Source organism: Pseudonaja textilis, chromosome 15, assembly GCF_049901715.1.
Source record: "Pseudonaja textilis isolate UNSWEBS1 chromosome 15, rPseTex1.2, whole genome shotgun sequence".
Classification (NCBI taxonomy): domain Eukaryota; kingdom Metazoa; phylum Chordata; class Lepidosauria; order Squamata; family Elapidae; genus Pseudonaja; species Pseudonaja textilis.
Genome location: NC_142004.1, coordinates 6,245,376 through 6,389,201, shown reverse-complemented (window position 1 = coordinate 6,389,201; position 143,826 = coordinate 6,245,376). Strand labels below are relative to the sequence as shown.

Sequence of the window (143,826 nt, the reverse complement as noted above, 5' to 3'; positions counted from 1 at the left end):
TAAACCTCTCAAACCGTCTTGAACGCTCTGGATTCAAGAACTGAAAAAAAAAAAAAAGACAGAGAACTTAAAAAGTCACTAGCCTGCCAGTTCAGCAGTGAGGAATTTCCCAAGGAGTTGGCATCACCCTTGGTAGTATTAAAGATGATGTCGTAATTATGTGGCTAGGAAAGTTTTAAGAGTTGTGTCACTGTTTGCTGATAATACCCAGCGTTCCGTATATTACACTTCCCGTACAAGTTTACATAGAGTTTCATCCAAACCCAGGCCAATTTATCTTGCTTCTTTTCAGTTCATTTCAACTGAAAAGAAAATGCCACAAGACTCATGTGAGAATCTGTGACCTTGGGTGGGGACATTTATTGTTGGTGTGCGTGTCATATGGGTCACATGAACACTTCTGAGTCACTGTGAATATCCATTTGGTTCTTCCCACTAGTGGGGACTGTTAATAAGGAATAAACCAGCATTTATGTCAGTTTCTACCCTTTTGGGACTTTAAAATCAACAACCCTTAGCCAACTTCAAACCCTGGGTATACCTCTGGCTTCCTAAGAAAACCACTACGATTCTTGCTTCAGCTGCAATGCTACCTGGCCCTTTCTAATTCAATCTCTAAGGACTGAAGCCGTTTCCATCTATGATTTATAAAACATTATTATTTTATTATTATCAAATTTATTTGCCATCCATCTCGCAGTGAAGAAAGGACTGAGTGGATAATTATGATTTAATTAATGCTGTAAGCTGCCCAGAGTAGTTCTGTTACAAGATGGGTAGCAAATAAGATTGATCGATCGATATAAATGATATAGAGATAAGATAGATAGGATAGAGAGACAAAGAGACCGACTTCATGAGCTCAGCTAACAAGGCTTATTCAATAAACCATAGTTTTAAAGTTATAACAAGGCTAGGCCCAAACTAAAAAGTGCCACCGGTATGCCAACAATTTTCAGGTCTGTATTTTCTTTCCATCAAACCGCTAAATTCTATATTAGGATCTATTTTTAGCACAAACCCACTTAACAACTATCCCGCTCAGCAATGGAAACTTTGGGCTCAGTTGTGGTCATAAATCAAGGACTACCTATAATGTGTAGCTTTAGTTATTATATCTGACATGTTTTCCCATGCCTGGACGTTTTAATCTACCCCCCAGAAAGGCAAATCCTGGGAATAAAAGAAAGTTAACATTGATCACTTAAAACCTCTGGGAAGCCTCTGAGTTTCCTCTTTATGACCCTTCTTGCGAGGGGAAGGCTTTTATTTATCTGGGGGGTTTTGAAATGAAAAATAGATTTTGACTACTCTGTTGCAAGAGAGAATTGCTTGTGTGTGTGTGTTTGTTTTTTACACAAATAAGGTTACATTTTAGGTTGTTGACTGTGTTAAAATATAAGAAAAAAAACAGAAGAAAAAGCTCAAAATACAGGTAGTCCTCAACTTACAACAGTTCATTTAGTGGCCATTCAGTTACAACTAAGTCAAAAAAGTGACTTAGGACTGTTTTTCACGCATACGACCGTTGCAGCATCCCCATAGTCACACGATCTACATTTGGATGCTGGGCAACTGACTTGTACTTACGTCGGTTGCAATGGGGGAAGGGGAAAAGCAGGATTCGCTTAACAACAATTTGACTAATTTAATAACTACAGGGATTCACTCAACCACTGGAGGCCAGAAAAGGACGCAATAAGGGGCAAATTCACTTAACAAATGTTTTACTTAGCTGTGATCTGAGACTGTCATAAACTGATGGCTCTTGCAGCAGAAATTTTGGGCTCAATCGGTTTCTAACATTTAAGCAGGCATCAGGTTTTTTGGGAGTAGTAAATACGAATGGATGACCCCACCACCAGGTAACATCTATTTCCTAGCTCCAGTGTTCTGGTTAGGAAAATTAAATAAGTGTAGTCTTCAGGAAACATTAACTGTGCTGTCTAAAAGTCCCCTATTGTGGGAAGGATGCACTTTATTATTTGGAATGCTTCTTATGGATTTCGGCCCTCCATTTCAGTATGGAAATTTAAAAAAATATTTTGCCTTCGCATGTAGCATGGACTGGGAATTTCAAAGGTTATTGGTGGATTGTAGCCTGCTTCATTCCTGGTGACTTAACCACGGTATTTAGGCTTAGGTATGCTGGAGCCTCACATCTGCAAGGTTGAAGATTCTGCAATTCCTGCCTGTAGGAAGTTGGCTTTTAATAACCAGGTTTAGCAACTTCTACTTTATAATTAATTCCGTTCTCCATGTACAAAGTGAGATCAAAATCACCCATAAGAATAATTATTTCAGAGCGTACTTCTTTCAAAAAAGAGAAATATTTCAAGTTGAGCACATAATTAAACAGGGGATTGGGGATAACCTCTCACTCTGGATCTACTGGGTAATTCTGACTGGTAACTTTTTCTCAGCCCAACTGTGATCTTACAGTGTTGTAAAAGGCTAAAGCGATGAGTAATAATGCTGCTGCCAATGCCTCACAGGAAACGTGAGATATAAATGTAATAAAATAAATAAACCTCCATTTAGGCATCTCTATGTAAATGAGCGTGGGTGGGGGGGAAACGGATGATCTGCAGAATTACCATTCTGAACGCATCGTTGCTTTGTGAGGTGATTCCAAACTTTTTATAGCATGCATTCCTCTTTGTGACATTAAAAAAACAAAAAACCCGTCACAAGTTCAGGAGTAGGAACACAAGTCACATCTGTATTAAAATCAGTCGCTATAAAGCGAGCCAGAAACTTTCAGAGGTTCTGATCGTCCTGTCAACTCTGCCTGAAATTAATATTAAGATAAGGCAGGCTTGAATTACAGACCTAATGAGCAATCAGCTGTTTAATACCCTGTGCTACTTAAAGGCACAAAGATTAAAGGGAGAGTTTTTTTTTTTTTAAAAAAAACTACAATTCACAGATATTAAATCGACAAGTGCGCCAAAAGAAGGCCAGGGAGGAACATTTCTTTGCTTAGCTCATGGAATTTTAATATTCATTTTCGTTTTGAGTTAAACAACACCCTTTGTATTAGCAATATATATATATATATATATATATATATGCATGCATTATACACACACACATACACACACAAAATGAGGGAACACAAACCCAGTACTAAACGAACCTGCAAACTCTGTATTACATTAACATCCAAAACATAGTTATTCAATATGAGATCTACTATCCTATGTTATAAGACTACAGGTTATTGGGGGTTTCAATATCCTCAAATAATTTCTGTGAAATAAGCAATGTTTGATTCATGTATGCATCTGTATCCCACCTGTATTATTGTTATACATAACACAAGGCAGCAAACATATTCAAAGTATCTTCCTCCTATTTTCAGCACAACCACAACCACCCTGTGAAGTGAATTGGTTGAGAGAAACTGAATGGGCCGAAGACACCCGGTCTTCAAGCCTTAAGGCAGGACTAGAATTCAGTCTCCTCTTTCTAGCCTGGTGTGTTAATCACTAGACCAAACTGGCTCTGTATTCTAGCTCTGATTAACAGGTTTTGTATGATTAAATATACTGATCTTGCTGTCAGCTGTTAATTGTATATCACCATTGTATCTGGGTTGGGAATGTATTAAAATCGGGTACATTTTTTGCATGTAAAATGGCAATGGACTCTAAGTATCTTCTTGCTTCTTCAGTTTAGGTTACAGGTAGTCCTCATCTTATGACAACTGAGCCCCAAATTTCTCTTGCTAAGTGAGACAGTTGTTAAGTGAACTTCGGCTCATTTTATCAGCTTTCTTGCCACAGTTGTTAAGTGAATGACTGCAGTTATTAAATTATTGTGGTTATTAAGTGAATCTCGCTTCCCCATTGACACTGCTTGTCAGAAGTACAAAGGGAATCACATGATCCAGGGACATTAAAACTGTCATAAATGAGTTGCCAAGCATCTGAATTTTGATCACATGACATGGGATGCTGCAACAATCGTTAAGTATGAAAAACAGTCATAAATCACTTTTTTCAGGCCGTTGTAACTTTGAGCCGTCAGTAACCTGTTGTAAGTTGAGGACTACCTTTATTAGTTATAAATGTGCAAGTGAACAGAGGGTTAAAAACAGAAACGGCCATATTCTTTAAGGAAATTACTTTTGCTGTTAACTGCAAGGATATGACTTTGACATATGAGTACCTAAGCAAGCAATTACAATAAAGTACAGAGTACATGACAAAATTAATAATATGGATGGACTGTATCTATAAAATCAGATTTCCCCCTTCTCCAAGTTTACAGGAACACCAACCCGGACTACTCTGTAGGTGGATGAATGTGGGAGAAATGCTTAATTCCTGGCAGGATTTGTGAGAATTATATCCATAACTGTCTCACTTAGCAAGAATTATATTAGTGACATCATTACTTAAAAGTCCAAGTATTTCTTGAATTCTTCTAACTAAATCCTGTTCATGGAGTTTTAAAACGTTAAGAGGGTTACCCCAAATCTATAATCGTATATAAAAAGAAAAAGAATGAGAGACTTAAACCTTCTAAAGCAAAAAGTTGAATCAAGGTGTGGTAGCCAACTTCACATCTCTGCTGCTGTGACGCAATGTTAGCAAAAGCTTTACCCGAATATTAAAAAAAAAAACTCCTATTAACAGCAAGGAATATACCATAAAAGGTCCATTCCTACAGACTCCTAATAGAAATTTCCTAAACCTCGCATGCTAGACAGGATGAAGTTAGAAAGTGAAAGTGAAAGCAAGCGCTAGACAGCAGATAGCCTGCTATAAAAAGAAGGAAAACGAAAATGCATCTCAAACTCATTTATGTGATGCCTAAGCAGGTTTCTTACTACCTTCTGATACTGATATAGTTATGCTCTTACCTAATAAATTATATTGGATTATTTGATATGAATGTTTATAGATTTTAAGACGTGGAAACCCCATTTGGCGCAGTGTAGTGTTACGACTATGTGACTTGTAGTTCTTTCCTGCCAGCTTATTCTTTTTAAGATCCAAATGGACCGCTTTGTTGCCTTTATTGTGCCAAACCTGTTCTTATGGATATTCTACTTTACATAATCCAGGAAGTTAATAAACCCAATCCTTTTACATTGTCTTCCTATGGCTGAACAAAGCAACTTCAGGGACCAGGAAACTTTAGGATGAGCACATAACATAAATGAAGACCAAACCAACCTTCTCAACCTGCAAACTTTGCACAATAGCATCCAGCAGGTCAGTTAAGGCTACATTCCCACGACAAGTTAACCTTAGTTTAGGGGGGTGAAATTTGGGTGGTGGAGGCAGGATTGAGCATACTGTGTGAAGCAGACAATTTGCTTATGATGTAATTCCATTTACTATCTGACACTAAAAAAATAGATTATTTAAATTTAAGAAAAGCTTTGAGGGGCTGAGGATGGGGGAAGGTGCTGCTTAAGCTTGGTTGTTTTCTTGTAGACGTTTCGTTACCCAACTAGACAGTATCATCAGTACTAAAAGAGAAGAGTTTGCAATGAGGAGGAGGAGGAGATGATGATGATGTTGACAGGCTCCTTGGTGCTCTCTGAGCTTGGAGGTTTTCTTGCAGACGTTTCATGATCCAACTAAGTAACATCATCAGCTCTACAGAAGGTGGTTTATGGTAGTGGTGGAGGAGGAGGAAGAAAGCTATTGGGTCCTTTCGTTACCATTTCAGTTTTTTCACCAGCACTGATGTTACTCAGTTGGGTCATGAAATGTTGGGAAAAAAACCCACCCAGCTCAGAGAAGCACCAAAGACCCCATAGCTGCCTTCCTCTCCTCCTCCTCCTCCTCCTCTCCACAAACTCCTCTCCCACCTAACCTGATGATGTTACCTAGTTGGGTCATGAAATGTCAGGAAGAAACAACCCCCACCCCAGCTCAGAGAAGCACCAAGGACCCCACAGTCCTCCTTTTTTACTCCTCCTCCTCTTCTCCACAAACCCCCTTCCCTCCTAGCCCTGATGATGTTACCTAGTTGGGTCAGGAAACGTCTCTGCAAGAAAACCACCCAGCTTTCAGAGAGGATCTCCTAGTGGTTCCCTTTCCCTCCCCCAAGAAAGGGAAGGAAACCCCCCCCACACACACACACTTCCAAGGAAAAACCTTTGGGCTGATGAATGGGGGGTGTGGGGGGGGGGCAGGCAAAGCATCCCAGCTGGGCCTCCTCTTCGGGCCCCCACTTCGCCCAAAGCCGCTTTCGTAACGTCAGGAGGCGCCGCCGCCCATCCGAAGATGCGCGGGGGGGGGGAGGTGGAGGGCCCCTCCCTCTTTCTCTCTCTCTCTCTCCTCCCCGGCCCATTTTGACCCCCTCCTCCTTGAGGGGAGGGGGCGGTCTCTCACCTCAGATGCCCCCTCCTTGTCCCGCTTTGCTTAGTCACCCTCCCCCTTAGGAAGTGAGAGCCCCCCCTCAACTTCCCCCGCGCCGCCATCGACGCGGCGCGCGACCCCGCGAGAGGCCTCCTCGCCCCTCTCCTCGCCCCCTCCCGCCGCCGCCCCCCGCCTCAGGCTCCGGCGGGGCCGCCCCGGCCGCCCGGCGGAAGCGCGGCCCCGGCACCTCGCCGGCGCGGCCCCGAAAGCCGAGCGGCTTCCCGAAAGCGAGAGGAGAGACACCCGCCCCTTTGCCCCCAGGCCGGCGGTCCTTTCGCCCGCTCGCCCACCCTGGGCTCGGCCGGCCGAGGGGCCGGCCCGTCCTCCCCGCCCGCGCCCCGCCTCTCGCCGGCCCCGGCCCGGCGGCCTCAGCCTGGATGTTACCTTCATCAGCCTCCTGCTGGCCGCCATCTTGGATCTGCTGCCGCTGCCCCACAATGCATAGCGGCGGCGGCGGCGGCGCTTCCTGGAAGGCAGGCAGGCCGGGCGGGCGGGCAGGCAGGCCGGGCGGGCGGGCGCGAGAAACAGGGTGATGTTGGCGTGATTGAGGCGAGCCTGGCTGGTCGGGAGGGTGGGGAAAAGAGGAGGAAGGAGAGGAGGAAGAGGAGGGGGAAGAAGAAGAGGAGGAGGGGGAAGGGGAAGGAGAGGAGGAGGAAGAAGGAAGGAAAGGGGGAAGGTGTGAGTGAAGGTGGAGAAGAAGAGGAGGAGGGGGAAGAGGAAGGGGAAGGAGAGGAGGGGGAAGAAGGAAGGAAAGGGGGAAGGTGTGAGTGAAGGTGGAGAAGAAGAGGAGGAGGGGGAAGAGGAAGGGGAAGGAGAGGAGGGGAAAGAAGGAAGGAAAGGGGGAAGGTGTGAGTGAAGGTGGAGAAGAAGAGGAGGAGGGGAAGAGGAAGGGGAAGGAGAGGAGGGGGAAGAAGGAAGGAAAGGGGGAAGGTGTGAGTGAAGGTGGAGAAGAAAGAGGAGGAGGAAAAAGGAGGGGAAGAAGAAGGGAGAAAGGGGAAGGAGAGGAAGGGGGGAAGAAGGAAGGAAAGGAGGAAGGTGTGAATGAAGGTGAAGGGAGAAGAAGAGGGGGGAAGAGTGAAGGAAAGGAGGAAGGGGAGCGTGAAGGTGGAGAAGAAGAGGAGGAGGAAGAACAAGACAGAGAAGCGGAGGGGAGGAGAGCTTGAAAGTTGAGGAGAGAAGAAAGGATGAGAAGGGCAGCAAAGTGTGGGTCAAGATGAAAGGGGTGAAGGATGGGAAGACTGAAGACAATGAGATGAGGCTGAAGGATCAAGTGAGAAGAAGAGGAGGATGGAGGAAGACAAGCTGAAAAAGAAGGGGAAGATGGAGTAGAGCAACAAAGTCTCGAGAAGAAGAAGAAGAAGAAGAAGAAGAAGAAGAAGAAGAAGAAGAAGAAGAAGAAGAAGAAGAAGAAGAAATAATAATGATGGTGAAGCAGCAAGTGAGAAGAAGATGGAAAAAGAAGGGGAGTATGTGAAGATGGAGAAGAAGAGAAAGAGGAACAAAGCGATGGTGAAGACAAAAGGAAGAAAGGGATGAAGGCTGGGAGGAGTGTGGTGATGAAGAAGATGACAAGATGATGGTGGAGGACCATGTGAGAAGAAGAGGAGGATGGAGAAAGAAGGAGGAAGACAGAAAATGGAGAAGAAGAGGCAAATGTGAAGACGAAGAGAGGAAAAAGGGAGGAATGTAGAGGATGAAGGCAGGATGATGGTGAGGGAGCAAGTAAGGAGGATGGAGAAAGGAGGAGGAAAACTGAAGATGGAGAAGAGGAGCAGAAAGGTGAAGAAGAGGAACAAAGGGATGGGGAAGGGGAAGAGGAAGAAAAAGATGGGAGGAATGTGGAGATGAATAAGAAGAGGATAGTGAAGGATCAAGTGAGAAGAAGAGGGGGATGGAGAAAGGAACAAGGGGACCGTGGAGATGGAGAAGAGGAGGAGGAAGGTGAACTAGAGGAACAAAGTCTTGATGGGGAAGAAGAAAGTGAGAAGAAGTGCAAACTGCAGAAGAGGAGGAAGAAAGGGATGAAGAAAAAGAGGAAGGACCTGAGGACAATGAAAAGGAAAAATGTAGGGAATGATGAAGATGATAAAGACAAAAGTGAAATTATGGATTCAATTATTCTTCCATTCAGTATTTTAAAAGAGATTTTTGTTTTGCAATCTTCTGGAACTGGTGCCTGTTTCCTGTTGGCCTTCTGGCTGTAACAGGTTTGATCTGATTTGATTTGGTGCCCTCATCTGGTTACCTCCCCAATTAATTTAAACATTTTTTAAAAACTGCATTTGATTCAGCCTGGAAAATTAAACCCCCCAAAAGCATATTCTCCTTTGCATTGTGGACTGACTCCATTTCTCCCTCTGTTTTTAAAAATAATAAATCACCTTAGAGTATGGTGTTTTTATTGTTCTCAATGGCTTTGGATACAATATGTAGAAACAAAGGATGTAAACGGAGATATAAACAAATCAGCAAATTCCTAAGGTTCCCCTCTCTGGTTGATAAAAAGATTCGTTTGTTTTGATTTTGATGTGTATTTTCTTACCGGCTGCTTTTAGAAGCTTAAAAATACAACGTTGTGTATTGATAGGCAAGTTGTAGGCGAGGATGACATCAGCGTTTTCATAGCAGCCGGTATAAGATTTTGAAGCCATTAATAATCCATGTAACCTATTTTGCAGACGAGCTTAAATTAGCCAGTGAAGCAAAAATAAGGGATGGGTTTTTGATTATGCAAGGCGCATGTTGCTTTTCCAGGGACAAACAATTCACTTTCTTAGCTATCTTTGCATTCTTATGGAGTGGAACCACAGGGTATAAATGAAATAAATAAATTAGAAATTAAAAAGTAAACAGGCATAGATGGGGAGCAGCAGTAGCGTTGGCAAATGCTATGATAGGACGTAGTTTGGGGAAGGGTCCTGCAAACCAGCTTCGCATCCCCGTATGGAGACAAACCCTGGTTTATTGATTAGCTTGTCTGATAACTGAACACTGGTAGGAAGTGTAAGGAAGTCCTCGACTTAACGGCACAATTGGGAACAGAATCTCTAGTGCTAAGCAAGGTTATGAGTTATGCCTGACTGTATATGACCCTTTTTGCTTCCCTTGTTAAGCAAATCACTGCAGTCATTAAGTGAATCATGCTGTTGTTAAATGAACCTAGCTTCCCCCACTGACTTCGCATGTTGGAAGCCAGCTGCAAAGGTCGCAAATGGTGTGATTACAGGACTCCCGGAGGCTGTGACCATCGTAAATACGTGTGGATCGCCAAGCGCCCTAATTTTGATCATGTGATTGTGGGGAATGCTACGATGGTCATAAGCGTGAGGACTTAGCTTAAAGAAAAGTTTAGAGCTTTAAGAAGGATGTCTACCAGAAAAAGAAAAATTATTCTATGAGGCTAACAGGTGTGTGTGTGTGTGATTTCAATTTAATCAGTTAGTTGGATTTTTATTGGTCTGAAAGTGAATTTTAAAGTATGTTAAGAGGAAGTTTTAAAAAGATGCATTAGAATGGTTTGATTTTAGAAATGTTTTTTTTAAAAGTTTAGTTTTTAAAATGGTATTTTTCCCTTTAAGGTTAAAGAATCTGAAAGAATACAGTGAATTTTATTAATACAAATGGTGATAGTTTATAAAGATTAAGTTATCTTTATATTAAATTATATATGTGTGTGCGTGCATGTGTGTATATATGGTATATATGTGTATGATTTCTATAGTAAGGAAGGTAAAGCAGAAATGGTTACATTGATTGTTTTAATCAGAGGAGGATATATTTAATTATGTTTTTTATTTGGATATCTGGATTTTGTGCTTGTGATTAAAAAAAAAAATGAAACTGACTTTGGTTTTGCCGATTAGATAGATTTGTTCTAGAAATGGCTAGTTATAATATGTAAAAGTAAAAAGCTGAGGCCGGAATGTTACCTTGTGCTGTGCTGAAAAGAGTCAAAAGTCAACACTTTTTTCCCTTGCACCTCATATTCCCCCCCCATTTCATTTTTTTTTTATTTTTTTCGTGTATTTTATTTTAGATATTGATAAAACAATAAAAGTTCTGGAAAAAAAAAGGGTTGTAAAGTCACTTTTTTTCAATGCCGTTGTCCCTGAACAAATGGTTGTGAGTCAAGGATTACATATATTGTCTGAGTCAGCCAAATTAAAGGTGCCTTTAAATTCTCAGATCTTACAGGCTGCTTTGATAATGTTGCAACGGCTGTGTAAATGGTTGCATTTACTTTCTTAAGTAATGCTCATATGTGCCACTGGATGGCAGAAAACTCTAAGAAATCCAGGACATCTCTCTTTTACAGAAAGAGTTAAGTTTTCCTGTAATCTAAGAATAACAGAATTGGACTTCCAGGGATGGGGCATCCACAACTTCACGAGGGAAGCCGTTCCACCGATTAATCGATCTGTCGAGAAAGTTCTCCTTATTTCTAGATTGGATCTCTTCCCGATTAGTTTCCATCCATTCCTTATTGTCCTGCTTTGGAGAATAGGTTGACCCTCCACTGTGGCAGCCCCTCAAGTACCGGAAAGCTACAATCGTGTCTAAATCCTTCTCTTCGTTATATTAGACATAATCAGATCCCGCAACTGTTCTTGATATGTTTTTATCTTTTAAGAGTTTGCAAAGGGAAACTCAGTGCGCTTGCTGTAAACACCATCATTCATCTGTTGTATCTTTCCACCTTGTTCCTATAGATGGAGTGAGGGAGGGAAGTGTGTCATTCAGGATTTGTTAAAGGTGAAACTTTGGAAATTCATACAAACGTACATCACGCCTCTAAAGAGCAAGTTTGTTTGGATGAATATATTTTTAGAGCTACGAAGACACGTGTAACGTATGTAAACATGGGGAAGGGATGCAGTCATGGTCCCATTTTGATTTTTTGGACAGACTTCAGAGAGTAATTAGGACTGCAGAAAAAGCAATGGCTACCAACCTGCCTTCCATTGAGAACCTGCATACTGCACGAGTCAAAAAAAAGGGCTGTGAAAATATCTACAGATCCCTCACACCCCAGACATAAACTTTCAACTCCTACCCTCAAAACGACACCATGGAGCCCTGCACACCAGAACAACTAGACACAAGGACAGTTTTCTCCCGAACACCATCACTCTGCTAAGTAAATAATTCCCTCAACGCTGTCCAACTATTTACAAAGTCTGCACTACTATTACTATTCATCTTCTCATCCTTCCTATCACCCGTCTCCTCCCACTTATGACAATGACTGTAACCTTGTTGCTTGCATCCTTATAATTTTTATTGACTTTTTATTAGTATGATTTGATTGCTTATTGTACCCTATGACTATTATTAAGTGTTGTACCTTATGATTTCTTGGCTCTTGACCAATGTATCTTTTATGTACACTGAGAGCATTTGCACCAAGACGAATTCCTTGTGTGTTCAATCACACTTGGCCAATAAAGAATTTTATTCTATTCTTTGTGGACACCCCTAAATGGCAGTGGTGGGATCCCCTCCACAGTTAAACCCCACAAAAATCACCCTATAAAATAATCTCAAGTTTTAGATTTAGCCCGGTTCAACCACTATATTATCACAAGTCACTATAAATTGAAAAATCAATAATGAAAAAATCAATCTACGTCTCTGGTACCATTTTTTTTTTAAATGGGCTCTTTTGTATTTAAAAATATCATTTTAAATGTTGATATAATTCCAAAGGAAATAGAATACAGCAACTCTTACAGGGCTAATTCCTAAGGTTTCTAGCAATTTATTAAGTAGTATTTACATGGTGTGTGTTCATGTCTGTGTATCCAGAGTGCTTTTCTCTTTTTTTTTTGAAGAGAAAAGCTTTTTATGACTAAAAAACATTGACCAAAATATCCTTTTTTGCTTCTTGTTTTTGTACGTTGAATGACTTGCCCAGTTCCCAGCTCTCCCTCTCAATGTTTTCTGATGCTGGGGAAGAAATTGCCAAGGTCAACAGATAGAAGAAATGGGAAAACCTCTGGTTGCATTTGCTAATTAAAGTCCCAAGGGACAGACGGGTGAATCTGAAAAGAGAATGTTCCTTTCGCCAACTGGTTTTTTAAGAAATTAAACTTTTAGATAAGTATCTTTCGAACACAGAACAATAGAGTTGGAAGGGTCCTTGGAGGTCTTCTAGTCCAACCCCACCACAAGCTCAAGCAGGAGCCGTACAAAATAAAGAAATCCATTCTTTCCTCTTTTTAAAAGTTAGGGAGCGGGAAAGAAATTCTAAAACAATCTGAGATAAGAGGCCACAACAGGTGTCTCCCTCGGAGGGGTGAAAAACGTTTGGGGAATTTCAGCATCAGATGAACCCAGCTGGAGTCTCGCCCCCCAATCTTTGATCTTAGATGGGTGTGTGTGTGTGTTTTGTGTGTGAGTGGTGTGTGTGTATTTCTCCCGTTCCCCCTGATACTTGTCACCTGCTAATTCAACTTGACTCATTGGGGAGACATTACGTCAAGCCCTCTGCTAAATCCTGTCACTTTCAGAGCCAGAAATCGTGATAAATAACAACAATAATTTTCTTTCCATGACTTTCACAGGCAAACTTTTTCTTTTTTTTCTTTCTTTTCCTTCCCTTCCCTTCCCTTTTCCTCCTTTCCTTTCTTTTCCTTCCCTTCCCTTTTCCTCCTTTCCTTTCCTTTCCTTTCCTTTCCTTTTCCTCATTTCCTTTCCTTTCCTTTCCTTTTCCTCATTTCCTTTCCCCTTCCCTTCCCTTTTCCTCCTTCCCTTCCTTTCCCTTCTCCTCCTTTCTTTTCCTTCCCTTCCCTTCCCTTTTCCTCCTTTCCTTTTCTTTCCTTTCCTTTCCTTTCCTTTCCTTTCCTTTTCCTCATTTCCTTTCCTTCCCTTCCCTTTTCCTCCTTTCCTTTCTTTTCCTTCCTTCCCTTCCCTTCCCTTTTCCTTTCCTTTCCTTTCCTTTCCTTTCCTTTCCTTTTCCTCATTTCCTTTCCTTCCTTCCCTTTTCCTCCTTTCCTTTCCTTTCCTTCCCTTTTCCTCCTTTCCTTTTCCTTTTCCCTTTCTTTTCTTTTCAGCTGGGAGAAACGGGCATTTCCACATGGCTGATCTGAAAAGATTTTTAGCCTGCTTGAAGGTTGATAGAGCAACGTGGCTTCAGTTTTTAAACAAATCTCCTCGTGGTTGCACGGGAGTCTGTAGTGATACAGGGAGTCCACAAGGTATGACAGACAGTTCATTTAGTGACCAAAGTTACAAAGGCATTGAAAAAAAGTGACTTACGACCATTTTTTCACACTTACGGCCATTGGAGCATCCTCATGGTCAGGTAATCAAAATTCAGACACTTGGAGAGTATTATGAGGTCTGGAGTAAAATGTATCAACAGCTAGAGTCAAGGAAAAAGAAAGAAAGGGTTGATGCTTTTATAGGAATGAAAGTTAAAGTTTTGTAAACCAAAGAGAATGGAATATAAATATGAGATGATACGAATGCATGAGTATAAAAGACGGTTGTGAATATGTATATAACTGTAGAAAAACGTAAATAGAAATAATATGCAGCTAGCACTGTACTAATAAAATAAGGGAAAAAGGAAATTATTATGTGTATCGCTATATACTAAAGCTTGTATTTGAATGATGGCCAAGAAAATTGCAGTGTTCAATTGTTTTTAATGTTTATTCAATAAAAAGTTTTTTTTTAAAAGAAAATTGGACGCGTGGCAACTGGCATGTACTTATGACAATTGCAATGTCCTGGGGTCACATTTTGCACATTTTCTGACCAGCAAAATCACCGGGGAAGCCAGGTTCACTTAACAACCATGTTGTTAACAAGTGCAGTGATTCACTTAACGAGCCTGGCAAGGAAGGTCATCACAATGGAGCAAAACCCACTCCACACCTGTCTTCCTTGTCTATATTCCGCTGATCCATTACAATATCCTAGATTCTCAGTAAGAAATCAATCATGCAAATGAAAGCCAACCCTATCGAAAGAATTGGCAGCTGCAATTTCATGTCCTTTATATAATAACGATCATAATTCTTAAAACGGAATGGGTGTGCCTGCCGTGAAAAATTTGCATGCAGTCTGTTTTCACTCAAGTGTCCCCGGCAAAGGAGGCAATAATTTTCCTGCCACTTTGATAACGATTTTCTTTTTTTTGCCATTCCAGCCAGATTCCTGCAAAAAAAAAAAAAGGAAAAAAAATGGAAGTGGGAGGCCTTGGATCCTTGCAGACCGTGTGTGTGTGTGTGTGTGTGTGTGTGTGTGTGTGTGTGTGTGAAGTCGCTGGCCTTGTGTGTGCCGCACTGCATTTTCGTGTCAGGTTTGGCACGAGTCCTGAATTTATGGATGTAAAATTTCCTGGCTCGGCTCTTCAGTTCCTCTGCTGCTCGGAGTTCTGGATTGGTGCCCAGACTCTATAAGTCTAGTATGTAAAAGCTGTCGGATGCCTAGAATGATATTTGAACTCTTGGAGACAAAAGGTAGAAAAAGAGAAGGGGGGACAAAAAGAGAGAGAACCAGATTCCAGGTCAAACGGTGACCCAGTCCTCCAAAATACACAAGAGGAAGTGGAAGGCCTCAAGGGGGCCTTCCAAAGTTTGGATGAAATCTCAAAACTCTTCCAAACGATACAGAAAAAAGGCAGTGAGGTACGAGTAGCTACACAGTGAATATCTACGCTTATGGGCCAACCCCATTAAGGAGTTCTTAGCTGAGTTTTCATGCAGGGCCAACGACATTAAATCAACTTTTGCTTCAGTCTTGACCTCACCTATAATTTAGGGGTGACTTCCTTGCTGCTTGTCAATGTGGTCCTCTCAGAAAATTGTGTTGCTCCTGAGACACTTTGCTCGTAGACAAGCTTGGTTGATATCCTAAAAGGATCAACTTCTCTAGGAATCTTCTTTATAAAAAACAAAAACAAAGCAAAAGCGAAGCAAAAACCCCTTGACCTTTAAAGCACATCGAATTATGAATTATACTTCAGGGGTGCGGAAGTGACAAAGCTAAACAAAAGTCCAAAGCATCTCTGTCATCAATCAACCCCCAGATAAATTGAGATTAACCGCAAGATTAACACTAGAGCGATAATCAAGCAGTAAACAATACCCCCGTACCCCAATCGAGGAACTACCAATTCAATCACAGTAAGCAACAGCCTGATCAATGCTGACGGGGCAAGCCATTGTATATAAACAGAGACCAAACCCAACTCCCTTCTAGCATGGATGATGTTACTCAGTTGGGTAATGAAATGTCTGCAAGAAAACCACCAAGCTCAGAGAGCGCCAAGGACCCTACAGTTCTCCTCCTCCTCCTCCTCCTCCTCCTCCTCCTCCTCCTCTTCTCCACAAATCCACTCCCTTCTAGCACTGATGATTGTTGGGCAATGAAATTTCTGCAAGAAAACTCAAGAGAGCACCAAGGAATCTACAGTTCTCCTCCTCCTCCTCCTCCACATCTTCAAGAAAACCACCAAGCTCAGAGACCACCAAGGACCCTACAGTTCTCATCCTCCCCCTTTCTCCTCTTCCTCCTCCTCTCCACAAACTCTACTCCCTTCTAGCACTGATGATGTTACCTAGTTGGGCAATGGAATGTCTGCAAGAAAACTCAAGAGAGCACCAAGGAATCTACAGTTTTCCTCCTCCTTCTCCTCCACATCTATAAGAAAACCACCAAGCTCAGAGAGCACCACAGACCCTGTTTCCTTTTAGGATTAGAACCCAGGTTCCAGCAAACATCCTCTTCACGGAAACAAGGAGTACAGTTGATGCGTGTCTGTTAAAGAGAAGAGCGGCCTCTCGTTTTGATATTTAAACGGCATCAAATCCAGGTTCCCAGACTGAAGCATGTGCGAGTGGTTACCTGGTTGGGAGTTGGGGCATCTCAAGAGCCTCCCTAGAGGTCATAGAAAGTTGATTTGGGAGCCAGCTAAGCTGATCTGAAAACACTTTCCGTGCCAAGGGAAGAGGGTTGAGCTGGGCCCTCCCTTTTTTCTGCTGCTGCCCCCAGTCCCACTCTCTGTTGCTGCTTTCAACCCATGGCGGGTCAAGAGTTTAGCATCTCGGTGGCCGACTGCCAAATCGCCAGGCCTGCACTCTACATCTGCAATGCATTTGGGACCAACGATGAAAGTGATAATAAAGCAAACTCTGGCTGTGCCAAAGGATTGAAACTTCTTCCATCGTGGCGTGACAAGCCTGGTCATAATTTGCTACTCTGGACCTGAGAAAGTTGTCTTTCCAGTCTTGCAAAAATAATAATAATAACAACAACAACAACAATAAAAAGTTCTAAACCAAATCCACAGCCAGACGGGGAGAATAATGCGGTATTGGCTAAGCCTTGGCTGGTAATGAGAAGGAGCCAGTTGTGTGAGTCCTTTGGAATTAACAAGGGTGAGGTTTGCAAAGTGAACGCGCCCTGAATGTTGTTCTTTTCTTCTGCATCCTAGGAGGTATGTGGACATCTTTTGTGTAAAGTGACGGGCGAAAAAGTGCAACCTCCGTTTGAAATAAGTCTGGGAGGGTTGCATCCAGATATGCAAAGGTTCTTTATCACCTTTCCTGGGAAAATTTGCTTTCCGCTACCTTATGTAGATAGAGGTGCGATGGCTCAGTGGTTAAAGATGCTTGTCAGCGGGAAAGCTGGCAGCCTGGGTTAGAGACCTGAGCACAATGGGGCGAGTTCCCATACCTTGCTCCAGCTCCTTCCCACCTAGCAATTTGAAAGCACGTAAAATGCAAGTAGATAAATAGGTACCACTTTGGTGGGAAGGTAACAGTGTTCCGTGTGCCTCGGTGTATAACCATGCTGTCCAAATGACTGTGGAAGCATCTTCGGACAATGCTGACCCCCTCAGTTAAGAAAGGGAGATGAACACTGCCCCCTAGAATCAGATATGACTGGACAGTTGTGTCCGACTATTTTTTTGCAGAAAGATCCCTTTCTCTTCTAAAAGCAGCCCCTGTTCTCTTGACTGGAAGTGGCCAGGTTAGGATTCCGACAAGAGGATGTAATGGCATGTGAGGAAGACCTTGGGAGTCTGGGTGAAGAGCCAAGGGAGTGGTCAGATAAAAGATGGCATAGCCCACAGCTGCATAATGGGTAGCAAAAGAGGCTCCGGTCCCTAGTTCCTTGACTGTAAAGGATATGGCTGTAATGGTATATGGGAAAGACTTTGGGAGACTGGGCAAAGAGATGCTGCCAAGGGAGTGGTCAGATAAGGGACTGCTTAGTCCTCAGCTGGACAACGGGTGGAGAAGGAAGTTTAGAAAAGACCATTCCTAGTTACTCGGGCTGTAAAGGAGAGGGCTGTCATGGTATGTGAGGAAGACCTTGGAAGATGGGAAGAAGAGATGCTGCCTGCGGAAGGGTTAAATAAGAGATGGCATAGCCCACAGCTGCATAATGGGTGGAGAAAGTGGCTTAGAAAGGACCCCCCCCCTTATCTGACCACTCCCTTGGCAGCATCTCTTCGCCCAGTCTTTCAAAGTCTTTCCCATCCACCGTTACATCCATATCTTTTATAACCAAGTAACTAGGGAGGGTCTCTTCTGAACTTCTTTCTCCATCCATTATGCAGCTGTGGGCTAAGCAGTCCCTTATCTGACCCTTATCAGTCCCTTGGCAGCATCTCTTTGCCCAGACCTCTCCCAAGGTCTTTCCCACATACCATTACAGCCATATCCTTTACACTCAAGGAACTAGGGACTCGCTACCCATTATGCAGCTGTGGGCTATGCCATCTCTTATCTGACCGTTCCATTGGCTCTTCACCCAGTCTCCCAAGGTCTTTCTCTCATGCTATCACATCGTCTTTAGAGGTGGTATTCAGCCGGTTCTGACCAGTTCTAGAGAACCGGTAGAAGAAATTCTGGGTAGTTCGGAGAACCGGCCAATACGGCCTCTGACTGGCCCCGCCAACCCCATCTCTTCTCTGCCTCCCATTGAGTCCCAGCTGATCAGCTGGGTCTTCTTGGGTTGCCCTGCCCAGGAGAACGGAGCTGGGAAGCAGGTTAGTGGGGTGGGGAGGGAAGGGGATTTTGCAGTATATCCTTCCCCTACCACGCCCACCAAGCCACGCCCACATAACCAGTAGTAAAACAAAAAGGTGAATGCCACCATTGATTGTCTTGTCTAAATCCTACCCTGGCCACTCCTAGTCAAGAGGAGGTGGTCTGGTGGTGGGGCTGATTTAAGAAGAGAAAACAGGGATCTTTCTGGAAAAGATTAAGTGGTGAAATGTATTTTCAGGCTTGCAAGATTCGGTCAACGTAGAGCTTTGCGAATTAACTCATCCACCGGAGCTTCTTATCTGCTTTTCTACCCAAAGCCGAGAGATGGACGAATTCAAGGCACATCGTTGAAGGTTCTTCTCAATCCTACTCTGAGATCCCGGAAGGCGGCAGGCTCGGCCTGTTGCTTCTCTGCGCGAAGAGACTGACAGATGCGAGACTCTTTTTCTTTTTTCTTTTTTCTTTCCCCCAAGCTCTTCTGGCGCAAAGCGGAGTGTGAAATATTTGAGATTTAGCTTGTTTGCTTCCAGGCCATTTGTGAATGGGGAGGGAGGGGGGAGGCGCAGAGCCAGATGTTGCGATCAGCGTCACACCTGGAGCTGATTACAGAAAAGGGAAATCAATGGAATGAGCGAAAGAGCGAGGGCCAGTTGCGTTTGGGATGTTGGGTGAAAAGCGAAAAAAACCAAAGCCAAACCCTTCCCAATAACTAGATCTTAAATCTTGCAGGGTAAAGATGTTAATTACAATTCATGATTTCAACTTCCCCAGCTTGTCCTTTGCAAATCTCTCTCTCTCTCTCTCTCTCTTTCTCTCTCTCTCTCTCTCTCCCTTTCCCTCTTCTCCCTCCCTCCCTCCCTCTCTCTCCCTCCCTCTCTCCCCTCCTCTCTATCTGCCTCCCCTCGCCTCCTCGCCTCCTCTCTTTCCCCTCCCTCTCTCCCTCCCCTCCTCTCTTTCCCTCCCTCCCCTCCTCTCTCTCTCCCTCCCTCTTTCCCTTCCCCTCCTCTCTCTCTTCTCTCCTATCTCTCTCCCCTCATACCACTTTCAACAATTTTTTTTACTCTTTTCTATTTTCCGAAGCCCCTTAACAGAGTGAAGTGTTAATACCACTCCATAAGGGCTTGGTAAGGCCGCCCTTTCAATACTGCATCCAGATTTGGTCGCCATGATGTAAAAAAGATGTTGAGACTTTAGAAAGCATGCAGAGAAGAGCAACAAAGATGAGTAGGGGGCTAAAACGTATAAAGAACAGTTGCTGGGGTTGGGTATGTCTAGTCTGATGAAAAGAAGGACTAGGGGAGACATGATAGCAGTCTTCCGATATCTCAGGGGCTGCCCCAAAGAAGAGGGAGTCAAGATATTCTCCAAAGCACCAGAAGGCAGGACAAGAAGCAACGGGTGGAAACTAATCAAGGAGAGAAGCAACCTGGAACTAAGGAGGAATTTCCTGACAGTCAGGACAATCAATCAGTGGAACAACTTGCCTTTAGAAGTTGTAAATGTTCCAACGCAGGAAGTTTTTAAGAAGATATTGGACACCTATTTGTCTGAAATGGTATAGGTCTTCCTGCCTGAGCAGGGGCGGGTGGGCTAGAAGACCTCCAAGGCCCCACAAGTTCTGAAAGCAAGACATTCCATTGATTATGGTTCTCACTGACAGGAAATTTCTCCTAAGTTCTAGGTTGCTTCTCTCTTTGAGACATTTCCAGCCATTACTTCTTGCCCTGCCCTCAAGAGCTTTGGAGAATAGATCGACCCTATCATCTCTTGGGACAGCTCCTCAAATATCAGAAGATGCTGTCATGTCACCCTTAGTCCTTCTCTTTGTTAGAGTAGACATACCCAGTTGGGGATGCAGTGGCTCGGTAGCTAAGACACTGATCTTGTCGATCAGAAGAGTCGGCAGTTCGGCGGTTCGAATCCCTAGCGCCGTGTAACGGAGTGAGTTCCCGTTACTGGTCCCAGCTTCTGCCAACCTAGCAATTCGAAAGGACGTAGAAAATGCAAGTAGAAAAACAGGGAACAGCATTCTGTGCACCTTCGGCGTTGAGTCCTGCCGGCCACATGACCACGGAGACGTCTTCGGACAGCGCAGGCTCTTCGGCTTTGCAACAGAGGTGAGCACCACCCGCTAGAGCCAGAAACGACTAGCACATATTATGTGTGATGGGAACCTTGACCTTTAAACCCAGTTCCTGCAACAGTTTTTCATATGTTTTAGCCTTCGGGGAGCCACACGAAAATGGCATGCAGGCTCCTCGGCTAGACAAGGTGCTCTGTTCTAAAACCAAGATGGGAAATCGAAGCAGGCAGGCTAAATCTTTCCCACCCAACTCTGAATCCATCGCTCGAGCGAGGCACAATCAGCACTGCCTCGGTTTGCATGTCCCAAAGGGTTAAAACCTCTGAGAAAGGTGGGGATGTGTTGGCTCACATTAGCAACACTCTCGTCTGGAATTCCCACCCCGCCCTGTGGAGAGAAAGGTTTGGCAAGGAGTACGAGAGAGGGAAATATACTTCTGGGAAGGGCCGCAGAGACAGGTGTCTGCAGTGGGAAAAGGCCTGCGGATTTCGGGTGGGTGGGGGGAAGCCCCCATGCCAAGCTCTCGCCGCCTTCTCTCACACGCACAAATAGGCCATGCCTTCCGCGCCCGACAAAGGAGTGAAACCCCCCTTCAGCCCCTTCGGCGACAATTGAACGCCTCGCTCCACCCTTTCCAAGCTGCGTTGCCAGCTGTGGGAACCGATGTTTTGTGGGGCTGGGAAAATGCCACGTCTGGCTTTGCACTAACCCCTGAAACCACAATCCAGGGAATGGTGGTTTTAGCAGAAAGAGGCCCATTTTATGGGAACCCCCGAGACAGAAGCTGAAGGAGGTTGGTGGAGATCCCTTAGCACGCTATGGGAAAATGGAGTCCCAAGGGGTAAAAGGGATGCAGTTGCCCGAGATGGCAAAATGGATTAAAAAAAAAAGAATTTATCTAGTTTGAGGGGGGGTTGGTTTCCACTTGGAAACTGATTCTGGACTTTATGTTTGAAAATGGGGTTGGGAAGAAATTTGGGGTTTTGATGACAAGATTGATGTTGTTATAGAAACGGTTTAAGTGAAGTAGAAATGTAAAGCCAAAAGGTTTAAAATGTAATTTTTCTGTGGAACTGAAAAAAGTTGAAAGCCCTTCCTTCCTTCCTTCCTTCCTTCCTTCCTTCCTTCCTTCCTTCCTTCCTTCCTTCCTTCCTTCCTTTCTTCCTTGACCCCTCCCTCCCTTTCTTCATCTCATTCTTCCTTCCTTCCTTTCCTCCCCTTCCCTCCCTTCATGGTTCAGCTAGATTCCTTCCTTCCTTCCTTCCTTCCTTCCTTCCTTCCTTCCTTCCTTCCTTCCTTGACCCCTCCCTCCCTTTCTTCATCTCATTCTTCCTTCCTTCCTTTCCTCCCCTTCCCTCCCTTCATGGTTCAGCTAGATTCCTTCCTTCCTTCCTTCCTTCCTTCCTTCCTTCCTTCCTTCCTTCCTTCCTTGACCCTTCCTCCCTTTCTTCATCTCATTCTTCCTTCCTTCCTTTCCTCCCCTCCCTTCTTGGTTCAGCTAGATTCCTTCCTTCCTTCCTTCCTTCCTTCCTTCCTTCCTTCCTTCCTTCCTTCCTTCCTTCCTTGACCCTTCCTCCCTTTCTTCATCTCATTCTTCCTTCCTTCCTTTCCTCCCCTCCCTTCTTGGTTCAGCTAGATTCCTTCCTTCCTTCCTTCCTTCCTTCCTTCCTTCCTTCCTTCCTTCCTTCCTTCCTTCCTTCCTTCCTTCTTTTCCTTCCTTCCTTCCTTCCTTCCTTCCTTCCTTCCTTCCTTTCCTCCCCTCCCTTCTTGGTTCAGCTAGATTCCTTCCTTCCTTCCTTCCTTCCTTCCTTCCTTCCTTCCTTCCTTCCTTCCTTCCTTCCTTCCTTCCTTCCTTCTTTCCTCCCTCCCTCCCTCCTTTCCCTGACAATGTTCCAAAAATGGTTCAAGAAATGTAATAACAAGATCACCCTTCTGCACAGAGTCTAAAAGGAAAACATACTTATTTCCAATATTTTTCTTCAATATGTATGTCCCACTCCAGGCCTTACAGATTCTAGATAGATAAGCAATACAGCCCCAAAGTATTCAAGATTTGGAAGGCATTAAATAGATTTTGAACCCTGTCTAATTTTGGGTGGGTGGTTGGAGTGGAGAAAAGGGACAGCACTGTAAAAAATGGAGGGGATAGAGTTGCTTTGTTCTGTATCCTTGGCCTAGGATACTTTACAACTTAAAATAACCTTTTCTTTCTTGTTTATCAGTCATTTGTGCTATCCAGTTCTTCTCTGAACTTTGATGTAACCCATCCTTGGTTCAGGAAATGAGGGTTGTGTTGATGTGGGAAATGAACCCATGGCCCATCCCTTGTGATTTAGGATGTTTGAGGGTGTGGGAGAGCGGGCGTTCTCTGGAGAGTGGTATAAAAATAACGAAAATAATTATACAAGGAACAGTAAGAGTTTGTAGCACTAGAATTATGGTGGGATGCAGTCCGGCTGCAGATCAGAGGAAGAATACGTAGAAAGCATTTAGTGTTTGCACTTTATATTTTTACTAGCTGTCAACCTCCAGGATTGCAAATACAAATAATGCAAAATGCCATGATGGTTTTTCCAAAAGGAACCAAAGCTCACTTCAACGGGTCATTCCCAGGAAGTTCTCACGGGCATTTGTAACCCATCTTTGGGTAACAGAAGACCTGAGATCAAAGCAAAGTCGGTGGAAGAGGTTGGCTGGATGGCCTGCACAAAATTCCAAATTTGCTTCTCCTAAACCCATTGTCTCCTCTTTGTCTAGATGGCTGCAATGCATTCTGCTTGGGGCTGCCCTTGAAGACTGCTCAGAGTTGGTCCCAAAGACTCTAACCTGCTTCTTGGCCGGCGGGGGGGCTGCTTTTCACATGTGTTGTGGGCTCTGCAGTCATTACCAGTGGGTTTCTGATATAATTTAAAAGGCTGCTTTTAACCAATAAAACCCGTCTGGGATTTGCTGTCCAGGTACCTACAGGAAAATAGAAGTTGCCTATCCAATTTACATACCCTTGCTATGCCATTTGGGGATTCTCCTTGTGAGAAGTTTGGGGAGAGGGGATAGAAATTGCACATGGCCCACGCATCTTCTCTTCTGTCCATCCATCGGAGGAGGAATAAAACAGAGGCGTTTAGAAGAGCATCTAATGTAGGGGTCTCCAAACTTGGCAGCTTTAAGTCTCGTGGACTTCAACTCCCAGAATTCCTCCTCCAGCCATGATAGCTCAGGAATCCTGGGAGTTGAGGTCCCCAAGTCTTAAACTCGCCAGGTTTGAAGACCCTTGATTTAATGTTTAAAACCTTGTGAATTGGAAGAGGACCCTATTGCAATTGTTATAACGGTGTTCTTTATGATCTGTGGCTTTACAACGCTACGCTCCATGTTTTTATGTTGTAAAGCACTAAGAATCCTTTGATAGTGTGGCAAATAAGCAGACCAACAAACAAACAAAGGGTGTTGAGACTCTAGAAAGAGTGCAGAGAAGAGCAACCAAGAAGATTAGGGGGCTGGAGGCTAAAACATATGACGAACGGTTGCAGGAACTGGATTATGTCCACTCTAATGAAGAGAAGCATGGAGGGTGATAGGATAGCAATCTTACAATATTTGAGCGGCTGTCACAGAGAGAAGAAGGGGTCATCCTCTTCTCCAAAGCATCTGAAGGCCAGGCAAGAAGCAATGGATGGAAGCTTATCAAGGAGCGATCCAACCTAGTACGAAGGAGAAATTTCCTGACAGTGAGAATTTATCAGTGGAACAGCTTGTCTCCCGAAGTTGTGGATGCCTCATCGTTGGAAGTTGACCTCTAAGAGCCCTTCCAACTCTGTCATTCTGTATGCTGTAAATATAGAGATTCAAAGACCATTAGACTTCTCACCTTTGCAATGCATTAATCCTTGTGAAGAAGACAGCAAAAATGTATATTAAAAAAAAAAAACAGGACCTTGGACAGCTCCATAATGCTTGTTGATTGACCTTCCTTTTGGGCAACTGGGAAATGTCGTCTTAGCCAAAGTTTTAAATTAATGAAGGCTCTATATAAATTGTCAGATTGTGTAATAATGGCCCATTTCTGCCTCTTGGGACAAACTCTTTGGGTGTTCATAGTGGTTCTCACCTAATTGTCCAGAACCAACTTTTAGGTTGTCTTGGGATGATGGAGAATTGAATGATAGAAAAGTTGAGTCCTTCCTTCTTCCAGAATTTTCTTCTGGTTCCCCGCTGCATTGACTTCTGTCTTCTGCAGTTCTCCAACCATTGAACAATTTACAGGTCGTCAACGTACGTTTTTCATTGTTAAGATCGTTCCAGTATCCTATCCCCATGGTGACATGATCAAAATTCAGACGCTTGGCAACTGCTTCATACTTATGACGGTTGCAGTGTTCCACGACCACGTGGTCCCCTTTTGCGACCTTCTGACGAGCAGTGTCAATGGGCAAGCTGGATTCACTTAACAACCAGATTACTAACTTAACGACTGTGATGTTTCACTTAACAACTGAGGCAAAAAGGGTTATAAAACAGGGCCAAATTCACTTAACCAATGCCTTAACATAAGCTGAGATGGAGAGGTTGAAATGATAGATCAGGGGTCTTCAAACTTGACAGCTTTAAGACTTGTGGACTTCAACTCCCAGAATTCTTCCTCCAGTCATGTTAGCTCAGGAATTCTGGGAGTTGAAGTCCACAAGTCATAAACTTGCCAAGTTGGAAGACCCTTGGCTAAATGTCTCATTTGAAAGACAGCCCAATGAAGTTTCCTGTGTGTTTTGTTTTGGTTTTTTTCCAACTTGTTATCAAAGCAACAAAGGGTCCTCAGGACATCAAAACCCGTTTGCAATAAAGCAGAGATAAGGAGAGAGGTTGGAAGAGACTCTTTTGCAATGGGGGATTTGCAGAGAAGGAAAATCACCAGATGTGTGATGGCATTTCCTGCCTTCTTCGAGCCTTAAGCAAGAGAGAGAGGGGTGGGGGAGAGAGAGAGAGAGAGAGAGAGAGAAGGGTGTTTAAAATGCCAGAGCTTTTTCTGATCCAAGAGTGCTTTGTCATTTTAAGAGGGGAGAAAACCCTCCGGCCTGGGATGTCATTTTTTTTTTTCCCTGCCAGCCTTCAATTTTGGAAAACTCAGCCCTTCAACGCCCAGAGTAATGAATTGCCTTCCTTAAATCTTGACATCTCCCTCAGCTTTCCTGTCCCTTTTTGTGTCTAATGGATTCCTCCTCATTTTAAATGAACATCAGCCCTGCTGCAACACATCATTTTGGCTAAGGCAGGCGGTTGGCTGTGCCAGATTTTCACATTCATCAAAGACACAACCTGCCACAGCGCTGCGGAGTCAGCTTGGAGGCAGGGGCTCTGCAGAAGCCAGGCAACCGTCCCAGACCTTCCAGGAAAACAGTGGAGAAATACAGGCCATCCTCGGCTTACAACCACCATGGAGGCCCAACCTTCTGGTTGTTAAACGAGGCATTTATTAACCGAGTTATGCTCCGTTCCACGACCTTTCTTGCCACCATCGTACAGCAAATCGTTGCAGCTGTTCAGTTAGTAACACGGCAGTTCAGTGAATCTGACTTCAGGCTTGACTACTCTGTTTCCCCCAAAATACAATTCTTATGCTTACTATGTTTACAATTTCATATTATTCTTTAAATATTCAAAAAAATATCTTAATTTATATTATTCACCATTATTTTTCCCCATTTACATTTGCCACTATTGCTTATATTTTATCTTCTATATGTATCTTTCATTCTAACATCTCCATCTTGCATAAACATTTCCTTTTAACCAATAAATTTACATTTACATTATTATTACCTTATTACGATATATATACATATACATACATACATACATACATACATACATACATACATATAGTATTCAGCTTTGTTCGGGTATTTTTCTACATCATTATAGTTGTGCTTTTAAAGTTGTAGCAATGTTTTGGCAGAATCCCATCTGCCACCATCAGGCTTCCGTATGGCAGATGAGATTCTGCCGAAACGTTGCTACAACTTTAAAAGCACAACTATAATGACGTGGGAAAATACCTGAACAAAGCTGAATACCATGCATATAAATACCCGCAAAAACTTAAGAAAATATATATAGGTCTAGGTATGTTCGGGTCTTTTCCCGTGTAAGATTAAGAGTATCTTGGCGACGTTTCGGCAGGGTCCCACTCGCCATCCTCAGACTGGTGCTTTCGGCTTCGTGCCAGTGCAAGCACCAGCTAGACCTATACACCTAGACCTACACACACACACACACACACACACACACACACACACACATATGATTTCTGATTTCTACTCCTTAGGATCTAAAGAGCTTTCTCCGAGACAGCCGTCAGGCCAGAAAAACAACTTTAAGAGAGGCTAGGTGAAAGAGAGCAGGATAAACGAGGAAGGGAAGGGGAGGCAGTGAACCTGACAACTTACCTCCAAAAATTCACCCCAGGGTGAAAACTTGGCAAACGAGAGGTGGGCCAGGTGTGGCTAGAAACAGGAATAAAACTAGCTTTACCTGCGAGACCTTTCCAATGATAACATTCAGGCTCTGAAGGACTGAAGGTCTTGACTTAACGACAGTTTAGGGACTGCTGTATATATATATTGCTTTGGCTCAAAATTAACACTTTGGTCTTGTTTCTGATTTCTACTACTTAGGATCTACATCTATACATCTATCCTTATTTCAGTTTCTCTCTCTCATCTATCTATCCATCTTCTATCATATCGATCTATATATTTATACCTAACTGTCATCTATTTGTCTGTCTGTCTATCTATCTATCTATCTATCTATCTATCTATCTATCTATCTATCTATCTATCTATCTATCTATCTATCTATCTATATCTATCATCTATCTATCCATCATCTATCTATCTATAATCTATCCTATCTATCTAACCTATCTAATCTATCTATCTATCTATCTATCTATCTATCTATCATCTATCTATATCATCTATCTATATTTATATCTATATCTAACTATCATCTATATTTATATTTATATCTATCATCTATCTATCTATCTATCTATCTATCTATCTATCTATCCATCCATCATCTATCTATATCCTATCTATCTATCTATCTATCTATCTATCTATCTATCTATCTATCTATTATACTTATATCTAACTATCTGTCTGTCTATATTTATATCTTTTATTTTTATATCTATTTATATCTGTCTGTCTATAATTTACACATTTACATTATCTATATCTAACTATCATCTATCGATCTATTTGTCGATCTATCTGATCTCTCCGAGGGAAAAGTTATCATATATGTACGTATGGATATGTGAACTTTTCCCCCAGGGAGGATAAAACAAATAAAACAAAAAAAAAACCTGTTGCGTGCAGACAGCTGAAGTTAAGAGGCAGGGTGGCCCACTGCAGGATGGAAAATCAGACTGGCACATTTTCAGCCGATTGCAACACACATCTCTCCTGACTCAAAAAAAAAGAAAAGGGGAAAAAAAAGCAGTTTTACCACTTCCCCTAAAATGTGAAAGGAGCCAAATTCTAAGGGAGGGTGACTGCCTATCCCAAAGGTTTTTTTTTTTTTTTAGACTCATAAAACACCCCATCTCTCCCCCACCCCCCAAAAGGGTGTTCCACCTTCAGAAATTATGTCATTGGAAGACATAATGCTGACTCAGAGCCAGACGGTGACTCAGGATACAGCAATTTGGGTCTTTGTTGAATATTTCACCCCGAGGAGGAGGAGGAGGAGGGGGGGCTTTGAAAAAGGGGGTGTCTGAGATCATCCTTCTGGCCAGACCAGTTTGGTACTACATCTCCCACCCATCCCACCCCACGCCCCAAACCACCCACCGATGGTAGATCAGCAGATCTGCACAAGGGCCAGAGGTTTGGAAATCATCCACGCTAGCAAGGAAAGTTGGCCACAATTTATTTATTTTTTTTGGTTTAAAAAAAAAAAGGCTATGATTAAGACAATCTTCTTCCTAAGAAGGACAACTGTCTTTTCTTGAGAATCTGGGCAAGAATTGGGTGGGTTTTTTTTTCTCTCTTTCTTTTCTTAAATAATCCCAGCACCCAGCTAGGGGGAAGTTAGGATATGATTCACTGACCTTGGAAAGCAGAGGCTAGGAAATTCTTCTCATCCTCAAGGGTGCAGTGTTGAAGTGCCAAGAAAGAATAGGGGCTTAATGGACCAGAAGGAGAAATGTCTTTTAACAGATGAGGAACATCGAGGGAATGGGATGGATTTAATTTCAAGTAAGATGTAGGCCCTTTTCCCCACCCTCTGTACCAGGGCTCTCCAAGCTTGACAACTTTTTCAGACTTGGGGACTTCAATTCCCAGAATTCCCCAGTCAGCATTCTGGGAGTTGAAGTCCGCAAGTCTTAAAGTTAGCAAGATGGGAGGCCCCAGAAATAGAGGGACCACCTTGGTGTGATGCTTAAGGGGGTCATGCCCCTGTTGGGAGTCTGAATCCGAAGAGGAAGACAAACAGCTGGCAGGGAGCGGGAGTGTGGCTCCGTTGGCTGTGGAGGAAACTGGGGAAGGGCGAAGTCCGGCCGGGCAGAGCAGGGGGGAGGTAGAACAAGGGAGAGGGAGTTCAGAGGAAGACCCAGGCCCACTCCCTCTTCATCCTAGGGCATGCAGGGAGGAATGGAGAAGGGAGCAACGTGGATTGCATGGCTTACGGGGGAGGAAAGGGCCCTAATTCCCTTCATTAGCCACACCTTGGAAGGGAATTTAAAAGAGATGCATGCTGAGTATGGCAGCTTCTGGAGTTTATCTTGTGTTGACTTTAGTTATCTGTGTTCCTGGTGTCTTCCCAACCGTGTTGAGTTATTGCCGTGCCTTCACATTTGGAATTCTTGGTCCTGCCCTGATGGACTAATTACCTAATTTTGCCTTCACTGGACTTATAGTTACAGTTTTTGTTGACCACGTTTTGGACTTGATTCTCTGCAGCCCAAGGCTGTTCCTGGGAGAGTTTTTCTCCAGCCAGAAGGTAACCGGGACATTGGGGGCAAAGTTGGAGCTAATAAAGGGACTCCTACGGATTATCTGACTGTGTTGCCCTTGTGCCACGCCCCTTTGGGTCATCACAAAGGAGTTGGATGAGAGAAGGACCCAGGTGGGATCCTCACCGAAGCCCCCAGAGGAGATATGGGGCCAGTCCTTCCCTCTCAACCCAACCAACCTCACAGGGTTGTTGTTGTGTTGGTGGTGAAATATACAGATCCCTCACCCTCGAAGACTGACTTAGCTCTCTGAATGAAAGACAAGATATACCTCTAAGAAAAACAACCTGGGGGGGGGGAACCATTTTGGACATGAGTAAGTTGAGGGTTAACCCCCATTTTTGGGGTCCACCTGCCATCCTGGAGTTTCAGGCTCCCCCAATCCTTGCTCAATTTAACCCTCTCTCTGCCATTTTTCACACTCTGGATGATTTCAGCAGGATTTTGAAGCCTGAAACAACGCTGGAAGGAACATTGGAAGTCTTTTGGTCCAGCCCTTTGCTCAAAGCAGGGGACCTTATTATAGTACCGTCCCGGACACATGGCTGTCCAATCTTTTCAATAGTCACTGAATGTTGTAAGTAAGCCGATTTATTGCCTGTAAATCAGCGCAGCAGGATCTGTGGGCAGCTGGATCGAATTCCCCAAGAGTTCATTCCCCAGATCTTCCAGCCTGACAAAGCTTGCTTTCTACAGCAGTGGCCCTCAATTTTGGGGACGCCAGGGCCTGGTTTCATGGAAAAAGTCCCGTCCCCTCCGTGGACTGGAGGAAGCACGTTTTTGCGTGCTGCCTGCATCCCACAGATGGGGCTTCACTTGTTTGCTGGGAATAATTTTCGGCACGCTGCGGCCCAGTGTGGATCCACAGACTGGGTGTTTATGTGGGGTTTAGGGACCCCTGTTCTACAGGATAGCAGCTTTGTTAAGTGCAAAAACCATCCCTCTTGCCCTGCAAAGCAGCTTGCCTTATGGAAGACCTCAGCCAAATAATAGCCCAGGAAGAAACGCCAGGGTCTAATATTATTACAGCTGTCTTCCTGAGTTTTCTTCCCACATTGGTTTGGAGGGTGATTTGGGGGGCGGGGGGGAGAGGCTGGAAAAAGGGGGATTAGAAAAACACACCTCTGCTTTTGCTTGAGGCGGGATGCGGCTGGTTTCGAGAAGCTGTGGGAGAAGGAGAAGCTCGCAAAAGTATTTCCCCTTAAGCATTGTGAATATGGGGTGGGGGCTGGGGGGAGGGAAGGAGAGAGGAGGAGGAGGAGGAGGGGGAGGAAGGAGGGGAGCCATGCCAAGCCCTCCACTGCAGTTTTGCCCCAGGCTCACCTTGGCTTCTGCAAGCGTCAACCAAGGATGGGCACTGCCTCCGTGCAGAATGCAAAAAGGGATTCCAGTATTATATCCCCTCGGTTGAGGCTGTTCTCGGACCAAATTCCACCCCCCCACACCTGAATCATCTGTGACCTGAATGGGATTTTTTTCTCCTCTGAAAATAAACCTTAGGAGGAACACAATGGGACGTTTTTTTTTTCCCTTCTTCTTTTTCTAAACATATTTCCTATGCCAAGATAGAAAACAGCTGTAAAGGAGAGAGAGAGAGAGAGAGAGAGAAAGAGACAGTCAGAGACAGACAGATTGGCAGTCCTCCCTCCTCCACTTCTTCCCTCCCTCTTTTCTTTCTCTTCTTTACAGCTGTTCAAGACAGCGAGAGACAGACAGGAAGTATGTAAGGCAGTCTCAAAAATTCAGAGCCCCTCTAAGCATTCTGGTGGGTTACTCAGTCAATTGACAATGTCTATTTTATTCTCCAATTTGTTCTCCAATTCTCCAACCTTAACCCCAATCGTAATCCTAAGTGGATTTGCCTCCCAATGGGATTTTCCCCATCTGTTTTACCAAGAAACCTAGATAAGGCAGGCTCAAAAAGTCAGCACCCTCCTAAGAGTACTGATGCACAACGAATCCATTGGCAATGAACATTTTGTTCTCTCAATTCATGGAGACCTAACCCTAAGTAGATTTGCCTCCCAATGGAATGGAAGGGAATGGAAGGTTAGGGAAGGTTAGGGAAGGTTAGGGAAGGGAAGGGAAGGGAAGGGAAGGGAAGGGAAGGGAAGAGAAGAGAAGAGAAGAGAAGAGAAGAGAAGAGAAGAGAAGAGAAGAGAAGAGAAGAAGGAATGGAATGGAATAGATGAGGAGGGAAGAGAAGGAGAAAAGGGAAGGGAAGGGAAGAGAAGAGAAGAAGATGGAATAGATGAGGAGGGAAGAGAAGAAGAGAAGGGAAGAGAAGGGAAGAGAAGAGAAGAAGATGGAATAGAATGGAATAGATGAGGAGGGAAGAGAAGAAGGGAAGGGAAAAGAAGAGAAGGTAGAATAGAATGACCTAGTTAAAAGACCTCCAAGGTCAATAGTATAGAAAAACAGAGTTGGAAGAGATTTGGGGGAATCTTTCAACTATGTTATCCTATCCTATTCTGTTCTGTTCTATTCTATATTCTATTCTAATTTCTATTTCTATTCTATCCATATAGACCATTATGTTACCTCTCACATTCTGATCAAAGTGTAGATCATCTACAGATAATCCTCAACTCATACCCATTCATTTAGTGACTGTTTGACGTTACAACTACACCGAGAAAAGTGACTAAGACAGGTCTTTCACACTTATGACCATTGCACGTGATCAAAATCTGGGCACTTGGCCACTGGCCTGTACTTACGACGGTTGCACTGTCCCAGGGTTACACGATCCCCTTTTGCAAGCTTCCCAGCTGGCTTCTCACAAAGAAAATCAATGAGGAGGACCAGATTCATTTAACGTCCACACGATTCGCTTCATGACAAAAAGGTCATGAAACAGGGCAGAAAGCTCACTTAACTGCCTTGCTGAAATTCTGGTCTCAGTTGTGGACTTAATCCAAAGCCTACATCATGTATAGTCATGTTGAACTTGCCCATTAAATGATCAAGGTCTGAGCCAGTTTCTTTCAACCAGTGTCATGTCCTTGTTGGAATCTGATTCTGAGGGGGAGGTCGAACAGCTGACAGGGAGGCTCCGGTGGCTGTGGGGGAAACTGAGGAAGGGCACAGTCCGGCTGGGCATTCAGAGGAAGACCCACCCCCTCTTCACCCTAGAGCACGCAGGAGGAATGGATAAGGGTGCAATGTGGTTTACAGGGGAGGAAAGGGCCCTGATCCCCTTCATGGGCTGCAGCTGGGAAAACAGGACCAAGAGGCTGTTTGCACACAGAACCTTGCTGGAAGTGAAGCATGCATTATCTTTGTTTGTCGAGTCCTATCTGGTTTCTGGTGTCCTCCCAACTGTGTGTGTTTCGTTATCTTTTGAGTTCTGCACTTCCTTATCCTGCCTTGTCTCATTAATTGCTGCAGTGTGGTTTGTGTTGGTTTTTTAAAATAATTTATATGTACTTTTGGTTTGGACTGAATTTCTTCTCTTGAAAGACTGTTTTTGGGAGAGTTTTTTTCTCCAGCCGATGATAACTGGACATTGGAGGCCAAGTTGGAGGAATTAAAGGGACTTTCCCTACTTTTGGGACTTTGTTGCTTTTGTGCCACGTCCCTTTGGGTCATCACAACCAGGTTGAAAAAAAAATAGATAGAAATCCCGCAAAATCTTAAATTCTTCAGTCGTCCTCCCAATGAAACTCCCACTGGTAAAACGAAGCAGTTAATAAATAACCCTCAATCAACTGTATCTGGTTACTAAAGCCAGACCAGACAGTATCAAATATAAGCCATGATATTCTCCAAGACTTCAGCCAATGCCTAACGCATTTTTGACAAAGAAAGAACCAAGAGGACTTGTTTTTAATCATTTAGATTTCCCTTCAGGGGAAAAAAAATAGTACTTTGCAATAGCTGTTTTTCTTGCCAAAAATTTGCACAGTTCAAGAGATACACTCAAGATGCTGTGTTGGCTGCATCTGTGCTCGATTGTTAAAGATTACAATCAGGTGCATTGCACAGCTCTGCTTTTTAAGCGGTTGGGTTTAGCACAAGAATGGTTTCAGGATTTAGGCACAAACATCCTCACGTTATGGCCATGGTTGCAAATGGCCGTGACGATCAGACCTTCTGGAAACGTAGCTTGTCCTATCGAAAGGAAGAAATGCGTGGTTCTATGAAACAGCTTCCAAGAAGTGTTTCAGATAAGCCCTTCAGGAAAACTGGCATTTCTTTCAATCTTAATTTGTGTGAGGTCTCAAGCCAAGGACAGAATGATGGCGTTGGAAGGGACCTTGGAGGTCTTCTAGTCCACTGGTTGCCAACCAGTGGGCCGGGGACCACTGGTGGTCCGTGAGAAAATTTTGGCCATCCAGCAAGGCATCCTGTCCAAGAGGCTGTGCCAGCAAAGACTCATTTCTGGCGGAGTTTGGAGGAGAGAAAGAAAAACTCCTGCTGCTTCTGCTGCTTTCCTTGCATGAAGCCAAAAGTCTCTCTCTTTCTCCCCCGAGAACGGAGCTGGAGACAGAATCCTGCGATCCCAAATAAAGAATGATCGATCGGTAGGAAAAAGGGGTGGGGAATTTTCCTGCAGACATTTTGGGGAATTTTCCCAGGGTCTCTGCTCCACGGGATTTAAAATTATGAGTTTGGTGGTCCCAGAGGTCCAAAAGGTTGGCGATCTCTGTTCTAGTCCAACCTCCTACTCAAGCAGGAAACCCTATACCGTTTCAGACAAATGGCTGTCCAGCGTTATCTTCATTTTAGATGTTAAAAGGGTTTTGTGGTTCGCGGTGTTTTCTTTTCTGTGGCAAACAGGTCCAAATGGCTCTTTGAATGTTTAAGGTTACTGTCCCTTGTCCTAGGAGAAGCTTAGAAGATCCACCATCTGCATCACACTGGCTACTGGTGCAGATAGTTGACCAAACTTCAGTTGCTCAAGATCAGCGGCAAACGGAAGCTATAGAACATAAGGCTAGAAGTCTCCGTTGTCTTCTAGTCCATTCAAGGCAGGAGATCTTCCTAGGGGTCACCAACCTTTTGGACCTCAGGGACCACCAAACTCATAATTTTAAATCCCGCGGACCAGAGACCCTGGGAAAATCCCCCCAAAAGTCTGCAGGAAAATTCCACACCTCGTTTTTCTACCAATCGATCATTCTTTATTTGGGATCGCAGGATACCGTCTCCAGCTCCATTCTCAAGAGGTGAGAGAAAGACTTTTGGCTTCATGCAAGGAAAACAGCAGAAGTCTTTCTTTCTCTCCCCCAAACTCTGCCAGAAATGAGTCCTCTTGGAGCAGGATGCCTTGTAGGGTCCCAAGACTCATTTCTGGTGGAGTTTGGGGGAGAGAAAGAAAGACCTTTGCTGCTTTCCTTACATGCAGCCAAAAGCAGAAGAAGAAAGAAGCGGGAAGAAGCAGCCCAGTGGCCAGGCAAGGTGTGTGGGGCGAGTGGGGCAAGTTCCTCCCCCTCTGCCCTTTCCCCTCTCCCCTCACTACCTCGTGTTGTTCCAAATGCAAGCCTTGTGTTCCCACAGGCCATGTGGGCAGCACAGCCTTGTGTTCCCGTGCAGCCTGGATGAATTGCTTTGGGGGGGTGGGGTGACATTTCTCTGCGGACCACCAAAATTTTCTCACGGACCACCAGTGGTCCCTGGCCCACTGTTTGGCGGCCACTGTTCTAGTCCACTCAAGACGGGAGACCTTACACCATTCTGGTCAAATGGTTGTCCAGTGTCTACTGCCCTTCTGGACTGTCTGTGACCTCCAGAAACATCTGGTTAGCCACAGGAGCTCCATTTCATCCACCACAGCTCGATCCAGCAGGAGCCATCTTGTTTCACTCCGTTCCAAGGATATCTATCTCAAAACTTGGTTCCAAGTTGCATCTGAGCCACGTTTCATTCTTCCTCCTTTTCCTTGCCAGAGCTTTCCACTTGAGGACCGCCGATAAGCTTCCATCTGTAGCCCTAATCCCCAAAGAGAGCCGTTCCAAGGAACTTAAGGCAGAGAAACACCCGACAGCCAAGCGTGATCTCATCAAGAGGATGGCTGAGAAGGCAACGTTATTGCATGCGCAAAAATGGAAGGAGACTTCGATTCCTACTGTTGAAGACGGGTTGCAGAAAGCTGATGCAGTTGGACTGGAATGGTAAAACTCTGCTCAAAGGAAAAAACATCAATACATGTGTTTCCACATGGAAACAGCTTCTTGAAGTGGAAAAGAATGAAACTTTGATTTGGGGGTTGGACTGATATTTTTGTAGAGATGACTGGTTCGTAACTATTGTGCTAGAACAAAAAGTTGTGATTTGTGGGTGAACGCAATAGAGAGCGTCGGAAAGCAATGTTTCCCTAACCCTTCCTCACTTTTCTTTTCCCCCGCCCCTTTCCCTTCCCCTACGCTGTCCCTTTTATTTGATTTTGTATTTTGCAATACCTTATAACCTAATAAAAATGTGTATGAGAGGGCGGCAACGAGAGAAACAGCTAGGGGAAACTTTTAACAGGAAAAAAAAAAATGCCAGCACGACCGTGTGCAGAAATGTTGGGAAAGATTTATCTAATATTTGGAGGCGAACAGCTGAGTGGGGCGAAAGCAGGCAAGGAAACACCGAAGAGAAGTGGGTGTGCTCGCCAGCCAAACCCCCATTTAAAGAAACCGAGGTTTAAAAGGCGTCAAGGGAAGAGGCAGGATTGAATGGGCCCGATTTTCAAAGCCAGCAAGCATCTGAGCTAGAAGCTAGAAGCAGCAGCTATGAAAAATGTTTGCTGTTTGAAAAGAGGAGTGGGGGGGGAAATAGCCAAGCTCCCAGTTTTGGTGCCAATTGCCACTTTGCAAAAATGCTTACATGGCGAAAATGAAATGGGAGAGTGGCAAAGAAGAGAATTACTTTTAGTAAGCGGATAATGAGAGAGAGAGAAAGAGAGAGAGCACTAGGGATGGAGGCTGTTGCAGGTTTCGGAAAAACGGCACACCTTAAAATGAAAATAGCCCAGCTCTTATTTATTAGAGTTATTTATTTCATTAACCTGCCTTTATTATTTTTATAAATAATTCAAAGGCGGGCAATATGTCTAATGCTCTTTCCTCTTTCCCCTACGACAACCCTGTGAGGTGGGAGAGAAACAGACAGATAGAGAGAGGTGGGGAGGGAGGGAGGGAGGGAGGGAGGGAAAGAGAGAGGGAAGGAAAGAGAGAGGGGGAAGGAAGGAGACAGAGAGAGGGAGAGAGGGAAAGAGAGAGAGTGGGAGGGAAGGAAAGAGAGAGGGGGAAGGAAGGAGACAGAGAGAGGGAGAGAGGGAAAGAGAGGGGGAGAGAAAGAAGAGAGGGACTGGGAAGGAGGGAGAGGGAGAGGGAGGGAAAGAGACAGGGGGAAGGAGGGAGGGAGAGAGGGAGAGAGGGAAAGAGAGGGAGGGAGGGAAGGAGAGGGGAAGGTGGGAGAGAGAGAGGGAGAGAGGGAAAGAGATAGAGAGGAGGGAAGGAAAGAAAGAGGGGAAAGGAGGGAGACAGAGAGAGGGAAAGAGAGAGACAGGGAAGGAGGGAGAGGGAGAGAGAGGGGGGAAAGAGAGAGGGGGGAAGGAGGGAGTGAGAGAGAGGGAGGGAAGCAGAGGGGGGAAGGAGGGGGAGAGGGAGAGACTGGCCCAAAGTCACACAGCTGGCTTTTGTGCCTAAGATGGAACTAGAACTCCCAGTCTCCTGGTGATTAGGTGCTGGAGACTACAGCATATGACGAACGGTTGCAGGAACTGGGAATACTTAGTCTAATGAAGAAAAGGACTTGTGGGTGACATGACAGCATCTTCTAATATTTCAGGAGCTGTCACCGAGAAAAGGGGATTGGTCTATGCTGCAAAGCACCTGAGCGCAAGACAAGAAGTAATGGATGATGATTAAAGACAGATCCAACCTAGAACTAAGGAGGAATTTCCTGACAGTGAGAACAATTAACCAGGGGAACGGCTTGTTCCCAGATGTTGTGGCTGCCTCATCCCTAAAGACTTTTTAAGAAGAGACTGCACAGCCAGTTGTCCGGAATGGGATAGGGTCTCTTGCTTGAGCAAGGGGTTGGACTAGAAGACCTCCAGGGTCCCTTCCAACTCTTCTTATCCTGTATCTTGTCAATGCCCATCTCAGCAAACGCGGGCACTGCAACTTGGGCCAGATCTAGAAGCTGAATCCAACATTGATTCGTTGATTCATCTCAACCCTTCAAGGAATCCAAGATCTCATTCACGCCTGCTCTAAATCCCTTTCTCTGGGTTTTTTTCTCTAAGCACTGGGGATCCCAGAACCTGAAGCATCAGCCGGTATCCACAGCTGTAGTTTTAACCATGGAATAATTCAGTGCAGAGAAGAGCAACTGAGTTGATTAGGAAACTGGAGGTTAAAACATATAAAGAACAGGTGCTGGAATTGGGTATGTCTAGTCTGATGAAAAGAAGGACTGGGGGGATATGATAGCAGTCTTCCAATATTTGAGGCTGCCCCAAAGAAGAGGGAGTCAAACTATTCTCCAAAGCAGGAAGGACAAGAAGCAACGGATGGAAACTAACCAAGGAGAGAAGCAACTTAGAACTAAGGAGAAATTTCCTGACAGTCAAAACAATTAATCAGTGGAACAACTTGCCTCCAGAAGTTGTAAATGCTCCAACACTGAAAGTTTTAAAGAAGTGATTAGATAACTATTTGTCTGGTGGTGTAGTGTTTCCTGCCTAGGCAGGGGGTTGGACTAGAAGACCTCCAAGGTCCCTTCCAACTCTGTTATTCTATTTCTATTTCATAAAGCTACAGGAAGCAGCTGGTCTTTATAGCGTCTCTAACCCAAAAAAAGGCAGCATATTCCAGCTTCTGTGCCCAGGGACAGAATGAAGCCTCCAAACCACTCTGTTCCTTTGCGTCCTTCTGTTTTTTTTTTTAACCTGGTTGGGCAAATGCATCTCCAAGGACACAGCTCAAGTGGATTTTCTAAGCAGGCCTGCTGACTTTGCAACTTGTCAGGAAAGCCAACCAATACGCAGAGTTCCAAGCATCAGGCATTTTAAAATATACCCACCCTGGAGAATATCTCCGGAAGTGGTGGTGGAGGAAAAAATAAAAATGAAGAGTTGAGGAATTTAAAGGAAGCAGGCTACAGGGCACCACAGGCAAAACTATTTTTCTGCAACTGAAGGAGAGGGGGTGGGAAAGGGGGAATAAAAGCAGGATTCTGAAAGCCAACATTACAGGTAGACCTTGACTTACGACCACAATTGAGCTCCACATTTCTGTTGCTAAGCAAGACATCCCTCAAATCTTCCCCACTGGATCTTTCTTGCCACCGTTGTTAAGCGAATCACGATAGTTATTAAGTTAGTGACACACAGTTAGGGGAATTTGATTTCCCGCATTGACTTTCCTTGTCAGAAAATTGCAAAAGGGGATTGCGTGACCCCGGGATATGAATGCAACCGTCGTAAATATGAATCAGTTGCCAATCATCCGAATTTTCGATCACAGGAACACGGGGATGCCACAAAGTCATAACACCAAAACAGCCATTAACTCGCTTTTTTTCAGCGCTGTTGCAATTTTGAAATGGCCACTAAATGAACTGTTAAGTCAAGAACTATCTGTACATGTCGGTTGTCTGAATTTTTGTCCCATGTGACTGCGGGATTGCTACAATGGTTGTACGTGTGAGGACCGGCCATAAGCCACTTTCTCAGTTCGCTGAACAAACAACTGTAAGTTGAATGATCCTTAAACCACCATGGTTGTAAGAACAGCATTACCTGCAAAGCTAATTTTAGTAAGATTTTGGTCTTCTTGTGGGATTGAATTCCTGGTTTGGCTCTACCTGGCGGAGTTGACATCAAGCAAGACTTTGGAAAAGCATTTCTTGGTGAGGTCTGTAGATTCTCGGTCATCCAGGTCATAGTTGTCCCAAAGGTGTTTTTTCAGGGGGCAACTGTCGGTATTCCAATTAACCAACTCCAACCCAATAAACTCTGAGACAAACATTTCTTCAAAGTTCCATTTTATTAGAGTTGTCATATTGGCACATCTGGAAAAACCTAAATCTGAGAGTTCCGGTTTTCCCTTCCCAAAAGAAAAATCAAAGATCCATCCCCTGCGTCCATCATATGGTCCAATCAAAACTTGGTCCCCACTGGAGACATCCCTCCAGTCACTTCCTTCCAGGTGCAGGGCAACATGTCCTTGACTCTCTGAGAAAGGAATGTTGTTGAGTCTAATCTTCTACCTCACTAGGAAATCCCCCCTCCCAAATTCCCAGGCACTGAATGCGGCAGCCTCAAAGCTTCCAAATTAAAAAAAATGTCTTCCAAGGCTGACAGCAACTGGGCTTTCTTGTTTCTTCTTTGAATAGAATAGTATAGAATTCTTTATTGGCCAAGTGGACACATATGGAATTCGTCTTGGTGCAAATGCTCTCAATTTACACAAAACAAAACTGAAGAAGCTTCTTGGATGAGAAGCGAAACGTCTTCAAGGAAAAACCAGAAAAGTCCAGTCCAGCCTGTTGAAAAAGCACCGTTGGGATTTCTTTTAATTCTGATTCCACACAGGTGGTGGATGGCCAAAATGTGACTTCCTATTCGATTATTCTAAATACCACACCCCAAACATTTCTGCAGAAACTTCAAAATTTAGCAAAACTGCTAAACTTTAATCCAGCAACTGGTTTGAACTTAGTGCAATAGCAATAGCACTTAGACTTATAGTGCTTTATAGTGCTTTACAGCCATCTCTAAGCTGTTTAGAGTCAACGTATTGCTCCCAATTTTACCCACCTCGGAAGGGTGGAAGGCTGAGTCAACACTGAGCCTGGTGGGATTCGATCTGCCAAATTGCAGTAGGAGTAGCTTGTAGTACTGCACTCTAACTACTGCACTGAGGCTCATAATAATAATAATAGCAATAATAGTGCACCATATTATTTAAAGGCAATTTCCAATTTCCCTTCTCTCTAATCTCTCTATTCTTTATTTTTATGTATGGCTTGATTGCATAAAACCTGCCAAAATATTTAAGCCTCGACAGGCACAAATATATTTGTATTTAAGTATCAAAATACAGAACTTTCCTTTTCTAAAAACGGAGATGCAGGTAGGAATCTTAAAACTTACTCACCTGTGCATTAAGAAAGACCAAAACCAGAAACGCCAGCCCACAAATCCTACTTTTCAATCAACCTTTTAATGAAAAGTTCATAAAATAACAAGTTTTTCATCACTGTACATTAAGACTGCAAATTACTGAATGCTGAGTTCATATTATAATTTCTGCATTTTTATTATTATTTATTTTTCCCCAATATGACACGCGAGTTGCAGTCACAACTGCCTGCAACTCTTAACCTGAATTCAAGCTTTTGAAGGAAAGAAGAAGAGCTTGATAGGATAGGAACGTCAATTACATTTGCAAAAACATTTGGGGATTTACAGTCAGAAAGCAAGCGAGCGAGCGAGAAAAAATTAAGGCTCAAGGAGGTGGCAGGGGAACAATAGTTGCCCCGTTCTCCAGTTGGTGTTGAGAATTAAGCAAACCTCCTCACTCAACACTGGCAATTTTTTTCTCTTCCAATTTTCAACCCAAATCAGATTGGTGAAATTGACTCGCCATGAGTGAAACTGACTCGCCACCAACTCCATAAGCTTCAAAAAGCAACATCCATGCCATAAGACAGAACTGGTTGGAAAAAGCAAAACTGTAGAACAGTTTGCCCAGTAGGACTCTCAACTCAACTGGAAAAAAAAAAGGAAAAAAGAAAACAAACCCCCCAAAATTCTTGGATCCATTTTATCTGTTCCTGATGGGAATAACCTCCAGCTGCCAACACGTCAATGCCACATGTTCAATGTTGTGTAGGTGACGGAAAGAAATTGGAATGAGGAATGCTAGTAAAAAGTGGAAGTATTTGCAAATTGGAGGATCTTCTTCCTTCCAATAGAGGTAGAAATGAGGTAGAAAAAGAGATTCTCCATCCCCACCCTGGAACGTACGAACGTTGCACAAAAGAACCGAAGTTTATGATTGCACACAAATCTTACCCTAGGTGCCTCTTTTGTGTTCCCAGAAGGAATTGGCTTGGACATTTTCCAGATGTGAGGTAAAGCAGCCTATTTTCATTTTTTTTTTTTAAAAAAAAAAGGACTTCCTAAAAAAAAATTGGCCAGCGGCTACACAATACCTGTGTGCCTTAGGACTTTGCAATGAGTTAATACAGCGCACGAGTGAAAATTGGCCCAAAGAAATGGGAGTTTCCGCTGTCCTTCGTCGACGTGGTGTTATGTGTTTGTGCCTGCAAAGATTTGAATAATGTGCATACGGTCACCTTTAAGCTTAAGGACAGAGTGCTAAGGAACACTTCATTCTTTCAATGGACTGGTTTTTCCCTTCACCAAAATCATCGGCGTTCAGAACTCTTACGCAGAGGGTGGCAGGATTTCAAACCAAGCATAGATAGAGAGATAGATTGTAATCGACACATCCTTGCTCCCAATTTGCTCCTTTGGGACTTGAGAGAATGAGGGAAGACGCACACCCATCAATGCATTCCTCAAGTGTGTGTCTAGTTCATATTGTAATTCACGCCACCTAAAATTGTCCGGTTTTAGTTTAACATTTCACTCAAGCTTCACTCCTGAGGGGGATAAAGAACGTTTAAGATAGAAGCGAGTGGCCGTTGACTTCTTCAAAGACCCTAAAATACCAAAATATCTCATGGTCTCCCTCACCCTTAAAACTGGATCTTACTAGCACTCTCGTATCCATCGGCTTCATGCAATGACTCCCAAAACATAGCCATGATATCTACAAGAGAATACCACACGTTAACAATATATGAAGAATATTTCTTATGACCTGTGCATAGTCTTCCACAGTTGAGTTTCACCGGATGTCCCAAACCTATCCAACGTCTCTATCCTACACAGACTTCCTTTGAAGCCTACCCTTAAACCATGATTAGTTCAGCGAAGAAATGGTCCACCTCAACTTCAGCTTAGCAAAATGGGAAGGCCTTGGAGGGAGAAAGGTTTCATTAGCTTCCAATATCCTAGGATTTTCTGGTTTGGGCCGCAAGGGCAACGTCCAGAATTCTCCAAGGCTCCCCAAAATTTACATCCAAGTGTCCCCAAAGGGTTGGAGCCTCTCGGTCCTTGGGAGTTTATGGTTGAACATGTGGAAGAACAAATGACAGCTGAAGGGCCACCGTTCTCTTTGGTTCTTGCGAGCCGGGTGCATAAACCTTTTTTTGGGGGGGCCTCCCGTGCCCAACTCTTACAAGCCCCCTTAAAGCAAAAACAGACAAACAAATCGAATTTCAAAAACGCTTATTATTGCTTGCATTGTAAACATCAGGAAGGTCATTGGGATTGACCAAAGAAAATATTCTGCGTTAGGCATCGGGGAGGTTTTGATCTGCCAAACTCTGGAAAGTTTCTTGAGACCGCTTTTTCCTAGAGGTGCAACACTCTCTTCTCTAGGTTGGTCTCAACTGCATGGAAAAAGTAATATTAATAATGACAACAGATTCTCTCTCTCTCTTTTGCTTTCTGCACCAAATGACTCCAAATGTTTTCTCTTAGGAGCTGAAGTTCCTTTCCTCCCACCACACACTTTTTTTTGTTTTGTTTTTAATATTTAGAACAGAAGTGACATGGCAGAATCTTTTTTTAAAAAAAAATACTGTTAACCTTGATTTGACCTGCACTGCTCAAAAAAAAAAAAGAAGAAAAAAAGCGCTTTACACATTGGTTTACTCATGCACGTACACACCCTCACGCATACAAATGAGAGAAAATAAAAAAACAAAACAAAAGCAAAACAATAACAAGGAAAGAAATTGTATTGAGAGTGACATTGCTATAACTGGAAACATCTTAAATACAGCGAAAACCAATATTTTTGTCTTTTATGGAAAAAAAAAAAAGAGCTACAAAAATCCACGGTTTGTATTGTCTTCACAGGTTATGGTTTATGGCTATGCCGAGAGAGTCTCTGAGTTTTTTTTTTGTTTCTATTTTTTTTTAAAGTTTTTAAACTTTTTTTTAAACTTTTATTTATTTATTTTTGAAATCCTATAGCAAAGACCCTGCTGAATGCATCGTTTGTCTTTTTGCAAATGCTGAGGTTTATTTATCTTTTTTTTTCTCCTTGCAAAACTGTGCATACAGAATCTTGAGAAATAAATACATTCAATAAAGCACGTACAATATTGATATAAAAACAAACAAAAACAAAAACAAAACAACACTGTCAAATAGTGTTTGCACCATCTTTGTTAAGATATTCAAGACCAGGCAAAATTAATAAAGTTTTCCATCAGCCTCTTTCCCTACCTTTGTGCACCCTAAAAATTTCAGGCTATTTTTTTATGTGTTTGCTTTTGCTCTTAAAGGATGTCGGGGAGGAAAGAAAGCAGAGGAAAAAAACAGCATTCAACGAAGATCGGATAAAGTGTGACTGTTCTTTAACTTGGGTGATGCACAAAAATAACTTCAAAAGATGTCTCCTTAAAAAAAAAAAAGCAGAAATATTAAGAGGAGAATTATTATTTTTTCCTCTCTACAGAAAATATTGAAGATGCATTTCTGGATCCTCCAGGCTAAGACCCACTCAATCTAGATCACAATCTGGAAAAGTACACATGAACAGGAAGAAAAAAAGGAAGAAAAAACTGGTAGGAAAAAAAAAATCTAGTTCTTAGATCAGGTATGTTGTGTAGCAAGACTTATTATGTCTTCGCGCTGAGTGAAAACACTTCCCCTCTCCAGGAAGTGCACCAGATTGCAAACCAGAGTAAGACGGATCTCCTCACTTGGAGGCCATCATTTGAGAAGCGCCTCAAATTCGCCGGCATCCCCATCCAAAAAAAACACAACCGTCATCTAACTTAAAACATGTTTGGGCTAGAACCACCAATCCTGAAGCTAGAGAGGACATCTAATCCTGAAGCTAGTGAGGATACCTAATTCTGGAGGAGATAGGAAACATCTCCAGATCTTCCAGTTGTTGCCAAATGTTAGTATACTGTGATATGGCAACAACTGGAGGATCACAGGTCATCCGGGCCTGGGATTTCCTCGCGTCACTTCTTGAGATTCGTGCCCAAGATCAAAGCTATTGACCATTCTAAGGTCTTCAACAAGCTTCTGCACCTTTTTAGTGGAGTTAAAACTGGGTTAAACACATACTTTGGGACAATTCTTCAAGAATGGTGATAGATGACCAGCACCCCAATACACCTGACTAACATTCAACACTAGTTTCTTCTCCAACAAAGATTTCCTGTTGGTGGTTCTCTACCGTGTGTGGACAATTTCCCCTATCCCTTGCAGAGGAAACGTTCCATTGTCACAATTTCTTTGGGACTTGAGAACTTTTTGTGGTCCAGCAATTTGCTACGGAAAGTTATCAAGGCTTTTTGTGATCTTTTTTTTTTTTTTTTTGGACAAATGGAAGTTCATTCTCACCCTATCTGTGGTCCTACGGTTTCCAAGAACATCATCTGATGGAAGGACTACCGTCCAACTGCTATTCTACTGGCCACTGGCAAGGCTGATGGAATGCCAAGTTTTTCTGAAGATCTTAATGGTTCATCTTCCTACTCCTAAACCACGTTAAAAAATATCCTGGAATAACAAAATCAGTTCTAATTGAACTGCTGAGGTTAGGTGGTTGTGGGTTTTTGTTTTCCCTTCCTTTCCAAAACAGCACAAACAGAAAACATCCTACAAACTGTTTACCTGCAATTCTTTTGTCAGCTAAACCAATGGAAAAAAAGCAATCATTAATTTTGACTGGCCCCTAGATCTATATTGAGGTCTGTAACTGTAAAAGTTTATGTAAACAATGAGATAAATATATTAATTTTTTTTTCTGAGCCATGTGAGGTTCCATAGTTATTCAAATGTGCTTTGGTTTTAAAATAGGAATTTCTTTTGGGTGTGAATTTGGGTTATGAGCTGTCTTTTAATACAACTTTTTCTAGGTTATTTTTGTTTATTTTTTTTTTAATAATCCAACTCCGAAAACATTCTGGTGATCTAAATTGATTAAAGCATAGAGTTAAACTGTCGGGCCTCTGTGATTTTTACATTTTTTTTTCTTTTAACAACAACAACAAAAAAAAAACACCAACCTCAGGAGGCTCTTTTCTGTATCTCAAAAAAAAAAAAAAGTAGCAAATTAAAATAAAACAAAACCGAAAAAAAAAAAAAGGGAACGAAGAGAAAGGAGAAACCAAAACCGGAACCAAGTGTTATTTCCCTTCCCACCCGACCCCAGAATTCTTAAAATCTTAAATATGAAACTAGTGTTTTGCTTTTTTTTTTTTTCATTAAAATACAGAAAATGCTTGATACAATACTATGTCGTATAAATGCAGTCGAGTGTCCAGACTCTTTTAAGTTGAGTCCTGGACAGTCCCTGAAGTTTTGAGAATTATTTGATTTATTTTTTTTTCATTATTATTGTCACCGTCTTGGGAGGTGAGGGGGGGGGAAGGAAAGGGAAAGGAAGGAGATGGGAGGAAGGACATCAAAATCCTATCTATGGAACACTTCTACACGGCTACTTTTGTCGGAAAGGGGTGAAACGATGAAAAGAAATTGGGCCGTTCCTTTTTTTTTTTTCCCTCATTTTTTTTTTTTTACAATACTCGTGCTGTACACAGACTTTTTGTCGTGTTGTTTAAGTGCTGAGGGGGAATGAAAGAAAAAGAAGAAGAAAAAAAGAAAGCGTAAGTAGAAAAAGAAGAAGCGACCCAACCATCGTGGGGTCCTGAAACATCCCCAAGATTTCAAAGCTTCAACCGGAAACCCAAAGAAAAGAAGACCCAACTTGAAAATTATCTCCGCCCAGCCTCAAGACCTCCAATGTCTTGAATCTAAACTCAACATTTCAGCGAAGAGAGGAAGGGTTTCCTCTTCGTACTTGTTCCACGCTGCTGGGTTCCTCCCCTTTGGATTAACTAAGTGGACCTTTTTCTGGATGGCAATGTAGAAGTTAAGTAGCAGCTGGAAGAATGATGGCTTGCTTCCATAGGTAGTTGGACCTCCAAACCTCTGGCTTAATAAGTAACATTTGCCAGGGTTGGCTCAAAGGCCTACCTTATCCCGAGGCCTTCTAAAGTTCTTCAGCTCAGTTGCTCTAAAGGTCATGGAAGAAGGAACCATCCCATAAAGTATGTCATGGACCAGAGATGTCCATGATTCTGGAACAAAGAGAAGCTTGGGGGTGGGTGATTTAAGTGTCCTTTTTTCTGAAAGGATGGTGAGGTAGGAACAAAATATCATCCTCAACTTTGCAACTTTAGACCGTACAATTTTGCTAGCCCAAGGCGTGGCTTTTGAAGGCATCTCAAAGTTCAGAAAAGGTCTGGAGATGAACGGAAGTGGGAGTGTAGCCTGGGGATTTATATTCTTGAAAAATTAGACACCTGAGCCCCTGAGCATCAGGTCAAAGGACAGTTTCCATTGAAGCTTTCTACCACCCAACTACTAATCCACAAACGCTGGCTCTGAGGAGAGGTTCTTTGTTTTCACCAGAAGTGAAGCCTCTATTCCTCTCAAAGGCCAGATGGTGGCTGCACCGTAGGAGTCACAGAACGGAGACGTTCGACACACATCCTGGGGCATTGCATGGGGCCTCCCAGCTCAGGAAACCTTTGGAGTCTTGGCATGAAGCCCCTTTTGCTAACCAAAAAACCCTCCTTACCGTTAGAGGAAACAGTTCTCCCCCCTCAAGAACAGAGGGAGACCAGTTATCCGGAAATAAGATGCAGTTTACAGTGCTCTGTGCATAAAGTTTAAGGAAAGGATGGATGGGGATTTGGTTGGTTTTTGATGTTGGGGTATTGCATTGCCTGCAAAAAACCAAGGAATGATGCATACAGTTTAGAAAAATGGAACAAACAAACAAAAAAAAAGAGAATGAGATTTCACAGAAAGATGGCTGTGGGTTTGCCAAGAGAAGGGAGCAGAGCTTTCACATTCATGTCCCGCAAAAATTAAAAAGACAAAAACGAGTGACCCACCAAAAAAAAATTAAAAAAATTAAATCCATTCTGCGGCCTTACACAAACATCCCCGAATTTGAGGATGCATGGAATTGAAAAATGAAACGTGAGGTAAAGATATTTTAAGAAGGGAAGAAGACGACCAATTTTCCTGCACAATGGCTCACGGTTAGTCGTTCGAAGGCGTCCTGGGTGAAACGGGGAAATTTAGGCTGCCTGAATTCAATATGGGTTTGTCTCTATGCTAATAAAGAGGGCAGGAAAACACTTAATGGGAGAGTGGCGAGAACGGAAAAATGCAAGCTTCTTTCTCTTTTATTTGAACAAGATGAACTTTCTCCATTATTTTTTTTTTTTTTTTGGTCTAAACTTAAAAGACAAAAAAGGTGTTTTTTTTTCCTTTTTGTTTTGTTTTTTTTTAAGAAAAAAAGAAAAGAAATAGGGCGCTTTGGTGACCCCTACCACCACCATCATCGTCATTATAATATTAACCATCATCATCATCATCATCATCAACAAACAATCATAAACAGAACAATGGTTTCAAGCAAGAAAGCTAAAGTAGAATGGCGGGAAATGTAAACCTTACTCCATTCAGACTCGAGAGAGAGAGAGAGAGAGTTGGGGTTTTACCCACCACTGACACCCCCCCATATGGGGTTGGGGCTCAGCCATTCACTTTCCATAACTGGTCGTGCCAACAAGGTTGAGGGCCCTCATCTCCTACACCTATAGCAGCTGTTGGCGGTGAGGTCTTTTGACAGACAGTGTATGGCTGTTCCATCCCAATACGTGGAACCCGTTCGTGCATCCCTTTAAGAACGAAGGTGGAACGAGCACATCACCCAGGTCGACATCCCTACAACTACACCCCCCATCCCACCCACCCCAAAAAGGGAAGGAAACAAAAGACTTTGGTTGGGTTCTCCACATTCTTATTGCGCTCTGGATCCTGGCAGGACCAATGGCTATGCCGTTGACCGGGGGGGGGGGGGGTCTCCAAACTTGGCAGCTTTTAAGTCTTGTGGACTTCAATTCCTCCTCCAGTCAATCTTAGCTCAGGAATTCGGGGAGCTGAAGTCCACAAGTCTTGAACTTGGCCAAGTTGGAAGACCCTTGCCGTTGACTGTCTCGTCTGGAGCCCGTCGAAGGGACAACCAACGGAAGAAATGGCGTTTTTCTCCCACCGTGGCATCCAGGTTCAATAAACAAGGCTACCCCAAAGCAATTTTCTTTAAAAAAAAAAAAAAGGTTTTGTTTTTCTTTTCTTTTTTTTTTTGTGTGGACAGAAAACCCCAGTGATTTGGTGGCACCGCTTATCTTCTCCGGACCTCCAGCTTAAAACTACTTATCGTCTTTGGCCATGCTTTTTGCATTTCTGACGGAAGAAGTGAGGTGGCAAAATAGAATTCCCTTAACCTTCGTTTAAATGTCTACTTTGTACACTAACTTACAACGGTGGATAAGTGGGGAGAGGGCTGGAATGGGTGGGTGGGTGGGGGAAGGACAAGGAGGAGGGCGGGACGAAACATCACACCTAATTATTTCGCTAACCATCTTATTGTTCTCGTGAATTCAAGAGGTAGAAAAGGAAGTTGGGCCCTGCCGTTCTGGCCCAACTCTTTTGTGAAGGAGGAAAAAAGCTAAGTGCACGCATACAAACACCCCTATGCATGCGTGCGGACAGACGGACAGAGACACATGCGCACCCCAAATAATAACAATTTAAAAAAAAAAAATGAAAAGGTACCTAAAGGAACTTGTAGCCATTTCAGCCTACTTCAATTCCCGCTGCCCACCCGAAGTCTCTTAAACTTTCCAGTTCCAACACTTACATCAATATGAACAACGCATCGTTTTTCCTCTTAATAGAACAAGTACCTCCAAACACAAAATATCCGTATGAAAACTAAGGGGAGTTTTTTTGGGGGGGTGGGGGAGGAAATTAAACTCAGATATGACCCCTGCTCATTTTGAAGGAAATTCCTGGGGTTGGCGGGGGTGGGGAGGGTGTCAACTCAGCCCCCCCATTCAGTCATGGATAAGGCTAGAGAGATCAAAAGAGGTTGCTGAGAAGGAAAGTTGGACCAGAAGAAATTGAAGACTAGGGTGTGATGGTTAAGGCGGGCCAACGCTTCCCTTAGGACTTGATGGGAGAAAGGGAGAGTTGGAAGGAGACCTTCCTAGCTGGAAAGCACCATGTAGAAATGGGGGAAGCTCTTTCAGCCAACGGAGAAAGTCCTTGGTGTTCCCCAGGAGACCTTCGCCAAGGAACACCTCCCCATTGCAGCTTTGAGGGACAACCATCCATTTAAACCAGGTCCACTGTCAAAACTAAACCCTCCCGCCAAATCCCCCTCCAAAAAAGGATAACCCCCCCCCCCAACAAACCCCAAGAAGGCCCCTCCACGGGCCACTAAAGGGTATCCTTGGAGTTGGTCAGAAGAAAGAAAAGAAAAATAATACTGTGGTGGAAGTTCTACCATAGCCATTCAAAGTGCTAAGAACGTAAAGCGAGGTGGTGAGGGGGCAGCCCCTCGTTTCCGTGACTAAGACCACCTTAGCTCCCCCCACCCCCCCTTTTTTTCCCACGGGGCCCTCAATTTCGATCGGTATCCACCAGGGAAGGGCTTTCTTCCTAGGCCACCCCTCAATTCCCCCTACGGCGGAGCTCCTACGTCATCTCCCTCGCCCCACGTGGATTCCCTTACAAGCCCCTGAGTGAAAAGCTGAAAAGGAGGACGGAGTCTGGAAGTTAAATTGGGGCTGGGGTGTGTGGGTTTCTTGGCAGTGGGGAAGGGGAAAGAGGCGGGGGAGGGGAACAGGAGGAAGGAAGGAAGGAAGAAAGTAAAGCTCTGTTTGGTTCACGCCTTCCATGACTGAAGAAGGGAGGCAAAAATGTCCTGTGTGTTTGTATAGTCTGTTTTAAAGCAGCAAGTCGGAAGGGGTATTTCCTGGTGGGGGGGTTGGAGGGGCTCAGAGCTCCTTGGGAGAAACTTTGGCTTCATGTAGGAGAGGTATGCATTCTCAAGTGGCTAATGAGGTTTCGTTGCTGGGTAAATTTCCCGCCGCACAGTTGACATTCGTAGGGCTTTTCCCCTGAGTGGACGCGCATGTGCTCGGTCAGCCGGTACTGCCGGGTGAAGCGCATCCCGCACTCCTCGCAGGCGAAGGGCTTGAGTCCCAGGTGGCTGCGCATGTGCCGAGTCATGGTGCCCCGCTGGGTGAACATCTTGCCGCAGATGTTGCACGGGAAGGGCCGCGTCAGCCAGTGAGTCTTCTCGTGCTGCCGGAGGGTGGCCGGATCTTTGTAGCTCTTCTCGCAGACCGAGCACTTGAACGGCCGCGGTTCCGAGGCGTAGGGCTGGTTGGGGTTCGACAAATCCTCGGCTTCCTCTTCTTTATCCTCGAACGTCCCTTCCTCCTTGATGTACAGCTCTTCCTCCGTGTGCTTCTCCACGTGGGCGTTGAGCTGCTCCGAGCTGGGGAAACCCTTCCCACACGGGATACAGACGTACAAGTTGTCCCCGAAGGCCACGGGTTCATAGCCTTCCTGCCGGTAGACGTAGTTGGCGCTGCTGTGCCCGCCGTTCTCGCTTTCGCTCTGGCCGCTGTCCTCGCTGTTCTCCTTGCCGTTCTCCACGTCTTCTTTGCAGGCGTGCAACGGCGGCTCCGAGCCGTAGGGGCTCAGGCCTAGGCTACGCTCCGCGGACTTGCACAAGGGGCCCATTAGGATGCCGTTGGGCAACCCCTCGCCTTCCTCGCAGCCTTTGCCCCCACCCTCCTTCCGGTCGAAGGGGCAATCCTTCTTGAGCCACTCTTTTTTGCGCGAGGAATGGCGTAGGCTCTTTCGCTGGTTGCCTTCGGGGAGGGACTGGCGGTCTTCGCTGAGGTCCATCTCCATGGGCTCGCAGTTGTCTAGGAGGGTGGGAGGGGCTCCGGAGGTGGACTCTTCGAACGATGAGGCACTGTTGGCGGTGGGGGCTGAGGTGGGCCGGGGGGAGCCACGCTGACTTTCGCCGTGGGGGGTATCATCTTGGGGGGCTACAGTGGGCAGGGAGGGGCTTTTTTTGGACAGATCCAGCCCGAGTTCCTGGTCCACACAGCTCCCGTTGGTGCTGTTGCTCCCTTCTCCCAGGCCCCTACTCAAGGCATGGGAATTCTCTTGGTTGGAACTGTTCATGAAGACCTCGTCATCCGAGACCTTCACCTTTGGCATCTCCTTCGGCTGAGAGCCCTTCATCCCTTCGGCTGACCCTGAATAACGAGTAATAACGGAAGCAGTGGCAAGTCTCTGGCTCCGAGGCGGCCGCCCGGCGCTGGAGGCTCCCCCAGCCCGGCCAGCGAAGGCCCGCCCGCTGCGCTTGAGCTTCTTCCTACAAAGGGTCGCCAGGTCAGGAAGTTGGAGGTAGCTTGCTGCGGTGAGGAGCGCGTTGAAGTTCTGTTCCCCAGGCTGGTCGGTCATTAAGAGCTTACCAGTATAAATAAAGTCCAAGATTTGCCGGAACACGGTAGGGTTGACCATGTCGGTATCTAAGTTGATCAGGTTGTCGTGCAAGATGAGGGACTTGAAGTACATGCTGCTGGCCGCCAGGATGTTCTTGTGGGCACGGAAGAGGGCATTTTCGACAACGATGATCACATCGCAAAGGAAACCTTTGGCTCGTTGCTGGTTAAGCTGCAGGAGCAAATGTTTGGCATGATTTGGCAGTTCCATCTCCACCTTGTCTTCCCTTTCCTGGTCACCTGATCACCTAAAAAAGGGGGAAAGGAAGAATCACAACAAATGTCAGTCCGTTTCTCAGCTCCGCTCTCCTAGGTAGCCACCGGAGGGGTGGACTTCAGTCTCCAGAATTCTCTTGCACATGGTTATCCTAGCTAGGAATTCTGGGAGGTGAAGTTCACCTATCTGGCAGCGCCCCCTAGGCAAGGGGAACATTAATCATCCATTGCAGGGGTGTCAAATTGAAGGCCCAGAGGTCGGATCCAACCCATGGGGTGCTTAGATCTGGCCCGCGGGACCACCCTGGAAACAGCGAAGGAGCAGCCCACGGCACCTCTGCCAGCAAAAACGGAGCTCAAGAGGGCCACACTCTGTTTTTGCTGGCAGAGGGTTGCAGGAGGCAGCCACAGCCAAAAATGGAGCTCGGGAGCCCATTTTCACTTGGCGCCCCCAACACGAGGGATGCCGAGCTGGCCACGCCCATTCTGCCCCCTCCCCAGGTCAAACACAACCCTGATGCGGCCCCCCAATGAAATCAAGTTTGACGCCCCTGATCTATTGCTTAAGGCTATGCTCAAATCAAAACGTATGTAATTCAGTGGTGTTGGATCCGTCTTCTCCCAGTAACGACCAGTACGTGAAAGTCGTCATCGCTATGGGCAGCTAAAACATGCTACTTTCCCTCCCCCCCTCTTTCTCTTTGCTTTTTATTAAAAATTATAAAGTCCAATCCATTTGCAAAAATCGATCTGCACTGCCACATTGGATGGAAATTACTAGCAAAAAGGGATCTATACTTTTTAGTAGCTCCCTGCTCCAGCGGCCTACTTAAGCAGTTCAAAAGCATGCAAGTGCGAGTAGATAAACAGGCACCACATTGGTGGGAAGGCAACAGCCGTGATGGCGAACCTACAGCACACGCGTGCCAGAATGGCATGCAGAGCCCTCTCTAGACACGCACTCCATTGGCAGCTGCTGTTCTGGTTTCTGGCATGCCAGCCAGCTGGTCTTTGAAGGTGCTGGAGCGCCGGAAAACAGTACAAAAAACAGGTCGTTTTTCAGGCCATTTTCAGGCCTGAAAAAGGCCTTAAAAATGGCTCAAAAACAGCCCACAACTGCCATGAAAAACAGCCCGAAAAGGGTTTGTAAATGGCCCCAAAATGGCCCAAAGAACAGCCTGAAAACAGCCCCCCCCCAAAAAACAGGCATGTACGCAGCACTCCGGCACCCACACATTGCACATGTGTTCTGGCTTGGGCTGAAAGGTTCGGTGCCGAAAAGGTTCACCGGGCAACAGCGTTCTTGTGTGCCTTTGGCGTACAGCTTATGCTGGCTACATGACCTTTGGACAACGCTGGCTCCCTCAGCCAAGACAGAGATGAACAACGTGCTCTAGTGTTGGAGAACGACTGATGGGGAAAATTTTTTACTTTTTATAAAGTCTGCAACCAGCAAAGTTTCATCTTAAGAGGCTTTCCCACTTCTGACAAAGCGAGGGAAGTGGAATTGGCTTTGACTCGACGTTTCTGCAATGCACCAACAGAAGTGTGCACCACCAAATCCCGCATCAAGGCTTCCTTCTGAAGATTTTTTTTTCCTCCATCCCACCTATGCAAATCTATGCAGATGGAATTGATCCATCAGCTAAATAACAACGATATGGGTCATTGGGTAATTAGTTTTAATATCGCGGCTTGCATCCGAATGTAATACAAGCTGTGCTGGATTAAATCGGAAGTCCTTCTTAGCTCCGTGTTTTAATGTTTGCAGGGGACGAACGAAAACAGAACCTATTGAAGAAAATCATGATGTGCGCAGAAATGGATAAACTAACAAAGGAACTAAAAAATAAAGAGGATTTGGATTATTATAAAATATGGGATAAATTTTATAGTTAGCTAGAGATGAGGAAGATTCAGGTGAATAAGGAATGATTATATGTATATATAATGTATATGGAATGAATTTATGTGTTATTATTATTAGATTTAGCAATGTAATGACAAAGATTGATGTTAGGAATGACTGTACCAGGTTCAACTTTTTTAATGTATCTTTGTGGGGGTTTTTTGTTTGTTTAATAAAGAAATACTTAAAAAAAAAACAGGACACAAGTCCCTTTTCCTTCCAACATTCCTTGGTAATGGAGGCAGAGTTGCTAATAAGACTGGTCTTGGGAGAATCTATGCATCAAAAAGAAATCTGATTTAAAAATCACTCTTTTCTGGTGGGGGCAGCGGTGAAATATGCATTCACAAACCAGGCTGCATCTAAAGCCCTCTTATATTTGGGAAATATCTGTTCCACAGAGCATCAACCTTGTGTACTCTCAAGTTTCCTCTTTCCACAATGTATTCAAAATGAGCAGTGATCAACCTGTATATGCATATATACATATGGCTGCAGGTATGTGTTTATAGTATGTACTAGCTCTATACCTATGTGTTGCTACAAAACTATGTGGTCGGGCTTAGTTTTGGGGGAGGAAAATAAGGGGGGAAAATTCTGTCTTTGCCTATCAGCATCCATCGGTATTCATCTGGCTAGTGTCCTGTCAGTGTGTGAGAGAGTTGAGGGCTGTTTGGAAACTGAAACAGTATTTGCCGTGTAAGCAAGGAGACAGCAAGGAGCCTGGGCGTGGCTTAGCTCAACTGTTCTGTACTAAAGCTGCTTGGTGCTGTGAAACAAACTGAAACTCCTCTCCTCTGCTTGTGTTTTGCATTTGGAACAGGTTTCTTTTCAGGTGGGGAGGGGTCATAGAACTTCTTAGCATCAGAGCATCTTAATAATAATAATATAGAAAATACTAATGCTCTGATAGTCATTTCAAAACATCCTTTCTTAGTGAGCACCTAGAAGCCAAAAGGACCATAAGTGCCAGATTTCAAGTTTGTAGATTTTACTGTTCTGGAGATTTTGTGATGATGCGTGAGTGATAATTCACTTCATATATATATATGTGTGTGTGTGTGCTGGGCTGGTTGGCTGCACTGCTACCTCTTGATTGGTTGATGGACTTGATGTTGGTATAATGGGCTGTGTGATGGCCTTGTGAGTTTTGCCAACCAGCCCAGCACATCAGCCTCCACCACCAGTATTTATAGAGAGACGGCAGCTCCGATCACACACTGCTTGCACTGGCACGAAGCCGAAAGCACCAGCCTGAGGATGGCAAGTGGGACCTCGCCGAAACGTCGCCAAGATACTCTTAATCTTACACGGGAAAAGACCCAAACACACCTACACCTACATACATACATACAATGGGTATTTGTGCATCCGTTTGGGCGGATGTATATTTTCTCTTGAGAGCAGGCAATAGAATTTTCATTTTTAATGCTCAATAAAATAAAAAGTTACTTTATCTTATCTTGCAACCATAGCAAGTTGGGTTTTTTAAAAATACAACAGCCTGAAGAGATTTATTAAAACCCCAGGAGAACAAAATGGCCAAGTTTCTCCTGGATTGGCAGCCTGCCCATCCATCGTAAATGGTCTCTCAACTCATGTTCAGCAAGATCTTAGGCATTCTTCTGAAAGAGTTGCTGCCATTCTCCCTCCGCCCCCAGAAAAACACACACACACACACACACACACACACACACACACTAAAGGCGAAGTAATTAAGAGAAGAGACGAGCCAGCAAAAAGCATCGTTTGTGCTGAAGTTGCAATCACAAAAAAAATAAATAAATCCTTCTCTCTTGGAGCACAGGCACACCTGACGCCTCTGAAGGCAGAGATGGGGAAATCTCGCCCACAAAGGGCTGCATTAACAGAGGGATAGAAATCAAGATCACGTGAAGGGTTAACACTGCTCTATAAGGCCTTGGCAAAGCCACTCTTGGGATATACGGCACCCAGTTTTGGTCGCCACAATATTAAAAAAAAAGGATGTTGAGACTCTAGAAAGAGTGCAGAGAAGAGCAACCAAGAGGAGGAGGGAGCTGGAGGCTAAACCATGATGAAGAACGGTTGCAGGAACTGGATATGTTTAGTCTAGTGAAAAGAAGGATTAGGGGTGACATGATAGCAAGCAACCTCCCAATATCTCACACAAAGAAGAGGGGGTCAAGCTGTTCTCCAAATCACCGGAAGGCAGGACAAGAAGCAACGGGTGGAAACTAATCAAGGAGAGAAGCAACCTAGAACTGAGGAGGAATTTCCTGACAGGGAGAACAATTAATCAGTGGAACAACCTGCCTCCAGAAGTTGTGGATGCTCCAACACTGGAGGTTTTTAAGAAGAGAGTGGATAACCATTCATTTGAAATGGTATATAGGGCTTCCTGCTTAGACCTCCAAGGTCCCTTCCAACTCTAACATTCTATTCTATTCTATTCTATTCTATTCTATTCTATTCTATTCTATTCTATTCTAATATTCTATTCTCTTCTATATTCTCTTCTATTCTCTTCTAATATTCTGTTCTCTTTTATTATTCTACATTCTACTCTATTCTAATATTCTTTACTATTCTAACATTCTATTCTATTCTATATTCTATTCTATTCTAATATTCTATTCTAATATTCTATTCTATTCTATCTTCTCTTCTCTTCTCTTCTCTTCTATTATTCTACATTCTACTCTATTCTAATATTCTATACTATTCTAACATTCTATTCTATTCTATATTCTATTCTATTCTATATTCTTTTCTATTCTCGTCTAATATTCTCTTCTCTTCTCATTGTATATTCTATTCTATTCTATTCTATTCTATTCTATTCTATTCTATTCTATTCTATTCTATTCTATTCTATTATTCTAATATTCTATTCTAATATTCTATTCTATTCTATTCTATTCTATTCTATTCTATTCTATTCTATTCTATTCTATTCTATTCTATTCTTGTTCTTGTTCTTATTCTTATTCTAAACTGAGCACTGGACGGGGACTACTGTTGCAATGGGGTTGGGTTAGGGGGTAGGAAAACAGCAGCCTTGCTCTGTCCAGCTTTGCTGACTCAAGGAAAAAAAATCCCATTTTTACTGGCTGGCTGTCTCTCCCCCCTTCCCCCCCCCCCAAGTGCCAGATTGATTGGCCCTGTGCCCTCTTTCCTTCCATCCTTGTCGGCTGTCCTCTGGGGATTCGGAGCAGAGATTTAGCCGTGCTGGTTGCAACAAGTGGTGCATTAAAAAAAAAAACACCCAAGCCAGATTGTGCTTGCTGGGAAGAAGGAATTAACCTTGAGCCGGTCAGGATCGAACTCCTGGCTGTGGGCAGAGTTAGTCTGCAATGCTGCTTTCTGATAGGGATAGATAGATCGATAGATCGATCAATAGATAGATGGATAGATAGATAGATAGATAGATAGATAGATAGATAGACAGACAGACAGACAGACATGGATGGATGGATGGATGAGACAGACAGCAGACAGACTGACATGGAAAGAGAGAGAGACAGAGATAAACACAGAGAGATAGATAGTAATAGCCCTTAGACTTACATATTGCTTCACAGTGCTTTACAGCCTTCTCTAAGTGGTTTACAGTCAGCCTCTTGGCCCCAACAACAATCTGAGTCCTCGTTTTACCCCTCAGAAGGATGGAAGGCTGAGTTAACCTCGAGCCATACAAAATTGAACTGCTGGCAGTGGGCAGAATTAGTCTGCAATACTGCATTCTAACCACTGTGCAGGAAGGAAGGAAGGAAGGAAGGAAGGAAGGAAGGAAGGAAGGAAGGAGCAATAGCACTTAGACTTATCTACCACTTCACAGTGCTTCACAGCCCTCTCTAAGCGGTTTACAGAGTCAGCCTATCGCCCCCAACAATCTGGGTCCTCGTTTTACCGACCTCGGAAGGCTGAGCCAACCTCGAACCAGTCAGGATCGAACTGCTGGCTGTGGGCAGAATCACCACGGCTCCGTCGTAAAATGGGCCGCGGATACTCAGGCACCCGCTTAAACAATTGCCATGCAAAAGCTGCGTCCAAGCGCCAGGGCGAAGGAGGAGGAAAGGCGAATGGAGAGAAGACGGGGAAGGGCTGTCTGATGCACCTGTGAAGGCCTGGCGAGGGTCGGGTGGGGTGCTTAAAAAGGGCAGGCTAGTCCTGTTGCGGTTGCCGCTTACCATGGCAGGTAGGACGGGGCTACAGGTAACTCCATTCCAGACCCTCCCAGACGGTCTCCATGCCGTTCCACTGAACACACAACCAGCACGCTGAACGGAGCACCAGTGGGGCTCGCTGTTAAATGCAATTAAGAGACTGCAATCAAATGGAAAGGTCTCTAGCAATCAGAAAGGGGGAAGGGAAAGGAGACAAGAGAGGGAGGGAGGAAGTGCCTTCTGAATCTCGCTTTAAAGCTTTGGAGAGGGGCAGGATCAGAGGTGGTCTTCAGCAGGTTCCGACCAGTTCTGGAGAACCGGTAGCGGAAATTTTGAGTCGTTTGGAAAACCGGCCAATACCGCCTCTGACTGGCCCCGCCCCCATCTCTTCTCCCCTTGAGTCCCTTCCCTCAACCCGATAGTTCATCAGCCCTTTCATGTACAGCCGCACCTGATGCAATCTTTTAATCTAGATATTCCCATGATTTCAAGACTCAGAAATCTACTCCCAAGAACAACGTTGCATGCTTTCAAACTGAAATGGGAACTATCCCTGACCTGGAAAAAAACAGGAGCCCAGCTAAAATATCTACCTTAGTTTTTCTTCTGGCGGGCTAGCATGACCAGAGTACATCCAAAGTCAGTAATAATAATAATAATAATAATTCACTGAAAACTATGCCAAAAGTTTGGATTTGAGCATAGTAACAACTACTGGGAAGGTTGACTAGGTTCTGGAGAATGAAAATGTCAAGATCTTGTGGGACTTCAGAATTCAGGCGGACAGGCATTTGGCCCACAACACACCTGACATAACAACAGTTGAAAAGAAAAAGGTTTGGTTCACTGACATTGCAATACCTGGTGATGCACGAATTGTAGACACGCAGCGAGAGAAAAATCACAAAGTATCGGGACTTACAAATTGAAGTTGAGCGACTTTGGAAAAAGAATCGTGTCTTATCCCAATTGTAATTGGAGCCCTTGGAGCAATACCTAAAGGGCTGCCTCGCTATTTGGAAATCCTGAATTTATCAGACTTGAATACCCTGATTCTACAAAAAAAACCACCCTACTTGGAACAGCTTATGTCCTCCGATACTACCTGAACAGTTCCTAGGTCCTTGGTTAGGACTCGAGCAGTTGAGCTACCAACCAGCCCCAACGGCTGTGAATCTCACTAAAGATTTACTACTACTAGTAGTAGTAGTAGTAATAATAATAATAATTGCAGCCACAAAACTTCTATTTCTATTCTCCTTACTGAAATAGAAGCAACTTTGTTTTTTTCACTTACTGCAATGGACAGCCCCGAGACTTAGATGGTTATCAATCCCGGTTATTTTAACCCCTTTTTAAAAATAGAATTATATTTTTACATCAATTTGCACCGGGAAGAAGAAGAGAGAAAGAGAACAAAGACCAACTGAGTGTGTGTGTGGCGGGGGGAGGGGGGGAACATTTCATCATTCCGTGAATTTTTTCCTTTATCGTAATTATATAATTACATCTATTTGATGATTGCATTCTGGCTTTTCATATAAAGAAATGAAATCTCAAGCAAGGTAGCTCCAAAGACTTAGCCCGTATTCCTTTTAAAAGAGGTAATTACTCCAAAATAATTAGAATAAAACAATCCAACAAACTTTTTTTTTGCAATTGCGTGTGTGGTTCAGGGGATTAAGCCTTTGAAAACCGTCAATTTGGGACCAAAATACTCAAGTAGTCCTTGACTTACGGTGACAATTGAGCCCCCAAATTTATGTGGCTTGTCAAGTGAATTGCTACGGTTGTTAAATTAGCAACACCGTTGTTTAGTGAAGCTGGCTTCCCCATTGTGATTCTTGCAATGCTGCATTTTAATATTTTGTCTCGCAAACCTGTGCCAGGAGTCACCCTCAGATCTAATTTCCAGTTCCTCAGTTTGCTCATCTTGTAAGTTCTTTTTTGTATCTTTTTGTAGTTTTTTTAAAAAATCTGCACATATTTTGGAATGGTCTTTTATCTAATATATGCAGGGGTTTGTTTGTTTGTTTTCAAGCCATTCCCCCTCTGGAATTTTACATGTTTTGGGGAATCCTTTTTTTTTATTAAATGCACATTTTCAAAGGCTATTATGATTGGTGAAAGACCATCCATCTAACCACAGTCTAGTTTGAAATTCAGGAAACGCTACTTGAATAAATTCGCAAAAAGTGTTGAAGCACACAGATTTTTCTAACGTAAAGTAACCAAATCCTGCCTTTAAACTAAAACGAAAACGCCCCTCTCTTTTTATATTCTATTATACACAAAGCAACTTAAAACAACTAGCAAAGGTAGGTCTGAGGTTTAAAGACAGTTGCACAATTTTGTCAAAAGAATTCCCCCCACTTTTCTTTCTTTCTTTCTTTCTTTCTTTCTTTCTTTCTTTTTTTTTGCTAAGGCAGCTTTCTAAGCTCTGTCTTGTGACGGAAGGCAAGCTGGTTTGGCCGCTACGACAATCACACACACAACAGGCTTAGAAACAGTGTTTAAGTTTCTACAAAAGTTATTTAGGGCTGACTTCTTCGGGCTTTTTAAATCTTGGGATCCCAGCGAAGTTGCTGATTAATTTTGTGTGTGTGTGTGTGTGTAATAGGTAAACAAATCAGAGCTGACGTCTTGAGAGTGCAAGGGAAAACAGAAACCACAAATGACCACTGTAGCATAGAATAAGGGTGGCACCACCAGAAAGACACCACGTAATTCTAAAAAGATAGTGAGAATGCAGACTGACTGTAGGCAGGATCAAAACATCTGGAGGAATGCTTAAAAATAAAATAGAAGTCCTCACTTAGTGTCTGGCTGCTTAACAATTAGCATTCAGTTACGATGGAAACCCCCAAATATATTTATGACCCAATTTCAAAGTTAGGATGGTTGTACACACTCACGTATCTATTGTCACGTGATCAAATTTTGGGCACTTGCATTTAAGGCCATTTGCAGTGTCGTGTGTGTGTGTGTGTGTGTGTGTGTGTGTGTGTGTGTTGTTTGCTGGTTTCTGGCATTTAATTCCAGCTTTAGACAAGATGCCCATTGGGTATAAAGGATTTGTTTAATGACTGCAGTGTTTGTTTATCCACTGCTGGAAAAGATTATAAGATTGGACCAATGGTCATCCAAACTCTTCTTTAAAAAAACCTTCCAGTCAGCGGCGAGAATGATATTCACACAACATTGGAAGAATGAAATCATACCACCAGAAAGAGAGAATAATCAGGAAAATAATGGCTCGCGCAGAATCGGAAAGGCTAACTTAGAACTGAAAAATGAGGGGGGAAATCAGATTATAATGAAACGTGGAATAAGATTTATCGGGGGTTGCAAAAAAAAAAAAAAAAAGAAGGGAAGGTCGGAACAAAAATAACCGCGATGAATAGAATCAAAAAGTAAATATTGTATCGGTAACATGAATGTTTATGGTCTAGTAATATTTTTGCATGTATGGCAAATGCAACGCCAAAATGGTGGCATTGTGTTGCGTATTTATAGTTGTAAATACTATATAAAAATAATAATATATATGTAAAAGTAATAATATATATATAAAAGCACAACTATAATGACGTGGGAAAATACCCGAACAAAGCTGAATACCATACGTGTAAGTACCCGTGAAAACTTAAGAAAACGTATGTGTATTTATATAAACAAAAAACCTTCCAGTGTGACTGTACTTTGGTCATCTTACTAAAAAGCAGGATTTGTTGAATAAGCCACCGTTGTGTCAAGTGTTAAGATTTTCCTGGCTGGATCGAACTGAAAACCTGGCTCAACTGCTGAAGAGCCCTCAACGTTGATCCCAGAGAGAGATGTTAATCTTCTCTCGTAAGTGGAGTTTCTCTCCTCTTCTTTGCAAATGTTGGCTTGTCAGAGGGGTTTCCAGAGGGATGCAAATCCATAACGGAGCTGCGAAATCAGATGATGATGAATGGCCTGGTGGCTGTTTTTCTCCCTGACTCATGATAACCAAAAGAGCTGAGTCCTAACTTTTAGCTTGATGGATTGCAGAGGTGTTTTAAATGTTTGCCTGGATTGAGACTGAGAAATGTCACGTGTGCTAACTAGGCCTGACCAAAATCAATCTCTGGTTTTATTGAGATCAGCTATAATAAGAGAAGATAGATAGAGTTCTTTATTGGCCAAGTGTGATTGGACACACAGAAATTTAATTCTGCTGAACTTCCTGATCTCTGTTGTGGTCCACCGGCGGCCTGCGGAGCTGGCAGCAGAGTTGGACAGTAGGGAAGAACACAGGCCAATTCTGGAGTGGGATCGGACAAGGGATCTGCGTCCGACACAGAGATGGGGCTAGGGCCATCTGAGAGTTATGTGCTGACTCCAGAGCTTCCAGAATCTGACATCAGCGAGGCAGAGGAACAGGGGGAGCCTGTTCCCAGCGCGCGCTTGCGCAGAGCTGCCAGAAGGCAAAAACAGTTAAGACAAAAGGGGTGACTCGGGAGAAAGGCTTGGAGGTGATCGGCCCCTCCCATAAGATATAAAGGAGGAGCAAAGGGACAGGAGCCTTTGCAGGAAGCAACTTTGTTCGTTCTGGTCGGTTTGAACTCTGAAGCTCTGTGTTGACTTTGTGCTCCATTTGGCCTTGTACGCTTAATTGGCAATTTAAGAGTCACTGGCAGCATTTCAAGGGAGATAAAGGTGGGTGGCAACTGACTCGTATTTACGACAGCTGCCGTGTTCCCTTGATTCCCCTTTTTGCGACTTTCGGTTGAGCGAAGTCAATGGGGAAGCAAGATTCACTTAACAACTGGGTTACTAATTTAACAACCGGAGCGATCCAAAATGAACAAACGTGACAAGGAAAGTCGCAAAAAAACCGACTTAAGCAATGTCTCCCTTAAAAGCATGCGTCTCGGGCTCAATTGTGATCGCTCCCAATGGATGAAAAATGGAACATTCCCCTCCCTCTTCTTCACCCCCTTTTCTGCAGCCTCCCTCCTTCCTTTCCCTAGGCATGCAACACCCTTAACAGGTGTGTCCCTTTAAATATCGACTGACACATTTGCAGAGAGAAGCCGTCCGGCGAAGGATTAGGCTGCCTACCTCGGCTCACCAGCTGGAGTGTCGCCCTACCGGGGTATCTCATATAACTATTTGAAAAGATATTTTCGAAAGCGCAACGGCAACCCCCTTGGCCTCTGACCTTGGAGAATGCGCCGAGCAACTGAACATTTGTGCTCCAAAAATGCAAGAATGCACACTTGGTACTCAGGGGGCTCGTCCCTTGGCATAGCCACCTCCAAAAAAGCAAATGTTTAGCCCGAATTGGATCCTGGATGCCCACCCCCTCTCCGTTAAATTAAAACTGATTTGTAGGGCTTCCTCCCCCCCCAAAAAGAGAGACAGAGAGGTCTTTTTAAAAAAGAGGATCTCTTCAGGAGGAGCAAATAAGAGACACCAGAATGGAACTGATGCTCAAATAAAAATAATAATTAAATAAAGTCAAATAAAAAATAACGGACTGGGAAAAGTCCTGTTCGGAACAGCACCCAGCGTGGAAAAGCACCTATTTTTCAGCAGGAAGTGCTGTTCAGAATCAAAATAAGCCCGTGGGGAGATCCTGTGCTGTGATTATGAGAACATCTGGCATGGATCAGGATGCAGAAGAAACTTTTTTGGCACCACCGCGACTCTCTCTGGAAGCAATCAGGAGGTGAGACCTGGAAAACGAAGCATTGCTTCCACGACAGCTGCCAAAACGAATATTTTGGAAAGGAAGAGGCAGACAAAGATTGTACCAAGCGGAGAGAAACCTGAGCAAATGGACCCAATGGGTTCGAATGTAGGAAGTCTACCAGGGTTTCCAATTTGCTCCTCGGGCAGTCTAGAATTTCTGCGCTGGCCCAGATTTTTCAATTAGAAGAGGGGGGGAAAAAAAAAAAAAGCAGAGGCAAAATTAAGAGGCTGGTGATGTAATCCGACACGGAAGCCATGTGCTAAAGACACTTAATCTGGCCTTCACGTGTTCCACAGCTGAACACCTCCCGAAAGGAGAGGCATCAAATTGAACACATGGAGAGGAGGAGGAGGAGGAGGAGGAGGAGGAGGAGGAGGAGGAGGAGGAGGAGGAGGAGGAAAACTGTGGGGTCCTTGGTGCTCTCTAGAGCTTGGTGGTTTTCTTGCAGACATTTTGTGACCCAACTAGGTAACATCAACAGTGCTAGAAGGGAACGAGGTTTACTTGAGTATTGATGACACAACCTACTTTGGTCAGGAAATGCCTGCAAGGAAACCCACCAAATTCAGGGAGTATCAAGGACTCCTCCTCCCTCCCTCCCTCCCTTCCTTCCTTCTTCCTTTCCTCCTCTTCTTCCTCATCCTTCAGGAGGAGGAGGAGGGAACCTAGAATCATTGGGTTGGAAGCGACCTTGGAGGTCTTCTAGTCCAGGAGTCACCAACCTTTTGGACCTCGGGAACCACCAAGCTCATCATTTTAAATCTCCTGGACACTAATATGACTTTTGGCTTGACGGTGGCTTGCTGACGTCGGTGGGAAAGTCGGTCCCCTGTTCCAGAGCTGTAGTGGTCGCAGGACTGGCTCTTTGGTCATCTCGGAGCAGCTGCTCCTCCACCCAGGTGCACCGGCCTGCCATGGACTGGAGGAGCAGCTGCTCTAGGATGACCAAAGGACCAATCCTTTGACCACTGCAGCGCTGGAATAGGGGACCGACTTTCCTACCAACGTCAGCAAGCCACCCCGGGGCGGGTTTCCCATCCCCGCCGGTGGTCATATCGTCCAGTTTCAGCTCGCGTGGCTCTACTCAAGGTAAGGTTTACGCTTGGCCGAAGGGTGGGGGCCAGCGGGTGGGCGGGCCATTTGGAGCGGCTCAGCCTTGTGTTCCCACGCAGCCTGGATTAATTGCTTTGGGGGGCGGGGGAGACATTTCCCTGCGGACCACCAAAATTTTCTCGCGGACTACCAGTGGTCCCTGATCGATGACCATTGTTCTAGTCCAACCCCCTACTCAAGGCAGGAGATCTTATACCATCCTGGCCAAATGATTGTCCAGTCTATTTTTGAAACCTCCAGTGATGGACCACCCACAAGTCTGAGAGGCAAGCTACTCCATTGATTAATTGCTCTGTCAGGACACGTAGGTTGGATCTCCCTTTAACAAACTTCCACTCCTTATTTCTTGTCCTGCCCCTCTGGTGCTTTGGGGAATAGGTCAACCCCCTCTTCTCTGTGACAGCCTCTCAGGAATTGGAAGACTACTATAATTCCCCTTTTTTAAAAACGTAATCCCTTAATTTGGGGTAGAGTCGGAATGATTGGATGGAGCTGAGCATTGACTGGCCAGATTCCCTTCCCGACACCTAAACTGAGTTCACAGCAGATATTTTTTCCTTTGCATTCCGGGAGAGAAACATCTGCTGCTACCAAGGATTGAACTCTCTACTTTCTGAGCGGGAGGCGAGAGTCTTCACCACGAGGCCACCACGCTGTTCATTGGGAGACTACTATCGTGTCTCCCACCCCTTAATCCTGTTCGTCATACGATTTAGCCCCAAGACCCTTTGTATCCTCTTTGTTGCTCTTCTTTGCACGCTCGAGAACCTGATTTCCTTGGAGAGCCAAGTGGCGTGTAAAGGACAATCTCAAGATAGCTCCTACAAAGAGGATTACTCATGCGTAATACTGCAGGTGCCATAACCAGTTTGCGAAGCGCAAGCTTTTCTCTCCCGATAGGCTAAACAAAGAACCAGCTAGTCGTGTATTATTAATGCAATGGGTTTGCGGTTTCTCTGCATTGCTCTGTAGATGTGCTCTGGGCTGCAATCTGCAAGCTTGGGAGGAGACGCTGGAAATATTCAACGAGGAGTATTTCAAGGTTTTCCAAAAGTGGCCACGGGGCCACACAAGTTCTCTGTGGTTATGTCCATGTCTCCTCCTCCCCCCACTGAAAGATCTTCTGATCCCCCATCAAAAAAGGAAGAATGTTGGAAGCACTGAACCGATTAAGATAACTTTTTAGATTAACAGAGTTGGAAGGGACCTTGTAGGTCATCTAATCCCACCCCCTGCCAAAGCAGGAGACTCTACGCTAAGGGTCGCCAACCTTTTGGACCTCTGGGAGCACCAAACTCATAATTTTAAATCCCGCGGACCAGAGACCCTGGGAAAATGCCCCCAAAAAGTCTTCAGGAAAATTCCCCACTCCGTTTTCCTACTGGTCGATCATCCTTTATTTGGGATCGCAGGATACCGTCTCCAGCTCCGTTCTGGGGGGGGGGGAGGAGAGAGAGAGAGAGAGACAGACAGACTTTTGGCTTCATGCAAGGAAAGCAGCAGAAGCAGCAGAAGTCTTTCTCTCCCCCAAATTCTGCCAGAAATGAACTTGTCACACTGGCGCAGCCTCTTGGAGCAGGATGCTTTGCCGGGTCCCAAAGACTCATTTCCGGCGGAGTTTGGGAGAGAGAAAGGAAGACTTTTGCTGCTTTACTTCTGCAGAAGAAGCAGAAGAAGAAACAGGAAAAATCAGCCCGGTGGCCAGGCCAGGTGTGAGGGACTAGTGTGACAAGTTCCCCCCTTCCGTCCTTTCCCCCCTCCCCTCACTACCTTGTGTTGTTCGCAATGTAAGCGACACAAGCCTTGAGTTCCCACGGGCCATGTGGGTGGCACAGCCTTGTATTCTCGCGCAGCCTGGATTAATTGCTTTGGGGGTGACATTTCTCTGCGGACCACCAAAATTTTATCACGGCCCACCAGTGGTCCCCAGCCCACCGGTCGTCCCCAGCAAACTGGTTGGCGACCACTTCTCTACACCATTTCTGACAGATGGCAGTCCAATCTCTTCTTGAAAGCCTCCAGTGTTTTGATTATTGGTAACAATAAAGATAGCGCTCAACTTAATTTGTTCAGGGACCATTCAAAGTTATAGCAGCTCTGAAAAAAATGTGACTTATGATCCCTTTCCACTCTTACGACCGTTGTGGCATCCCCCATGGTCACGTGATCAAAATCCAGATGCTTGGCAACAGATTCATATTTAGGGTGGCTGCTGTGTTCCGGGATCATGTGATTCTCTTTAGCTGTGATAGCGAACCTTTGGTACGCATGCCACAGGTGGCATGCAAAGCCATTTGTGCTGGCACGCGAGCCGCAGGCAAACTTACCTCGCTGCACATGTATATGCCTTACAGCCAATTTTCGGCCTGCTTCAGGCCTTTTTCGGCCTCCCAAAGGCTTGAGGAAAGCCTTTGCAGGCCGAAAAATAGGCCTGTTTCATCACTTTACGCATTTCTGGAAATACCAGAAGTGATGAAACAGGCCCACTTTTCGGCCGGCAAAGCCTGCAGAAGCTTTCCTCAAGCCTCTTGGAATCTAAAAAAAGGCCTCAAATAAGCCAAGCATCAGTTGAGAGACACAGTGCAGGTAAGGGGGCAGTAGGGGGGATTTTGCACGCATGCCCAGGGGGCATGAGCATTGCCTTCTGGGTGCTGGCACGTGCACACACAATTTTTGGCACAGGAGCCCCAAAAGGTTAGCCACCGCTGCTCTACGGCAACCTTTTGGCCAAGTCAAAAGGGAATCCAGATTCACTTAAACAACTGTGCGACTAACTTGACACTTCAATGCTTAACTTAGCAACCAGGGCAACAACTTACCTGCACTGCACATGCGCGCACCTCCCAGATGATTTTCGGCCCATTTGAGGCCATTTTCGCCCTCCCGGACGCTCGAGGAAAGCCTCTGCAGCCTCAGGAGGCTGAAAAATGGACCTTCTGGAAATACAGGAAGTGATGAAACGGGCCCAATTTCAGCCTCCCAGGCTGCAGAGGCTTCCCTCGAGCATCCGGGAGGGCGAAAACGGCCTCAAACAGGCCAAAAATCATCTGGGAGGTGTGCGCATGTGCAGTGCAGGTAAGAGGGCGGGGCTGTTGCTTGCGCATGCACAGGGGGGCGGGGCACATTGCATTGTGGGTTCTGGCACACGCACGCTTGTGCTTTCGGCACACCACCACCAAAAAGTTCGCTATCACTGTCTTAAGCCCACCCAGATTAGAGAAGGATGACCTGTGCCTTAAAAAACTAACCAATCATCTCTTCGTGCTTTTTTTCCCCCCTGGTCCACAAGGAAACCTGTTTCCCATCTAAATTTTACCCAACGAAAACCAAGAACATGTCCTCCCTCCGAGATGCCAACAGGAAAATGGCGCCATCTTCCTCCATAGAGTATCAGATATTTTCTATTATTTCTAAATTTCAGATCGGGTGCATGGGTGCCAGCCAGGGTTGTGATTCAACCGGTTTGGAACGGTTCGGTTGAACCGGTTCCTAATTTTTACACCTGGTTCACTGAACCAGTAGTTGCGAGGACTGGATGCCACCCTGCCCCTCTCTCCTCCCAGGAGTCTCTCGTGGCCTGGTTTGGATGCCAGGAAAGTGCAGGGCCCCCATGGAGGTTTTGGGAGGGTGAAAAACGGGTCTCTCAGAAGTCCGGAAACTGGGACCTCCTGGAGGCTCAAGGGAAGCCTCCGGAGCCTGGGGAGGGCAAAATAAATGTCCTCCCCTGGAGGTGGTGCAGGAAGCTGAGTAGTCCATGCCCACACCCACCCACCAATTGGGCAGAGAACCGGTTGCCCAAATTTTTTGAATCCCACTCTTGGTGCCAGCCAACCTTCCTTAAATGGACAACTTTGGGGGGGGGGGTTGTATCCAGGATCCCGCCTTTCCCGGAGCAGCGTTGTCCTCATGCTCCTTCTCAACCTCTGGAGGCCAACAAGTTGGAGAAGGCTTCCCGAGAGTTCCCCCTCAAAGGCAATGCTGTAGCTCAACCCAAGAAACCCAACTTTTCCCTGAGGTTCACCTCTTTCGTCGACAGCAGAAAGGAAAACTTTGGTGGGCCCGGAAGGGTGTTTCTTCCACCTTTGGGGAGATGACCACCTCAGTTTTGGTTCCCCACGTTGGTTTCAAAAAATCAACCACCCCCTCAACGGTTTTCAAGGAGAAGCTTGGGAACCAAGAAGCAGCCCAAACCAAGAAGCCGATCTGAAGTTCAACTTCTGAGCAGCATCAAAATGCCTGGATCTTGGCTGACCCTTCTCCCAACAATTCCAAATTCCAATCCAAGTTCCAAGGGATCACACACACACACACACACACACACACACACAACGGAGGGGAAGACCAAAGTGACACGTACTTTTTCCATTCTGGGTAAGCCATTACAATCAAGAGTAGAAGACAGGGAGAGGCAGAAGGCAAGCTCGTATCTGTTCCCCTGCCAAAAGGGTCAGGAGAAGGTTATGAGAAAATATGAAACATGTGTCTCTTGGACAAAAAGATGGAACACATGATTACAACAGGAAATGTACAGGAAAGCAAGCCGGGGAGGGTGAGGGCATGCTTGCCAAAAAAACATTTCCATGGAAACCCAACACTAAATAAGTCTCTTCCCACCATCATCAAGTTTGCAGATGTGCAATTCACCTGAGTTTGATCCTTTCCTCCCTGGCCCTTCCTTCCCCGAGTATCCATCCAAGACCATCCATCTCTTCTCCATTATTCCCCTTCCCCCTTTCAAAACGTGAGAATGCCGATGACACAACCGAAACGTTTTCTGAAGAACGTTAAGAAGCCAACTGCAAAAGTCTAGCATTGGCTCCAAGAGGATCCCACGGATGGACCCGAGAACGTGAAGTCCAACGTTGGATGTTCGCCGAGGATACTTGCATGATGGATGCTCTTCCTTCTGCCACCTCACCCTCCCCAAGTTAAAAAAAAATAATAACTGGCATTCTTCAAAACAATCGAGATCTTGCTTATTTGGGAGATCTCCAAACTTGGCCCTAAAATGTAGCAGACACATTGACCAAGCAAGGTCCTAGCTCAATGTTTCTCAACCTTGGCCAGTCTTAAGATGGGTGGACTTCAACTCCCAGAATTGCCCAGCTGGAGTTGAAGTCCACCCATCTTAAGACTGGCCAAGGTTGAGAAACACTAGTGTAGCTACTAAGTTGAGGTTGCAAGTGGTTTCGTTGCAAGTCTTCTTCCAAGGCCACCTTCAACTTCCTCCAATCCTGATGTCCAATTCTGGAGACGCGATGGCAGAAAAACCAGCAGCACAGGTCAAGTCCTAAGTTAAGTTTGTAGCTTCACAGAAAATCGGCATCTATCTATCTATCTATCTATCTATCTATCTATCTATCTATCTATCTATCTATCTATCTATCTATCTTAAAAGGTCTCGCCGCAGGATGTAAGCTGTCCCAAGCAAACCAGCCTTTTGCAATTGACCGATGGGGATTTTGTCAATGCTGAAGGTCTTCAAGTGGTTGCTTGTTTACTTTCTTTTGCCAATCGTTCTATTTTTGCTGTTGTTAATATATATATATATATATATATGGAACCTTGTTTTTTAAAACTCCGCTTAGCAATAGCAATAGGATTTAGACTTATATACCATTTCTCAGAGCTTTCCAGCCCTCTCTAAGAGGTTTAGAGTCAGCCTCTTGCTCTCAACAATCTGGGTCCTCATTTTACCCACCTCGGAAGGATGGAAGGCTGAGTCAAAACCTTGAGCCTGGTGAGATTCGAACTGCTGGCAGTCAGCAGAATTAGCCTGCAATACTTCTGACCACTGCGCCACCCCGGCTCTTAAATCTACTTTGTTGGAGTAAGTTGTGCAGACAGGTTGACTGTGAGCTTGGTAGTCCCATTGGAGTATGAACCTCAATTTCTCTGATGTAAGTTGTGGGGATTACCGAAATGTGTAGTAAGGGAACTCGTTTGAGTAACCCTTATCTCCCTATACGTGTCTAAGGATCTTTTTTTAAGCAGTGATAAAAAATAAACTAAGGTCTCTCTTACCTTAGCTACCAACAGGGGAATTCACCCTGGGGCAACATCTAACATTACCTGGGGAAGAAAAGACAGGGTGACGTTTCAGTTGTGTCAACCAGCAAACCAAAATCTATGTATGCCATGGATTAATGGCAATGGATTTTAGAGTCTTCTAAGGTCTATGGCAGAGGTCCCCAAACTTGGCAACTTTAAGACTTGTGAACTTCAACTCCCAGAATTCCTCAGCCAGCATAGCTGAATTGTCGAAGTCCACAAGCCTTCAGTTGCCAAATTTGGAGACCTCTAGTCTATGGGGATTCTCAGTTATCCAAATCATGGTTGTTCCAAAGGTGCTTTTTCAAGAGGCAACTGGACTTTCCGGTTTTTCTTCGAAGAGGTTTCGCTTCTCATCCCAGAAGCTTCTTCAGGTTCTGAAGAAGCTTCTGGGATGAGAAGTGAAACCTCTCCGAAGAAAAATCAAGAAAGTCCAGTTGCCTCTTGAAAAAGATGACTCTAAGAGCTCCCCAAATTTAAAGGACTGTGAGTTCTAGTCCCACCTTAGGCACAAAGTCAGTTGGATGACCATGGGCGAGGAGGAGGAGGAAGAAAAGGAAGGAGGAGGAGGAGAATGGAGGAGGCTGGATTCCATTAACAATTGCCATGATTGGCTTAACAATCAGAGCAAAACGGGTGCCATTCCCGTAACAACCATCTCACTTAGTGATGGAAGTTCTGGTTCCAATTGTGGTTGTAAGTTGATGATTATCAATACCAGAAGAAGATACAGAATACCAGAGTTGGAAGAGACCTGAGAGGTCTTCTAGTCCAACCCCCTGCTCAAGTAGGCGATCCTACAACATTTCATGGACTCTCTTGAGTTGTCCACTCTCTTCTTGAAAACCTCCAGTGATGGAGCAGCCACAACTTCTGGAGGTGCCACTGCTTAATTGTTCTATCGGGAGATATATCTTTATTTCTAGTTTGGTTCTCTGCTTGCTTAGTTTCCATCCATTGCTTCTTGTCCTGCCTACCACCATATCAAGTTAAGAACATACAAACAAACGGAACATTTTTTTCAAAAATGAGAGCCCCCCCGATTCAGATTCAGCTCAGTTTAAATAATCCGTTTGAAATGGGGGTGGGGGGTGAGGGTGGAAGCGATCCTTTTAAAGCTGCAAAGGTTGCACAAAACCGGCTGGGTAGATGAAAGACAAAATGAGTTTGTAAGAAAGAGGCATCTCCCTCTGGGACCCAACCCAGTGAAACTGAGGCCAAGAAGGTTTTTAATCCATGACAAACACCACAACTGTTTGCAAAGCAAGCATGTTGAAATCCAGTTTCGCCAAGCCTCCAGTGGCAAACGGAGACCTACAATTAAAACAAGACAGCTGTGATTTCAGGGGATGGTCCTTCTCTACGCATACGTGCTCCAGATGGCGACAATAATTGCATCCGAGGGGTCTTGGGTGCCCCCTGATCTTTGTTTGTTCTCTTTTTTTATCCTAACCAATCTTTTATCACATCAATAGGCTGCCACAAACAACATTATTGTCCAAAGGCTAGAGAAAATGAAAGTTGTCCAAACCAATCCAGTTGACCAGGGATGGGCCAGGGTGGGGCCAACATCTGCCAGAGGAAGCAGCGGTGATACAATCCAAGACGAGCCTCGAAACATCTGCCATCTTGCAGATGTTAAGCCTCCCAACAGGTAGGCGGCTATTTTGGAATGTCAAAATCCTTCTAGAGAGTTACCAACAGAAACTATTAAAATACGGATCGTCCTCCACGTATAACCACAATTGGGACACTGAGCTAGGTCATCCTTGGTCGATGTTGCTGGTCCATTCTGAGCTTGGCCCTTTTCATATGGAATGGCCTCCTGTCTCCGGAATAAATTATCTGTCAAGTCAGAACAATTAATCAGTGGAACAATCTGCCTCCAGAAGTTGTGGAATACTCCATCGCTGGAGGTTTTAAAGAGGAGACTGGACAGCCTGAAATGGTATAGCGTCTCTGCTTGAGTAGTCGGCTGGACTAGAAGACCTCCAAAGTCCCTTCCGACCAGTGGTGGGATTCCAATTTTTTTTTACTATCGGTGCTGTGGGCTTGGTGGGCGTGACTTGGTGGACGTGGCAGGAGAAGGATACTGCAAAATCCCCCTTCCCTCTCCACCCCACTAACCTGCTTTTCAGCTCCGTTCTCCTGTGCAGGGCAACCAAAGGAGACCCAGCCGATCAGCTGAGACTCAATGGGAGGCAGAGAAGAGATGGGGTTGGCGGGGCCAGTCAGAGGCGGGATTGGCCGGTTCTCTGAACAACTCAACATTTCCGCTACCGGTTCTGCAGAACCGGTCAGAACCGGCTGAATACCCCCTCTGCTTCCAACTCTGTAATTCTCTATTCCCTGTATTCTCGACCTTAGCACCTTTCTATATGGACTTCAACTCCCCGAATTCTCCCAGCAGCATCGCGTCAAAGTCCATCCAACTTAAAACTTGTTGCAGACCCTATAGCGTTCAGACAAACGGCTGTCCGATTTTTTCTTAAAAACCAATGTGTTGGAAGACTCACAATTTTGGGAGGCACTAATGGATTGTCCTCACTCACTCTCAGAAAATTTCTCCTCTGTTCTAGGTTGCTTCTCTCCTTGTGATTTCTTTCCACCCGTTCCTGAAACGTTGGTCTATCCCTTCCATCAAAACAGGAACCAATTAATACGGCCAAAATAAGATTCCACAAAAATTCAATTTGCATGATTTCAAGCTAAAGGCAGATTTCGGGTTGATCTCACAGGGTTCCTGCAGATAGCTAGCTGGGTTTTGTGGTTTTTTTTTTTAAGATAACTGCATCTCAAAAGATTGCCGGCATCTGATATGTAACGCTCCATAATTAGAACAGTGAAGCTACGGGGGCCGAAAGATTGCCAGGTTTCCTACGGAGATCGATCCCTGGAATTGAGATTTAGCTCGATGCAAACTAGGTCTCCGTTTCCATTCCCAGCACGGTTTTCCTCTCCCGTTAAAACCTCGTGGCATCATTCTCCACGCAGGACCGCAAACAGGGAGTGGGATTCAGCCGGTTTGCACCAGTTCGAGCAAACCGGATGTTAAAAATTTATACCTGGTTTGCCAAACCGGTAGTTGAACCGACCGGCTGGCCCCGCTCACCCTGCCCTTCCATTCCCAGGAGAGGCCTGTTTTGGACGCAAGTGAAGTGCAGGGCCCGTGTGGAGGCTCTGGGAGTACTAACAATAGGCCGAACCGAAAGTTCTGGAAGTCCGGAAATGGCAATCCCAGAGGCCCGAGGGAAGTTCCAGTAGGCCACATCCAACCAACCACCGGACAGCAACCGGTTACTGGGAATTGTGAATCCCATCCTTGACCGCAAATGAAAGCAGACACCGAAAGCTCGACTCATAGAAAGCAAAGACCCTCTTTCGACCCTCGGCTAGTGAAAAAAGTTCACCTGAACTTAGGATTTCCTGCTCAAGAAGTGGGCTGGACTAGAAGACCTCCGAGGCCCCTTCCAACTCTCGTTATTCTAACCTACCTATGCAAAAATGGGAAGACGATGAGAGAATTCAAACGGATACGGAATCTTTCTCATAGTTGGGATGGTGTAAGACAACAGTTCACTTAACAACCATTGGAAGTTACAATGACACTGAAAGAAGCGACTTATGACCGTTTTTCACACATACGCCGGTTGCCGTGTCCCACTGATCGCACGATCCAAATTCAGATGCTTGACAACTGACTCATACTTACGACGGTTGCAGTGTCCCAGGGTTTCCTTTGATCACCTTTTTAGACAAGTACAGTCAAAGGGGAAGGGCCAGCTTCACTTAATGACTGTTGTTAACTGCAGGAGATTCCCTTAAATTCTATTTCAGGTGGAGGTACGCAATACAGCTATTTTCCCCTGCCATCAGTTGGTGTGCGTAAATATCTGGGCTGGTTGGGGTGATGCCAGCCAAATATAACAAAACAACCACTCAACAGCTTCTCTGTGGTCGATGATCCCAAGAATAATATATATATATATAAATAAAATCTCTCCCTTTTTTAAAGCTAGCAATCTTTCACAGCATTCAACTCCGTCAGATTTTCTTTTTCTTTTTTGCGGGCATTTGTCCTGCCCATGCAGAGAAAGGACTCTAGTACAGGAAGAAGTGGAGGGAAGAAAAAAAATAGAATAAAAATCTAAAAATACATTTACTACCAGTCTAGGTGGCAGACCGAGACTGCTGAATTCTCTTTGTAAAGCGGGTGGGTGGGTGGGTGGAAGACACGAGACCTCCGCGGTGCATTTTTGCTGGATTGCATTATGTGTCTCTGTTGCCCATCTGAACACTCCTCCCTCCCCCCACCCAGAAAACTGGTTTGGAAGGATGCAGCTCAGACAAACCCAGCCACGTCTAGGGAGGGCAAGGGGTGGGGGTGGGGGGGGGCTAGGAGAGGACGCAGCTGGGAGAGATAAGACAGAAGCTTGCAACACACACGGCATGACTCTCTCTCGCGCTGTTCTCCCAGGGTGGGTACAGAGAGAGACAGAGAGAGACAGAGAGAAAGAAAAGAGAGAGGAGACAGAGACAGAGAGACAAAGAGAGAGGCAGAGAGAAAGAAAGAGGGAGAGACAGAGAAAGAGAGGCAGAGAAAGGCAGAGAGAGACAGGCAGAGAGAGACAGAGAAAGAGAGAAAGAGATAAAGAGGCAGAGAGAGAGAGAGAGGGAGAGGGAGAGGGAGAGACATAGACAGAGAGAGAGAGAGAGAAAGAGGGAGAGAGAGAGAAAGAGGGAGAGACAGAGAGAGAGACAAAGAGACAGAGAGAGACAGAGAGGGGCAGAGAGAGAGACAGTCAGGGAGAGAGACAGAGAGAGAGAGAGAGAGAGAGAGAGAGAGAGAGAGAGACAGAGAGAGAGAAAGAGGGAGAGACAGAGAAAGAGAGTGACAAAGAGACAGAGAGAGAGAGAAAGAGAGAGAGACAAAGAGAGGGGGAGAGAGAGAGACTGAGATTTGAAGGTGAGGTAGTCAGACTTCGGTGTGGGGTGGAAATCTTCCCTTCCCAATTGTACGAGCTCCTGTCTTGAAATTTGGAAGGAGAAGAGTAGGGCAGGCACCGTTCCTCCAACTTTTGATCATACAGGTAGTCCTTAACCTACAACCACAACTGAGCTTCCAAAATTTCTACTGCCAAGTGAGACGCTTGTTCCATGAGATCTGCTCCATATTACGACCTTTCTCACCGCGTTTGTGAAGTGAACCCCTGCAGTTGTTGTCAGTCAGTCACACAGTCATTGAGTGAATCCATGATTCCTCCGTTGATTTTGCGCGTCAGAAGGTCATCTCAAAAAAAGGGATCCCATCACCCGCCGCCCCCCTGGGACGACTGGAACCATCATACTACGAGTCAGTTTCCCCAGCGTCCCAATTTTGATTGCGCGGCCGCAAGGACGTTGCAACGGGTGTTAGGTCCTCAAGTCTCTTTTGACAGAGCCTTTGTAACTCGGAACAGCCGCTAGATGAACTGTTAAGAGGTTGAGGGCCACCTGTACGGGTATATTATAGTGAGTCCTCTACTTAACAACCATAATGGGAGTCCAAAATTTCTGTTGTTAAGTGAAACATTTGTTCAGTGAGTTTTGCTCACATTTGACCACCTCTCTTGCCCTGGTTGTTAAGTGAATCATAGCAGCTGATAAGCCAGTAAGAGTGTTGTTAAGTGAATCTGTCTTGGTTGCAGGTTCTCCTGACACTTGGGACACAGCAACGGTCATAAGTATGAAGCAGCTGCCAAAGCTTCTGAATTTTATTCCCCTGATCATAGAAATGCTACAAAAGGCTGGAAGAAAAACGGTCGTCCAAAGTCACTTTTTCCAGGGCCTTCCAACCTGGTCACTAAATGAACTGTTGTTAAGTCAAGGACCGCCTGTGCCGAAGTCGGAAGGAGAAGAGGGAGCCGGCCCAGTTCCTCGTCTCTGGGAGGGGGGTGGGTGGTTTCTTTCCATCCCATTTCAAGCCCTGGAACTGGGAGGAAACGAGGAAGAGAAGGAGGAGGAGGAGGAAGAAGAAGAGGGAAAAGCCAGAGTCCTAGATGTTAATCTTTAGACAGATCGGATTGGCGAGTCTCAACAGAAGTTTGGTTTAACAAGCCGTTGGTCAATCTCAAGACGCAATTTTGCAATTCAGTTTCCTACCAGGCCCTTTTAACTAAATGCCTCCCTGCTCTGGAATATAAAATCTTCGAGCAAAAGCAGAACTTAACTTTCTTTCTTTTTTCTTTCTTTCTTTCTTTCTTTCTTTCTTTCTTTCTTTCTTTCTTTCTTTCTTTCTTTCTTTCTTTCTTTTTCTTTCTTTCTCTCTCTCTCTCTCTTTCTCCCCTTTCTCTTTCTCTCCCTTCCTCTTTCTTTCTTGCTTTCTTTCTCTCCCTCTTTCTTGCTTTCTTTCTTTCTCTCTCTCTCTTTCTCTCCCTTCCTCTTTCTTGCTTTTTCTTTTTCTCTTTCTTTCTCTCTTCTCTTCTCTTTCTTTCTCTCTCTCTCTCCTTCTTTCTCCCCTTCCTCTTTCTTTCTTTCTTTCTTTCTCCCTTCCTCTTTCTTTCTTTCTTTCCCTCTTTCTTTCTCTCCCTTCCTCTCTTTCTTGCTCTTTCTTTCTTTCCTTCCTTCCTTCCTCTCCTTTCTTCCCTTTCTTCCTCTCTCTTTCTCTCTCTTTCCTTCCTTCCTTCCTTCCCCTTCCCTTCTTTTTATAATTTTAACCTTTATTGAAATTTAGAAACATTAAAATACAAATAAATTTTAAAATAAGTTTTTACAAAACTCAATCATCTCTGACAGTACTAAGATGTCTTCATTACATAAACACATTTCCGTACATTTTTAGTTATTCCTATACATATCTAATCTGTACGTTACATCCGAATGCAAGCAAAGCTGAGAATAACTTTTTACAAACCTCAGTCCTTTTTGACAGTACTTTTAACGCACAACGAAAGGAAACACTGATCAAGGCACATTAATTTATTAGTGTTTTAAATATACAGGTAGTCCTGGACATATGACCACAATGGAGTCCAACATGTTAAGCAAGACAGTTGTTAAATGAATTTTGCTCCATTTTACCCTTTCTTGCTGCAGCAGACTAAAACTGCAATCCGTGTATTGTAAATATAATTTTGGGGGGTTAGCATCAACTACAGAATAATTCAAACAAGTCTTAATTCTCTTCCACCAAATCATGAATAGCAAGAGATGGACGGGACCTTGGAGGTCTTCTAGTCCAACCCTGCCTGCTCAGCCAGGAAGCTCTATATCATTTCAGATCAATGGTTGTCAGATCTCCTCTTCAAAACCTCCAGTGATGAAGCACTGGTGGTTATTATTTCAGGAGGCGAGGCAAGCCATCTCATGTTTAATTGTTGTAACTGGAAATTTCCCCTTAGTTCAAAGGTTGGGTCAAGCAGAACAAAATAATAATTTTATCCCACCACATATCTCAGTGAAAACAAAAGGATGCATATCTTGAAATTTGGAATAGACATCGATTTTCTTTCTTTTTTTTCCAATAGATTTTTATTGTTTTCCACCAGTACAAATCTTAATTAATTTTTTCAACAGCTTTGGCATCAACCTATAATATTATCTTACATTTCCATTACCTATTTGTACATATCATTAATACATATTGCTTTTATTTACAATTACTATTATTCTTCATCTTTAGCCCTTTTGGCTATCTATTTACCTATTATGTATCAATCTCTTGAGAATTCTCTTATAATCATCCTTTCTAATTCTTATCTCTTTTTTCTTGCCACATGTACATCAATTTTCTTTCTTGATCTGTGTAGGTTCTCCATCTTTTTAAAATTCTCTCTAAAATTCTAAGGGCAAAATCTGAAAATCTTTAGTGAATGGTGAGGATGATAAGGAAATATATTTCGTGTCCCTTAAAAAAAACAGTAGCCTGGTACACAAAATGAAAAAAAAAAAGACCAAATGATAAACGGGGACTACTTGCTGGCAAATGAAAAAGGCACAAAAAACAGATTCTTAGCGATTCCGGACAATAAATGAGCCGGATACAGTTTTTCAGTGAAATCAACTATAAAATGTTGTATTTAGAATACAGAATCCATCTGCGGGGAATATATCCAGCTTTACATGAAGGAAAGACCCAAAGACAAATCAAAAGAATTTTTGGAAATATATCTTTTGGAAAAGAAAAAGAAAAACAAAGGAAGATACACAGCGAATAGTAAAATACAGTAGATTATATGGAAAAATAACAAAGACCGGGCAACTTCTGTTTCAAAAGAATTACAAAGCACAAAATAAATTGCTCTAACTTGCTAAGCCAGACTTTCGCAGGGAAAAAGGAATTTAATGCTAGGCTGCCTGAAAACCGTGTAACCCTTTACATGCCAAAAATCCGAAGACAACCAAGAACAGAGTTAATTATCACTTCGTTCTATTTTTGGCACCACCTTCAACAACTCAACAATCCTCCCATCAAAAGCTTTTTGAGTGGGTGCTCTGCTGTAGAGCAATTCAGACTAAAACATACTCGAAGAAGGAGAAGAACAATGATGAGGAACTGGAAAGAAAAATTGTGACCTGCTTATCTGGAGCAATTAAAATAAGGGAATAAAGTCAAGGTTGCGGATTATTGAAGAACCCAACGGATTCGGATGAATTGAGAGGAAAAAAGTCAGATTTGGGATTTTAAAAGGAAGGAGAGAGGTTCCGTTTGAAGAGAACAGAAGTTTTGCAAATAAAAACGAACGTTTTGAAAGGAGTCAAGGAATGGGACGCATTACTGGAAAAATCTACAAAAAAAATAAAATAAAATGGGGAATAAAATGAAGCAATACTTTATGGCAGGTTCTCGACTTAAGATCCAAAATTTTAATTGCTAAGCAAGACAGCTGCTAGGTGAATTTGGCCCCATGTTACAACTTTCCCTGACACCGTCGTTCAGTGAATTGTTGCAATTGTTAAGCTAGCAAGACGGTTATTAAGTGGATCTGACTTCCTCGTTGTTTGTGAGATGGTCATAAAAGAGAATCACATGACACACACATACACACCCGGGACTCTGCAACCGTCATAAATACGAGTCCACTGCCAAGCATCTGGATTTCGTTCACCTGACCATGGGGATGATGCAACAATGGTCGTTAAGCGTGAAGAATGGCAAGGATTTGCTTAGCCGTCTTGGCAAAGAAGGTCATAAACTCAGGAGCAATCACCTTGCTTAGCCAATGGAAATTCTGCTGCAAATTGTTATCGTAAGATGAGGACCAACTGCACTGATAAGGCTGCATGTTGTTTCAGAGTCAAAGTAAACAATCCATCAGTAGAGCAATTTGCCTCCAGAAACTGAATTCTCCAACACTGGAAGTTTTCAAGAAGAGATTGGAGGGCCAGCCCCTTGTCTGAAATGGTATGCAGGGGCTTCCTGCCTGATCAAGGGGTTGGACTAGAAGACCTCCAAGGCCCCTTCCAACTCTGTTATTCTGTTATCTGAAACATGGTTTTTGGAGCAACTTTGCAGAAACTCCTTTAAATGGCTGCATTTTTTTTTAAACTCCCGGGGGTTACACAGCTGTTTTCTGCAACTCTGCAACCCTGGGCCAAAGCTCGAGTTTGCGGAGAGGCGTGCCCCACATACAACCCTGTTTGCTCAAAAGCAGTTTTTCAATTTAAAATCCAAAAATGCTGTACATTTAAAGCGCTTATGCAGAGACACAAACACACACACAAAGTTTTTTTAAAAAAAGTTTTTGTAACCTTCCCCCGGTTTGGCTTTTACTTTTGGGAAACGCACAGCCTGTCTTGTAAGGGGAAGACTATTTCATTGGCTAAACTGAATCCTTCTCGATTCCTTGATCCACCAAGTGAGTGTTTAACAGTTTCAAAACAATTTAAATACGTGTGGATTTTTTAATTTTTTTAAAAAAAGCAGAGGTATACACATATTGGTAACAATACCACTCAAAAACCTATCTAAACGCCTTAAAAAACAGAGGTGCCTCTAAAAATAGTGTTTCCCAAACTTGACAACTTTAATATGGCATGCAGGCCGGGGAATTCTGGAAGTTGAAGTCCATGTTTCTTAAAGTTGCCAATTTTAACAAACACAACTCTAAAATATTTCAGTACGTCATCACTCGTTCCAAAGTGTGGGTCCGTTTTATTTGCCCTTCAAAGGACAATAACAAGGGTTTTGATAGATAATAATAAGAGGACTGATGATAACAGGCGCCTTGGGTACAGTCCAAAAACATTTGGAGCACCAATGGAACACCACTGGCATTGACAAAATCCCCATCGGTCAATTACAAAAGTCACCTTTACTGGGAACAGCTGACATCCTGCGACGAGACCTTTAACACCATCAAACATTCAACATCTGCCTATCTCAGGTACTGGGGAAAGGACTCGACAGGTGGGAGGAAATGCTGCAATGAACCATTAATATTGGCATTGACAAAATCCCCATCGGTCAATTGCAGAAGGCAGCTTTACTGGGAACAGCTTACATCCTGCAACGAGACTTTTAACGCCATCAAACACCCACATCTTCCTATCCCAGATTCTCAGGAAGGGCTCGACGAATGGATAACAATGCCAAATCCAATCTAAACTATCTGGCTGACTTCCACCCAAAATTTTATTAAATTTGTACGTCGCTTGCGACTTCCAGCCACTTGGCCGTTCGCCATTGTTGAAAGCAAAGAGGAAACAAAAAACGGGCACCGGGCAACAGAACGACGATGGCAAGGAACAGAAGGCCAGAAGGGAACAGGAAGAAACCGAGGGGAAGATCAGTTGTCTTCTGCTAAGGATGTGGTTTCAACTGGTCTTCACCGACTTTCCCCTCCGTCCACCAGCCTTTTAGCCAGTTAAACTTCCTAGATAATTCGAGGTGTTGCAGTTCCTCAATTCTATTCGCCAGACACCTGGAAGTTGTCCCGTCTACTCTGTTGAAAACGAAACCCCGTCCCAGTTGTGAAAGGTGCTTGAGAACTAGCTGGGTTTTTGCGGCCAAAAACAAAGAAAAGCTGCTGTGCCCAATTTTACAGAGCAGGAAAACGAGCTGAACTGGACCAAGAAAGGAGCCGTGTCTCCGCCTCTCCCTTCCCAAAGTGCCAATCAAGATTGCAAAACGCCTCTCACCCAACGTTGGGTAGCTTCCCTCGGGCTGTGCTAATCATGTACCGTGTTTCCCCAAGAATAAGACCGGGTCTTATATTCATTTTTTGCTCCAAAAGATGCATTTGTGCTTGTTTTCCGGTTAGGTCTTATTTTGAGGAAAATAACAGTACTAAGTCTGGTTGATGATCTTAACTGGGGCTTATTTTGGGGAGTGGTAGGTCTTATATTACAAACACCCTGAAAAATCATGCTAGGGGCTTATTTTCCAGTTGGGTCTTATTTTGGGGGAAATATGGTACCGAGTGGCTGAGATCTTAACTAGGGCTTATTTGGGGGGTAGGGCTTATATTACAAGCATCCTGAAAAATCACACTAGGGCTTATTTTCCAGTTGGGCCTTATTTTCGGGGAAATATGGTACCGAGTGGCTGAGATCTTAACTAGGGCTTATTTTGGGGGTAGGGCTTATATTACAAGCATCCTGAAAAAACCACGCTAGGATTTATTTTCCAGTTGGGCCTTATTTTTGGGGAAACATTGTATTTATTGGGGGGCGTGGCTTCTTCCCCTTGAAGGCTGTGCTTCAGGTAGTCCTTGACGTATGACTGCAACTGAGCCCCAAATTTCTGTTGCTCAGTGAGACAATCGCTAAACAAGCTTGGCTCCATTTTGATGGCCTTTCTTGCCGCCAGCGTTAAGTGAATCACTGCAGTGCGTAAGTTAGGAACACGGTTGTTAAGTGCATAGAATAGAATAACAGAGCTGGAAGGGACATTTGTTAGGTCAGTTTGCCCCCATTTTACAACCATCATAAATATGAGCCAGTTACAAGCATCTGGATTTTGATCATGCGACCACAGGGATTGTGCAAGTTGTGTGAAAAAGTCACTTTTTTCAATGTTGCTGTAACTATGTTCATTAAACAAATAGTTGTAAGTTGAGGACTGAGTTAATTCAAGTGACATGATACCCCTGTGGACCCTTCCCCAAAATCCAATACCAGGCTGCTTTCAGTCAAAGTTATGTTTTTTTGGGGGGGGTGTTCCAGTTTTAGACTGTTTGGGCAAAGTTAGAAGAATTGGGCTCCTAGAGATCTTCCAAACCCTTCCAAAATAGTAAGGTGAGGGTCAAGAAACATTTGTCTTCTCCCCAAAACACATAAAAAGTTACAGCTGCCACCTTGACTTTTCTCATTTCTCATGCAGAGTTCTCTCCTCTCCTGAAGTCACTGCAGAGACTGATTGATTAACAAAGTGGGAAGGGACCTTGTAGGTCATCTAGTCCAACCCCACCTCCCACCAAAGCAGGAGACCCTACATAATTTCTGATGGCATATAAATTTTAAAAAATAAACCTATGAATAAATAAATTCAGAAGTCTTCCAGTGATTATGTGGGGTTATCCACCCATATGTAGTCCTTGCTTAGCAACTGCCTCATTTAATGACCATTCACCATTACGATGATGAATGGCCCCTAAATGATGAAAAAAAAAAGTAAATATGCTACCAATAATCTTAATAACCTTCACAGATCTGTAATAGCCGAGGAAAGTTAAAGCAGAATCTCGGTTTCACTTAGCAACCGCTTCACTTAATGGAACGAGGTGCCAGTCCCAATGTTGCTTTTTCCTGGATTTTTCGGCATGGCACCATTTTTGCCCTGCCTTTCGGGCAGAGAAAGCACTTCTGCCTCACCTTATCCTGAACCAGTTAAACGCAAATGCCAAGATGTAAATCTTCTACATGTAGTATTTGTTCTCTGCCACTCAGCTTCAGTGCCAACCTAATTAATGTTAATCATCCGGCTGGCACAGCTTCAAATTATTATTTTATTTTTTGTTTTGTTTTTGTTACCTGGCCAGGTAATCTTTCCCCTGCCGGTGCCAATCAAATTCGAAGCGTGCCACAACAGGTGCCAAATTTATTTTAAAAATCTAGGCCCGTTTCACACCTTTCCCTCCAGGTATTTAAAACACGACCGTTCCAATTTGGCAAGGTACTTGCACCAGTAATGATTTTAAAGAACATTTCAGCAGCTACTCATTGTTGCAAAAGATCCCTTCGAACAGGACAGGGTGGTCACCATCGCTTAAATGGCTGCGAAATCTCTCTCTATAAAAGCGAAATACCCCTCATGCATCATCACAAAATCTCCAGAACTGTAAAACCAACAAACTTGAAATTTGGCACATAGGTTCCCCTTGGCTTTTAGGTGCTCACTAAGAAAGCATTTTTCAAAACGACCATCAGAGCTATTAGTATTTCCTGTATTATTATTATTAACATGCTCTGATGCCAAGGAGTTCTACTCCCCCTCACTTAACAACGGTGGGAAGAACGGTCATAAAATGGGGCAAAACCCAAATGTTAACCAACATCTCGCTTAACAACAGACATTTTGGGGCTTAATTGCGGTCGTAAGTTGAGAACTGCCTGTGTTTAGGATTTGTCTGTAGGGAGGTGCCTGCAACGAAGTAGTGAGAGGTCACTTCAAAAGCTCTCAATTTATAAACCTTTCTTTAGCAACCAAAGATACACCGGACCTGAAAAAAGTGGGAGTAATAATGACCAGTCCCTACACTTATGGCCATTAAGATCTCCTTAGTTATGTGATGCAAATTTAAGTCACTTCGTGGCTATGTGTTTACAACAGAGGCTTTCCAAGCCAGCTTCTGAGAAGGAGAATTTCTTTTAATGGCTATGTGATTTTACTTATCAAGGGTTTCACCATGGCAAGGAAGGTCATAAAACGAGGAAATGATTCATTTAACCCTGCGCAGCCACAGAAATTCTGGCAAGGAATTATAGTCGTAAACCCGAGGACTATCTCTATGCCTCCCCTCCCACACGCCTGACCCCTTGGGCAATGGGGATCCAAGCATTTTGCAACCCAAACTGAATTCAGCGATGAATGATTCAAGCCACACGCTTTCAATATTATGCCTATTTAGAATAGAATAGAATAAATATGCAAGATAATATAATGTAATGATATTATATAATTGAATATAATGAAATGAATGTTATGTTCTCAGATTTGTTAAAACTCAGATTTGCTCGATAAGAATTATGTGAACTTGTAGTTGAGTCTAACAATACAATATAATATGTACAGTTGACTTATGTAATATGAATATATATTTGGAAGGGGAAGACTGTTATTATATTATACACTGCACAAAAGAGATGTAGCACATGCTATATTTTGGGAGATGGTTTTATGTTGATGTTCTATGTTTGTGTTTGTTAATGTTTATCTTTAAAAAATAAAAAAAAACTTATATTAAAAAAATAGAACAGAACAACAGAGTTGGAAGGGACCTTGGAGGTCTTCTAGTCCAACCCCCTGCTTAGGCAGGAAACCCTGCACCACTTCAGACATATTTCCTTACGGTTTTTTGTTTTTCTGTTTCCAAAGCTGGCAAATTGTTCAGCCCCATTCTCCACCCACCTCCACGCACCAAAAAAAAATTCCCCCCCCAAATTTACAAGGTTTTTTCCAAAGGCACATAAAAGCAAGATCTGGCAGATATAACAGGGCCAGCTAAATTCTTCCTTGTTCCTCCAAAATGGCCCTTTCTCTAATGCTGATTTACTCAGACAACTCTCTCTCTCTTCCCCAATGGCAAATGAAGCCGAGAAAGAATATTTTCAAATACTTTTTTTAAAAAAGTACTCCATAAGCAATCCGGATTTCAAAGAACATGCCAAAATTATTTATCAGACAGCCTCATCCCCAAATGCAAACTGTTTTCTTCCTTGGCTTTGGACAGTGGCTAACGATGATGGTCTGAAGGCCAGACAAGGAATAATGGATGGAAACTGACCAAGGAGAGATTCAGCCTGGAAATAAGGAGAAACTTTCTGACAGTGAGAACAATCAACCAGTGGAACAGAAGTTGCCTTCGGAAGTTGTGGGAGCTTCATCACTGGAGGCTTCCAAGAACAGACTGGACTGTCATCGGTCAGAAATGGTGTAGGGTCTCCTGCCTAAGCAGGGGGTTGGACTAGATGACCTATGAGGCCCCTTCCAACTCTGTTATTCTGTTCTGATGAAACTTGCAGGGATGGCTAAAATACCTTCCTTGGTTAGGGAAAAGACCATTACTGATGTTGTATGGCTGATTGGAAACCCCTTATAGGCTTTTTGTAGGAATAAAGTTATGATTTATGGTTTTAAAAGTAGAGAGGATAAAGGCGTGGCACTTTGCAAACCGAGCCTTTTTCGTTCCAACCCTTTTCTGACAGAACAATTTGCCTCCGTAAGTTGTAAATGCTCCAACCCTGGAAGTTTTGAAGAAGAGTTTGGAGAACAATGTGTCTGAAGTGGTGTAGGGTTTCTCCTGCCTAGGCAGGAGTGGGGTGGTCTAGAACACCTCCAACGCCCTTCCAACTTGGTTAATCCTGTTCTGTTTGGTTCTGTTCTTACTTTATATTCATTTGTGTTCGTTTTTTTCCCCTCAAAACCTTCAATAAAATGACATTTTAAGAAAAAGGAAAACCCCAACCTTTTCAACCTTGGACCTGCCAACTGATTTCCTTCCCCAATTCTGCAGAGTCCCCTTTTAACCGGAGAAAATTAAAAAATGGGGGTTACCGTCCATTCAGAAGTTTCAAACCTGAAAAATATATTTAATGATACATGCATTAACTGCAGCCTAGAATTGTATTTGCTCAACATTGGAAAAATGAAAAGATTCCAACTGGAGGAGAAGTAAATTAAGAAAATATTGGAAGGTGCAGAAATGAGGTGGTTAACATTGGCAATTAAGAGAAGAAGAAGAAGAAGAAAAGGAGAATTATATGATTTGGGATCTATTTTATACCGGGTTGGAAAACAAAGTAAGACTTTTAATGATATCGTTACAATGAGATATAATGTTGAATAGGTTGTAAGATCAATGTAAACTTAGTAAGAAATGTATATTAATATGTGCCCAAGATGTATGTACCCAGTCGACACGCTGTATAACTAACTGAAAGATGGATTTGTTTGTTTGTTTGAAATAAAAACGAAAAGCTTTTTGGAAAAAAGAAGTTGTTTCAAACATTGGCAAACGGCAAAAATCAGTCCCGAGGCTCCTTCGCCCACACCAGGGGGAAGTTTTTGAAGCAATTTGCACATTCCACCCCAAATAAAGATATTGCTTTTTCTTAAAAAAAAAAAAAAAAATCTTTGGCCCACGCCCTGTGCTGCGAATTCACGTGTCTGCCTGGCCCTTGAAAACCGACCTGGTGCCACAGGGCTTTTTCTCAAGGTCGTTTCGCAGAGAGAGAGAAAAAGATTATAAATTCCAGAAAAGTGACTAATTCAGTGGCCGGCAGCCGTTCGGCCTTAATGAGGAGCAGGAGATTATCAAAATTGAATATCTCTCTCGTTTTCTTCCCTCTTCCTCCTCTTCTCTTTCACCTTCTGCCTTTTTTTTTTTCTCTCAGGATCGTTTCCAGCCAACTGGGGTGGCCTCGGTTGAGACACGGGTTCAAGGCTAAATTCTTGAGGTCCTGTAAACCAGGATAAAAATTCCTGGCCGTGAAAACGATTGATCAATGGAACGATTTGCCTTCAGAAGTTGTGAGTGCTTTTAAAGAAGAAACTGGGGCAAGAATTTGTCTGGAACGGTATAAGATCTCCTTGCTTGAACAGGGGGTTGGACTAGAAGACCTTAAAGGGCCCTTCGAAATCTATATTCTTTTTTTTGTAAAAAAAAAACAATTTAGTTTATTTAAAGTACATACAATTCACCTTCCATTTAACCGTGTGTTGTCTGGGTACAAATAGTTGTGCAATAAACAATTAAAATTTACACCTTGTTCATTACTTTGGTATCAATTCTCTATTATTATTATTATGTGCAATAAATGATTAAAATTTACACCCTTGATCATTACTTTGGCATTAATTCTCTATTATTATTCTTATTAATATACATAATATCCCTATTACTATAACACTCCTCTTCTTAACGTGTTTCGTTCTATTAACCTGTTTTCTATATTTCACTACTCTATTAGCTATTTCTTCTAGCTTACTTTGGTATTAATTCTCTATTATTATTCTTATTAATAATATTATTATGTATATTAATAATATCTCTATTACTATAGCACTCCTCTTCTTAACATGTTTCGTTCTATTAACCTGTTTTCTGTATTTCACTAGTCTATTAGCTATTTCTTCTAACTTTCGTATTTTTTTCTGTAGCCATCGATAAAATAGTTCCCATATCTTACAATATTCCCTTTGCTCCTTCTCTTTAATTGCCAATTGTTAATCTGTTAAATCTATATTCCATTCTACGTTCTGTCTGTGACCGACAGCCCACCCTCCTCAAAAGAGTAGAAATAACACTAAATAAGAACATAAGTCAGTGTATAACTCTAGTTATTCTTTTATTCTGGACCGCCTGGGAGAAAAGAGAGGAAGAAAAACCTGGAATTCAGGATAAGACAGTTTGCTGGATGATGGAAGGGGGGAAGAGAAATGTCTTGGCTTGACCGCCCCCCCCTCTCAATGAAGCCCCGGGGACTTGGGGGCCCTAACCCCACAACCCCATTTCCACAGCCTGCAGCCGAAGGGAAAGGAGGAGAAAACGAGAAACGTTAAAAGTCGGGGATCGAAGTTTCCCTCCAGTTGAAGATATATGGGTGTTTCAAAGCAAACAAGTCCATAACCCGTCCTGGCCTTTTTCCTCCCAGGTTGCGAAAGGGAGTAGGGGGCTGGGAGGAATAGATACATAGGCAGTGTCTGCTTTTTGCATTTTCGGTGGCTCAAGAGATTAAGGGTGACATTTCAGGAAAAAATTTGCATAACTTTTTTTTTTTTTTAAAGTTACTTTGCCAAGCAGGTCAAAGGGATTTCTTCTTCTTCCTTGTTATTTTATTTATTTATTTATTTATTTATTTAATAAACAGACAAGGGAGCTAGAAGCTTAAGCTGCAATGCACAGAATATAGCTTCCCGGTCAAGGAACAGATTTTATTTTAATTTTTTTTTTTCCCCTTAGAAATTAGCTTCCTGAAATCAGTTTGTTTTGGCTTTACAGTTTTGGACGAAGTGAAGGAAAACAGCAGCCTATAATGTTCGGGATATGTTCTTTAAAGAACATAAGGTAGAAAAAGTCACTGTCCCAAAACCATTACAGTTAATTCTTTGGCAGGAGGGAAGCAAAACAGAAGATGGAGTCGAGGGGATATAGTATACTAAATTCATTAATGCTATTTAAAGACCATAAGGTAGAAAGTCACTGTCCCAAAACCATTACAACAGATAATCAGAGTTGGAAGGGTCCTTGTAGGTCATCTAGTCCAACCCTCTGCTTAAGCAGGAGACCCTACACCATTTCTGACAAAAATGGCAGTCCCGTCTCTTCTTGAAAGCCTCCAGGGATGAAGCTTTCACAACTTCTGAAGGCAACTTCTGTCCCATGGGTTGATTGTTCTCCCTGTCAGAAAATTTATCCTTATTTCCAGGTTGAATCTCTCCTTGTTTAGTTTCCATCCATTATTCCTTGTCTGGCCTTGGAAAATCACCCCTCCTCTCTGTGGCAGCCCCTCAAATATTGGAAGACTGCTATCCTGCCTCCCCTGGTCCTTCTGTTCCCTCAACTAGACATGCCCAGTTCCTGCAACCGTTCTTCAAATATTTTAGTCCCCAGTCCTCTCATCATCCTGGTTACTCTTCTCTGCACTCTTTCTAGAGTCTCAACATCTTTTTTATAGTGTGGTGACCAAAACTGGATGCAGTACTCTAGGCTTTATAGAGTGATCTTGATTGTATCCCTCTGTTAATGCAATTTAGGATTGCATTAGCTTTTTTGGCTGCTGCTGCATAATGCTGGCACCTATTTAGCTGGTTGTCCACTAAGACTCCAAGATCTCTCTCATAGTTACTGCTGTTAAGTCTGGTTTCACCCGGTCTATGTGTGTACTTTTTGGTTTTTCTTGCTTAAGTGTAGGACTTTACTTTTCTCTACACTGAATTTGAAGAGTACTGGGCCTAAGACGGGACCTTGTGGCACCCCACAAAGATCTATGCTTTGACAGGAGAGGAGCAAAGCAGAAGTAAGAAGATGGGAGTAAAAGGGATGCACTATATATCAAATTCCTTATCCTAAAGGTGCTTTTTCAGGAGGCAACCGGACTTAAGTTTTGTTCTTTTCTTTGAAGAGGTTTCGCTTCTCATCCCAGAAACTTCTTCAGCTCTGACAGGATGGTGGGGAATGGAAGGATTCCCACCCGCTTAACTAAGGAGTCCCCACTATCCAGTCAGAGCTGAAGCAGCTTCTGGGATGAGAAGCGAAACATCTTCAAAAGAAAAAAAAACAGAAAATCCAGTTGCCTCCTGAAAAAAGCACCTTTGGAACAACCATGACCTAGAGGACTTGAGGATCTCTACAGATTTTTAGCTATGCACTTTGGGGTGAACACCCTCAAATGTTGGGGGAGTAAGAATGGATTTCCAGAGGAAAAAAATTGCAGACTGCAAGAACTAAGAACACCACTCAGGTGGCCCCTGAGGACACAGACAAACCTCCAAGTGGCCTCAACGACCCTCTGAAAGGATGCAAATGACCAGCTGTCTGCAAGGAATATAAATCCTTCCATTCCCCCACCATCCAGTCAGAGCTGAAGAAGCTTCTTGGATGAGAAGCGAAACATCTTCGAAAGAAAGAAAGGATGAGAAGCGAAACATCTTCAAAAGAAAGTCCAATTGTCTCCTGAAAAAAAGCACTTTTGGACCTGGAGGACTGAGAATCTCTACAGACTAAATTCATCAGCGCTGTTTAGAGAACGTAAGGTAGACCATCCCTGTTCCAAGGATGTTACGATGTAGTATATACTACATTCACGAAGGCTGTTTAAAGAACGTAAGATAGACCATCACTGTTCCAAAGATGTTATGCTTTACCCTTTGATAGGAGGGAAGCAAAGCACCGCAGAGGAGATGGAGCTAAGGGGATGTAGCATATTAAGTTTATTAATGCCTTTCCGTGATACCGGTCCCAGCTGACCTTGTCCGATACGGGGGGGAAAAAACTACGCACCGAACGTAATTAACATCTGAACGGGAGATTCCAGGAAATTCCAGAGCTGGAAGCGAGTGAGAAAGTTGGACTACATCCCAGACAAAAGGTAAAGGCAAACTATGTTGTACTCTTGCCAAAGAAATCTGACGGAGGAGCCTTTTTCATGTAAAGAGTCAAAAGTTGGCTGGAGGACCTACTGACTTTCTCTCCGACATGTCTTCTGCAGTTGAGTAAAGAAATAGGATTTGCAGCTTCAAGATGACAATAATTGAGCCCAGAATGTATGGTTGCTAAGCAAGAAATTTAGTAAGTTATTAAGAAATTTATTTATTAAGAAGGCAAGAGAAGAAGCAAATGGATGGAAACTTATCAAGCAGAGAAGCAATCTAGAACTAAAGAGGAATTTTCTGACGGCGAGAACAATTGATCAGTGGAACAGTTTGTCTCTGGATGTTGTGGGTTGCTCCAAAACTGGAGGCTTTAGAAGAAGCCGGACAGCCGTTTGTCTGGAATGGTGTATAGAGCCTCCTGCTTGAGCGGGGGGGTGGGGGTGGACTAGAAGACCTTCAAAGTCCCTTCCAACTCCGCTATTCTATCACTCGGCTCTTCCAGAATTAGAACTGGAGGAATGATCCCATTAGTCTGGAAGTTGGAAAGGACTGCCAGTTGGAAAAGGCTTTCGTTGCTCTTCCAGAAGGCCTCTGCAGCTGGAGAAAAGATCCAGACCATTTCCAAACACCCAAGATTTATTGGAATTCTGCCATTCCAGAGTTTTGTGCTCAGCTTTTGGCTTGATTTTATTTTATTTTCTGGGGTAAGTAGGGGGACGGGGTGGAAAGAGCGCTACAGGAAAGGAAGAGAGAAGTTTTGAGAAAGGAGATTCCAGTTTGTGTCTTTTGTGTTTCAAGTTTACAGAAGAAAATAAACCCCAGTTTCTTCCCATGCTTTGTTGGAAGAAAAGGCTGATCTCATTTTAAAAGGATTCGGTGCAATTTTTGGGGATGGGAACATCTTGAGATGACAAGGGAACTGCGCTGTCTTTGAAGGTTAGAAGGACCAACAAAAGAAAGAAAGAAAAAAAGAATGATCCATTAAACCACCTCCACCTACCCTTAGTCACCCAGGTAAGATAGAATTAGAACTCCCAACCACCTAACTTTCAAATCTAAAATATCTGCTTTGCAAAACTCCTTGCGTGGTGAAGCCTCCATCCTACCTTAACGATTTGGCCTACAACTTCTTTGTTTGCTATTTTGCTGTAACTTTTATTTTCTACTCTAAAATATCTTTTCTGAGAATGACACACAACATCCGAAGTCCACCCACCCACGAGGTGATTATTATTTTCTTGCATAGCCAGCTGGATGGCTGGGGAACACCGGAATAATAATTTTTCCACAGATCCAAAGGGCACATGCTGGGGAAAAAAATCTTCCTGCATTTTCAAAACCTGGTGTTTTATTAAATATAATGGATACTTTATGCCCGGAGGGGCTGAAAGAAGGGGAAAAAAATCCAGAAGAGAAATTAGACAATTTACTAACTGAATAAAAAAAAATTAATAGACAAGGAAGAAGACAACTGAGAAATTCAATCAAACTTCCTTGTCTTGTTTTGTCTGTGTCTCTGACATAAAATAACAACTCTACCTGCAAATCGTTTTTTTTTTTAATCAAATGTATGCAGAGTGCTTACAATATAAGATTCAGCTGTTCCTTATTACTATTCCACTTTAATTTGTTAATAATAACTTAATAATAATAATGTAATTTAATGACGATAGGACATAAGAGGTTCAGCCATTGTCTCAATATTGAAGACAATGTAGACTTCCACTTACAACCACAATTGAGGACCGAATTCCTGTTGGGAAGCCAGGCGGTTCTTAAGTGAGTCACGCCCATTGTTATGAGCTTTTCTGCCACAGACATTAAGTGAACCACTGCAATCGTTAAGCAAATTACAGTCATTAAGCCAATTCAGTTTCCTAACACTGACTTTGCTTGTTGAAAGGTTGCAAGTGGTGATCTCTACAAACTGTCACAAGTACATGCCAGTTGCCAAGCATTCTAATTTTGTGGGTATATGAAGTTTATAAGTGTATGGACTGGCCGTAAATCACTTTTTTCAGTGCCGTAATAACTTCCAACGATTACTAAAGGAATGCTTGCACATTGGAGATTCCCTGTAGGAAGACTCTAAAAGCATTTGTTAAATTTCTCAGCTTTTTTAAAAAAAATAATGTATTTATTCAACATTTAAAAAACTATTTCCACTTTTTACAATGATTCTGTAACGGTGTTCACACTAATTAATAAAGTCTATAACTATATCAATTGCTTCTCCATTCTATTCACTTATACTCTTATTTCTCAATTTAACTTATAACACACACACACACACACATATATATATATGTACACATATACATATATACATACATATATATATATATATATATACATACACACATACAAACACAACATTAACGCTTTCTCATCTTTGCTGTCAATTGATGCCTTTGCCTCTGCTTTCTAGCCACTCATACCAAACATTCCATATCTTATAGTACTCTATTTCTTCTTTTAATATCTTTTAATATCATTGTTAGCCTGTCCATTTCAGCACATTCGAGGATCTTTTTAATTATTGCTGCCTCAGAGGGCATGGTATCCTATTTCCAGTTTTGAGCAAATGAGATTCTGGCTAAATTTCTCAGCTTTTAATCTACCTCGCAGGACTGTTTGTGAGAGTTTTTTTTTAAAAAGAGGGAAGATCAGAAGTATGATAGATTCCGCTTTTAAAATCTTTTTTTTTTAAACAAGTTTTATTGATTTTACAAACAAACAAACAAACCAAAACATCATTAAACATTAAAAACATAAAACCTCTTCCCATTGTAGATCTTTACAAGGCAGGTAACATATTGCTTTATATCACGTACTTATAATTTATCCCATTTCCATATAAACACGTAAATTCCCTTTACCAAATTCCATATTGTTTCTCTTTAATCATTATTCAATCATATTTCCTTTCTAATAACCGCTTTTAAAATCTTAACAGTGCCAGATGGGAATAAAATGCAAGCATAAGCTTGAGAATTAAAAAAAGAAAAGCGTGACCGGTCATAAGGCAAGCCAACAACATAAACAGATCTTATTGCCAGAAATGTACAACTGTTTGGTTTTCTTTTATGAACGGGAAACCAGTTCAAATATTTACTTTGAATCAGCTGCTAGCCACTTTCAAACCGGATGTTTAACCATTCCCCCCAAAAAATAAAAGTCCCAAAATTCTCCAAGAAAGATTGACAACCCAAATTTTCATCTGTTCTCCAGATCAAACCATCTCAGCATGTCTTCAACTGACACAAAAAGGCCTTTGGTGTAAACTGGCTCCAGGGATGCCACATGGGGCATAAAACTATGCAGGTAGTCCTCAACATACAACCACAATTGAAGCAAAATTTTCTGTTTGCTAAGCAAAACATTTGTTAAGTGAATTGTGCCCCGTTTTATGACTTTTGTCTGGCTACTTTTGTTAAGCGAATCACTGCCGTTATTAAGTTAGTCACAGGGCCGTTAAGTGAATCTGGCTTTCCCCCACTGGCTTTGCTGGTCAGAAAGTTGCAAAGGGGGATCATGTGATTCCCCGAGATGCTGCAACAGGCATAAGTACATGCCAGTTGCCAAGCGTCCAAATTTTGATCATATGACCATGGGGATGCCGCAATAAGTGTGAAAAAATGGTCATTTAGCCACTTTTTTCAGTGGTGTTGTTAATTCTGAATGATCACTAACTGTTGCAAGTTGAGGATTTGGTAGTTCTGTTTGCAAACAAACAAATAAAAGTATGGAAATTCGGTCCACGCAGCAATTTGGCCCACCCACCAACTCCAGTCTTATCTCTGAAACACTTATTTTTCCAGCCATTAATTTATCTCAAACTTAGCAACTAATGTTTCTCGACAGCCAATTTTTCCAAAACTTAAAATTGCGACCTCCCCCACCCGCCAAAAAAATTGGCTGAGTGTCCCCGGTTGTAAACACAGGACCCAATTTTGATCAAAGGATTGTGGGAATGCTGTGACAGTCATTAATGGCCACAAGTCGAAGACTACTTGTGTGTCCTGCAAAACACGACCAGCGAAAACCCCACAACTGGAAAACTGGGCAAAATTGCTTCTTCTGCACAACGCCGTCCGTATTTTTTTATGCTGATGTGAAATGTTTTTCTGTAGCTTTGGTGATCTGGTGCATAACAAAAAAAAGGGGCACAGAGGGAATTTCCCCTTTCTAAGATGTCAAGAATTTAGGAGCTGTTAAGTTAAAAAGCACAGACTGAAGAGGAAGGGCACAAAAAAAAGAACAAATGTTTTCCACATTTTTATCTTTCTTGAGTAAACTCAAGGAAAGTCTGGAGTTGGATTAGAACCATTGGTCTAGTGGCTGTTCGACGTTTCAGTTATAACCGTTGGATCCTCCCCACGGCCACGTGATCACAATTCAAAAGCTTGGCAACTGGCATGTACTTACGCCAGATGCACTGTCCCGGAGTCATGTGATAACCCATCAGTGACCTTCCCAGCTTGCTTCGGACAAGGAAAGTCAATGGGGAAAGCAGATTCGCTTAATGGCGATGTAATTCACTTAACAACTGCAGTGATTCACTTAAAATTGGTGGCCCAAAGGGGCACAGCTTGCTTAACAAGCAAGAATAGAACTCCTTAGCATCAGAGCATGTTAATAATAATATACAAAATGCTAATGCTCCGATGGTCATTTCAAAAAACCCTTTCTTAGTGAGCGCTTAGGAGCCAAGAGGAACATAGGTGCCAAATTTCAAGTTTGTAGGCTTTATGGCTCTGGAGATTTTGTGATGATGCGTGAGTGGCATTTCACTCTTATATATATAGATTTTATGTTCTATATATTACTGATCAGCACACAATCCTCAAAGAGTGCAAATAATAGTAAATAAGAACAAAGTAAATATTTTTTTAAAAAAACAGAGCACCTGAAGGCAGGACAAGAAGCAATGGATGGAAAGTAATCCAGGGGAGAAGCAACCTAGAATTAAGGAGACATTTCCCGTCAGTGAGAACCATCAACCAGTAGAACAACTTGCCTCCAGAAGTTGTGAATGCTCCAAACCTGGAAGATTTAAAGAAGAGATTGGACAACCATTTGTCTGAAATGGTCTGGGGTCTCCTGCCTGAGTCGAGGGTTGGACTAGAAGATCTCCAAGGTCCCTTCCAAATCTCTTACTCTGTTCTGCTGTCAGAACAAATCTTTCAGCCAGTTCACAGCTTACGTTTCAGGGAAGCTTTGCTGGCAAATTGCCCTCAAGACCAGATTCCCTATCTCCCAGCAGATCTGTCTGTCTGTCTGTCTTTCTTTCTTTTTCTTTCTTTCATTCCTTTCTTTCTCTTTTCTTTCTTTCCTTTTTCTTTCTCTTTCTTTCCTTCCTTCTTCTTCCTTCCTTCCCTCTTTCTTTCCTTCCCTCTCTTTCCTTCTCTTTCTTTCTTTCTTTCTTTCTTTCTTCCTTTCTCTTTCCTTCCCTCTTTCTTTCCTTCCCTCTTTCTTTCCTTCCCTTTCTTTCCTTCCTTCCCTTTCTTTCCTTTCCTTCTTTCTTTCCTTCCCTTTCTTTCCTTCTTTCTTTCTTTCCCGGCCTCCAATGCACAAGATCCCAGATAAAAATGGACCAGAGACCGATTTGGGAAGCCCTTGTTTGCCTTGACTGATAAGCCCTGTTCATGTTGGTTTCTGCTCCTTCAGCAAAATGCCTCCCGTTCAGAATCGGTGACTCTTGGCCGGGGAGAGCGCTGGCTGCCCCATTCACCTTTATCTTACCCACCCCAGTTCCCAACTATCCAGAGTTTCAGGATGTTTCCCCATTCCACCAACCTCCCCCCACCCCCTCCCAAACAGCCCTGAGTCATGCCAAAAACATTTCTGTTGCCAGCAAGAGGAACCAACCAGAAAACAACAACATCTGGTTAGATGTCCGTCTTCATTAGAGAAGGCAACACAAGGAGCCAAGAAGGAAGGATCTGCTGCCCAAGTCGATAGAGAATACAGGATAATAAAGAATCGGAAGACCTTCGGAGGTCTTCTAGTCCAACCCCCTGCTCAAGAAGGAGAAACGTATTCCAGACAAATGGCTGCCCAAAAGCCTCCAGTGATGGAGCACCCACAATTTCTGGAGGCAAGCAGTTCCACTGGTTAATTGTTCTCTCCGGAAATTTCTAGGTTGCTTCTCTCCATGATTAGTTTCCATCTGTTGCTTCTTGTCCGATAGGTTGACCCCTTGTTTTCTGTGACAGCCCCCCCGTGTATTGGAAGTCTGCTATGTCACTCCCTACCCGCCTCTCTTCATTAAGCTCTTGGTGATTGGCCCAAAGTCACCCAGCTGGCTTTCATGCCTAAGGCGGGACTAGAACTCACCGTCTCCTGGTGATTAGCCCAAAGTCATACAGTTAGCATTCAAGCCTAAAATGGGACTAGAACTCACGTCTTCTGTAACTGGTCAAATTTACCCTGCTGGACTTCATACCTAAAGTGGAACTAGAACTCACAGTCTCCTGGTTTCTAGGCCAGCATTAAACACTACACCAAACTTAACTCAAAAGTTAAGGGCAAGACATTTGCAAGTATGGTTCATCTTCTCTATGGAGCACCTGGATTTTGCAGACAATTCTACTTGAAAACACAGAAACAGGAGCCCATTAATAGCAATCACTACATAAAGAGGAAAAAAAATCCTTCTTTTTCCCCACGTGATAGTCTGAAAACTAGGAGTTTTATTATTTAAGGAAGGCTTTTTTGTGCAGGGGTGTTGGGTGTGTGGACAAAATATTGTTTTTCTACTGTCTTCGTCCACAAGTTACTTAAACTGAAAAATCCCGAAAAGTCACTTTTTTAAAAATGTGCAAGCTTGAAAGAGAAGTGGCTTCAAACAGTGAAGAAGAAAAAAAAAATCCAAAACGTAAGCAAACTTTAAATCTTGCGGCACGGTGCAAAAAAAAAAAAAAGAAAAGAAAACCTATCCTGCAATTTAATTCGCCTTTCCTGTGTGATCATTTTCTAATTATTCCTCTTGGAGACCCACAGCTCTCGCTAAAAAGGAGCCCTAATGAAGTTAACTTCAAAAGTTAATTGGAAAAAAATGTGCTTGATGAATTCTTCCATTCGGGTCCCGCTTTGGTGCTAATTCCATCCTGTTTTATTTCCACTAACGATTTATTAGGCTGCCACAATTAGCAATTGTAAGCAGACGTGTTTTAAAAGACGCCTGACAGGGAGAGGCACACGCAAACACACACAGTGAAGTTTTCTTGAAAAGGATATCAGAGAGAAATACAAAGGTAAGTCAGGGACCGATTTGTTTTAAGAAATGAACACAGAGAGAAACAGTTTGATCTAGAGGTTAAGGCAGCAGGCCAGGAAACAGGAGGTGGTGAGTTCTAGTCCAGCCTCAGCCATGAAAGCCAGCTGGGTGACTTTGGTCCAATCACCAGGAGATGGTGAATTCTAGTCTAGCCTTAGCCATGAAATTTGGCTGGGTGACTGGGCCAATTGCCAGGAGGCTGGGAGTTCTAGGTCAGTCTTGGCCATGAAATCTGGCTGGGTGACTTTGGGCCAATCGCCAGGAGACAGTAAATTCTAGTTCTGCCTTAGCTTAGAAAGCCGGCTGGGTGACTTTGGGCCAATCGCTAGGAGGCGGTGAATTCTAGTTCTGCCTTAGCCATGAAAACCAGCTGGGTGACTCTGGGCAATCACCAGGAGATGGTGAGTTCTAGTTCTGCCTTAGTTAGCTAGAAAAGCCAGCTGGGTCACTTTGGGCCAATGTCCATGAGACGGTGAGTTCGAGTCCCGTCTTAAGACATGAAAGCTGACAGGATGACTTTGGGCCAATCACCAGGAGATGGTGAGTTCTAGTCCTGCTGACCCAACATCTTTTCTACTTTGCAAAGAAGAGAGAACACAAAACCAATTTTGCTCATGCAGCATCCTTGGGGCCAGGCCAGTCTGAGTAAGTGCCTTCTCCGTGACCCCAAAGCGCGGGAGGATAGGAAGAGAATGAGGAAATGGCCTCCTTGTGCCCTATGCAATTTTTATTTACTGCATTTGGGGAAAAAAAAAATCTCTTTTCCTCCATAGATAGCTTGTAACCAAGATAGGAACAACAGAAAAACAACCCAAAGCAAGCATCAACTCAGCTCAAACAGGGAACCAAAACGAGCAGAGAAATTGGAACAGATGAAGCGTGCTAAGGAATAAGAGCTCAATGGTGGACTTCCATCATAAAAGTCTTTTGAGGTTGATGGTCTCAGCAACTTCTGGAGAAGCCCCTCGCTGGTGTACAAGAACGACTTATCTGCTCACCTAGGAGCAAACACATCCTACAGGTAGTAAGAAGCCACCCATAATTAGAAGTCATCCAATCGCTTCTCATTTACTTCAGGTTTATTATGGGTAGAGCCAGTGCCGGTCATTAAATGAATTTGTTGTAAATCAAGGTTTATCTGTGCCATGCAATTAACTGCTGGCCCAAGTCCATGCAAGTTGAAGGGAAAACAGAGTTTCCAGACTCTAAACTTGGGCAGTTATGACCCACCCATCTTCCTAAACGCCAGAGGGAATATTTGTTACTGAAGAAGAGAGGGGGGGAAAATAAATGTATAATAAATGATGGGTTTGGTTTTCAAAGCTTTCTATTTCTTGTTCACTTTGGCAGAGTCAGCTCCAATCAATCCCAACGCTCGCCTTGAGGTCTTAAGACTTCAACTTCCAGAACTCCTACAGACAGGCAGGTGGGTATCCCAGAATCCCTAGCAGGCAGGAGGTGGGTATCCCAGAATCCCTAGCGGGCAGGAGGTGAGTATCCCAGAATTCCTAGCGGACAGGAAGTGAGTATCCCAGAATCCCTAGCGGGCAGGAAGTGAGTATCCCAGAATTCCTAGCGGGCAGGAGGTGGGTTTCACACTCGAGAAAAAAAATAAATAAATTTGAAGGAACATTTTTCCCCCCAAACATAAAATATCATCCAGTGCCATAATGGAAGGAAAAAACCCGGAAGGCATCATGCTTCAAACACAACAACACCGTGTTGTGGTGATCAACCCACAACCACAAGTTATATACTCTCCTTAATCTCGTTCTTGTATCAACTCTAAATGCGGTTGGTGGAGAATTAAGGGTTGTTGTTTTCATCCGCGAGGAAGCTCCTAGAGATGTCACTTTTATCTCCTTCAGATGTTTGAAACCACCACCTACAATTTTTTTATAAATTTTGAGAGAGGCTTGTCTTAACATCTGAAGGTGGATCTGCACTTCTTCCCAACAAAACCCGGGTTAAGGAATTGATTAAGAAAAGATTCAAAAAGGATTCAACGGGATACGTATCCTTTCTCTGACGAAGACATCGCTCTAAGTTGGGTGCGTATTTTATTTTAATGATCTATTTTCTCCCCCACACCATCTTTCCAATCAGTTTTATGACAGCCCCTAGGTAGGGCCAGACACAAAATAAATACAGAATAAAAGAAGTACCACAATGCTTCTATATCTCTGTATACGTATAATAACAGGACAAACAATACAGGTAGTCCTCAATTTACAATGGTCACATTTAGTGACTGAAGTTACAATGGCACTGAAAAAAGTGGCTCGTTTTTCACACGACCATTGCAACATCCCCATAGTCATGTGATCAGAATTCAGTCGCCGGCTGGGTGGCTTTGGGCCAATCACCAGGAGGCGGTGAGTTCTAGTCCTGCCTTAGCCATGAAAGTCAGATGGGTGACTTTGGGCGAATCACCAGGAGACAATGAGTTCTAGTCCTGCTTTACAAGTGAAAGCCAGCTGGGCGACTTTGGGCCAATCACCAGGAGGCGGTGAGTTCTAGTCCTGCCTTAGCCATGAAAGACAGCTGGGTGGCTTTGGGCCAGTCCCTCTCTCTCAGCCCAACTCCTATCACAGGGCTGTTTTTGTAGGGAAAACAAGAGGAAGGAGGTGTGCTGGATATATTCACCACCATGTAAAAATAATAAAGGCAGGCTACAAATAAAAAGAAACAAAAATTATGTGATAGTTTAGCTGACAACCGCAGGATCATTTTCTAAAAAAAAAATACCACCACCTTTCTGGATCAAAGCTCTTTCCACCCCTTTTCTCTGTCCAGCCTGGCCTTGGGTGCTTCTGGACTACAAAACCCCATGCTCCTCAGCCGCAGCTCAGGTTGACTGCAGCTGTGCAGCTAAAACATCTGATGCTTAATAAGAGCTTAAACATTGGGAGTTTTATAAAGAGGAGGAAATATAACCTCATCCCAAAAGATCCGCGCATTGTGGATAATCCATTACATCCTGCATCAAGAAATGTTTTGCAGTTTTAAAATAGCTGAGGGGAGGGTTGGAAAATCCTGGAGTAGGATTATTAATGCCTTGATTCTCTCTCTCTCTCTCTCTCTCTCTTTTTTGGCACATTTACTAAGAAATTTTTTCATACTGCTGTTTCTTCGAAAGCAAGCAAAGAAGAGGAGAAGCTGGAGACGCGTGGTTATTTTCCAGTCTCCAAAGAGCAGGTGCTAAACTTAGATTTCTTTTCCCCTAAGGGCAGAAGGCTGTGGAAGGAGAAGCATCTTGGATTCGAGCTTGCCAAAATGACCACAGCTCTAGAATGCATCTCAGGTTGCTTTAAAGGAGAAAGAGAGAGAGAGAGAGAGAGAGAGAGAGAGATGCAGACAGAAAGAGAGAGGGAGGGGAAGTGAGAGAAAGAAAGAGGGAGAAAGAGAGAAAGAAAGAGGGAGAAAGAGAGAGAGGGAGAAAGGGAGAGAGAAAGAAAAGGAGAGGGAGAGAGAAAGAGAGGAAGGAAGACAGGGAGGGAGGGAGGGAAGGAGAGACAGGGGGAAAGAGGGAGAAAAGAGGGAGAAGAGAAGGAGGGAGAAAGGGAGAGAAGGAGAAAGGGAGAGAGAGAGAGAGAGAGAGAAAGAGAGGAAGGGAGGAAGACAGAGAGAGGGAGGGAAGGAAAGAGAGAGGGAAAGAGAGAAAAGAGGGAAGGAGAAAGAGAGGGGAAGAGGAAAAAAGAGGGGAAAAAGAAAGAAAGAAAGAAAGAAAGAAAGAAAGAAAGAAAGAAAGAGGGGTGCGAGCCCTTTTCTCTTTTCCCTATTACAATGACCCCATGAGTTGGCCCCAAGCTATCTTTCAGACCTAAGGGTAGACTAGAACCCAGAGCTTCCCTAGTTCAGCATCTTTCCTACCGTCATCATCAAACTGTGTCTCATCAACCCTAATAAAGACATGTTAAAAAGGCAGCAGACTCTGCTAGCGGGACTACTTCTTTTCCAGGAGAGGGAATTCCCCCACGCGATTTCCCTGAGAAAGCCGCTCCGGTGACAGGGCCCCGTTCTGCAAGGGAATTGGATAATTATAGAGAACCTTCAAGGGGTCAGAGTCTCTTGTTCCCGAAAACATGAACTTTCAATGTGGGTGGTGGCTGAGGCAAGTCGTTCCCTTCCTGCAACACGCAACTGTGGGCTGGAGAGCATGAACCTTCGGCAATCAGAAAAGGGAAGCAACAGTCGCACACACACACACACAAAACCCAACCAACCCCACATGTCAAATGCACCAGGATAGACCAGAGAAATTTTCAACCCAATACTACCCATCTTTGAATTAAATTTGCCCAGGCTGCATCCAACCAGATTTCCTCTAGGCCATAATTTATCCAAGCATGACATTAACTCACTGGATTGACGGGTAGTACAAAGCCGTCAGTCAGCGTTTATTATGTGGCTGGCTGGAGGGGAAGGACTGGCGGAATCTGGGGATAGAATCAAGAGAGGGGTTAGCTTAGAATCCCTACGTAGCCACAAGTGAACTAAATCCCACCTCCCCTGACCTCCACGGACCCCTATCTAACTCCTAGCAGGTACTAACTATTCGTTAGGAAGATTCCCACCCGTAGGCGGCAGCAGCAATAAACCCATTTAAGTGGACCTTTAGGGGTGGATATGAATGTTGGCAAATGACGCTGCCCAAGTTGACTCGTCAACACCAAGAAATGGAATGCTTCTTGACATGAAGTATTTACAATTTATTTATTTTTTAATGGAAAGGATGGATGCATGGAAAGATAACAAGAGCATCTTCCCTAAGCATTGAAAATCGCTGGATAAAAGCCTTGAACTAAGCAACAGAGCAACTGGTAGGTAGAACATTTTCAATGGGTCTGCTCCAGAAATGGTATTCAATGGACTTACTCAAAATGTAGGAACTGTGTTGTGGTTCGCCGGCAGCCTGGGCAGACGGCAGTGGAATTGGACAGTGGGGAAGAACGGGGACCAGTCTGGGAATCTGGAGAGGACTCAGGGCGAGGGTCCTGTGTCCGATGCGGAGATGGGGCCAGGACCATTCTGGGAGTGGGGTGCTGCCTTTGGAGCCTGGCAGCAGCGAAGCAGAGGACCCCAGGGAGCCTGTTTCAGTGCGCGTGTGCGCAGAGCTGCCAGAAGGAGAGAGCAGCTGAGGCAGAAGGGGTGACTCGGGAGTAAAGCTGGGAGGCGATTGCCCCTCCCATCAGGAATAAAAGTCAGGCCTAAACGAGGAAACCTTTGCAGGAAGCAAAGTAGTTCGATCCGTTCCGAGTCCTCCTTGAAGCTCTGTCTACTTCGGTTGGCTTTTTCTTGTACTTTGGTTGGTTTCTTTTATAGTTAATTGGATACTTCTGTTTTTGGCAGCATTCCACAAAACTGAAAGGTGAGTGCTTATCTTGGGGGGACTGTTTAAGATGATTTCTGGCTGGGAATGGAAACAATTCCCAGCGTTGCAATAAAATAGGTTCTGCTTTTAAAACAAGTTTGTGATTAACTACGTTTTATGAAGCCTGGGTCAGAACTCTGACATAGGGAAGCCAACCAACCACAAACTCTTAGAATGCGTGGGTCCTAACGCGAGGAGACATAATTCCACCTTTCTACTTGTTCCAACTTAACCATGTTACAAAGGAGCCCCCTGTGGCATAACTTTACCTAAAGTGTGACATTTGCTTGATGATCTTAAGGTATGCACGATCTCACAAGTGGTCTTCATGCAATAGTGTGGGAAATGATGAGGCCACGAAAAATGCTCTTTCAAAAGCCAGTTTCGGGAAAGGTTGCACAGTTGGGCCAACGAAAGGTGGAGTCTGCCACCAAAACATTTGACCTTTACTCATCACGCCTGAATTCAGGCAATGTCTTGACCGTGGAAGAGCTACAATCCAGGCACGGCCGTCTCCAAATCAAACCAACCCAGGCTGCACTGTAGACCAGACTCCTTCCAAAATTCTCAGAAGAAGACGCTTCCAAACATTTGCGTGGCGGAGGAGAAATGAAGCTCCCTTTTTGAGGTTCTCCTACGGCTTTCTTGAAATGAGCTGGTAGAAGCAGTTCCCTGCCAACACACTTCTGATCTCCAGCCAACCAAAACTCCTTCACTGGACTAGAACTTGTCAACCTGGCAATCTCCAAACCTGGCAACTTTTAAGACTTGTGGACTTCCAGTTACCCCCATTTAAATCATGAATCTCGAGTCAAACTTCCAAAAACCTTTAAAAAGGATTTATTGGGAATTAACATGTCCGGCACTGCCTGGGTGTATCCGACTCTGAGACACATCATTCATTATCACCCTTGACCCTGGTTTTCCCTTCCAACCTTTGGGTGTATCATAATTCATATATTCTCCAATGGGACACCTCCATAGCCCAGAGTCATCACTCCTGCTCTCCAGTTAGAATTTTGCACGGCGGAAACTTCGATCACCTAGCTACTATCTTTGAAAACATTTATGGAATGCAGTTTCGGTTTGCAAGCGGCTGCACTGCTCCCCCCTCCTCCCTTTCTGTTGGCAACTCTAAAAAGACCATAGAAATATTTTATGAGTTGACACCAGACAGCATGGCAGGCTGAGGAATGCTGGAAGCTGAAGTCCACGAGTCCTAAAGTTGCCAAGTTTGGAGACCCCCGGACTAGAAGACCTTCAAGACCCCTTCAACCCCGTCCTTCTATTATTCTAAAAACCCCTTTTTTAGAGGCTACTCCTAAAGATCCAGCTTGGGATTCTGGGAGATGCGGCCCCCAACACAAAAGCCTGGCTAGAGAATTCTGGGAGATGTCGTCCCAGCAATACACCTGTCCGATGAAACGGACCAAGGGAAAGATAAGCCTAGCCAATGTCACAAGGTTTGGCCCTTTCTTTTCTTTTTTTAATTGAAGCACTGCCCTGTATTTATAGCAGTTCTCTGGAAAGGAGGAAGAAAACACAGATGGTCACATTCCATTTGATTTTTGTTGACCTCATCTGCTTCGCCAGAGAAAGGATGGGTGGGGACAGAGAAGCAGAGAAGGAAGGGAAGCGTCTTTACACCGGAGGAATGAGCCACACTTACTAACACTGTTTATAGATAATGCTTTCCTTAAGGAGAGAACCAACCTAGAACAAGGGAGAAATTTCTGGCAGCGGGAACAATTGACCAGGGGAAGAACTCGCCTTCAGAAGTTGTGGCTGCTCCGTCACTAGAGGTTTTCCAGATTGGACAACCAGTTGGTGGCTAACCTTTTGGGGCTCCTATGCCAAAAATTGTGCGCACATTCATGTTCACACACGCGCTCGCATGCCAGCTCCCAGAAGACAATGCGCACGCCCATGTCCCCTGCATATACGTGCGCAATCCCCCCCACCCGCTGACCCCTTACCTGCACTGCGCCTCACAGCTGATTTTTGGCCTGTTTGAGGCCTTTTTCGGCCTCCCAGAGGATCGAGGAAGGCCTCTGCAGGTTTTGCAGGCCAAAAAATGGGCCGGTTTCATCACTTCCGGTATTTCCGGAAATACAGGAAGTGATGAAATGGGACTATTTTTTGGCCTGCAAAAGGCTTTCCTCAAGCCTCTGGGAGGCCGAAAATCAGCTATGAGGCGCGCGCATGCACAGTGAGGTAAGTTTTCCTGCAGCTCGCGTGACGGCACAAATGGATCTGTGTGCCACGCCTGTGGCACGTGTGCCATAAGTTCGCCATCACGGGTATAGGGTCTTCCGCTTGAGCTAGGGGTTGGACTAGAAGATCTCCAAGGTTCCTTCTAACTCATTTTGTCATCTGCAAATCCTTACAATTAATATAAACAATCACCCGAGATTCCCAATATCCAATCCAGTATTTGAGGGGCTGCCATAAAGAGGAAGGGGTTCAACCTATTCTCCAAATCACCCAAAGGCAAGACAAGAAAGCAACGGATGGAGCCTAAATCAAGGATAGAAGCAGCCTGGAATTAAGAAGAAATTTCCTGAGAGGGACAACAATTCATCAGTGGAACTCCTTGTCTCCAGAATTTGTGGGTGCTCCATTACTGGAGGTTTCTAAGAAGAGACTGGACAGCCAGCCATTTGTCCGGAATACTATAGCAGTGGCTGCCAACTGGTGGTCCGTGGCCCACTGGTGGTCCACGAGAAAATTTTGGTGGTGTGCAGAGAAATCTCACCCGCACAGCACCCCGCAAAGCAATTAATCCAGACTGCAGAGGAACGCAAGGCTCCGCTGCCCACATGGCCCGCGGGAACCCTTCCCGCCCACTCACTCCTTACCTGGCAAACTTGCTTTCTAAATTGCTATTTTCCCTTTTTTTCTGACCATCATCTGTTCTGCTTGTGCCGGGCGATTTAGATTAGCTAGCAAGCAGGAAATGGTTGGATTTCTTGCTTTCTAGCTAATCTTTAGATCTTTGGCTGTGAACCTTCCTTAGGATTGAAGCAGCGCAGACTCAGCTCGCCAAGGGCAGAAACACGGATCTCTAAGTGAATCTGTTTTTCTGTGAGCAGCTCAATCTGCCTGCCTGCTTTGCCTGATTTTGGGTAAAAGTTGCTCTTTTTTAAATAAAAAATTCAATATTTATATAAATATTAATAAATAATATTTACATACAAGCCATGCCCAGCCAGTCACATGACCACCAAGCCACACCCACAATTTGGCCATGCCCAAAGAACCAATTATTAAGAAATTTGAATCCCACCCTTGCGTCTGTTTGTGTGTGTGTGTGTGTGTGTGTGTGTGTGTGTGAGTGAGAGAGAGAGAGAGAGGGAGGAAGAGATAGAGGTTAGATCAGATATCTCTTTCTCTCTTTCTTTCTCCTTCACCAACGTCAGACAAAATTCATATTAGTGGTCCCCGGGGTTTAAAATTATGAGTTTGGTGGTCCCTGAGGTCCAAAAGCTTGGTGACTCCTGTACTATAGCATCTCCCGCCTTGATCAGGGGAGTTGGATTAGAAGACCGCCAAGGTACTTTCCAACTTTGTAAATCTCCACTGTTGGCCATAGTTAGTACCCACCCCACAATGGCTGCTTCATAGATTCTTGGTCAATGAAGCCATGGCCTGAGGTCATGCGAACCCATCCTCCACAGCACTGTACTTCCTCAATAGAGTGAATATTGCGTAGTTCTTTGCCCCGGGGGACACACACCATTTCCCATCTAAGCAGAAAACAGCACAGCCCTTTTCTAGTTTCTGCTACTTTCCAAGAGTTGGTCAACATAACAAGGTTCTCATCGCAATAGCCTGTAGGTGCGAGTGTGTGGAAAGAGGACCCTCCCACTGGCTGTAATCAAATATTACCGGTCTCTCGAGTTTTTGTCCTTCAAGCCTTGGGGGCGTCTTTGTTTTATGGTTGGCGACACCAAGATGGTCATGGAAGTTGGCAGAAATAACCCAGCTTTGCTTCTTGAAGACACACAACGGTCAACAGGCGGATGTTGCATAAACAGGCGACACTCAAGCCCGCCACGCACAGAGGCAAACCTTAATGGGAAGTAGAGAGACATCCCAACCTAAATGAAGACCCAACATGAGGGCAAGACAAACAGCTTGAACCATCATCGGTGACTGTAGGGAGGTTAGTCGAGTTATAATTCTAGGTGCCATCCAAACAGGGAGTAATGGTTAGATCGTGCTTAAGCAACAGCATAAAGTGATTGGGTCACACTTTTTGCAGGTAACTCTCAATAGTCCTGGTTCACATAGACTACTCAACGTCATGAGTAGACATGACCCCAAGTTGTCTAGCGTGGGTGGTGTCGCCTAGTTTGGGTCATGAAATGTCTGCAGGAAAACCACCAAGCTCAGAGAGCATCAAGGACCCCACAGTCATCCTCTTCCCCTTTCTACACACCCCACTTCCTTCTAACACTGATGATGTTGCCTAGTTTGGGTCATGAAACATCTGCAAGAAAACCACCAAGCTCAGAGAACACCAAGGACCCCACAGTCCTTCTCCTCTTCTTCCTCCCCACTCCAACTCCCTTCTAGTACTGATGATGTTACTTAGTGTGAGTAATGAAACGTCTGCAAGAAAACAACCAAGCTCAGAGAGCACTAAGGATCTCACAGTCCTCCTCTTCCTTCTCTTACTCTTCCTCCTCCTCCCAAATTCCACTCTCTTCTACCACTGATGAAGTTGCCTAGTCAGGTAATGAAACGTCTGCAAGAAAACCACCAAGCTCAGAGAACACCAAGGACCCCGCAGTCCTCCTCCTCCTCCTCTTCTTCTTCCTCCTGTTCCTCCCCACCCCTGCAAAAAAAAATCCACTCTCTTCAAGCACTGATGATGTTGCCTAGCTGGGTAATGAAACGTCCGCCAGAAAACCACCAAGCTCAGAGAGCAACCAAGGATCCTTCATGTTATCTATCCCTGTATATGTTTTTCCTTCCAAGTCTGCTATTTTTCAGAAAGATGGAGCTGCTTAGGGGCAACTTACTGGAAACCCACCTATCTGGACAGACAGTTACGCTTATGGTCTACACCTTCTTCCGCTTTCCAAAACCAAGGTTACACCTCTAAAAAGAAATACAGGTAAGCCCTCAGCGGAAGGCCACAATTAAACCCTCAATGTCTACTGCTAAGAGAGTCAATTATTGCAACTGCCATAAATAGGAGTCGGTAGTCAAGTGCCTGAATTTTGACCGTGCGAGGCTGCAACGGTCGTTAAGTGTGGGGAAAAAAAACACATTGCTTTTTTTCAATGTTCTTGTAGCCTTGGTCCCCAAACCAACGGCTTAATTAAGTTAAGGACAACCTGTATGGGAAGAGGAAGATGTGCAAAGCTCAACGCCCAACAAGTAGACTGGAAAGCAAACACAGAGAAGGCAGGTAGGATCAGAGAAGGAGGAGGAACAAACTCATAGCTGGTACAGGAGCTGAGCAGAGAGGTACTGAAAGAGTAGGAGAACCTCTGACTCATGAGAACCGTGCTTAAAACAGACGCTTAAAAGGGAACAGGTTGGATGAGGCAAGAGCTTCCCACGAGTTGACGCTGGAAGGGAAACTCGGCCAACGAAGAGATTGCGCACTGCACCCCAAGGGAAGCTTCCTCACCCAAGCCCCCCATTTGAAGGAACTAAGCTGGGCATCAGCAACCCATGGCTCTGGAGCCACATGCAGCTCTTTGGGCCCTCTGCTGTGGCTCCCCGTTGGGTGATCCTACCTGTTGTGGTTCGCCAGCAGCGGAATCAGACAGTGGGGAAGAATGGGGACCAGTCTGGGAGGACTCAGATGAGGGTCCTGCGTCCGATGCAGAGATGGGGCCAGGACCATCTGGAAGTGGGGTGCTGACCCCAAAGCCTCCAGACTCTGGCAGCAGCGAGGCAGAGGAGCAAGGGGAGCCTGTTCCCAGTGTGCACAGAGCTGCCAGAAGGCAAGAGCAGCTAAGACAAAAGGGGCAACTCAGGAGTAAGGCTTGGAGGTAATTGCCCCTCCCACATAAGATATAAAGGAAGTGCAAAGGTGAAGAAAACTTTGCAGGAAGCAAAGTCGTTCACCCTGTTCGGATTCAACCTTGAAGCTCTGTGTGGACTTTGTACTCTGACTTTTTACAGTTCATTCGGCACTTTAGTTGTTGGCAGCAATACAAAGGAGAGAAAGGTGGGTGCTTATCTCAAGGAACTGTTTGGGATTCATTATGGGTTGGGAATGAACAGGATTCCCAGCGTTGAAATAAAACGAGAGTTGTTTGGACTAAGCGTGTGCTTAATTACGGTCTCAGGAAGCCTGGGTCAGAACACTACCACGGGCTGGCCCTGCCCCTCGCCCTCCCCTCCCAGTCACTCCTCCCCTGGTCTGAGAAGGTAAAACACAAAAAACCGAAATGAGGGGGAGGGAGGGAGGCCCATTTCTCAGAGAAAATGGGTGCTGTCTTACCTGAACGCCATTTCTCCTTGTTAGGCAAAGCAGGTCAGGAGTAACACCGGGAGCCACAAAACCTGGGTAGGCGTGGCCACGGTGGTGGTGTCATGTGACCTGGTGGGAGTGGCGTTGAGTTGGCCACGCCCACCCAGGTTTTGCGGCTCCCGGTGTTTTCTGTGGGAAACGGGTCGAAATGGCTTTTTAGAGTGTTTAAGGTTGCCGAACCCCTGAGTTACTAGGCCAGCAAAGCAGATTAGGAAAGGGTTTCTCTGCCCGCGAATCATTAATGACAAGGAAGGGTGGATATGGAGGTCTTGGCCAGATGCAAATATTTTGCAAGAGGCAATTTCCCCAAAGGAGCATTTCCCGTAAGTGGGTTTGCAGCAGACACACAGTAATACTCCCAGCTTAAGTCTAACACAAGTCCCGTTACAGTTCCTCGGACGTTATTGCTTGGAACAGTTTGCAAGACAGCAGTATTTCCGCTTCACGTTGGCTTGGGAAGGAGGAAGACTACGATTTGGTTTTAGATGGGTGCGTTGGGCAAGACTGGGGTGGGGTTAAGATTGCACCACCTAGCCGCCCCCGAGGTGTGAAAATATCTACGGAGATTCTCAGTCACCCACTTACCCCAACGATGCTATTTTCAAGAGTTATTCCTGGAAGACGTTTCGCTTCTCGTCCAAGGAGCTTCTTCCGTTCTGACCGAATGCGACAGGATGATGACCGCAAAAAATATAAACCCTTCCACCCCCCACCATTCAGTCAGAACGGAAGAAGCTTCTTGGATGAGAAGCGAAATGTCTTCTAAAGAAAAAAACAACCCAGAAAGTCTAGTTGCCTCCTGAAAAAAGTGGGAATAGAAATGGATTTCCAGAGGAAAAAAAATTGCAGACTGCGGGAACCAAAAACACCACTCAGGTGATCCCAAGGACACAGATAAACCTCCAAGTGGCCTCAAAAACCCTCTAAAAAGGGATGTAAATGGCCAGCTGTCTGCAAAGAATATAAATCCTTCCTGGATGATTAAGAATCTCCATGGACATTTTCACACCTAGCTTTCTGTATGACCATGATTCTCCAAGGCCATCAGGTGAAGGCTATGCAGCTGTGCAAAGGATGAGTAAGACATCAGAAAACTCCACCACAATTAGTGTTGAAGTTCTCAGAAGGAATGAGGAACCTGAAAAGTATTGGATTCCAATACCCATCATTCTTGACCACAGCCCACATTAGTTATAAAGATGGCCTTTGGAGCCCGGCATGTCTCATTCTCATAATCTGTACACTATTAAAAACTATCTGCTTATCGCCTTCAATTAAACCAAAAGGTACATCACAATACTTTAAAAACATTTTTTGCCTCAAATCTGCTAGCTTAAAAATGTGTGTCTGGGACTCATTTGTGCAACTGAAATTTCAATGATCTTCACACCAGTTGTATTTGCAAAATTCTGGCCACAACAGCGAAGCAATGGTGAAGCTGGCAAGAAGTTGGAAGTCCTTAATTCTCACTGCAAAAAAAGCTCTCACAAGAAAGCCTGCCTGTGGTCACTGTTTCTCTCTTTAGGCAAGAAAATATTTCTGAAAGGATGACCCAACGGCCCACGGGTTGTCTATTACTTCCTACTTCCAGGGATCAAAAAAGATACTTCCTTCTCTCTTATTTTATTTATTTGCTAAGTTTAGTTCCGCCTACCTCATGTGGGCCATCTACAAAACTAAAAAGGAAGAAATGAAAAGACTGTAAACAGAATAAAAATAATAGAATAAAAGTAAATAATGCAAAAAGAGAATGCATCAATAGAGGAGGAAATATTTGCAGCTCAGGGTTGAAATGAGATGTTCTCTGAGCTCGGTGGTTTTCTTACAGATGTTTCACGACCTAACTAGGTAACATCATCAATGCTAGAATGTAGGGGAGTTTGTAAAGAAGGGGAGGACTCTGGGTCATCAATCAATCAATATTTATTATGGTCACAGACCAGCATTAGAGATCCTAGATATTCTCTGAATTTGGCTGCTTTCTTGCAGGCGTTTCATTACCCAATCTAGATAACTTCATCAGTGCTAGCAGGTGAGGGGGGTTGTGGAAAGGAGAAGGCGCAGGAGGACTCTGGGGTCAACCATCGATCAATCAATCCATTTTTATTACAGTCACAGACCAGCATCGGGGTCCTTGCTGCTCTCTAAGCTTGGTTGCTTTCTTGCAGACATTTCATTATCCAAACTAGGCAACATCATCAGTGCTAATGAGAATCCCTCAATATGACGACAAAAGATCTTCCTTGCATTCCGGAAAAAAAATAAATGCATTTAAGTTTGCTCCAAACCATGGCCAAATCAAACCATTATCAGCTCTCGGATAACCCAGAAGTTGGGTTAATCAATCATGTAACACCCTCCACCGGCTTCTAACCAGCCGAAGCTCCTGCCTCAAGAACAGCTGACTCCCAAGTGCTCGGCTGGACGTTGCTTATTAGCAAAATGAGAAACCTGATCTACAGAAAGAAAACACTATGCGGAGATGAGATCTGGACTGCTGTTGGCAGCCAACAAGCCTTCCTCCTTTCCTTCCTTCCTTCCTTCCTTCCTTCCTTCCTTCCTTCCTTCCTTCCTTCCTTCCTTCCTCCTTTCCTTCCTTCCATGCAGATTTAAAAAATAAAAACCACCCCCAATTCTTCTCTCTGCCCCATCACAGCCAAAACAAACTTCTGTTCTCCGAGATCCTTTCTGGTGGCGCAGTTTTTAAAAACTTGCCTTTTCATTGCCATCTACTGATAGGATTTCTCATTTTACGATCCAACAGGGCGCGTTGCATGCTGCTTTTTACAAAACGACCCCACTTCATCGAAGCATGGCACTTTCTCTGGAGGAATCGCACAAGGCAGAGCTAATCCTTGCATGCTTGGGAGGTTTAAAAAGACGTTTGGAGGTCTCTTTGTGAACAAAATATCTAGTCATTTTGCAAGGTGCGGGGTTTAGCAAATTGCTGGGGGAAAGGAATCGGGAAACTGCTTAAAATCCGAAAAACAGAAGCAACCCAGTAAAAAAAACAGTAATTATATTATGAGTGTCCCCCCCTTACCATAGTAACTTGAGTACGATAGCACGGGAAGATCTCTGTATTCAAAGAAAAGCCCCCTTTGAAAAACAAATTGCACAAGTTGGCTTTAAAGGTTCATTGGTCTTCGCTCCTGCCACATGGTTAACCCAATCATGGTTTATTCCATGAACCCTGTTCCAGGTTTATGCGGCTCTATCCGGGACAGTGAGCTAAGAGCTGAGCTCATATCATAGTCAGACTAAAAATGCCGCGTATTTATAAACTTTATATCCGGTGTTACTTAACAATTAAGGCACAATTGTGAGTATTTGACAGCTGGTCCAGCTCCTATGACATCAAGTATTGCTAGATAAAAGGAGAAAACACAAATGGGCCCACTATCCAACATCACTCTGTAGGCCAGAGTTTGATGATTAAGGCACCAGGCTAAAAAAATAGGAGACTGTGAGTTCAAGTCCCAACTCAGCTATGAAAGACTGCTAGGTGGCCTTGGATCTGGGAGTTCTAGTCCCACCTCTGGCATGTGACTTATCTCTGAGCGACTTTGAGCCAATCCCCAGGATTGTGGGAGTTCTAGTCCCACCTTAAGGATGAAAGCCAGCTGGGTTACTTTGGGCCAATCACTAGGAGACTGAGAGTTCTAGTCCCACCTTAGGCATGAAAGCCAGCTTGGGTGGCTTTGGCTCAGTCTCAGCCCAACCCACCTCATAGGATTATTGTTGTGGGGAAATTTAGGAGCAGGAAGGCGTGCTGGATGTGTTCACCAGTTATTTGCAAAAATTAAATAAAGGCAGGATACAAATCAATTAAAAAAAAACAAAACCTCATGGTACAGATCGTTGTGGATTTAATGGGACCCCATGCAATATTTAATGGAACCTAAGCGTTGCCCCATACTTTTTAAAAACAAGTTCAACGTGGTTTGAATCCAGTCATTCTCTCTTTATTGCCCCCCAAATTCTAATTTTGTCACCTCTCCAAGGTCCAACTTTCAACCTCTTTACAGAACAACCATCCAGCCATCGCACACACACACACACACATCCCAGTTTTCTACTCCACTTCCAGCATTTTTCCAGAGTGTTGTTTGGAAACAGTTCGGTGTTATTGCCAACCTTGGTTATCAACCCTACCGGCTTAAACCCGGTTATTATTATTTTTTACCAAGCGCAACCAGGCAGACGCGGTTCTGGTGATAGTGGAATTAAAAGCCATTCCTCGCTGCCCCAGCCCTTCCCCCTACACTCCTCCAGACCCCACTGAGCCGAGGCTGTCACAGACCACATAATGGCTGAATGGCAAATGCGATTCACTTTGGCCTCTCCGGGCACTGCTTGCCCGCCCCAAACCCTTTGCAAGGCGACATCTGCCGCGGGAGTGCTGGAAACTAAGCCTTCTCGTAGGAGGCACAAGGATTTTCCACTTGGGGCAAAGCCCCCAAAGGGCTGTTTGGAAGGAAGAGGAGGAGGAGGAGGAAGAGAAGGGAGGGGAGGGAGGAAAGAAGGACGGCACAATAGTAGCAGTGCGTGTTGTGCAGGAGAAGGAAAAGGGGGAAGAGGAAGAGAATGAAGAAGATCAGAAGTAGTAGGAGGGAAGGAAAAGCGAAAAGGGAGAAAAGTCATCAAAGAGGGAGTGGAAAAAGAGAATGAAGAAAAGGAGAAATGGTGCTGGAAAGGAAGAGAGAAAGGAGAAAGGAAAAGGAAAAGGGGTGATAGTGGAAGAGGGGGTGAGTCAGAAGGAGAAAAAGAAGTAGTAGTGATGGAGGAAGAGGAATAAGGAAGAGAAAACCCTCAAAGGGCTGTTTTGAAGGAAGAAGGAGAGGAGAGGAGGAGGAAGAAAGAAATAGTACTAGTGGTGGTTATGGAGAAACAGGAGGAGGAGAAAAATTAGCAATGGTGGTAAGGAGAAGAAGAAAAAAGGGGAAGAGAAGTGGTAGTGATGGAAGAGAAGGAAAACGAGGAAAAGGAGGAGGAGAAGTGATGGTGGTAGAAGAGAAAGAAAAGGAGAAAAGTCATCGTGGTAATAGTGGGAGAAAAGAATGAGGAAAAGGAGAAATACTGGTGGCAGAAAGAGGGAGAAGAGGAGAGAAAGAATGAGGGGGAGAAAGAAGGGATGACGGTGGAAGAGGAGAACCAGGAGGAGAAGTAGTAATGGAGGAGGAATAAGGAAGAGAAACCTTTCAGTGAGTAGGGCGAGATGTTTTTCAAATTCCCAAAATCACAAGCTACTTTTCTGGAATGAGGAGGAGAAGGAAATGAAAACGGAAGAAGAAGAAAAGTGGTGGAAAAAAAAAAGGAAGAGGAGAGGCTAGTCACGTTGGTGACAGAAGAGAAGAATGAAAAGGGGAGAAGTAGTAGTGGAAGAGAAGAGTACGGAGAAAGAAACGGTAGAAAAAGAGAAGGTAAAAGCAGTGGTGATGGCAGAGGAGGAGAAAGCGGTGATAAGCAGAAGAACCACCAAGGAAGTACGTAGGGAAGGGGCGCTTTCAAAACTCCAGACTCAGAAGCTACTACTTTTTCTTGACGTTCAAAAGATACCCCACCACCAAGAAGGGGAAGAAAGGTAGACTTCCTACTGCTCACCTCACTTCCGAGAGGTTCTCCACGCCATTTTCTCCTCCACTCTTGACGGAGAATCCCAAAAAAGAAAAAAAGAGTCAACTCCAGAGGGTGGAAGTCAACCACCCAAGGGTAACCTCCAGAAATCAAGACGGCCTCAACACAAAACTCTTCTTCTTCTCCCCGCTGACCTACTGAGGGCCGTGGGACAACTCACAACCCCACCAGGTCCACTATGCCCAACATCGTCCCAGTCTGGGCTTCAGGAATGAAGGCCAAGCCGTTGCTGCTACTACTTCTCCCCTTCTCCTCCTTGGGAAGACACACCCACCTCAATCTAGTTAAACATTGTTTACACACGCTGGTCTTCCAACGAGCCCTTTTAAAGATATTAAAATCTTTCAGGCAGTCCACACACTTACCAAGCCAAAAAAAAAAAAAAGTAGTTTAATTTAAAAAGAAAAAAAAAATCCAGGGTATTAAGCAAGAAAAAATTCCATGTTCCCAATTCTTTAAAGGAAGCAAGCAAACAAACAAGAAAAACAAGGTTGCCAATTTTTTCGGACACATTTTGGAAAAAGCTGGAGAAATTTATTCCACAGGATGTTCGAAGACAACCTTTTCTGAACACCTGGTTGACACCAGGAATGTCAGTGTGCAGAAAGTGTCTTTATTATTTTTAATAAAAGGAACAGGTCCCTAATTTAAGAAGTCAACCATGCAAAAACAACTTGGAAGGTCCTCTCTCTTTAAACAAGCCAGAAGCACCGAAGAGCCCATATCAACCAGCTAAAACATGAAGTTTTAGTTGCAAAATGTATTCTTTATTTATTTGTCATAAAGCTTCAGCTGCAACGTTTATTCTCAATTAACAAACAGTGTTATTTTCCCTAAGAAACAGAGAAAGGAAAGGAAATCTGGAATGGTTTAAGCTCAGACCCACCTTAAAGATGACAATATTGGCTTTATTTTTTTTTTCGTTGCTTTTGGTTATCTTGGTTTATAGAAGCCCCAAAGCAAGATTGTAGTCCTAGATCATAAGCCAACATGGTTTGAAATTGTCTAACCCCTTTGGGGTGTGTTAGGCAGCACAGCAATTAATTACTTCCAGCAGGATTGGCAATACAAGTAATTGACAACAGTTGAAGTTTTTTTCCTTTTGGGCAACTGATACAATCAACACAGAAATAACACACAAACACTTCCAGACGCCACATATATCTCCTTATAAAACTGCACGGATCCTTTCCGCTGTCAAAACACCTCTCCTTAATAACAGTATCAGCCGTGTCAAATAAATAGCCAAACTTTGTAATAAATTAGCATTTAACAATCAGAAAAATGCAATTCTATCCACAGAGTTTTGAAAGAGCCCTTTCTTCCCTTTCTATCTTCCTTCTTTTTCTTTCCCTCCCCTGAAAAAACAAGGAGCATCTATACAAGCTTGAGATTTTTAACCAGCTTTTATTAGATAGAAAAATATATCCGCCTTTCAAACACCAAGCCGACAAAACTTGAGGCTTTTGGGGGAGGGCGGTTAACTTTAGGATAGTCCCCTTCTCTTTACCAAGTTATTTTTTTGGGGGAATTGAAAGAAAATAGCAGAGAATGACGTTTTTTTAAAAAATGGAAAGTTACAAACTCTTCTTCTTCGGGAGGCGCTTGGTAAAACTAACAAAACCAGAAAGTGCCAGCTGGTAAAACAGATAAAAAAAAATGTGGGTGGTGGTGGTGGAAATTTGCTAAATGGTAAGCTTCCATTTGTGGTATCCTCAAGTTTGAAAGTAGTTTGAAAAGTTAAGCCTACTAACTTTTTCCCCATTTTTTTTTTAAATGAAAAATCAAAGCCTCTCCTAAACAGAATTCTAACTTCTCCAAACTTTTCGGTTTTCTCTTGCAAATATTCTCTGATTAGTTAGAGACCCCACCTGTATTATTATTTTTTCCTCATTTTAAAAAAAGTGACTTCTCTCGATGCAGGTTTTTTTTAAAAATGGCCCTTCCTTAAAGGTGACATGGAGGGGAGAGAAAAACCTCCACACACAAACTCAACTATCCAAGAACCAATACGGGTCTGTCTTGTTTTCCAATGCAAACCTTGAATTAAAAAAGATATGTATTTATTACAAAACAGACGTCCCTGACATGGAGGGAGATTTCCTGTTTGGAAAAGGTAAAAAGCTAAAAGAGAAATAACTCATCCAAGGGAGAGGGACGGTTAAGAAATACGAAAATACTGATATAAATAACTAGTCTGTTTCGAAGACCCCCTCTGCAGTCTCTCGCCATAGGTTTTCCTCACCCGTTTTGGGAGAAGGGGCTGGCAAGGGGGGGGGGGCAAGGCAAAACAGCTGCAGGCTTGCACACACACACACACACACACAATTCCTAGGTTTCTAGTCCCTTTGAATCTAGGAGAAATAAGCTTCCCAGATCTTAAAAAGAAGAGAAGGAAGAAGCTATGTGGCAAAGGTCAAACTCAGGGAGGGAATGCAGGGGGTCCCCGGTCAAGAAGGGAGGGGGGAAGGTCACCTTTCAAGCCCACCAGGGACGAAACCAAACGGCCCCCCCTCCACCCCAATGCACAAGGGAAGGAAAGCAACCGACCTTCTTCCCCCTGATTTATATTTTTCCTATCTAAAGGGGTTACTTCTTTTATTTCCTTCCTTCCACCCACTTAAACCCCACAGCTGTTTTATTGCACAGGGCCCCCTCCCCAAACCCGGGCGTGCAAATACACGCGCGCGCCTTGCCCGGGACACACACACGCACACACCCCTTTGCAAAAAGACCCGACCCATCTCGCAACTACCTGCCCGGGGTGTGTGTGTGTGTGTGTGTGTGTGTGAGTGGGTGGGTGGGTAATTCCTTCCCAAGGGAGGAGGGAGGTTGCTCCTCTCCCTTCCCCTCCCTCCCCACTCTCGGCCGAGGCAAACCCCCCCAACCCGCACAGCTGCGCTTGGCTTTGCTAATGGGTCGCACGCCCCCTCCCCACTCCTCCTCCTCCTCCTCTTGCTCCCGGGAGACCCGGCGGAGCCAACAAGGCAGCGCAGGGGGGGGGGAGAAAAAACGCGCAGGCACGCGCAGCACACACACACACACACGCCCCCCACACACACACACACCCCTACACAAAAGAGTGGAAAGCAGCCTGTCGCCAGCCAGGCAAGTCGGGCACCCATTCACTCGCGCCGCCGCCGCCACCAAAGTTTTTTGCAAGCCCGTCCGGGGACGCGTGGGACCGGACACTCCCCCCAAATTCTTGCATTGTAGAGCCCCCCACACCCCCTGAAACCCTCCCCCCCACCCACAGCTCTGGGGGTTAGGGCGAAGATGCCCCAGAGAGGGAGCAAGGTTTTGCAAAGCAAACAGCAGCAGCAGTTATAAAAGAAGCGCAAAACTGGCATTGCTTCCTTTCCTTCCTCCCGCTCGGGATTTGGGGCAAGCTGCGCGAGTCCTTTGTGTGGGTTTGCGCTCCAGCGGGGCAGGACTCGCACCCAGCGCCCTTGCCCGGGGTGTGTGTGTGTGTGTGCACGCGCGCGCCCTGCCTGTGCCACGCAGCCCGTCTCTCTGCCTCTTTTTCCCCCGGCTTGCTTGCTTGCTTGCAGCGCAGCCCCGCGGGCGCGCATATCCATGCCCACGTCCGCATCCCCACGCGCGGGCACACACACACACCTACACGCATGCATGCATGCATACACACACACACCCCCTCTGCTGGAGGAACCCCCCCTCCCCTTTCCTTCCTTAGCCAGGGAAGCTGGCGGGAGCCCCCCCTCTCCCTTACCTTTGCAAAGGCATGCTTCGTCCAGACTGCCTTCCTCCTCCTCCTCCTCCTCCTCCGGCTCGCGAGACCCCCGCCCGCCCGCCCCCCCCCCCCCAAAAGCCGGGTTCACCGCCGCGCGTCTCCCATCTCACCGCCTTCCTCCCAGCGCCATCTTGCAAGCTTGTGACGTCGGGAGCCGCGCTCACCCCTGACCCATATTTGAATAGAAGCCAGCAGGGGAAAAGGGGAGGGGGAGAAGGAAGGAAGGAAGCCAGGGGAGGGGGCAGAGGGAGGAGGAGGAGGAGGAGGAGGCAGGGAGAGAGGGAGGGGCACCCTCTAGTCAACCAGCCAGCCAGCCAGCTTCTTGCAAAGGACCTGCCTAAGGATCGGGTCCTTTGCAATTGGGAGGATTTGGGGCTGGGGGCTTCGGCTTGGCTTGCAACGCGGGCGGGCGGGCTGGGGGGGGAGCGTGTCCGAAAGCTGCAGCCGGCTTTTGGCCCCCAAAAATATAAAAAAAGTGGGGTGGGGTGGGTTTGCACGCGCACGAGGGCACCCGAATGGCATGCTTGCGCGCGCGTGCATGCACACCCACACACCCACCCCTCACTCACTCACTCATTCATTCATTCATTCACTCTGTCTCGCCCTTGCACGCGCGCAGATACACGCGGGCTGTCTGGGGCTCCAACCACCCACCCACCCCCGCAGATCTGCTTGCCCGGCGTGCAAAGAAAACAGAAAAAGGGTGGGAGGCGAAGAGAGGAGGGGGGGGAAAGGGGAAGGGGATGCGCTAATTGGAAGGTTTCTGATGGGGGGGGTTCTCTTTTTCTCTCGCTCTCTTTCTCTTTTTCTCTCGTTCTTTCGCTCTTTCTGTCGCTCTCTCGCTCTCTTTCTCTTTTTCTCTCGCTCTTTCGCTCGCTCTTTTTCTCTCGCTCTTTCTTTCGCTCGCTCTCTTTTTCTTTTTCTCTTTCGCTCTCTCGCTCTTTTTCTCTCTCGCTCTCGCTCTCTTTCTCTTTTTTTCACTTTTCTCTCGCTCTCTTTCTCTTTTTTTCTCTCGTTCTTTCGCTCTTTCTGTCGCTCTCTCGCTCTCTTTCTCTTTTTCTCTCGCTCTTTCGCTCGCTCTTTTTTCTCTCGCTCTTTCTTTCGCTCGCTCTCTTTTTCTTTTTCTCTTTCGCTCTCTCGCTCTTTTTCTCTCTCGCTCTCGCTCTCTTTCCCTTTTTTTCACTTTTCTCTCGCTCTCTTTCGCTCGCTCGCTCGCTCTTTCTATTTCTCTTTCGCTCTCTTTCTTCCTCTCGCTCTTTTTTTTCTCTCGCTCTCTTTCTCTCGCTCGCTCTCTTTCTTTTTCGCTCTCGCTCTCTTTCTCTCTTTCTCACTCTCTCTCTTTTCTCTCGCTCTCTTTCTCGCGCTGCCTTTCTCTCCCACTCTCCTATATGGATGCGCCCCTCCTCGGGGGGTGGGGTGGGGGGGAATTGTTGAAAGTGGGACACAAGCGCTTGGTCACCCGCGCCAGAATTGCGCCGGCTGGTGGAACGATGCGCGGTTTTTTTTGGCTCGCTGTCGGAACCGGACGGGCTTCTTGTGCTAGGTGTCGGTGGGTGGGTTCGTAAGGGACTGTTTACTGGAGAAAGGTGGGTCGGTGGGGAAACGAGACAGCTCAGGATGCCGCGCAGGGAACAGCATTCGCGTCGCTTAGCTCCTCTCGCGCTGCCATCCAAAACTCCTCGCGAGTAAGAGGCGCGGAGAGCAACGAAAGGGTTACTTTCGGCTCGCAGCCTTTCAAAGAAGCCATGCTTTTAAACCTAACCTTTCAAAAAAGGAAAAAAGGGGGTGAAAAGCAGAAGTTGATGTCCCACAGAGGCACAGATGACTCCAGCTCCCATCACACCGGGCCAGGCCATCAGGACTCCAGTTCCCATTACATTCTCCCCATCTGGGGACTCTGTCTCCCAACTTTTCTGCAACCTCCCCCCCCCAATAAATAAATAAATATGCACCTAAAGAAACTGGAAGGCCATCTGGGTCTATCTTAAACTTTCAACATGGTTCTTAGTTGTTCAGGAGTCCCCAAACTTAGCAACTTTTAAGACTTGTGGACTTCAACTCCCAGAATTCTCCAGCCAGCACAGCTGGCTGGAGAATTCTGGGAGTTGAAGTCCACAAGTCTTAAAAGTTGCCAAGTTTGAAGACCCCTGTCTTCAATTCTACAGACAGGAGATGCCTGAGCCAAGCGGGGACACATCTGGCCATCTTCTCCTCTCCTAACTTTGGCCCAGAGAGTGGTTAGGAGAAACATCCCAACCTTTTAACATCTGCTTTGTTTTGGAAGGCTTTAGGTTGTTAAACAATCCTAAGAATGGAGCGCAGCCTTGGAAAGGAAACTTAGAAATGAGGTCAGTTCTGCCTTCACACACACACACACACACACACAGCCCTCTCCCTCCCCGATCCCTGCCAAATGGATTGGAGAGGGAAAAGATGGGGGCTGCCAAAATTCCAGAGGATACTTTTTGTGGGTCCAACTTCCCTTCACTTGATGCCCTCCAGATGTGATGGCTGGCTCTGCCAGGGCTGGCTGGAGAATTCTGGGGTTGACACATCTGGAGAAGAAAGAGCCAGCATGTGTGCAAATCTTTATTCACAGCAATAACAAAAAAAAAAAGCAAGCAGGATCCACTTCTAAGGTAGGACAGGATGCAGTTCAAATATCTTGAAAAGGGAGCATGACTGGCTAGTCAACTAATCGGGACGATTAGCCAGGAACGTGTTATTTTAAGGGGCAAGGGTTTTATTTTGGGTGGCTTACTAGTCCAAAGCTTTTCGAGGTCTGGTGTTCTTTAATTTAAAAAAAGTGCCCGAGATTATTGACATTAGAAAAACAGATCATCATTACCGGTATTTAGAATTGTGGTGTCCCTGCCGCTCTCAGAGCTTGGTTGTGTTTCTTTGCAGACGTTTCATTACCAAACTAGGTAACATCATCAGTGTAGTAGAGAGTGGGGTTTACTCTCATTTTATACTCTAGTAGCTTCCTGTGTTGGTGGGAGTTTGATTAATTAGAAATATATATATATATATTTTCTTAAAATCATTGTTTCATTTCCTTCCTACCTTCCTACCTTCCTTCCGTCCATCTCTTAACAAACCCTTTCAAGCCAGCCCTATTTCAAGCCCTATTTATTTATTAAATTTGTACAGCCTCTCAGCCAAGTGACTCTGTGCCTCTTGCAACAATTAAAATAGACTCAGAAACAAAACAGAAAAAACAAATCCAGAAAAACAAACATACCCACCACTAGTAAACAGAAAGACAGTGAGAGAGAGAGAGAGAGAGAGAGAGAAAGAACGAAAAAAGAAAGGCCAAAGAAGTAAAGTTTGGGGTGCTTTTTTTTAAAAGAAAAATATTTTATATTTATTGTTTGTTATGCTTCCTTAAGACAAAAGTTGGAAGGTAATAAAACTAGGAAAATTTCTAAGAGCCAAGGATTCATCCAGGACTTATCTGACGGGAACATTACTTTGATTGTTCACTTGCTGTGTTTTTTGACCCAGATGTCTTTTATTCCAAGCCCCCCTGTCCCCCCCCCTCAAAAAAAGGATTGCCCAGGCAAATAAAGATAAGAGATGGACCAATAATCTGTTGTAAGATATTTGACCTTTAGCTTTTTTTTTTTTTTGCATCCTATATAAACAGAAGAACCAGGAGCTAGAATGCAAAATCCTACAGGAAGTCTGCAAAAATTCCTAGGAATAGCATCTCTGATTTACTGTTTTCTCTTGGGTCAAATTTGTAATTATAACTTGCCATCTTTTGCACAAATAATAGTAAAAATGTGTTGGCCCGAGTTTTACGGTCCTTTTCTTACTTTCAAGAAGCTTTGAAGGTCACAAAAGGGAGAACATGCAAAAAAATGCAACCCTGGGACATTGCAACCGTCATAAAAATGAATCCAAATTTTTATGACGGGGAGACAGTGGCAATAGCCCTAAGTGTGAAAATCTTTTTTGAACCCTGCTGTAGGACTACCTGTCGAGGACTACCTGTAACGGAGGTAAAGCCAAAAAAAAAAAAAAAGGACCCTTCGCACCAAACATTCAAGACAGAAAAAGTCAAACTACATCCATGTTTATATCTCCGTGAAGAGAAAGAACTTTGCAGAAAACTGATGATTAAAACATGAAACCTTAGCTTTTCCCATAATGCTGAAAAGATTAATATGGAATATGACATTCCTTGAGCTGCTGCAGGATTGAAATTTAACGGGGATGTTACCAGTTTTTTTTTAACATAAAGCAAATATTGCCGTTCAACAGAAGTGGAGATGAGCTGATGCATTTTGCAAGCCAATGGCCCAGAAGCCATCAGAGTTGATAGTCCACAATTTGGAAAGAAAGAAAAGAAGAAGAAGAAGAAAGTTCTCTGTGGAATATAAACTTTCCCACACGAACTCTGTGAACTTCAAAACTGAATAAAATCTCATTCATCACTTCCTAATCTTGCAGCCCACATTAGGAACCAGATCCAAGATTTAAGAGGAATCAAAAAAGACACACTTCTTTTTTTTTTTTTTTTTTTCAGGGGAGGAAGGAAACAAATAATTTTGGAAGGACATTCCTGTGACCTACAGCTGCTGGGTTGAGTCATCATGATTTCAGAGAATTTGCTTCCTCACATGATGGGGTAAAAAGCGATAGAGTCAAAAAACTGAAATTTAGTTTTCCTTCACCCGCGTTTTCACCGATTTCGTTCTCATTTTCCGGTCCATATGTGGCAAATATTCACAAATCATAAAAATAACACAAGTTGGCACCCCACAAAAAGTTGAGACTCGTAGAAAGAGTGTAGAGAAGAGCAACAAAGAGGATTAGGGGACTGGAGGCTAAAACATATAAAGAAACGGTTGTGGGAATTGGGGATGTCCAGTTTAATGAAAAGAAGGACTAGGGGTGACATGATAGCAGCCTTCCAATATCTGAGGGGCTGCCCCAAAGAAGAGGGAGTCAAGCTATTCTCCAAAGCACCAGAAGGCAGGACAAGAAGCAACGAGTGGAAACTAACCAAGGAGAGAAGCAACCTAGAACTAAGGAGGAATTTCCTGACAGTGAGAACAATTAATCAGTGAAACAACTTGCCTCCAGAAGTTGTGGAAGCTGCACCACCGGCGATTTATAAGAAGCGATTGGAGAAGCATTTGTCTGGAATTGTGTAGGCTGGATTAGAAAACCTCCAAGGTCCCTTCCAACTCTGTTATTCTGTTACGAAGTGACTAAGTCTCGTTGCCCCTGCTTGCAAAATGGTTCAGGTCAAATCAAGAAGTAAAAGGATGTAGGGGTTTTTTTTGTGTGTGAAGCTGTTCTGCTCAGCTTCCTTGCTATCCCTGCCTTTCAAGGTCAGATTCTCAGCTGCTGAATGGCTGAACCGGTATCCCTTCCCTCCCTCTCCCTCCCCCCACTCTCCCTCTTTCTCTCATTCTCACCCCTCTCTCTTTCTCCCCCTCTTTCTCTCTCTCTGTCTCTCATTCTCTTTCTTGGTTTCTTTCCCTCTCTCTTTCTCCCCTCTTTCTCATTCTCTCCCCTTTCTCTCTTTCTCTTTCTCCCCCTCTCCCTTTCTCCCCTTTCTCTCTCATTTTTCTCACACTCTCCCCCTCTTTCTCTCCCTCTTTCATTTTCTCTACCCACCCTCTGTGTCTCTCATTCCCCTCTCTTTCTTTCTCTTTCTCTCTCTTTCTCATTCTCTCCCCCTTTCTCTCTTTCTTTCTCTCTCATTTTTCTCTCACTCTCCCCCTCTCTTTCTCTCTCTTTCTCCTCCCTTTATTTTTCTCTCCCCTCTCTTTCTCTCTCTCTTTCTCTCTGTCTCTCATTCTCTTTCTTGGTTTCTTCCCCTCTCTCTTTCTCCCCTTTCTCTTTCTCCCCCTTTCTCTTTTTCTCTCTCTCTCTCTCTCTCTCTCTCTTTCTCCCTCTTTATTTTTCTCTCCTCTCTCTTTCTCTCTCTCTTTCTCTCTCTCTCTCTGTCTCTCATTCTCTTTCTTGGTTTCTCCCCCTCTCTCTTTCTCCCCCACTTCCTCATTCTCTCCCCCTCTTTCTTTTTCTCTCACTCTCCCCACTCTCTTTCTCCCTCTCTCTCTCTCTCTCTCCCCCCCCACAACCAGCCCAACAACGATGCCATCATCCCCACATCTGACCGCTGAGGAATCACATGCTACTCCTTGGGCAAGGTTGCTATGAGGGTTGCTAGCTTCGATTGGCTATCGCCCTCCACGGTTATAAATTGCCGCCGTTGCCCTTCTGGTCTGGTCAGAGCCCCCTCCCCTCACAACAACAATAACCTCCAAGCTGGCACAGCGGCCTAGGGAGAAGGAGGGGGGGCGCGCAAGAGAGAGGCCACCGATGCTCCTAAGCTCATGGCTGATACCGCCAGAGAGATCTGTGGAAACCGATCGACTTCCTGGGAAGCAAAAGTTCTTTTTCAGAATTCAAGCAACGTTTTTTTTTTTAAAAAGACAAATTCCTGGTCTTCTCAGTGTTTAAGATGGGGGGTGGAGGGTGGGGAGGAAAACAGCCGAAAAAAGCAGGATGAACATTTTTCTTGCCTCTTGGACATGTCTACTAACCTCGCCCCCCCTGGAACGAGCATGTCCTGTTAAAGGTTTGCAGCTGTATTTCCCTAGACTCTTCAACTGGCTAATCAGAAACCTTTTGAGCAATTAAGTGTTTGAGCAGAGCAATCCAGATGTTCGGGGACTGACATGCTACAATGTCAGAGTTCTTTGATAAGCCCCAGAGCTTGCTAGCCAGAAACCAGTTGCTCCTCCACAGCCAATACATACCTTCATTCACTTGCAAGCAATGTGTTTGCTCCCAAAGTTGTAGTTCTACTCAATACCTCCAGTTCTGGTTACCAAGCTACGCTATCTGGGACTGCAGAGTACAGCCACCAAGGTCTGGAGGCTGAATAGTACAGTGAATAGTACAGTATTTTATCTATTATTAATCGAGGAGGATATTTGCAGCTCGGGGTTGAAATGAAGGGTCCTTGGTGCTCTCTGAGCTTGGCGGTTTTCTTGCAGACATTAGACCCAACTAGGCAACACCATCAGTTTTAGAAGAGAGTAGGGTTTGTGGAGAGGAGGACTGTATGATATTCCGTGATTTCTGAGCTTGGTTATTTTCTTGATTCAACTTGGGAGGATCATCAGCGCTAGAAGCAGTGGTGGGTTTCCAATTTTTTCCCCTACCCGTTCTGTGAGAGAAGACAGCCCTCTGTGTCAAACGCTGGTGAGTTGAGCTGTTCTTTTAGCTCATCTGAGACACGAGAATCAGCTGAGGTAAAAAAAAACAAGGGAATCTAGGAGAGGTAATGGCGAGGGCGGGTGGGCGGGGCCAGTCAGAGGTGGTACTTGCCGGTTCTCCAAACTACTCCAAACTTCTGCTACGGGTTCTGTAGAACCGGTCCGAACCGGCTGAATATCACCTCTGGCTAGAAGGGATTGTGTTGAGAGAGAGAGAGAGAGAGAGAGAGACAGTGACAGAGAAGGAGAAGGAGGAGGGGGTACCCTTGGGGTCCTAGGTGATTTCTGAGCTTGATTATTTTCTTGACTCAACTTGGGAGTATCATCAGTACTAGAAGAGATTGTGTTTGGAGAGAGAGAGACAGAGAGAGAGAGAGAGAGTCAGAGGCAGAGACAGAGAGAGAGAGAGACAGTATCATCAGTGCTAGCAGGGATTGCATTTGAGAAACAGAGAGAGAGAGCCAGAGACAGAGAGACAGTATCATCAGTGCTAGAAAGGATTGCATTTGGAAAGACAGAGAGAGACAGAGACAGACAGAGAGACTATCATCAGCACTAGAAGGGATTGCGTTTGTAGAAACAGAGACAGAGACAGACAGAGACAGACAGAGAAGGAGGAGGGGTACTATTGGGGTCCTTGGTGAGTTGTGAATTTGGTTATTTTCTTGACTCAACTTGGGAGTATCATCAGTACTAGAAGGGATTGTATTTGGAGAGAGAGAGAGAGAGAGGAGGAGGAGGAAGGACTATGGGGTCTTGGGTGCTCTCTGAGTTTGGTTATTTCTTTGCAGATTTCATTACCCAAACTAGGTAACATCATCCATGTTAGTATTTATTTCTTGTATTTATTTGCCGTCCATCTCATAACCAAACAAACGCATAAAAACAAAAGCTGAACTTTGGAACATCAAGTTAGGAGCATGATTAATCTGTCTGAATTATAGTTTTCGAAAAGAACAGCAACAGATGAATGAGGTGGACCACTTTGGAGAACCCCAATATAAACAAAAATATTGTATGCTTCAAGAGTTAATAAGACAGTCGCTGGAGGCCCCTTTAAATCACATATTAAGGCCCGACCATATAAAATGGTGTCTGGTGACTGAGCAGGCAGTGAAACAAACCTAGTTATCTAAGGACACAGCCCAGCTCCTCATACAATATACATTAGGAAGGAAAAATAATTGAACAGTAAGTAATACTCCATTTGCTCTTGTGCTAGAGAAAGTACACATCAGGGATGTTTTTATCCCAGCACCCCGTGTTTAGTGACTTCGTGAGGTGCCTTGTAAACACCCATTAAAGTCACACCAGCTTCTGAGTCACTGCAATTGCGTTGAAAATCTGCTCCGTCCTGAACTTACATCCACTTTGCGTTGGGGGCTTCGCTCTGCAATCCAAATTCCAGCCCTTCTTTTCCTTCTTTCTTCCCCAGAGCATGGATGTGAGGTCTTTTTTAGTGTTAAAGGATGCATTAGAGAGAGTGCTCAACTTATGACCATAATGGAGCGTGGAATTAATGGTTGTTCAGCCTTTGCGGTGGTTAAATGGGTCGCCGTGGAGCTGAGCTTGATTTTGCAACCTTTTTTTTGCTGGTGGCCATTAAGTAGATCCATTTTATCCAAAGGGTGTTTTTTGCCAGAAACTGGAAATAAAGCCTGGAAACTCATCATCATCATCATCATCTCCATAAGCCCCATTGCCTTCTAGCACTGATGATGTTACCTAGTTTGGTAATGAAACATCTGTGAGAAAACAACCCAGCTCAGCACCAAGAACTCCACAAACCACCTCTTCCTCTTCTTCCTCCTCTTCTTCTTCTTCCTCCTCTTCTTCTTCCTCCTCCTCTTCCTCTTCTCCCCTCCTCTTCTTCCTCTTCCTCTTCTCCTCCTCCTCCTCCTCTTCTTCTTCCCCCTCTTCTTCTTCTTCCTCTTCCTCTTCCTCCTCTTCTTCCTCTTCCTCTTCTCCCCCTCCTCTTCTTCCTTTTCCTCTTCTTCTCCTCCTCCTCCTCTTCTTCTTCCTCTTCTTCTCCTTCCTCCTCCTCTTCTTCTTCCTCCTCCTCTTCCTCCTCCTCCTCCTCTTCTTCTTCTTCCTCCTCCCCTTCCTCTTCTCCCCTCCTCTTCTTCCTCTTCCTCTTCTCCTCCTCCTCCTCCTCCTCTTCTTCTTCCTCCTCCCCTTCCTCTTCTCCCCCTCCTCTTCTTCCTCTTCCTCTTCTCCCCTCCTCCTCCTCCTTCTCCTCCTCCCCCCTCCCCCTCCTCCCTTTCTAGCCCTGATGAGGTTACCCAGTTGGGTAGCGCAACGTCTTCCAGAAAGCCACCTTGCTCCGAGAGCACCAAGGACCCCACTCCACACAGTTGAACCCCAGCTATAAATATTCTCTTCTCTCGGGACCCTGCTTCCCTTGAAGAAAGCGTGTCCCCCACCCCCACCCCCGCGTGGGGCAGTGAAAGGAGTGAAAACTCACCCTCGGTCATTTGTGACGCCCCCCCCGCCCCCCCACTCACTTTCCCTGGATCTTCCTCCGGCTTCTTCATTCATTAAACAACAGCCAAACTCTGCTCGGAATAAGACATCGTTCACACCCTTGCCTGCGTTCGCCTTGATCTTTTGGCCTGAGTTTGTTCAAGGAAGACTTAAAGGAAAACAGAAATTAACAACTCGTGGCGCCCAGTGTCAACATTCAAAGGGGCCCCCCACTAATTTAATTTTAATTAGGACCAGCTTCTGCTTCCTTGGCTAATGAAACAAGTCTCATTAAGAAATATAATTGAGGTCCCCCCAGAGGGAAGGATGCTTGCACGGATCTCCCTGTTTAGACCGCAGGCATCCTGGCTGATAAAAATTGCAGTAGCCCAAAGCAATGTCATCATTAATATATAAGGAGTGGAGAAGAGGAGGAGGAGGAGGAGGAGGAGAGAGGGAGAGAGATGGGGGGGGGGGCGGGGAGAATGCTGACCAGCAAATTATATACTGATATTTTTCCTTGGCAAGTAGCTGCTCTCTTCTACACCTTCTGGTATGGAAGCCCCTCTGATTACACCTGGCAATTAACTCTCATTTATCTTGTGTTTAAAGGCTGAATCGAAACAGGGAAGGGAAATGATTCCTGTAAATAATCTACTCTGCAATAAAAAGGTCACTTTCTTTCCCTACGGTTGCATTTATTTGAAGGATAATTTGACCGGTCTGGGTGTTTTTTTTTTGGTCTCTTTTCTTTTTCTTTTTAAAGGGAAGGATGGAGTTTGTCTATTGGGAGCGAGGGCTGAAAACCTTGACCTTCACTCTGAACTAGCTTTAGGATCTCCTCCTCCTGGGTGTCTTAACTTACTGGGTGGGAAGACGTCCAAGATCCCTCCCAACTCTCCTTCTTCTGTTAATGGTGTGTAGCCATCTTTAAGATGAGTGGACTTCAACTCCCAGAATTCCCCAGCCCGCATGTAGAGAAGCTTGACACAGGGAGAAAGTTGAAAGTGACAATCCACTATCGAGCCATTATCAAGCCATCATCTCAATAAGGCAGTACTTTTTCCGGGTTCCGATACAGGAGAATATTGGTAGCTCAGGGTTGACACGAGGGATCCTTGGTGCTCTCTCAGCTGGGTGGGTTTTCTTGCAGGCCTTTCATTGCCCAACTAGGAAACATCATCAGTGCGAGAGGGGAGTGGGGTTTGCAGAGTGAAGGAGGAAGAGGATGATGATGATGATGATGATAACTTGGGGGTCCTTGGTGCTCTCTGAGCTTGGTGGTTGTTTTGCAGATGTTTCATGACCCAACTAGGTAACATCATCAGTGCAAACCCCGCTATCTTCTAGCATTGATGATGTTACCTGGTTTGGATAATGGAAAACGACCAAGTTCAGGAACCACCAAGGATTCCACAGTCCTTCTCTCTCTCCTCTCCACAAACCTTACTTCTGACACTGATGATGTTACCTAGTTGGGTCATGAAATATCTACAAGAAAACAAATTCAGAGAGCAACAAGAATTGCACAGTCATTATTCCTCCTCCTCCTCCTCCTCCTCCTCCTCCTCCCCCTCCTCCTCCTCCTCCTCCTCCTCCTCCTCCTCCTAAAAACTTGCCAAAAGATAACAGACAAGAAATAATTTGCAAAACAAGAATCTTCAAATACAAAATCAGGATACTGGAATGTCCACGAGGCTGAGTTTCAAAACGTCTTTGCCTTCTGCAAAGAACATTCGCTTCACAGCTGGCTTTTATCTTCTTGAAGGAGGGGCCATTACTTTGCAGCCTTACTCCCGAGTCGCCCGTGCTGTTGTAGCTGCTCTTTCCTACGAGCAATCCTACACGCACTTGGCACAGGCTCCTCGGGAACCTCCTCATCGCTGCGGCCAGCCCCCACAATCCCTGAAGATAGCAGTCCACTTCCTAATGGTCCTGGGCCCCTCATCTGAGCCCTTGATCTCCTCAGCCATCCACACCTGCTGCCGGCTAACCACAAAAAGAGGTGGGATTTTCCGGTTCTCCGAACCACTCAAAATTTCCGCTACCGGTTCTCCAGAACTAGTCAGAACCTGCTGAAGACCCACCTCTGCTCCAGTCCCCTAGAAGACCACGTCTTCTAGTCCAACCCCCTACTCAAACAGGAGACCGTACACCACTTTGGATCAATGGTGGTCCAATAATATCTTTTTTTTAAAAAAACCCTCCAGTGATGGAGCCCCTTGCTGTCGGCCATCTTCTACTTCTACTTTTTCCTCCCAAGCATGGGAGGCAAATTCCATGGCTTCTGTTTGCATTTGCCAAGGGGCTCCTTTCCTCCCCCCCAAATGCTCAGAGGCTAAAACTCCATCCCTCTTCTTCTTCTCCTTCTCCCAAAATCTTCCTGCTTGAACCTTATCCTGACCAAGACCATGTGCTGGATATTAATTACACGTCCGGGGGCCCCACGAAAGTCATTGAAATTTAATGAGAGCAAGAGGCAAGCCCACCAAGCCGATGGCATACATTAGGGGTTGCCATGGAGACCCCCGCTGCCAAGCCTGACCCACATGGAAGGAGACCGGGGGTCAAAAGGGCAGCGGGAACAAAAGCCGTGCCCACCACTGCGCCAAAGGATGCCGAGCTGAATCTGCTGGCTTTCCTAGATCGGGTTTCTCCTCCAAAGAACACAAGGAGGGTTTGTTGGCGGCCATCATCATCATCGTCGTCGTCATGTTAAGCATAGTTTCAACGGGGGCAACTTTGACCATCTTGGACCTAGCCAAGTCCCAAAACACTAGGGAGTTTCGAGAAGCTTGGCACTCTGACAAATTAGCCATCAGCAGACACATAGATGTCAACAATATCTCCCTATCGTGCCAAAGAGACAACCGACAAGCCGAACAAGGGAACAAAAAGTTCACAAACACCTCCCTTTCAGCAATCAGGACTAGTAGATTAATTTAACACTGAGATTAACATCAAATCAACAATCAAGAAGTAAACAATATCCCAATCAAGGAACTGCCAAGCAAGCCAGCAGCAAACAGCCCAATCCAAAAACCTTCAAGACGACTCCTCCAAAACGGACAGGGGCAAGCTACTGGAATATAAACTGAGAGCAAACCCTGCTCCCTTCTAGCACTGATGGTGTTACCTAGTTGGGTAGTGAAATATCTGCAAGCAAATAACCCAGCTCAAAGCACTAAGGTCCTCGCAGTCCGTCCTTCCTTCCTTCCTTCCTTCCTTCCTTCCTTCCTTCCTTCCTTCCTTCCTTCCTTCCTTCCTTTCTCTTCTCTTTCCTTTGTCACAGAGCACCAAGGACTCCATGTTTCAACCCTGAGCTACAAATATTCTTTTTTTGGGGGTCCTCCTCCTCCTCCTCCTCCTCCTCCTCCTCCTCTTCCTTCTCCTCCTCCTCCTCCGTCATTTCTTCTGCAGCAGAGCTCCCTTGGAATAATAACAATAGCACTTAGACTTATATACCGCTTCACAGTGCTTTACAGGCCTTTCTAAGCAGTTTACAGAGTCAGCCATTTGCCCTTAATAATCTGGATTCTCATTTTACTGACCTCAGAAAGAGGAAAGGCTGAGTCAACCTTGAGCCTGTCAGAATCGAACTTCTGGCAGTGGGCAGAGTGGGCAATACTGCATTTTAACCACTGTACACCATGGATGGATGGAGGGAGGGAGGGAAGGAAGGAAAGAAGGAAGGAGGGAAAGAAGGAATAGCAACAGCACTTAGACTTGCATATTGCTTCATAGTGCTTCACGGCCCTCTCTAAGTGGTTTACAGAGTCAGCCTCTTGCCCCGCAACAACAATCTGGGTCCTCATTTTACTGACCTCAGAAGGATGGAAGGCCGAGTCAACCTTGAGCCGGTCAGGATCGAACTGTTGGCAGTCGGCAGAATTAACCTGCAGGACCTCATTCTAACCGCTGTGCCACCAGCGAGCTTTCATTAGAAGCCTCTTCGGTTGATAGGTGAGAAAGGGGCACCTAAAGGTTTCCAATCAATTTTAAACAAAAACGCTACTCATCGCCCCGGCAGCTGCTTTGCATGTAGAAAATCCCCGATTCAGCATCTGAAAAAAAAAAAAGTGGGAAGAGATTCCGATGGGAAATGCTGGGAATGCATCCATCTGACACACAAGAGAGAATTAAATTACTTCTTTTTTTTCCCTCCCCTCCGCGGAAAGATTGTCCTTGGCCTTTTGAGGAGAGGCAATTGAAAAAGTAGCGGCTGTGTCCAAGACAAAGCTTAAATCCAGTCCAGTCATTAGGGATTTTTTTTCTTTGCCTCTTCTTGTCATGCATCGAATCACTTTCCTCCTCTTGAACCAAAGAGAGTGTTGGCTTGATGTTCTGAATGAACCTACCCTAATTCAACGGATAAAATCCAGAGGTGGGTAGTCAGCCGGTTCTGGCCAGTTCTGGAGAACCGGTAGCAGAAATTTTGAGTAGTTCGGAGAACCGGCCAATGCCGCCTCTGACTGGTCCAATCAACCCCATCTATTCTCTGCCTCCCATTGAGTCCCAGCTGATCGGTTGGCTCTTCTTTGGTTGCCCTGCCCAGGAGAACGGAGCTGGAAAGCGGGTTAGTGGGGTGGGGATTTTGCAGTATCCTTCCCCTGCCATGCCACCAAGCCACGCCCACCAAGACATCAAGCCACACCCACAGAACACCACGCCCACCAAGCCACACCCACAGCTGATCGGCTGGGTCTTCTTTGGTTGCCCTGCCCAGGAGAACGGACCTGGAAAGCAGGTTAGTGGGGTGGGGACGGAATGGGGATTTCGAAGTAACCTTCCCCTACCACGCCCACCAAGCCACACCAATGCCCACCAAGCCTCGCCCACAGAACTGGCAGCAAAAACTTTTCAATCCCACCAACTGGCCGTAAGTCGCTTTTTCCAGCGCCGTTGTAACTTAGAATGGTGGCTAAATGAATGGCTGTACTGTAAGTTGAGGGCTACCTGGACAATCCCGGGTTCTTAGAGCAAGTTACCACAGAAGCAACAAGTCCAGGAATCGGACCCGATGTATCCATGACGGTAATCAGAAAACAAATAAGAAATTGGGGTCTTGAAAGGACAAGGGAGTCTCTATGGCGACTGTCAAATCTTGCCGGCTAAGAGGTCCCTTCTTGCAGATTTTGCCTTTTCCGTCGGCAGGGCATCGGTTGCGAGCGTTGGCTGCAGAAAATGACAACGGCCTTCCCTGTGCACCGTCAGTGATGTGAGCGGAGCAAACCCCGGGCTTGCATTATTAACACTTTGCTCCATCGCCCTTCTGCCAATTCTGCTTAGCATGCAGTCCCGGATGCCCGGTTGCTATAGCAATCCATCGGAGTCCTCATCAGACTGCGGGGGAAACCAGATCAAAAATATTTTACTGTCACCGAGGAAGGGGAAACCTCGGTCTGCACAGGACTGTTGTGCCCGCCGTCTCAAGGCATGATGTCTGGACGCAACTTTAAAAAAAAATGTTTTTGCAGGATTTCAGGCAGAGGGGATTTAAAATAGAGTTGGAAGCAGGGCGATATTGCAGAGGGAGGGAGGAGGAAGAAGGTAAGAGGGTGGGAAGGGAGGAAAGAAGGAGAAAGGGAAGGAAGGAAAGAAGGAAGGAAAAAGGGAAGGGAGGAAGGAAGGTGAGAGGGTGGGAAGGAAGGGAAGGAGACAGGGAGGGAAGGGAAGGGAAGGAGGGAGGACAGAAGGAAAGGAGAAAAGGAGGGGAGGGAGGAAGGGAGGAGGAAGGAGGGCGAGAGGGTGAGAAGAAAGGAGGAAAGGAAGGAAGGAGAAAGGGAGGGAAGGAAAGGGAGGAAAAAGGGAAGGGAGGGAGAAAGGAAGGAAGGAGGAATGAAGGAAGATGAGAGGGTGAGAAGGAAGGGAGGGAAGGAAAAAGGGAGGGAGGGAGGAGGGAGGAAGGAAGGTGAGAGGGTGGGAAGAAAGGAGGAAAGGAAGGAAGGAGAAAGGGAGGGAAGGAAGCAAAGGAAGGAAGGAAGGAAGGAAGGAAGGAAGGAAGGAGAAAGGGAGGGAGTGGAAAAAGGAAGGGAAAGAAAGGGAAGAGAAGAAGAAAGAGAGAAAGAAAGGGAGGGAGGGAGAAGGAATGCAAAACAAATGAGTATTGAAAGAAAGGGAAGGCAACTAAGATAAAGAGAAAAAATAAAAGAAAGAAGGACAGCTAACATTACTCTCAATTCAGCACAGATTTTTTTATGATCCTCCTTCCAACAACAACTTCTCTCAGATCTTCAGGAAACTCACCTGAGCAGCACACAGAAGGCTCCCCCAGGGCTCCTGCTGCCCACTGAAACTCAAGGACTTCCTCCCCAAGAACCAGTTTCACTGAATCGTAAACACAAGGGTCAAGGGTGGTGTGGGGAACAAGAGTTTTCCTTGTGTAAGTGCCAAGGTATGTTCTGGCAACTGAAGGTATGATTGATTCACACTGGTGGGCTTCTAACAGTGGTGGGCTTTCTCAACAGCCTTGGCCAAACTGTCTTGGCCAACTTGGCTGGAGAACTTTGAGGTCTCCAAACACCCAAAGGGTAGGAGATTGGGGAAAGCTAAGTTAGATGCTATTCATTCCTGCTTTACCCCCAAGACACACGCTGTTCTGGTTTTGCTGTTCCACTGACAGTCACAATTCTTCCACATACCCTGGTTTATATGAATTAGCCTTATGCTAAATCATGCACATCCACATTCTTCCTCATCTTCAGCTTCGAATTCCCTTTTCCCCACCTTCTTCCTTACGAATGCCTTAAAAAGAAACAGAAGTGCTCAGGGTTGGAAATCACGTCTATTCAGGGGAAAACACCCAAGAACACCACCAAATTTGCAGAGATTTGCTTGCAGAGAAGAGCAACCAGGATGATGAGGGGACTGGAGGCTAAAACATACAATGAACGGTTGCAGGAACTGGGCCTGGCTGGTCTAGTGAAGAGAAGGACCAGGGGAGACAGGAGAGTATTGTTACAATATTTGAGGTGCCGCCCCAGAGAGGAGGAAGGGGGTCAAGCTATTTTCCAAGGCACCCGAAGGCCAGATATGGAACAATGAATGGAAACTGATCAAGGAGAGATTCAACCTGGAAATAAGGAGAAACTTTCTGACAGTGAGAACAATCAACCCATGGAACAGATGTTGCCCTCGGAAGTTGTGGGAGTTTCATCACTGGAGGCTTTCAAGAAGAGACTGGACTGCCATCGGTCAGAAATGGCGTAGGGCAGGGGTCTGCAACCTGCGGCTCTGGAGCCGCATGCGGCTCGTTCGGCCCTCTGCTGTGGCTTCTTGTTGGCTGGTTCCACCACTGGAAGTTCTGCAAGTCTGGAAACGGGCCTGTTTCCAACTTCTGGAGGGTCTCCAGAGCCTGGGGGAGGACGTTTTCACCCTCCCAGAGGCCCGAGGGAAGCCTCCGGACTCCGTGGAAGGCAAAAAAAACGGTCCTCCGGGAGCTTCCAGTAACTGGCCAGAGAACCGGTTGTTGGGATTTTTGAATCCCACTCCTGGCTACAACATGTAGATCACTACATGTAGGTTACTAATAAGCAATCAAACCATACTAGGAAACTAAATAAACCCATTTAAAGTGTAAAGATACAAGCATCACGGTTATAGTCATAAGTGGGAAGAGGTAGCTACTAGGAAGGATGAGAAGAATAGTAAATAATTTGACAGTGTTGTGGGAATTATTTGTTTAGCACAGTGATGGCGTTTGGGATAAAACCGTCCTTGTGTCTAGTTGTTCTGGTGTGCAGGGCTCTATAGCGTTGTTTTGAGGGAAGGAGTTGAAACAGTTTATGTCCGGGATGTGAGGGGTCTGTAGATATTTTCACAGCCCTTTTTTTGACTCGTGCAGTATACAGGGGCCTCGATGGAAGGCAGTTTGGTAGTAATTGTTTTTTTCTGTAGTCCTAACTACCCTCTGGAGTCTGTGTCTGTTGGGTTGCAGAACCAAACCAGATAGTTATAGAGGTACAGATGACAGACTCAGTAAGAAGTAAGTAAAAATAATAAGTAAGTAAGTAAGAAGAAGAAGTAAGGAAGGAATAATAAGAAGTTAGTAAGAATAAGAAGTAAGAAGACCTCACCCCTGCAGTCTCTGCCTTGGTCCTAATTTTTTGTAGAGTTTAACATTTTTAATTTGCAGAACCGGAGGTTTTTGAGCTAACCTAACTCTTTTTAGCGTTTAGCACCTGGTGGCTTAAGAAATCGCCAAGCTTTTAAAAACCTCCTGGGGGTTTTCTGGGCCGGTCACGTGCCCACTAGAGAGAGAGAGAGAGAGAGAAAGAGAGAGAGAGCACCGTGTTGTTACTTGTTCTGTGACCCCAGGCATGTAAACACAACCGCATTTTGGCAAGATGTTGAATATCCCTGATTATGTCAACATTCTGGGCTACTTGCCAGCTGGGAAGACCCTTGGTTTTATGCTTCGTTTGGCATGGATCCCAGGTCTCCTGACACGAGGTGGCGGTCGGAAAGCAGCAAACTAACAGCAGGGGAATAATAAAAGGGAGCCAGAGAGACACGGGAGTTTGTCTAATCAACCCTTCTTTTGAGAAATAGAATAGAGAATAAAGTAGAGTAGAGTAGAGTAGAGTAGAGTAGAGTAGAGTAGAGTAGAGTAGAGTAGAGTAGAGTAGAGTAGAGGAATTGAATGGAACAGAACAGAATGGAAGAGGAGAGGAGAGGAGAGAGGAAAGGGAGGAAAGGAGAGGAGAGGAAAGAAGAGAAGACAGGAGAGGAGAGGAAAAAAGAGGAGAGGAGAGAAGAGAAGACAAGAGAAGAGAAATATTCTTTATTGGCCAAGTGTGATGGGACACACAAGGAATTTGTCTCTATTGCTAGCAGCAGCTACTACCAATAGCTATTTCATTGCTCTAAAAGAGACCCTAAAAATCGGATGTGCGATCTCCTTCTTATTCCCTAGAGGTGGAGCCAGCATTAGTATAATATCCCCCTATCAGTCCAGCAGGTCTGGAAAAACTCCAGGACACCCCATTATCTTTCAGGGATGCCCTAAATAGGAAGAAAATTCACAGGGGACATTAAAAAAAAAAGCATTTTTCAGCATAAACTGTGCAGTCCCAGATTTCAGGGGACCTGTTTATAATTATATTCTGGATGTTGAGTTGGGAGTAGCATTGTTAAACTGTAAGAAAAAGAAAAGGAAAGAAAGAAAGGAAAGAAAGAAAGAGAATAAGAGGAAGGAAGGTAAAGAAGGAAGGAAAGGGAAGGAAGGAAGGAAGGAAGGAAGGAAGGAAGGAGAAGGGGAAGGAAGGAAAAGAGAAGGGAGGAAGGAAAAGAAGGAAGGAATGGAAAGAAGGAAGGAAGGAAAGGAAGGAAAGAGAGAAGGAAGGAAGGGAAAGAAGGAAGGATGGAAAGAGAAGGAAGGATGGAAAGAGAAGGAAGGAAGGAAAGAGAGAAGGGAGGAGAAGGGGAAGGAAGGAAAAAGGGAAGGGAGGAAGGGAAAGAAAGAAGGAAGGAATGAAAGGAAGGAAAGAGAGAAGGAAGGAAGGAAGGAGAAGAGGAAGGAAGGAAAGAGAGAAGGAAAGAGAGAAGGAAGGAAGGGAAAGAAGGAAGGAGAGAAGGAAGGAAGGAAGCCCTTCCAAGTCAGAATTCAGCCTATGATTGATAGGAAATTATTGCAATAGAAGAGAATGCTGGCAATTTTCCAGTTGATTTATATTTATTTTAAATCATTTTATTTTTTATCAGAACCGCTGCCTCAATAAGGGCAGAGGGGCTGAATCAAGACCATCCACAGAACATTCCTGCAGCCCATTCTCTGCCTTAATTTTTTTGCAGCAAAAAAGGACAATGTCTCTATTTCATTGTGTGTTCCTTTTTTCACCATGTTCGCCCACAAACACCCAGCCCTTTGTCCTCTCGGGCGGTAGCTTCATCCAAACCAGAAAATGTGCTTTTTAAAGTTATACGGCCGATGCTTGAAATAATGCAGAAATTGTTTAGGTCTGTTGTGGTTTTTTTTCCCTCCTGGAATTCACTATGGCAACTATTAATTGAATGGTTACCTTCTTTAGATTCCCAATAGGCGTATGTCATCTTTGACCCCAAGAATGATGGTTAGACATCATTATTTCCTGGTTTGCTTTGCAAATGTCTGCTACTTACTTCCAAATTGCTCCAGGTAGCTTACAAAAAATCTTTATGGCTTAGTTAGAGAGGGGTGTATACTCTTCCTTAGGGAATTCATCATCCCTATTATACGCAGTTTTCTTTCTCATTCTGCGCCAAAACACCTCTTAGGCCTCTCTCTCTCTTTCTAACTCTTGAGGAGATAGAAGAAACTTGCTCAGGTATACAGGCTTGACCAAGAACATTAGACAGTGCCAAAGAAAGCTTTTTTTTTTGAAAAAATAAAATAAAACAATTAATAAATAGAATTGGGATTAGATACAGGTAGTCCTTGACTTTACGACCACAACTGAGCCCAAAATTTCTGTGGCTAACTTTGTTGACATTTGTTAACAAACAAGTTTTACCCCATTTTCCAGTCAAAAAGAGGGCTGTGAAAATATCTACAGACCCTTCACATCCCGGACATAAATGGTTTCAACTCCTACCTTCAAAACGACACTATAGGGCACTGCACACCAGAACAACTAGACACAAGGAGAGTTTTCTCCCGAAAGCCATCACTCTGCTAAACAAATAATTCCCTCAACCCTGTTCAACTGTTACAAAGTCTGCACTACTATTACTGTTAATCTTGTCAGCACTCCTTATCACCCATCCCCTCCCACTTATGACTGTATGACTGTAATTCTGACACTGGCATACTTACGATTTATATTAACTGTTTCCTAGTATGATTGATTGCTTATTGTACCCTATGACTGTCATTAAGTGTCATACCTTATGATTCTTAACTCCTGACAAATTTATCTTTTCTTTTATGAATACTGAGAGTATTTACACCAAGACAAATTCCTTGTGTGTCCAATCACACTTGGCCAATAAAGTATTCTATCTGTCTGTCTATCATTCATTCATTCATTCATTCATTCATTCATTCATTCATTTTGTGACCTTGGCCCTGATTCATTTCATTAGCCACATCTGGGAAGAGAGTTTAAAAGAGATGCATGCTGAGTGTGGTGACTGCTGGGAACAAACGTGAGTTTATCTTGTGTTGACTTTGGTTATCTGTGTTCCTGGCATCTTCCCAACTGTGTTGAGTTATTGCCGTGCCTTCCTTCACGTCTGGAATTCTTGCTCCTGCCCTGTCGGACTAATGACCTCATCTTGCCTTGAGTGGATTTATAGTTACAGTTTTTGTTGACCACGTTTTGGACTTGATTCTCTGCAGCCCAAGGCTGTTTCTGGTAGAGTTTTTCTCCAGCCAGAAGGTAACCAGGACATTGAGGGCAACGTTGGAGCTAATAAAGGGACTCCTACCGATTATCAGACCGTGTTGCCTTTGTGCCACGCCCCTTTGGGTCATCACACACTTCTATGCCTGGCAGCTACCAAAACCTCAATCCCTCAAGTCTTCTGCTGCTGGGCCAGATCTGCTGCCACAATGCTCTTCTTGAGATTTCCAAGCAAGGATTTCAGAAAAAAGTAGGGACAGGAAGGAAGTCACCCCAACGACAGACAACAAAAATAGCAAATTTATGATCTTATACCCGGACTTGACTGATGCAACGCGAATCCTTTGGAGCAAACACATGAGAAGTTCACATGGAATGCGCCTTTGATTGCACGCACCCAGCTTCTTCTCGGCTGCCTGCTCTGACCGACCCCTGCGTGGGAAGCTGACGGAGGAGATAATAACATATTTCGACCTCTCCTTCTGAAGGTAAACACCAACTGGAGAATGAGGGAGAAGGTGCTGATGGCAGAATATGACATCGCGTGCGGAGACGAGACGTGGTTTTTGCACAGAGGCGGCTCCGTCTGGGAGGCAAAGAGAGAGAGAGAGAGAGAGGACAAGCACATGGGTAGTCCTTGACTTACCGCCATTCATATAGCCATGGTGGCGCTGCAGCGGTTAGAAACGCGGAATGGCAAGCTAAATCTGCTCACTGCCAGGAGTTCGATCCTGACCGGCTCAAGGTTGACTCCCTTCTTTGGAGGTTGGTTGGGGGCAATATGCTGACTCTGTAAACCACTTAGAGAAGGCTGTGAAGCACTGGGAGGTGCTATATGAAGTCTAAGTGCTGAGGAAGGAAGGAAGGAAGGAAGGAAGGAAGGAAGGAAGGAAGGAAGGAAGGAAGGAAGGAAGGAAGGAAGGAAGGAAGGAAGGAAGGAAGGAATAGAGAGAGAAGGAAGAAAGAAGAAGGAAGGAAGGAGGAAAGGGTTTCTCCAACCATTTTAGTTCCACTGCCTATGATTGAGAAGTAGAATGGTAGAGTAGAATAGTGTTGAAAGGGGCCTTGGAGGTCTTCTAGTCCAACCCCCTGCTGAGGCAGGAAACCCCTATACCATTTCAGACAAATGGCTGTCAAATCTCTTCTTAAAAGTGTCCAGGTTGGAGCATTCACAACTTCTGAAGGCAAATTGTCCCACTGATAAAATTGTTCTGACTGCCAGGAAATTCCTCCTTGGTTCTAGGTTGCTTCTCTCCTTGTTTAGTTTCCATCCGTTGCTTCTTCTCTTGCCTTCAGGTGCTTTGGAAAAGAAGGTGACCCCCCCTCCCCTCTCCTTCGGGGCAGCCCCTCAAATACTGAAATACTGCTGTCACGTCACCCCTAATCCTCCTTTTCTCTAGACTGGCCACACCCAATTCCTGCAACCCTTCTTCATATATTTTAGTCTCCAGGCCTTTGATCATCTTAAATGCTCTTCTCTGAACTTCTGCCAAAGTCCCAAAATGCCTTTTTTTTTTTTTGTAATGTGATGACCCACAATTGGTTGCAGTATTCCAGGCGTGGCCTTACTCAAATGCCGTTGTAGTTTCGGTCACTATAAGTCAACTGTTATCTTCAGAAGTTGTGGGAGCTTCATCCCTGGAGGCTTTCAAGAAGAGACTGGACTGCCCTTTGTCAGAAATGGTGCAGGGACTCTTTGCTTGGGCGGGGGGGTTGGACTAGATGACCTACAAGGTCCCTTCCAACTCTGTTAATCTGAATCTATCTTAAGTCGAGGATTACTCTTCCCTGTGTTAGGGGTCCAAGGTGTTTCTCTAGGCAGGAGAAACTCCCTCCTTGGTCCAATCTCCCTCCTCTTCCTGGTTTTATTTTATTTTATTTTTTTCCCTCCTGCCAGATGTCTGATCCTTTGGCTGAATTATTTACGATCCTCACCCCTCCAGGAGCTGCAGGAAGCTGGCAAGCAAAACCCACCCGAGACCTTCGCCTGGGAGAGGAAACGGGGGAGAGGATGTTTAATTAATCGCAACCTCTCTCCCACCCCCCACCCCCACAAACACCCCCTCCCCACTGCTGCCTCTCGGCCAAATGAACCGCTTCCAGCAAAGCCTTTGGGGAGGACCAATCTTGGGGGATCACCATGGTATCTATCTGCTCAAGACAAACTGAAGGCACCTCTTAATGAATTTCCCCTCGCTTGTCCCTCGGCCGCTGCAAAGGATGCTCTGATCCATGTGATGTTCACCGCTGGGAAAGGCTTTTTCTCTCTCTCTCTCTCTCTCTCTCTCTCTCTCTCTCTCTCTCTCTCTCTCTCTCTGTGCTTCTCCTGGCATGTAATTATACCAGGGATGCCATTAGACTGTCAAAAAAAAAACCCGGTCCCCTCGTTTAACCGTGCCAGCTCTTGCCTGGATGGGGTGGGGATTTTGGTTTTTTTGGGGAAGCTTTCCAAATGTTTTTTTTTTAATTTACTGTTTCATTTTGTTTCCGCTTCCTTTCCCTTTCTTTTTTCCTTCCCTTTCCTTTTTTCTCTTTTTCTCCTTTCCTTTCCCTTTTCCCTTCCCTTCTCTTTTCTTATTTTCCTTTCCTTTCCTTTTTTCTCTTTTTTTCCTTTCCTTTCCCCTTTCTCTTTTCTTCCTCTTCTTTCCTTTCCTTTATTCTTTTCTTCCTTTCCTTTCCTTTCCCCCTTTCTCTTTTCTTATTTTCCTTGCCTTTTTTCTCTTTTCTTCCTTTCCTTTCCTTTCCCTTCTCTTTTCTTTCTCTTCTTTCCTTTCCTTTATTCTTTTCTTCCTTTCCTTTCCTTTCCTTTCCCCCTTTCTCTTTTCTTATTTTCCTTGCCTTTTTCTCTTTTCTTCCTTTCCTTTCCTTTCCCT

General features: G+C 44.5%; 2 protein-coding genes and 1 long non-coding RNA gene across 3 annotated transcripts in view; 1 reads left to right on the top strand and 2 right to left on the bottom strand.

Moving 5' to 3' along the window:
- The window catches only part of UBE2L3 (ubiquitin conjugating enzyme E2 L3), a 13,482-nt gene extending 6,660 nt beyond the window's left edge, over positions 1 to 6,822 (bottom strand). The window contains exon 1 of the mRNA XM_026716255.2: positions 6,768 to 6,822. Within this exon, the coding sequence (XP_026572040.1) occupies positions 6,768 to 6,794 (27 nt within the window). The 5' untranslated portion in view covers positions 6,795 to 6,822. The remainder of the gene's footprint in view (positions 1 to 6,767) is intronic.
- A 43,559-nt stretch (positions 6,823 to 50,381) lies between these two features.
- Positions 50,382 to 119,960, bottom strand: HIC2 (HIC ZBTB transcriptional repressor 2). The gene is made up of 2 exons (XM_087913343.1): positions 119,905 to 119,960; positions 50,382 to 52,241 (listed from the first exon to the last, which is right to left on the bottom strand). Exon 2 carries the CDS (start codon positions 52,202 to 52,204, stop codon positions 50,492 to 50,494), a length of 1,713 nt encoding a protein of 570 aa, XP_087769469.1. The 5' UTR covers positions 52,205 to 52,241; positions 119,905 to 119,960; the 3' UTR covers positions 50,382 to 50,491.
- On the top strand, positions 92,141 to 100,089 carry LOC148124641 (uncharacterized). Its single transcript, XR_015739646.1, has 3 exons — positions 92,141 to 92,399; positions 99,441 to 99,688; positions 100,018 to 100,089. It is a non-coding gene; the product is annotated as an uncharacterized LOC148124641 (long non-coding RNA).
- Positions 119,961 to 143,826: the final 23,866 nt, after the last annotated feature.

Bases quoted from the DNA above. Each gene is read 5' to 3' on its own strand.
- HIC2 (XM_087913343.1), bottom strand. From the start codon at position 52,204: ATGGAACTGCCAAATCATGCCAAACATTTGCTCCTGCAGCTTAACCAG.